Genomic DNA, 144,179 nt, shown 5'->3' with positions numbered 1-144,179 from the left:
AGATGTTTAGAGATTCCAGAAGTACAGAGGCAGGAGGATCGAGTTAATGATGAGGTTCCTGGCATCCCTTTAAATTATCTTACTTTCTAACACTGCCTTTTTATTTTAATGCATTGAATGTATATATTCATATACATATATGAATTGTGCTGTTATTTGAAATTTAAAATAAGACTTTTTTCTAGACTATTCTAAAATTAAGCAACAAGTGAATGTTCTCACATGCTGTTACCACATATTATCCAAAGCTTGTCATTTTTCCTTGTTTTATTTCTCTTTGACTTTCATCTGCAGGTACCCTTACAGTGGCCTGGGCCAGGGGCCTTCTGTGAAGATCTGTTGTTCTTGCTAGGCTGTCTCTCCCTGGCTTTGCAGGGGATGCTCTATTTCTGCTACCGGGCGAGCTGGCTTGCTACAACTTTCCTAGGCTGTGTCTGTTCGTTTTAACTCTCTCCCTCTACAAGTCGAGTCCAGTCTCATTCAGAAAGAGAAAGGTTAAAAGGAAGCCAGAAATAGGGATGCCAGGGAGTGAAACTAAAACAATGCACCCAGTAGGGCTACAGGAAGGATTTCATTCTGGTGCAGGTAGAAGGAGCATGAGATTGACATCCATATAAGGAAAAAGACCAAAGTTCAAATCCTGGCACCGACAATTACTAACCAAGTGATTTTTACCCTTGGACAAGTCACTTAATCACTGCTCCTTGGGTCTCAGCTTTCTCCTCTGTGCATACTTCCACAGATTGCATTAAAGACTAAATTAAATTGTGCAATTAATAGAAATACACTTTGTACTTTGTACAGAATAAGTTCTTAGATAAGAAGAAAACAGAGAGATAAGAATCTGGGTTATCCTAGCTTTAATTCAATTGTTCATCTCACTAATCAAGGTCAGGATTCTGCACTTTCCTTAGATAAAAATAGTTACCTTAGAACTGGAAGCTTAGCCAGCACCCCACCATTACCACTACCACCACCACCCACCCACCCCGACAACAGCTAAGCCCTTCCTTCTGAGCACAGTTCTCCACTACGGTTCCCCATTCAGATGGCCTCGGAGTCCATCTATCTACAAAAATAAGCTACAATTAAAAGGAGGAAAAGGGGGGACTTTCTCCAAGGACTTTCCTGTGTGTTTTTAACAGGGTGAAGTTGCCCCAGGGTTTTAAGCACTGTGTTACCGACTGGTGGAACACAGAGGCTTGGTCCCCAAACAGTAAGGTTCAACTTCCCTTCTTCATATTCCCCCTCAAATGCCTGCTGGGTGTCTGTTTAATTAGTGAGCAAATAGCGATTCCCAGAGATTATAGAGTCTTTAGTGTTCACGAGGAGAGAGTCCCAAATGTTTTCCCAGCAGTATACATTATCATTTCCTACTTTTAAATAGTAGGCTGATCAGAATATTAACTACTTGCCAATTTCAACACACCTCTCCTATAAACATCCCCTTCCTGGGCAGGGAGGAAGCCCACACGATGTGATCCCGTGTCGTTCTCTAACTTTCTTTTTTATGATTGGTGCAGTGCATCTGATTGTTTCCAGGTGTTTCAGGGTTTCTCATGGCCTCCTTGTTACCCCCCGCCCTCCTCTCTTGAGTTCCTTTGGCAATGAATGTGACCATGAGGTCCAAGGCCATAAAGGATGTATTCACCACTTCCCTCTTATGTCTGTCTCTTTATTTAACCGCAAGTTCACTGTCTTTACCCATGTTAATTCCCTGGGGTATTCACACAGCATTTGTGTTGAGTGCCTTAATTTTGATCTTCCCTAATCAGTCCCTGCCAGATGGTAGTTAAAGTTTAACGGCCCCTGTAAAAAATGGTTCTCTTTCTTCTTTCATCAGTCACGTGTGTTTACTTAGCTAACTGCTGGATGTTCGGAATGAACACAAAGTGACCACCAGCAAAACGAATTCAACAAACACACCCACTTAATACTTTTCCTGGAAGCCAAAGATGTTGCCTGCTGAGATCCAACCGCCCATTATCCTTACCTTTTATCATCTCTTCTTGGCTGCTCTGTTAGTTTTCTCTTCGTTTTATCTCCTTTCGCTGGTTGCTGGAGGCCTGGCAGTCTTCAGTATGAAGCAATTAAAATGTGCAGACACATCTCAGTTCAATGGCGTTTAAGTGCTAGCTAGATGGCATTTGGCATATTAGTAGAGCTTTCCTCTCCACACCCATAGGATTCAAGAAAGCGTCGTTCTTTATGGTTCAGATAAAGAAGCAGAGACAACTCAAGGGGCCACCCAAGAGGCCATGATAGAAACTTGGCACCCTCGAGAAATAAAATAAAGAGGCAGATACATATAACAAAGCCATCTCTAAATAAATATTATGCCCTTTGTATCTTTACTACATCCTACCACGACTCCTGAGGGAGCCAGTCCAAAACTAGTAATTAAATAAGGACAGTACATGCCATTTTACAGATGAAGTAACTGAGATGAGTCATATTACCTGATGTCTTGCCAGGCCACACACACATCTCTAGAAGTATCCTGTCGCTTAGATTTACGGTCAATTTATTAAAATATGTAGGGCAATTTAAAAGGAAAAATAAAAGAAACCAAACAAAAGATTATCAGCATTTTTAAAACAAGCGTTCTGGGTGACTTTATATACACACACCACTTAAAGCCTATAAAATAAAGGTCTCTCGGTCAGAGACCAGCCAACTACAGTCTGCAGGTCAAATTCAGCTCCCTGTCTGTTTTTATAAATAAAGTTTTATTGGTGTATCATCGAGTTCATTCCTTTGCACACTGTTTATGACTGCTTTTACATTGTGGTGCTTTCTCAATGTTGAATTGTCTCACCAGACACTACATGTCCTACAAAACCTAAAGTAGTTGCTGTCAGACCCTTCCTGGCAAGGTTTGCCCACCTCTGCTCCAGGATTTTGAATTGTGTCATTGTATATTATGCTATTTCTACTTTAGAACTTTTACTCCTGACACAGAAATGTTTATCAGGTATTGTCCAACACTGGTTGAAATGATTGGCAGTAGCATTTCAAATGTGAAAGGCTCTAGAGTCGCCTACTAAAGTGTCTGTCTTAATTATAGTGATCACCTCGAAGAGTTAAGAAGCTGCAAATGCTCACCAACTTTTAAAAGATTCATTTAATTTTTAGTTAAATGCATGCGTCTCTGTGTGTATGTGCACATGAGTGCAAGTCCCCACAGAGGCCAGAAGAAGGCACCAGGTTCCCTGGAGCTGAGGGTAACTGCGAGTGGCTTGATGTGAAAGCTGGCAACAGAACTCTGGTTCTCTCTGAAGCACTTTTTTTTTTTTTTTTTTTTTTTTTTTTTTGGAGCTGGGGACCAAACCCAGGGCCTTGGCGCCCTAGGCAAGCACTCTACCACTGAGCTAAATCCCCAACCCCAGGAAGCATTCTTAACACACTGGCTCCTCATAACGTCTTCGCAACTCAGGAAGCAGTATGTGACCACTGTGTAGTCTGCAATGAAGACGATTGCAATTAGGCAATTGGGGTAAATGCTGACATTTGGCTACACATGTAATACGTAGTTTGAAGAAAGATCTATGATCTCTCTGGGTTCCGGTTTCTTCATCTAGAATTAGTGTTATATAATCAATATTCTTAGAGCCATTACAGCATATTCCATTGCCCATATTCTACCTTCCCAAAGTGAAAATAACCTTCAGGCTTCCGCTCCCCACTGAGAGGGGGGAGGCACTTTACACTCTCGTGAGTTTATTGTTAGTCCCAGTTTTTCAACAGCCCCTACAAAGATCCTTGAATTCTGGGCAGTCTGATTCTCAGGTAAGTAAAGAAGAAATTGTAACTTAGAATGAAGATCATTGGGCAGCACCGTGAAGATTATGTACTCATGGCTGTACAACAGGAGACTTGTGGTGCTGGAGAAATGAAAAAAAATGTGCCCAGGTAGAGGACAAGGCGGGCGTCAGTTTTCCACCAGGATTTTGGATGGAGACAGATCAAGAGTGAAGACATGTGAATGGCAGAGAAAGGAAGGCTGGAGAGAAGCCTGAGTCTGTAAACTAACTGTTTTGCAAGCTTGAGGACTGGAATTTAGATACTCAATACCCATGTAAAAATCCTGGTATGGTGGTGCACACACACACACACACACACACACACACACATACAATACATATACCTCACACAGGCATGGTGGTACATGCACACACAGATATACACACTCACACACACACACACACACACACAATACCTATACCTCACATAGATGTGGTGGTGCATGCACACACAGATACACGCGCGCGCGCACACACACACACACACACACACACAATACATATACCTCACACAGGCACGGTGGTACATGCACACAGATACACACACACACCATACATCTCTCATAGACCGATGGTGCATACACCCATGCACACACACACATACACACACACACAACACATATACCTCACACGTATACAACATAACCTACACACAAAATCTTCTTAAATTAAAGAAAAAAGTAAGTGGTAATTTAAAGGCCATTTCTAGAGGATAATAGACGCATCCATGCTGTGGAGTAGGACCCAGAATTCAGCATACATTTTAAAAATAAACTACAGCCTTGCTTTGAAAGTAAAATACAGCTTCTTAAACTATTTTGTTCATAAACAAAGAGATTTGGTGTTTATAGCCAAGCCCGCCTCCCTGTGTGCCTGTTCACTGTTCTTGGTGACCAGGGGCTCTAGAGGGAAAGCTGGAGATGCCATGCCTCATGGAGAATGAACTCTAGAGTCTAGTGGGGAAAGGGGCTCTTGTACCTTTGAGTTGCTGTGTCAGAATTTATAGTCTGACATCCCCGTGCCTCAAAACTTCTACCCAGCCCTAAGATGTTTGTTCCTCCAATATGTATGTAAGTGAACAATCAGAGCAGCTGGCTTATGCATGCCCAGGAGCTGAGGAGTGTTGTCCTCATGTTCAATAAATTACTGTGGGCAGAAGTCAAACAGTGAACATCCACCAACTGCTCTAAACTCCTCAAGCGAGGGAGACAGCAGGAGAAGATGAAGGATGGGATGGAGAGCAAGCCAGGAAATTCTGTAGTAATCTAAGGACTGAGCCAACCCACCTACAACTTTGAGCTGTGATTTCTTCATCTGGCCATGAAACTTTAGACCTAAAAATAGACACACAGGTGCTAAATATAAAACCTTAGAAAACCTTTTTCTTTTTATTTATGTACACTGTATCTATCTTTAGATACAGAGCAGCCGATTTATACATTCCCAGGAGCTGAGGAATGTTCACTGTCGCTGTCTTCAGATACACCAGAAGAGGGCATCGGATCCCATTACAGATAGTTGTGAGCCACCATGTGGTCGCGGGATTTGAACTCGGGACCTTTGGAAGAACGATTAGTGCTCTAAACCGCTAAGCCATCCCTCCTTTAGAAAATCTTAATAGCTATGATGATCTTTTTACTTGTAGGATCTTCTTACTTTCCTATATACAAACGTATCCTTCCTTCTATGCCCCCTAAGGAGGAGGATACAGTTATTTTATATGGATAGCTGGTCTGCTACTTTGTTTTGAAAATAATAATCACTGCAAGTAATGTTGGTATTGGCCAATTTTGTTACAGAAGGCCTAGGAGATGGGGGAGGGGCAAAGATGCTGCCATCAGAGTCTACAATGCAGCTTAAGAGAAAAGTGTTCCTTTCTCTCTTGGCTTATGATAGCCCCCAGATAGGCAGCCTGTGTTCCATATAGCCAACCAGAGACTAGAGATGGGGACATATCTGATTCTTTCTCATGTGACTTCCAGGGTCACTTTGGTTTTGCTATCCCAGCCACCAGGAGGGAACAAACCAGAACCAGATATTCACCAAAGGCAACTTGTTTACCTCACTGCCTCCCTACCACCTTCCGTTGGTAACAATTCCATCATGTCTGCACCGTTAGTCTTGCAGTGAGGACTGGGAAATGAACCACATCAGCACAGACAGAGTGGAAAGGAGAGAGCAGGGAGAGAACAGACGCTGGTGATCTGTGGGATGGGAGGAGGCTGAGGAGGAGGTGTGTCTGTTGCTCAGTGTTTAGGACGATATACTCCCATGTAAGCTTAAGTAATCTCACATTTATAAGAAATATTTGGATAAAATAAATCTGTTACAATGAAACATGGTTCACTCGTTCTCACTTTAAGAAATCCTGGAATTTATACAATTGAAGACCTCAGATTCTCTCCTCTCCCAGAACAAAGAGAAACTTTCTTCTGGATTTGGACTTCACTTCTATGTCTGTTGAATTTTGAAAATCGAAAATTTAAAATAAAAACATAAAAACACACAATAATATGATTAATAGTAAAACAAGCACCTTTGCGAATGTTTCATAGTTATGAGAATTTCTTCACAGATTTTAAAGTTTTTCTTTTTTTATTATTAGTTCTTCAAGAATTTTTGTACAATTAGTTTTGACAGTATTCACAAACCCACCAGCTCCTCTCAGATGCACCCCTTTCTATCTTCTCTTTCTTTTTTTCACACTTCAAGTCTAATTGTGCAGTCCATATGGTTGAGGATGAGTGGGCTTCAGAGATGTGGCCAACCTACCAGGGAAAACACTCTTGAAGAAAATAGACTCTCCTCTCCCAGCAGCTATCAGTCGCCTACAGTTCCTCAGCTCGTTAGGATTTCATGCCCACCTCCACTCCCCGTGCTGGGACTGACCTGGCCTGGACTTGCACGGATCCTGTGTATGCTGTCACAAACCACTGTGAGTCCCTATATGCAGCTGCCCTGCTGTCTTCAGAGAACAGTGCTGTCTTCTGCTCATCCACTGCCTCTGGCTCTAGCAGTCTTTCTGCCCCACAATGGGCCCTGAGCCTTGGGAGGAGAAGGAACAGTGTAGATCTCCACAGGCTCTTACTCTGCACCTTGACCTGTTGTGGGTGTCTATCTGCGTTAATCTCCATCTACAGGAAACAGGAGCTTCTCTGATGAGGGTTGGGAGATGTGCTGGTTCATAACAAGAACAAGCCATTGGGGAGTCAGTTTACTCCCTATGTCTAGTTCACAGACCTAATAATAATAATAATAATAATAATAATAATAATAATAATAATAGACTTCCAGGGCTCTGTGGACCTGACCAAGATTTGAACTAAGAAGCAGGGGATGGTTATCCTATATGTAACAAACCAGACCTCAAAGTAGACTATTCATCTCTTTTGCCCAATTTTAATTTTATTTTTTAAAGATTTATTTATTTTATGTAGTAGTGCTCTATCTGTATATACACCTGGGTGCCACAAGAGGGCATCAGATCACATTACAGATGGTTGTGAGCCACCATGTGGATGCTGGGGATTGAACTCAGGACCTCTGGAAGAGCAGCCAGTGCTAAGCCATCTCTCCAGTCCCTTGCCCAATTTTTAAATTGGGTTTCTAGACTTTTTAAATTCCTTTCAAGAACATATATAAATATATATGATATATATACACACACACATATATATGTATCTCAATATATGATGTGTGTTTTAAAGAAGTATTGTTCATTATTATGAAGCCATTTTTTGCAGATGTATTTAATTAGCTATCCAACACCAAATGGTCAGCCCTGAAAACACGAACAAGTAACAATATACAGACTGAGCAGGTTATATTCAGGAATGTGGTGTGGGGGGGCAGGGGGTAGGTGTGGGTGTTTGTCTGTGTGTACATATACATATATGTCTGTAACAACAGCTAATAAACAAAGAAACTATGAATTTGAAAGAGAAGAAAGATTGACTATATGAGAGGGTGTGGAGGAAAAAGAGGGGAACTAGAAAATGGTATACTTATATTATCTCAAAATTAAAAGAAATCACTTTAGAGATTTATCTATTTTCTTTGTAGGAGTGTTTGGCCTGAGTGTGTATGTGCACCACATGCACATCTGGAGCCCATGAAGGCTGGAAGAGGGTCTTGGATCCCGTAGAATTGCAGACACAGATGCTTGTGAGCCACCATGTGCATGCTGGGCACCAAACTTGGGTTCTCTACAGCAAGTGATTTTAACTGCTGAGCCATCATCTCTCTGGCCCCGATGAGACCTTTTTTTATTCTAAATATTAGATAAACACTAGATCTCTTTCTCCCAGGTAGCAGATGTTCTTTTAAAGTCTTATTTAGAAATCTTCAAGTATATACAAAATTGAGATAATACAATCTAATACCCCTGTCATTCGGTTCACAGTCAGCCCTGCTTCACCATTCCAGAGCTTTTCACACTGGGTCATTTAGGAAGAAAAGTTTATTTCCTAGGTAGATGTTTCAGTAAAAATCTCTGAAGATAAGAACTTCTAAAACCAGGACCGTGGTCGCATTATCAACTCAACAATATGCTTTTAAAGAACCCAATGCCACACCTGCCGTGGTCCCACTGTCCGTGAGGAGGCCGGAAGAAAGACACCTAAGTGCACGCCGCTGCATGTGTGCCACTATGATGGAGAGATGTGTGATGGAGAGACGGCAAAGACGGAGCAGTCGGTGGAGAGGGGAAAAGGCAAAGCGGAAGTGCTCGTACACTGTGGAGAAAGGTAGAATTGGAGATTCAGCGGCAATGAGACATGAGGCGCCTGCGCGGCCACCTGATATCCTAGCTCTGGCTGCCCCAAAAGACCATGTCTGGATTCAGTTGCTCTGCTGCACTGGGATCTGTGTCGAAGTCTCTGGCCTGAGTTACTACCAAAGTCCATGCGGATGCTTATGATCTGGGCTGCCAGCAGAGACCATGTGGATATCTGAGGGGTGTATTGCCGCGTGGGAGGAGAGGGGACACAACAACACAGGGAACATGAGGATCTGAGTGGCCTACACTGACACCTGAGGCCATGGTGAGACCCAAGCCCATGCTGCTGCCACGGGTCATGTCTGGTTCCATGGTCCTAAGGCAGCCAGGACGTCCGAGGTTTGTGTTACCCCATAGGCCATGCAGATGTCCCTGGCCTGGACTGTCGCCTGAAACCATGTTGTTATCCAAGCACTGTGCTGAGCTGGTCCTGCCCCTCACCTGAGCAAACTGGGAGAGCTGGCTCCGGCGACGTGGGTTTGGGAAAGCTGGCCACAAGGGTGTGAATTCCGGAAAGCAGGACCTGTCCCTTGCCAGTTGCACTGCTCTTGAGAATGGGCCCTGAACCGCAACTGGTCAGCAAAGAGCTGGCCCGAGTAGTGGAAGAGCAGGTGAGCTGACCCTGAGGGATGAGCAAAGGAGAGTTGGTCCTGCCACTCACGCTGTGAAGTGGCATGGGTGAGGGAGAGATGCCCTTCCCCCTACACACCCTTTGACACTTGCAGTAGGCACCTCCCCTGGGCAGCACAGCAGAGCTGGCTCTGGTGGCATGTGGAAGGGTGAGCTGGCCCCAGGGGCATGAAAGCAGGAATGATGACCGCCCCTGGCCAGCGTCGGAATTAGGTGAGCTAGCCACAGCCGTGCTGGAGAACTCACCCTGGAGGTGTGAGAGCATGGGAGCTGGCAGGCTGACCAACTCAGCTGCCACCGAGGCCCAGATCCAGGGCTTTGAGTTGGCTCAGACCAACACCTACCCCATCTGTGAATCCCCGGAGCACTGGAAGGCACAGGTCCTGCAGATCCAAAGCTACCAGATCTCCATGACACAGGGCAACAACAGGATATCTGAGAGGAATCCCAGCGAGGGTCCAGTATGGATGGTGTAGCAGAAGCCAAAGGCCTCGAACCTGACCAATGACTCATTGCAATGAACGTTTGCAAGTAAAGATGTGAACAAAAGGGTGTACTGTGTGACACACTGTGACACACTTCAGCTTCCATGACAAGATCTGTTGTTGTTGTTGTTGTCATTGTTTATTCTATTGTATTTTACTTAATTTTGGTGGGGAGGTTGCAAGGGTGAAGGGTAATTACAAAGGAAGGGGGAGATTAGCAGGATTGGGGTGCATGATGTGAAATTCACAGTCTAAATTCACAGTCTTTAAAGCATTTTCCCCCTGGGGGAATAAAAAGAAATTAAAAGAGAAAGGGAATAGGGGAGAAGAAACTAATGCCAGGTATCATAAAATTATCCAGTCATTTTTCAAATTTCCTGCTTGTTTTCTAAGTGTTTTTATAGTTTCATTCAAAACTCAAATACCCAAAACTCCCTAAGTCCCAGTATTCTCTGTTTTTGGAAATGCTTTCATTATAGTTAACGAAGCCAGGATTTGTTGGGGTTTGTCAGTTTGTCTGCCTGTTTTTCTCATAGCATCCCTAATGCTGGAATTTTTACTGGTCGAGTCTGGGCTGTGTAGTGTTCCATGTTCCTCTGTCCTCCGTATTTCCCGTAAACAAGTACTTGACTCGAAACACTTCAACAGTTTCAGTATAAAGTGCATTGGCAAATTACATCACCAATGGTTAATGTAATCTTGTCAAAGGGTCTCTTTAAAACTTGCTCAGCAGTTTTTGATAATTGTTTCTTGTGTCCCTGTATTTAGTCCTTTGAGGTTGCAAAACGGTGGGGTTTTAAAAAATATTTTTTTACATTTCTTAATTATCTTCTTTCTGTGTGTGCATGCATATGGATATACATACACAAATGGGGAGAATAGAAGTCCACTCTCTCATCCTACCATTTGGGTCTTAAGGGCGGAACTCAAGCCACTAGCTTGGTAGCAAGCATCTTTACCCACTAAGCCACCTCCAGCAGCACCACAAAAGCAATATTCTAATGTCCTGACGCTAAAAACCCACTTTCATTTGTCAGCTGAAATACTTGTACGAAAGCTACACTCTAAAAAGCCTCCTTCTAGTGAGCTGTTGGCATCCCCCAAAGTTGGGATAGCAAGACAAATGCTGTTTTCCGTAACAGTTTTCAGAACAATACATTGGTTCCTTGCAATCCTGCAAAGGGGCACCACTGTGGGCTCCACATAGTATTTTTCATTAAACAAACTAAGGACACTTGGACAATTTCTGTGCCTGGATCTGTAACAGGAAATGTATAGACTATCTCCGGTGTCATAACTAGAGACAAAGAAGCTACCAATATTGGGAGAGTACATAAGCAGTGTGCAGGAGCCAACTTCGGAAGTTTGCTCAGGCCAGAGTCAAGGTAACCCAAACATAAAGAACAAGGAAGAGAGCAAGGAATGGAGGCGCAGAGAACACTCAGAAGTTAAGAGCACGTCTTGCCCTTCCAGCGGACCCAAACTCATTTCCCAGCACCCATGTTGGACAGTTGACAACCACTTCTAACTCCAGCTCCAGGGGACCCTGCACCCTCTCTGGCCTCTGCAGGCACCAGCATTCATATGCACCCGCACACAGAGACACACGTTCATGTGTAATTCTTAAAAGTAAAATAAAATACTGCTTAAAAGAAGAACAATCAGAGAAAGAACTGAAGAGCTTGAAGGGGCCTCGAGACCCTATATGTACAACAATGCCAAACCAGAGCTTCCAGGGACTAAGCCACACCTAAAGACTATACATGGACTGGACCCTGGGCTCCAACCTCATAGGTAGCAATGAATATCCTAGTAAGAGCACCAGTGGAAGGGGGAAGCCCCTGGTCCTGCTAAGACTGAACCTCCAGTGAACTAGATTGTTGGGGGGAGGACGGCAAGGGGGGGAGGATGGGGAGGGGAACACCCATAAAGAAGAGGAAGGGGAGAGGGGGATGTTTGCCTGGAAACCGGGAAAGGGAATAACACTCGAAATGTATATAAGAAATACTCAAGTTAATAAAAAAAAAAAGAAAGAAAAGAAAAGAAATTCAAAAAAAAAAGAAGAAGAAGAACACAGCTTATACATTTGAATTTATTAAGTTCATGGTGACGCCAAACGGGGTTTTGTAAGTCCAAGTCTAACCGTGTCCATTTTTTATTCCAGACGTTTTAGCCTCACTATAGTCAGATTCATTCCTATTTTCCTGTGGATCTGTTTTGCCTCACCACTGGAGTGTGTGGACACAGAGGCACTGGGCTACATTCCAGTTCCCTGTTGGGTGGGTGGCTCCTGTGTGTCTCAGGGGAGACAAAACACAACCTAAGATAGGGGTCCCAGCCCATGTTTCTCTGGGTGAGAAACGGCTCAGGCTGGGATGGAGGCTGTGCTTCTCAATTTCCTGGGCACCCAGACCCTGCTGGGAACCACAGAGTTGAGAAGAGGAGAGGAGACTGAGATGAGCCCTGGGTGAGGGAGAGGGGATCTGGCTTAGCCCCGGGTGAGTGCAGAGGGGCCCTCTGTGGGAGACTTTGGCACTGCTCTGTGTGGTAAACCAGGCCCCACAGGCTGTCCTTGATGGAGGAGACAGTCCTTGCTTGTCCTTGCTTGTCCTTGCTTGTCCTTGCTGTTTATTCGTGGAGGAAAGGGATGCATGTGCCTTACTCAGGATGAGCCAGAGATTCAATACCCTTTGTAAAAAGGAACGCCCTGGAAGGGAAGCTCACTGGTTAGACATTTGGGGCCTATATCTAGATACCTCATTATCATGACTCTACACTATGTGGCTGGTTGTCATGGTCCTCTTAGTGGGGTGTCCTGGTCATGTGTTCCAGGACAGGAACCTGGTTGGGAGTAGATTCAGACGCCTACCACTCTGAACTATGAGAACTGCTGGGGTTTCTTAAATCTGTTCGATCTTACCAGTTGTTCTGTTTGCTGGAACAGCACCACTTACCCCACATTTTTCCTAAAATCTGTGCTTCGTTATGTTTTGTTCAAGAACCACCCCCCGTCCTTATATCACAAAAATAACCTCCTAAATTTTTTAATTGCCTTTCCCATTTAAGTCTTACTTCAGACTATTTTTCAATATCATGCAAGATATGTTTCAGAGTTTAATTAAAGTCTCAGAAGGAAAGATTAGAGGAAAGTCAAAGAAGATACTTTAGAAAAACTGCAGCTAGAACTTTTCTGGAATTAAAGTATAAATAAAAAGGAAATCTATGCTCTGACACAGGCAAAGCAGCAGACAGGAAGCATACAGTCAGTAAAGGAGGAAGAGGGTGTTCATACAGATGGATGGCAAAGTTTATTTATTTGGGGGCAGGGAACGTGCACATACCACAGCGCATGTGTAGACACACAGACAGCGTGCAGAAGTTGGTTCTGTCCTCCTACCATGTCTACCCCAGGGACCGACTTCCTGTTGTCTAAGCACCCTTTGCCAGCTCCGTTCCCTCATGTTTTCAATGTCAATAATGAAAGTCAGGCAAGTACAAAGAAAGAGAGAAAAGTCTCAATTTTAAGACTGTGCTGCTCTCTGCCTGGAACCCTGCTGACCAAGCTGGCCTAGAAATCAGACCAGGGTCTCCCTCAGCCATCATGAGAGAAGCTCCTTCCCGCAGTTGATGGAAACAAAACCGGAGCCCACAACAGGACAATGTGCAGGGAGCCCTGCAGAGTCTCAGAGAGCCCCGCAGAGTCTCAGAGAGCCCCGCAGAAGAGAAGGCAGAAAGAGGGTAAGAGTCAGAGCAGACGGGGACACTAAGGGAACAAGGCATTTCAAAGACTGCTCAACTGACACACATATGTACTTACAAAGATTGTGACAGAATGTGCAAGGCCTGCACAGGTCTAAGACAGAAGGAGTCCTAGCACTGAGAAGGGACGTGAACACGTCCCCATCCCTAACCTAGAAGCTTTCACAAATGAAAAATTCGCTTTCTCGAACAGAGCTGTGGTGGTTTGAATGAAAGGGCACCCCATAGGCCTGTAGTGAATGGCACTATTAGGAGGTGTGGCTTTGCTGGAGTGGGTGTGGCTTTGTTGGAGGATGTGTGTCACTGGGTGGGCTTTGAGGTTTCAGATGCCCAAGCCAGGCTCAGTGTGTCTCTCTCTTCTTTCTGTGTGAGCATATGGATATAGAACTCTCAGCTAGCCCTCCAGTTCTATGCCTGCCTGCATGCTGCCTTGCTTCCCACCGTGATGATAATGGACTAGATGTGTGAAACTGTAAGCCAGCACCAATTCAATGTTTTCCTTTGTAAGAGCTGCTGTTGTCATTGTGACTCTGCACAGCAGTGAAGTCTAACTAACAAGAGTCTCACTGGATAAACAAACCCTTTTTTTTTCTTTTTTTTTTTAAATTTTTTATTAGATATATTTCTTTACTTACATTTCAAATGTTATACCCCTTCCCCTCCCCGTTCCCCATACATCCCCCTTACTATCCCCAAATATTCCCCTGCACTGGGGGTCTAACCTTGGCAGAACCAGGAGTTTCCCCTTCCACTGGTGCCCCAACAAAGCTATTCTCTGCTATATATGCAGTTGGAGCCCTAGGTCAGTGGGTTAGTCCCTGGAAGCTCTGGTTGGTTGGCATTGCTGTTTTTATGGGGTTGCAAGCTCCTTCAACTCTTTCAATTCTTTTTCTAATTCCCCCCAAGGGGGTCCTGTTCTCAGTTCAGTGGTTTGCTGCTAGCATTGACCTCTGTATTGGACATGCTCTGGATGTGTCTCTCAGGAGAGATCTATATCCAGTCCCTTTCCGCATGCACTTTTTAGCTTCATCAATCTTATCTGGTTTTGGTGGCTGTATATATATGGGCCATATGAGGGTCAGGCTCTGCATGGCCATTCCTTGAGTCGCTGCTCTAAACTTTGCTTCCATGTCCCCTCCTATGGATATTTTTCCCCTTTTAAGAAGGAGTGGGAGCATCCACATTTTGGTCATCCTTCTTCTTGAGCTTCCTGTGGTCTGTAGATTGCATCTTGGGTAATTCGAGCTTTTGGGCTAATATCCACTTATCAATGAGTGCATGCCAAGTTTGTTTTTCTGTGATTGGGTTACCTCACTCAGGATGATATTTTCTAGTTCATTCCATTTGCCTACGAATTTCATGAAGTCATTGTTTTTGATAGATCCATTGTGTAGATGTACCACATTTTTTAAATCCATTTCTTTGTTGAAGGGCATCTGGATTCTTTCCAGCCTCTGGCTATTATAAATAAGGCTGCTATGAACATAGTGGAGCATGTGTCTTTGTTATATGTTGGGGCATCTCTTGGGTACATGCCAAGGAGAGGTATAGCTGGGTTCTCAGGTAGTGGAAAGTCCAATTTTCTGAGGAACCTCCAGACTGATTTCCAGAGTGAACAAACCCCTCTTAAGGACAGCCCCCATGCCCAACAGTAGATGTCCAGCACAAAACAAATTCAAAGGCATTTTTAGAGGTTCCTTGTTTCATAATGCTGTCTGGAAATTACTCCCCACCCATAGGCCTTTTGCATATGTATTGTGGTTTCCAGCCTTGTGTTTTTATAGGATTTGTGTGTGTGAATGTTTCTGCCTCTGCATCTATGAGTGTTTCTTGTGCCCCAAGCCCCAGTTCTTTCTCCTGTGTTTGTTTGTTTCACCCTATTCGGGTCATTTGTTTTCATTTATTTTATCTTATTTTACCTCACTATTTTCTTTTTTTTTTAAAGATTTATTTCTTATTTATTTAATGTATATGAGTACACTGTCGCTGTCTTCAGACACACCAGAAGAGGGCATCGGATCTCATTACAGATGGTTGTGAGCCACCACGTGGTTGCTGGGATTTGAACTCAGGACCTCTGGAAGAGCAGGCAGTGCTCTTAACCACTGAACCATCTCTCCAGCCCTACCTCACTATTTTCAATTGCTTATTTGTATTCTAATGAGAAAGAGAGAATCCAGTGTGGATTTGAGTAAATAAACAATTCCTGTAAGTCCATAAATAACAGAAAGCTCAGTCTCCTAAAAACCTGAAGTGGGCACTCGCTTTAAAAGACAAACCGTATTTTAAAAAGGACAAATATCTGAACATACACCTTTCTAGAGAAGACATAAGAAATGGCCAGTAAGCACTGGAAAGATGTTTAATAGCATTACCCAAAGACATGCAAATTGAAACCACAACGAGAAGCCAGGCATAGTGGAATACACCTATATCGCAGTCTGGGGGACACTACGGCAGGAGAACTATAAGCTTAAGGCTAACCTGTACTGTACTGGAAGGCACTGTCTAAAGAAAAGAAAGAGGGGGGAAAAGGTAGAAAGGGAAACTGGAGAGAGAGGAAAAGGAAGAGAAAAAGAAAGAGAGAGACAATACAGTCTAAAATAGCCATACTCACTAGCACAGTTTTTATTTTAAAGAAGCATTTGTTGGAGAAACATTTGTTATTGTTGAAATGGTCAAATGGTGTAATCACTTTGGAAAAGTTGGGCAGTTCCTCAAATGGAAACATTGGCTTGTTGTGTGATCCAACATTCCAGTACAAGATCTTTCTCCAAGCACTTCAAAATATGTATACAGAAATGTTCACATCAGTACTCTCAAAGCAATTAATTTGTCCTTCCTGATACAAAATATTAACACATAACAAAAATACAGTACTGATACATGCCACAAAGTAGAAGAATTTTGAAAACATTCTGCTGAGAAAAAGAAACCAAGTCACAAGGGCTACATGTAGCTGGGCACAGGGGAGCAAGTGTCTTAAATACCAGCACTTAGGAAGCAAAGGGAGGCAAATCTCTGTGGGTTCGAAGCCAGCCTAGACGCGGTAGCAAGTTCTAGGACGGACAAGACTACATAGTTAGACCGGTTTCAAAATAAAGACTGAATTGTATATGATTCCATTTATATTCAATGGCAAGTATAGGAAAATCTATATAGAGACAGAAAATAGATCAGTAGCTGTCTAGGACTGGGGAAGTAATGAGACTACTCATTGATAGGAATTTCCAATGGGTTGCAAAATATTTTAAAATTAACTATGCTGATGGCTGCACTGAACTCATCTGTAGCCCTCAGCTCCCTGGTTGGTATGATCGCCTCAGAAGAATTCAGAATAAACACACACAGTGTCGTGTAGAAGGTGGGATTTATTAGAGCAAAATTAAGCTGTTAAGCTCTGTAGAGATCTAAGAGCGGACTATGGCCAAAAGGACCATTGTGACCACCTAGATTTTTGGTAGGCTTTATAGTATTTCTAAACGCTCTGAGGAAGACAGCTCTCCATTTACAGGAGACAATGAAATGTCATTGTTCCTTGCCAGAAAGTCTGTGGGAAGATAATAATGTTATGGCCTTCCAGAAAAAACCCAAAGCATCATATCCACAACCAGGATCAAAAACAGGACTTGAACTTGATTCATTTTTACCAGTGTTCAAAATCCACAGTTTCAGATCCTGGTTTTATAAGCTGCGTGTTTTAGTTACTGAGCTGGCTAGTCCTTGTTTTTTTTTTTTTTTTTTTTTTGTTTTGTTTTTTTTTTCCGGAGCTGAGGACCGAACCCAGGGCCTTGCACTTCCTAGGCAAGCGCTTACCACTGAGCTAAATCCCCAACCCCTGAGCTGGCTAGTCTTATGTCAACTTGCCACAAGCTAGAGTCACTAGAAAGGAGGGAAGCTCCACTGAGAAAAATGTCTCCGTAAGATCCAGCTCTAAGGCATTTTCTTAGTCAGTGACCCATGGGGGAGGACCCAGCACTGTGGGTGGGACTCTCCCTGAGCTGTTAGTCCTCGATTCTCTAAGAAAGCGAGCTGAGCAAGCCATAGAGAATAAGCCAGTAAGCAGCAAGCTCTCCTCCTTGGTCTCTGCATCAGCCCCTGCCTCCAGGTTCCTGCCCTGCTTGAGTTCCTACCCTGACTTCCAATATGGAAGCATAAGTCAAGTAAACCCCTTGCTTCCCAACTTTTTTTTTCCTTTGGAGGAGGCCATGGTGTTTTGTCCCAGTAACATAAACCCTAACAGAGATGGTTATCTTGTCTGTCGCTGTGCTGATGACAGCAGCTTAAGTAAGAACAGGTTTATTCCAGCTAAAGGATCCAGTTCATCATAGCTGTAGAGCCAGGCCAACAGGGACTTGAAGAACCTGGTCACATTGCATCCACAACTGTGAACCAAGAGCAATGAACACAGGCTGTTGCACACCTAACTCCCTTCTTTCCCCATCTGCCGCTCTCCTTTTTACACTTCCCATGACCCAGGCTAGAGAATGGTGCCACCCACAGTGGCCCAGTTTTCCCACCTCAATTAAGGCAATCAAGACCATCTTCCATAAGCCTACCCAGAGGTCCATCTCTCAGGTGATTCTGGAGTCGGTCAAGCTGGCAATGAACATTGCCCGCTACGAAGGAAGTGTCCATCCTCAATGACCGTCAAGCCCCCAGTGTGTAACTAGCTACCTAGCATAAGTTAATGGAATGGAAAAACCTCACTTGTGCTTTCTGTACAGTAAGTGAATTACATATCCAGCAAAACTGCTGAAAATAAAAAGACAAATTAAAAGATTGTTGGAGCCAGCACAGTAAGGTCTTCCTCAGCCTTGTTTTTGCTTGTCCCCCATATCAGTGACAGATTATTTCCAGTACAGGGAGATGCAGTGCTAGTTGGCTTATAGACTCTAGCCAACTAAAAATGGGGCTTTTCCTCCCTGGTTTAGTTTGAAGTGTCATAGAAGAGTGTCTCTAGCTGGCCCTACTGAAGACTGGCCATCACTCTTCAAGCCACACTGGCAAAGGACTAAAGGACTATGATCCATCAAGTTTGGGCTAGTAGAGTAGGCTAAGCTCTTACCAGAAGTCAAAGAGAACAAAAAGGAAGGAAGGGAGGAAGAAGAAAGGAAGAAAAAAGGAGAGAGAGGGGGAAGAGGAAGAAGTAAGAAAACGAAATTGTCAAGCTGGGATTTACAGTTCACCTACATCCTCACATCAAATAACTTATTTATAAATCACAGTCAAGAACCTTAATCAGTTTCCTAACCGAATAATTTGCATCTGGACAATAGAAACCCCCAGCTCACGGGTCAACCTGTAGATGCCCATATTTATGCGAGCCTGGCCAGCTACTTATTACCCAAGCCTTTGTCTAAAGAAGGTCTACCCTACTTGGATATCACACAATACAGAAAGGTTACATAATTGAATGATTTTTGTCTAACTTTATGATGACATTTATGTGATTGCTTTTTGGCAATGACCAAGGCCAGAGTCCCTTGGATAAATTAATTTCTTTTAATACCGCTCTTAATCATTTTCCTCGGAGGCTCGTATACTTTAAAATTTACTTGTATTAATTCACCTCAATAAAAAGAATCATTTTTTTTCTTCCTTAGCTTCTCATTTATTGTGCTTTTTAAAGTCAATTTTATCAACATAACTTCCGAGATTGCCGAAGTACAAGGATGAATGTCAGAATGCCAAGGGTTTGCAGACGAATCTGACAAGACAGAAAAGGTCAGAGCCGATTTCTTCAGTTTAAATGTGGTTCTGATTATAAAGATTTTACAAGGAGTATTTAGGTTATTTCTTAAAATGACTGTGGTATTCCACTCTGCTTGACGGATTAAATTTTGCTTGGAATGTCCTCTCTGGAGCTCCCACTTTCTGACCGGTTTCCAGTTTGCCCCACCTCATGTTTCTGCTCTTGGTTTAGATGTCATCTTGTCAAGTTTTTCCATGCGGGACAGGACAGGTACCACTCCAAATACTCTGAGTGGGACAACTGAACTGAGCCAATTAGGTCAGATAATAATATTCTATAAGTATTGATTCTTTTTTGGTTGAATCAGATGTTAAGACCTAAAGATCTTGCTAAAGGACACAAGAGAATTTTTGCATCGACCTAAAATTATTTCTAAAATTATAGCTTTATTGGGCTATAATTCACCCACCTGTTTAAAGTCTATCCTCTGGTGGTTTCTCAAATCTTCACAAGGTTGTGCAATTGTAACTACCTTTCAAAACATTTCTGTGGACTGGAGAGATAACTCAGAGGTCAAGAGCACCTGTTGCTCCAGAGAACCCAGGTTCAGTTCCCAACAAGGCAGTTAACAATCGTCTGTGACTTCAATCCCAGAGAATCTGATGACCTCTCTGGCCTCCATAGACACCAGGTGTGCATGTAGTTTATAGACACACATGCAGACAAAACACCCGTTGCACATAAAACAAAACAAATGTTTTCTTTAAAGAATCATTTTCAGGGCTTTGGAGAAATGGCTCAGCAGGTGAGAGCATGTAGTGCTCATCCAGACGACTTGTGTTTAGTTCCCAGCACCTCTGTCACATGTCATGGTGACTCCAGCTCCAGTCATATTAAATTATGGCCCACCCTAATCTAATATGACCTTATTTTAACTTGATTATAACTGCAAAAATCCCTATTCCCAAATAATGTCATTGTCATGAACACAGAGGACTTCACTGTGCATATTAGAGGGGCATAGATAAACTCATACCAAGAAGAACTTGCTGTGTGTTCTACAGGAACCTTTAGAACACAAGTTTTTTTTATTTGTTTGGATGAACTGTAACATCTACTTTTCTGCTGCTTATATTTTGGCTGCTGTTTTGTGTTTAAAATTTAAATCAATTTTGGATGGATACATAATATCCTGGTGAGTTTTTATCCTCAAATTCAAGCAACCTAGAATCGCCTGGAAAGAGGGGGAACTTCAACTAAAGAAGGCCTCAATTGGCCGTGGCAGTATCTGTAAGAGATTGTCTTGATTGATGGCTGAGGTGGGAGGGTCCGCCCACTGTGGGCAGCACCATCCCTAAATAGGTGGGCCTGAACTATATAAGATAGCTAGATGATGAAGATACGCAAACCTCAGACACAGAGCAAGGAGAAATCAAGCTGGTACCAACCTAGGATCTTTGTCCCGCTGGCTAACTTTAGAAGTGCTAAAAAGGTTTTACCTTCTGTTTGTTTATGCATGCAACCACGAAAGTAAAATTATCCTCAGTCTTACCCGACTGAGAACTCTGTGAGCTACAGTAATTACCAGCCTAAGAAGACATGGCCCCTGGTATAATCATGGCACATATGTAATGGGAGTGACCAATCACCTCACACTTGGATCTAAGGCCCATTCTACAAAACAGAACTCACGCCCAGCACCATCAATAGGCCCAAGAAACTTCTTTCCTATATATGTTGAATTATCTGCAGATGAATTGAAGTACCTAACACAGTTTGAGTGCTATATAAATAATTGTTATGCCACACTGTTTGGGGGAACAAGGACTAAGAGTCAGTACATGTGGGGTTGGGGATTTAGCTCAGTGGTAGAGCGCTTGCCTAGGAAGCGCAAGGCCCTGGGTTCGGGTCCCCAGCTCGAAAAAAAAAAGAACCAAAAAAAAAAAAAAAAAAAAGAGTCAGTACATGTTTAGTAGAGGTGGATTTGTTCCTACTGACTTTTCATCCACACTTAAATCCTCTCTTCAGACTCCACAGACACAGACCTTACAGCCAACTAAGATTAATAACTGTTTCAAGGGAATGTTTTCCTGCATGCTACACCAATTGGCCAGTCCATGAATGGAGACCCTGGAGTACAACAAACACTCTTTGGTCTTTTCCTGTATATGAAACTCCGGAATGGAAAATTCCTGACTTTTTAGTAGATTGTCTTCTGAGCACTTTGCCCATTTCAAAACCATGTGTTCTCCTTCTTGATCATATTTTATGAAATATATAACATAATGCATGCTAGAATCCATAGGCTGATCTCCCAAATCCTGTTTTAGTAGAGCCACAAAGCCAAACTTAAAATAAAAAGGAACGAAAAATTCAAGATAAATCATTTTTACTAATACCAATTTAATTACTTATGTTTTTTAAAATAAACTACAAACCTTGCCCTACACACACACACACACAAAGAAGTTAGAGAGATGGTCTGTAAGCGAAGGGTGTTGGGGGGGGGTGTGTACCTGGAAGAGAATGGAGGACAAGGAACCCAAAGAAGGACGCCAAGACAAGAGTCTGATCAAGGCGACAATTTTATTTTTTCCCAAGGCTGAATTTATACCATAACATGGGTAACAGAGGGAGGGGGGAAGTGTGAAACATTTATGTAGGCCAAGGACACAATATTCGTGTGGTCAGGGAATTGGCTGATGTTGACAGGATGTCAGAAATGTCACAGGTTTGTCATATCTATTAGTCAGCAGGATGTTGGTTTTTCAGAAAGGTTACAGGTCATCACATTGGGTATCTTGATGTATCATATTATTATTCATTTTGACCACCAGATTTGTATTAGTCTTCTGCAACTGGCTGGGGATTTTCCATGAACCCAGTCATACTTAACTCTAATCATAATAATAACATCAACAATGGAGGGCTTCAAAGGGCATCGCTCCCAACATCTCCCCCTTCCTTATAGTCAAATGAAAAGGTGACCAAATGGCCATGCTGTCCTGGAATGAGCCCCTCGGGAACTGTGTCTGTCTTAGGTTGGAGTGATATTTGTCACATGGCCAAGAGAATCTTGTGGCCAGGGTCCGTCATGGGATAAGGCAGCAGCTAATGGCGACCCTCCTATCTTAGGCCCTTTATTTGTGAATTGACTGTTCAGCTCAGCACGCAGGGGTAACGATTTGTTGATGTTTCAGCAAAGACATCAGGACGGCAGGCAGAAAAGAATGTTGGCCTCATTTGGCTGAAGGACAAAAATGTCCTTGCCTGGGCTGGGAGGAGATGTGTAGGTGAGCTTGGCCATCATCAAAGCATCCTCCATAGCTAGCCTAAGATAATATACCTGAATAGGTTTTGCTGCTATATTATCTACCTGTTGTTTAATAAAGCTGGTTAAACGATTAAATGTCCAAGTGCCAAAAGATATAACCAAAAGAAGGCCTACTAGGGGGCCCAACAGAGAGGGAAGCAGGGTGGACAACCAAGGGGAGGTGGAGAACCAATTTTGATATCAGCTCTCAGCTTTTTCTCTTTCTTGTTTTCTCTTTTTTAATCCTTTTTTGACCTTTTTCATGTTCTCTTTAACCATATTCTAATACACAGGAAGTTTCCAAATACTGCCTTTCTCTTACAAACCAGAATTCACTGTGATTGCTCAAAGCTGGGAAATTAAAGATGAAAAGCCAATCAGGAATAAATACAATTGTTTGCATATGCAGTTTACATAAAAGGGGGGCCAGACAATTGTTTTTGATTAACCTCTGACTCTTAAAGACAGTGTGAGTCAAAATTAAAATAGTCAGATATACTTAAAACACTGCTTCATAGTTGATAGATACGGAAGTTTAAAATTGAATGAATTTGTATGATTGTAAATGTTTACCGTGAAATATCACAGAAGGGATGCCACCAGGCAGGGAAATACAATTTTCACTGATGTTAAACATCTTAAATAATTTGGAGAAACCTCAGCATTGAATTATAACCATCAGAAAAAAAAAAATAAAGACATAAGCAAACCCCAACTCAGTACAGTACAGTATCAGTAACTGAAAGTTAAATATGTTGATATATAGAAGGAAAAGATAACATGTTGACTGCCATTGTTGACATTCTCAAAATAAATCAAATAGACAATTCAATTTGGGTTCCTGTAACCATCATCGTTGTGTTATCCAAAAAGCCAAATCCTAAGAAATGTATCGCATTGTGGAAGAATACATATCTCAGCTGTCCTGGAGTAGGTGATAGAGCTTCCAGTTCTTCTTGTGCATTGGCAATGGTCTTGAAGAGGTGCAGCTCTTTGAGCAAGCAGCTCCTCTCGGTGGAGTGCAGGCTGTAGATGAAGTTGCGTGTACCTTGTACTGTGTTCAGTGCCTCCCTGGGCTCCTTCTTTGGATCAGTGTCCAGAAGCGGGGGAGTAGGAATGTCCAGGTTCTTTTAACAATTTTATGGTAAATATAATCCCTGTATTGGCACCTGATTGAAACATTCTAAGACCCCAAGTATATCCACGTGTCCAATCCTGGTTTCAACCCACAGAGGTAAATTTAATATTTAGGGAGATGTACCATCCCTTTGCTTTAGAATTAGAACCTTCACAATGGGAATCTGGGACATGCATATTAGTAGGACGGGAGGTATTATAAGTCAAACAACACAGTGTATTAGGTGATAAAGTTCTTAAGAACAGAGGAAATGGGCCAGGCAAGAAAGCTAGGGGGTGGCCCACTGAGAGCTGGTGGAACAATCAAATCAGGTGACAAATAGCATTCAGTCACACAGCTAAACGAGGAAGCTTTTTTGGGATGAGAAGGCCAGTGCATAAACAAGTGCAAGCTTTGTGCCTGTGAAACAGAAAGGTGAGCAGAGGGGCAGCTGGAGTCTGTTACCGGCTGTCTCTCTGAACTTAGATTTTGCTTAAGGAGTACCTCCCTTCAGTGTCAGCTTGGTGGCTCTGCCTCTCAAGAGACCCAGCCTCTAAAGGATGCTAGGCTTCCAGTAAGAACTAATTAACAAAAGGATGGAGAGATGGGTAGGACCTGGGTGCTAGATGTCAAGTGGCTGACAAAAGAATTGTATAGTTTATCTGCTTTGGGGGGAAGTTTCTTCCAGGCTGTCAGACATGCCTGGTGACCTTGAGCCAAAAGACCAGGAGAAAATAGCATCTGAGTATTGAAGGAGGCTCGCCCAGGGTGGGTGTTGTCCGATTGAAGCCTTGGACATCAGAGAGTAAGCTATAGTCAGAGACAACTGGCCATAAGGACTCTTTCTGCTGCCATTCCTGAGGCAGGAGTCACAGTTGAGCGGGGCTTCCTGCCTCTTACATCCAATAAAGAAATTGCTAACACTGGAGTACTGATCTTTAATAGAACTACAGCCCTCCCAGTGCCTCTGAATTCCAGGACTTCAGTAGCAGTCCTTCACCAACCTGTCTCACTGGGTTAGAGGGCCATGGAAAAGAAAACATTGATCCTGACCTTGGACACAGCCTCCAGTTGGAGTAAGCTGAAGAGTCTATGCCAAGACTTTCTCCTCTTATCATCCTAGAGTAAAGCCTGTTCTGTCTGGAAAAACAAAGTTCCTCACAATCTGCTGCAGACTCTTTCTGAAACTACTTTAGGGGCTCCCCTGTCCCCCAACCTGGGGCATTTTGACCACAGGGGCAGGAACTGACTGCTGTGGGGATAGGATTAGAGGCACTCTCTGTGTCAATGATGACTAACGGGGAAGGTGACTTAATGCTGGAGATCAACTCCTCTCTTGGAATAGGGCCAGCAGATAAGGCAGGCTCCCTGGCAGAAAACAATTTCTCTCAAGCAAATTATTTCCAAGTTAAACACCAAGAGGACCAAGTAAAACTCTTTGACAAACAAAACAAACAAATGATTTCAAACACAGTCGTCAGTCCATGATTTCAAACACAGTTGTCAGTCCATGATTTCAAACACAGTCGTCAGTCCAAGTCCAAAAATGAAACAAAAGCCAAAAAGATACTCGACAATACCACAGAAAACAAACTAGACAAACAAGACCAAGACAAGGCGTCCTATAACCAATTTCCACAGATGCCTGATACCTTCAGTACCTGGCCCAAACTGCAGCTTAACCTTAGCTGCTTCTGGGATGAGGTGGACTGTCTGATCCCACCTCCCAACGGGATTCTAGAGTTTCCTCTAGATTCCTTCCTCCTCCTAGAGCATCCTTTAGGGCCCATGTCCTGTGACAACTAGCACATCTGCCTGTCTCAGCACCTCACGGGACCCACAGCAACCACCAAGGGGACTCTAAGCCCGCTCCAGAGGGGAATCAAACCCCTCAGACAGCAGACGCAGACAACACAGGACAACATGAAACAAAGACAAGACATGACACAGAGACAAAACAAAAGTAACACAGAACACAAAACACAGATTTGCTCGAGCTTACCTCCAATCTCTTAGCCAATTGTGGTCTGGGGGGGGTAATTCCTGGCAGGTGCACCTAAGACCCCATAGTGGCCTTACCTCAGGGGCCACCCACAGAGCACAGATTGACAAAGTGACCAATGCAACAGCATGAGGGTATAACGGAGCTGAGGACCAACCAGGGCCTTGAGCTAGGCAAGTGCTCTACCACTGAGGGTATAAGGTTTTAATCCACATGGGGTTGCTCATCCACGCAGGGAGAGGCAACCTCAAACCCAAAAAGCACACAATTTTTATTCATTACAGAGGGCAGATTCAGCAACAAGGTTAGTGGATCCATTAAACAATCACTAACTCTGCACTATCTTTTGTATCAATTGTTCCCTCCTGGGAGAACTATGGACAAATATTTCCTACAAAATCTAAAACTTTTTTTTTTAACCCTATTCTTCGTGTCTTGAATGACCCCCTGAGTCCTGTCACAAAAGGTAACTGTAGAATGCTTGTCCCATCACTCACCACTGAGATCTGTGTCGTCTGTGGAGAAACACACACCAAGCCTCTGAACCAAGGTCGGGTAGTCCATGGTTGCCAGAAGCGGGGAAGCAAAGGCTCCGAGGGGGAGCAAAGGCTCCGACAAGCAAGGAAGACAGGCCTGCCTATTCACGGGGTGAGGGGCACGACTTTCTCCTGCAGAAGACCTCCAAACAGCCGCACGCTGCTCTTTACCACTGAGCCATCTCTCCAACCCAAGAGACAGGGTTTTTTTTTTTCTTTTTTTCTTTATTAACTTGAGTATTTCTTATTTATTTGTTATTCTCTTTCCCAGTTTCAGGCCAACATCCCCTAACCACTGTCCCCTTCTATATGGGCCCCATCCTCCCCCCCACTACCGCCTCCCCCAACAATCACGTTCACTGGGGTTCAGTCCCAGGGACCAAGGGCCTCCCACTGGTGCTCTTACTAGGAATTCATTGCTACCTATGAGGTCAGAGTCCTGTCCAATAGTCCCTGGAAGCTCTGGTTGGTTGGCAGGGTTATTGGGGTCTTGGGCTCTTCCAGTCCTTTTTTCTGATTCTTCAACGGGGGTCCTGCTCTCAGTTCAGTGGTTTGTGCTGGCATTCGCTTATGGAGCCTTTGCTTCATCCATCTTTCTAATTGGGTGGCTGTATATTTATGGGCACATGTAGGCAGGCTCTGAATGGGTGTTCCTTCAGTCCATTTTAATCTTTTGCCTCCCTATTCCCCTGCCAAATTCTTGTTCCCTTTAAAGAAGGAGGAAGCACATTTTGATCATCCTTTGAGTTTCATGTGTGCATCTAGGGGTAATTCAGCTTTGGGCTAATAGCCATTTATTTTGTTTTTCTGTGATTGGGTTACCTCACCAGGATGATATTTTCCAGTTCCATCCATTTGCCTATGAACATAAAAGTCATTGTTTTTGATAGCTGAGTAATATTCCATTGTGTAGATGTACCACATTTTCTGTATCCATTCCTCTGTTGAAGGGCATCTGGTTCTTTCTTCATTATTATAAATCCTGCTATGAACAACTTTTTTTTTATATGTTAGCATCTTTTATATACCCTTTTATAGCTGGATCCTCAGGTAGTTCAATGTCCAATTTTCTGAGGAACCTCCAGACAAATTTCCAGAATGGTTGTACCATTGCAATCACAAAACCAACAATGGAGGAGAGTTTTTTTCCACATCCTCGCCAGCCGCCTGCTGTCACCTGAAGCCATTCTCACTGGTGGAGGTGAAATCTCAGGGTTGTTTTGATTTGCATTTGCCTTATGACTAAAGATGTTGAACCTTTCTTTAGGTGTTTCTCAGCCATTCGGCATTCCTCAGCTGTGAATTCTTTGTTTAGCTCTGAACCCCATTTTTTAATAGGGTTATTTGTCTCCCTGCGGTCTAACTTTTTGAGTTCTTTGTATATTTTGGATATAAGGCCTCTATCTGTTGTAGGATTAGTAAAGATCTTCTCCCAATCTGTTGGTTGCCATTTTGTCCTAACCACAGTGTCCTTTGCCTTACAGAAGCTTTGCAGTTTTATGAGATCCCATTTGTCAATTCTTGATCTTAGAGCATAAGCCATTGGTGTTTTGTTCAGGAAATTTTCTCCAGTGCCCATGTGTTCCAGATGCTTCCCCACTTTTTCTTCTATTAGTTTAAGTGTATCTGATTTGATGGAGGTCCTTGATCCACTTGGACTTAAGCTTTGTACAGGGTGATAAGCATGGAACCATGTTGACTCCAGTTGAACCAGCACCATTTGCTGAAAATGCTATCTTTTTTTCCATTGGATGGTTTTGGCCTTTGTCAAAAAATCATGACCATAGGTGTGGGTTCATTTCTGGGTCTTCAACCCCATTCCATTGGTCTATCTGTCTGTCTCTGTACCAATATCATGCAGTTTTTATCACTATTGCTCTGTAATACTGCTTAGAGTTCAGGGATAGTGATTCCCGAAGTCCTTTTTATTGTTGAGGATAGTTTTAGCTATCCTGGGTTTTTGTTATTCCAGATGAATTTAAAATTGTTCTGTCTAACTCTTTGAAGAATTGGATTGGTATTTTGATGGGGATTGCATTGAATCTGTAGATCGCTTTTGGTAAATGGCCATTTTTACTATATTAATCCTGCCAATCCATGAGCATGGGAGATCTTTCCATCTGGGACCAAGAGACAGTTTTGAAGGACCGAATAACCCAGCAATTATTCCTTGGTATTATCCAAAGCAGTTGAAAAGTTATGTGCACATGAACCCCTGTGTACATCAGCACATTCATTCGTTATTGCTAAGTGTTTGGAACAACCGAATGTCCGTGAAGAGATGAACGAATGAGTTCTAACACTCTCAGATACATACAAAGAAGCAAGTGACAGAATATTATTTATCATTAAAAAAGAAATGAAGGGGTTAGGGATTTAGCTTAGTGGTAGAGCGCTTGCCTAGCAAGCGCAAGGCCCTGGGTTCGGTCCTCAACTCCTAAAAAAAAAAAAAAAGAGCTATCAAGCCATGGAAAGACTTAGAAGAAATGAGATGTGTGGTACCCAGACAATCGACCAGCTAGGATTCAGTCACTCAGCATCGTGAAAGGGCACAGTCATGGAGACAGTGGGCTCCTGGTTGCGGGGCATTAGAAAGAAGATCTCATTCTCATTGGATGGACCAAGCACAGGTTTTAGGTTCTGTAAAACTATTCTGCATGAAGCAGTCATGGTGAACGTATGTTATTATACATTTGTTTAAACTCACAGATGATGACTGCAAAGGTATAGAGTGTAAACTCTGGGCTTCAGATTTGTTGATGTGGGGCCATCCATTGTGATGGATGTGCCACGGTGATGGGGAACAGTGGCAGCAGGCATGGGGATAAGGGCGTGTATGAGCAAACTCTGTACCTTCTCTTGGTACCTAGAGCTGACCTAAAAAATTAAATCTATCCAAAACATATGAAGTAATTTTACCTAAAGGGCCAAACTAGAGAAGGTTTTCAAGTACAGATTATAAACCTACACGGGAAAAAAATCTAGATCAAAACTTAAATTAAAAAAAATAAATAAATAAAAGCCAAAACAAAGAGCTAGCAGCATCTTCAAAGGAGCAACGTGGCTGCCCAAGCCTCCAGCTTTCAAGCATTTCACGTCCGCAGTTCTTTAGAATGGCTTCCAGCTCGCTGAAGAGAGCGTGCTTCCCCCCAGGCCGAATTACAACACTGAGGCAGAGCCAGAGAGAAATATAATCAACCATTTGTTGATTATTTATTCTTTAATCATGTCCTCAAGCACCTACAGATGTAAGGAGGCATGTGGCCTTAGACTGGAGCTGTTTGCGAACAGCAGGATTGCCTGGCCCAAGAAATGGCGCTCGCTGTGTGATGAAAGCCGCCCCACTAAAAGCGTGTTTGGTTAGCACCTATGCCCTACTGCAGTTGGCAGGGCACATCCTCTGTGGGCATGCTGCCAGCCTAACAGATGGGCCTGAATGTAACCCTGCCAGAAAATCAGTGTGCGCGGTGAGTTCACAACTGTGGTTAGATTCCTTTCCAAGGATGTTGCATGTACTTAGGCTGCCTGGCAAAAACAGACAACTTCCGTGTTTTCAAACAGCATTAATATGTAAATCATTCTTCCCGTCAGAGGTTTCCCCGGAACAGCAGTGCCAGCAGCATTTGGGAAATTGGTAGAAATGTGACTTCTCGGGCTCTACCCTAACTTAATAAACCAGAAACTCTGGGCAAGACCCAACTAGGTCCGCTAGATATATCCAGCCCACCGGATAACTCTGATGCAGCCGGTATGTGAACTACCGCTCTAAACCACTGAGGTTCCTGGTGCATAGCACTGTTTGAGAAATTTTTCAAAATAATGCTATGACTGGGGAGACGTCTCCGCGGCCCTTGCAGAGGACTGGAGTTTCGTTCCTGCTGCCCACATTATCGGGCTCACAACTGCTTATAATTCTAGCTCCAAAGGAGCTGAAGCCCCTTCTCAGCCTCCAAGGGCACCCACACATATGTGTACATAAAATAAAGTGTATTTATAAATAAAAGAAAAGCATTTAGCCAATGTTGTCGAATTTCCTAAAATATACAAGATGGCTTTAATCAAAATAGCAGTGGTGAGAGCAAAGTCAACACAAGACCAGACTCTTAGACATGACTGGGGTATAAGAAAGATCCCCAGAACAGGGGCTTGGAAATAGGAGCCAAGAGGGACATAGAGGATTAACTGAGTCCCGGAATGTAAGCAGAGGCCTTTGGTGTGATATTTATTAAGTAGCAACTTTGAGTCAATCATCTGTGGAAGAATGGGGACACAAGCAGGATTGAGCAGGGGCAGAAGCCAAATGGGGAGAGTTGGAACTAGAGTGGTTGACCAAAGTCGCCGTAATTTGCGCAGAGATAGTAGGGCTAAGGTTTGGGATATGGAGGTGATGTGCCCTGGGGAGGTATGACCTGGGGCTACACTGTTCTACTTTGCTAAACACTGATGGGGCCAACAAGTGATAGTTGTCAACCTATATGGCTCTGAACAGCCGAGCTGACAGGTCCTTCATTTAAAAAGGATCTCTGTGTTGCTTCACGGAGATGGACACAGTATGTAGAACAAGAAACTCTAGCAGTCGTCTCTGTTTCCTAGGTCAGCCTTCATAACCAATGCTCTAATCAGAACAGACTTGCCAGAACCTGGTTGTTACCTCTGATGGTGGGAAGCTGCACATTAGTGAACATTATCTTTGTGCGTGTGTGCATGCGTGCATGTGTGCGTGTGTGCGTGTGTGTGTGTGTGTGTGTGTGTGTGTGTGTGTGTGATGGCAGTGGTGGTACTGTTCTTGTTGTTGTTGTTGTTGTTTGCACATGTGTGGTCATATGTGTGTGACTGCTCATACACGTGTGTTCATATAGAGGCCAGAGGACAACCTCAAATGTCATTCGTCAGGAGCTATCAACCATATTTTTTGAGGCAGAATCTCTTATTGGCCTGAGCTCCCTAGGTAGTCCAGCCTGACTGGTCAGCAAGCCCCAGGGAACTATTTAACTCCAGTCCTTTTTGTTAAGATTATGGGCACAAGCCACGGTGTCTAGTTTTTTAGGTGTGTTCTGGGGAATCAAACCCAGGTCCTCATACTTACACAGCAAGCACTTCAAACAACTGAGTCATCTCTCCAGCGCCCCCAACCCCAACTTAGAATGGTCTAGAAAATGGAATTGGTCAATGATGCCATGGAAGTTCCCTCAAAACCAACAGCAAGACACTGTACAGAGGTAGGCCACCACTTGCATGCAGCCCAGCTGGTAACCTGCCTGAGTATGCCTGTGCTTTAGACATCACCTCCCTGTCATTCATTAGCTTTGTCCAGTGAAACATTGACATCTGCCTAGGCAATTAACTCAGTGTGGCCTTTTGAGAACAGCTCCAGCCTATTCAGTTGTCCATGCTGCCTTGAATATAGGAAAGGTTCACCCAGACTCTGTTAATCCATCTCAGAATCTGACTATGTTGATTCCACCACACCCTGTCTGGGATCCTGCTTTGACCTAAACCAAACTCACTGGGCATCACCAACATAGCTGCTGCTTGGAGAAATGTACAGCAGGATTCCCAGTTCACCTTAACTAACACCTTAAAAAAAAAAAACTTTTTATTGATTCTTTGTGAATTTCACATCATGCACATCAATCCCACTCATCTCCCCATCCCTTCATATCCACCTCCATGCTTGCAACTTCCCCCAGAAAAAATAAAATAAGTAAATGAATAAAAACTATCCTGTAGGCCGGGTCCAGCCGGAAGCTTACTTGGTTCTCAGAACTGGTCCCTTCCTGCCCTCCAGCAGCTCATAGATGGGGTAGATGTCGGGATAGGCAACTCACAGCCCTGGATCTGGACCTGGGTGGCAGCTGAGTGGGTCAGCCCCACCAGGCCTCCTGCACCCACACCACTAGGGCCAGCTCTCCAGCACTGCCCTGGTTAACTCACCCAACACTGCAGCTGGCCAGCTCTCCTGCGGTCGTGTCCTTGGGGCCAGCTCACCTGCCCCCACAACACCAGGGCCAGCTCTACAATGCTTGCCCAGGTGAAGAACAGGACCCACTCTTCTGAGTGCTGCAGCCAACAAGAGGTGGGGCCAGCTCTCCAGAATGTCACAGCCAGTGAAGGCCAGGGTCAACTTTGTACAACCTTTGGACATCGACATGGTCCTAGGTGGCAGCTCAAACCAGGAACATCTGCATGGCCCTTGGTGGTAATGTGGGCCACGGAGATTTACACCGACCCCTGATGCTGCATGGCCGTGCACTCGGACGTGGCCCTCAGTGGCAGCTCTGGCTTGGACTTCACCATGGCCTCACATGGCAGGGCAGGCTCCTCACAGAGCACTGTTCCTCTCCACTCTCACGTCTCCAGTTCTGCCTCTCTTCACAACGCTCAGATTGCTCTGCTCGTCTTTCTCTCCCATCTCTCCACTACTTTCTTGCATAGCAAGTGGCCCTGATGCAGGAAGGCCACATGGAGGGCACGCCTCTGGGTATCTTCTGCCCACCTTAATTAACACCTCAATTTGAAGTCTGTGATTTGGTTCAAATCCCTTAGCCACTAGTTAGGACAATCCCCTGGACTTTTGTCTCATAGGCATCAGTTGACTGCCATATCTTTTGTCTTAGTTAAGGTTTTATTGTTATGTAAAACACCGTGACCAAAGCACTGTGAGGAGGGGTGGGCTCATTTCACCTCACAGCTTCTCAGCCCATTACTGAGGGAATCTAGTACAAAAAATTCAGGGAAGGACCCTGGAGGCAGGAACTGTAGCAGAAGCCTTGGGGAAGTGCTGGAGGTCAGAGGACATCTCTGTGGAGTCAGTTCTCTATGTCCATCTTTTCATGGATTTGGGGGGTTGACCCCAGGTTGCTGGGCTAACAGCAAGTGTCTATCCACTGAGCCCAACCTACTGGTCCTATCCTCACATCCTCATAAATCTACCGTACAGGACAACCACCGGTGAACTATAAATAATTGATGACATGTCAACGGCCTTTATATGGCTCTTTTAGCAAATTACTTTGCTTACAAGAGCAAAGATATTCACTGCCGGTTCTCCAAGTCATTTCTTTCTAAGACTTAGGGTGAAAAAGTGGGGTCTCAGAGCAGTCAGTGAGCATGGACCAGAGCAAGAACAAAAGCAGACTCGGGAGTGAGAGCTGAGCATTCTGCAAAGGGTTCTACCAGAAACCCAGCCCAGGTCCTTCCCTCCTCTCCTCCCATCTTGTCGGCATCGCCCTAGAACTAGATCCCTCTTTCTTACCTGGTTCTTCTCACAGCAGGCTTGGTTAGCATCTTACTTTCTTCAGAATGTGGCTTCCTCAAACCCAGCTCTGCTCTTGGTCTCTAGCCTGTGGTACCGCATTTGTGGACATCCTTCCATATCAATTACTATTACCCACTGCATACTCTGTTTCCCAAATCCAATGCTCATAAGTGAGCAGAAGATGGGTCAATAGAGTCTATGGAGTCATGTCACCTCACCAGTTGCTCTCTGATCTTATAGTTTGGCTCCTGCTACCCCGTCGTTCATAGGAAAGGCAGATGTATATGGCACCAAAAACACAGTTACCCTCAAATGCCTCTATTGGGACAATGTACAACTCCATCTGGTAAATCTCATTCTTTTCCACACCTTCTCACTCATGCCCCAGAGTAAGAACCCCTTCCTAGGCACGGTCACTGAGCCGGGAGCATCTTGGCGTCGGTCTATCCCAGCCGAACTTCAACTCTCGGTAGAGGTGAGCACCCGATGAATGACCAGGAGATGGCGGCTGCAACTCTAACTCCAAGAAGCCTCCCTTGCTCTGGGGACCGACAATAACACAGTCTCATTGGAGAGCCAATAAGGTGAGAGCACAAGGCGGGAACAGTTGTTAAAAACACCTAGGTCGGCGAGGCTACAGCTCGGTCGGTTTAGTGCTTGCTTAGCCCCCTCAGCACTCTCTCCCCACTGTCTTCATGAGGTAACTCCATCCCCGGCACCACACACACTGCGTGTGAACACAGCACTCTCTCCTTCTAGATTACACCCCTAGCTGGAGACCAACCCGGACTACATGAGGCCTTGCCTCGAAAAATATAAGTAGATTTACCTTGACCTTGCTTACTGTTAAATTATTGTGTTCTTAATTTTGGCATAACATAAATTTTAAAAAATATTACACAAATACATCTTTTTATCGGCAAATTATTTTTAGCCTTTGGTCTTAAATCTTAACGTTATCTATAGCAGCACATTTGGCTTGCAGCAAATGTACCAATTACTGTTTTAAGCAGCACATAATGGTTTACGTGTGGGCAATACTCCCTGGACTCGAGAAAGGAAGCCCTTTGTGGAGACATCAGATCTGGCTGTCTGAGTCCTGTAGAACAGACTGAGCTGTCGGCTGGCTTCATTCCAGCTCTGCAGGGCTGGAAGCCGCTAGGTAAGAGAACGGACGGAAACGCTGCACTGTGGGTGCCCCCAAGTGGGTACTCTCTGAGGTGCACACTGCAGAATTTCTGGCCAATGCCACTAGCTGAGTTCCTGCGTGTAAGGTGCTTTAAGAAACAGGGAAAAGCTTTAAAAAGGGGGAGGGGGGTATATGTTTTTCAGCATACACATCTCACTGTCATATAATAACAACAGAACCAATATTTAACAGAATATTCCAAGTTAGCACAGAACATTCGCTTTCTGGCAACTATCTTAAAGGAAGGTTTTCAAGTTATATCTCATGTGAACTTGGGCAACCACTTAACCCTCATAATCCATGGTTGCCTCGTTTTTAAGATTATGTTACAAGTGCCTAAAAATAAACTGACCTCATAAAATTATATGTGATATCAAACAGTTCATATAATAGCACACAGCCAGCACATTATATGTGCTTAAGAAGCATAACTTAGGGGTTGGGGATTTAGCTCAGTGGTAGAGCACTTGCCTAGCAACTGCAAGGCCCTGGGTTCGGTCCCCAGCTCCGAAAAAAAGAAAAAAAAAGAAGCATAACTTATCATTAGCATCTTATTTATTAGGTCTAATATTATTAATAATTTCATTATAGTAAACATACATTGAAAATAAAATATGTAAATTGGAATATACCATATGCTGGCATATAGACTCCTAGATATCCTTTCAATAAGCTCCTTTCTTACTTTAATCATACAGAGGCAACTCCTCTGTAAGAACTGAACAATTGATATGATCATTGTAGTGCAAAAGGATGAGATAGTCTTACGTTCAAAATGGCGGCTAGCATGAGAGATGATGAAAAGGTGAAGAGATGTTATGAATTATAACAATAAAAAAGATACAGCAACTAAACATAATTTTGCACAGGACCCTGCAATAGAAGTGGATAATCCCATAAATGGTCTGGTTGAAATAATTGAAATATGGATTGTAGAATGGACAAAAGACTTATATCAATGCAATATTTTCTGAATTTGATACAGTACTCAGGTTGTATAAGATAATTTTCTGGTTCTTAAGAAACATATACAGAAATATCTGTGGGTATAATGCTTGCTTTCCTATGGATTTGAAAAAATATAATAAAATATGAGAGAACTGGGCTGGAGCGGTGGCTCAGCAGTTAAAAGCACTAGCTGCTCTTCCTTGGGACCAAGTTCAATTCCCAGCACCCACATGGCAATTCACAACTGTCAGTCTGTATCTCCTGTTCCAGGTGACCCAACACCCTCATTCAGACATACATGCAGGTAAAACAATGTCCATAAAACTAAAAAGAAAGAAGGAAATTTGGAAAATGTGAATCTTCCTTTTTAATTTATTTTTTTTATTTTTTAATTCACTTTACTTCCTGATCACAGCCCCGCTCCCTCTTCACTTTCCCTTCCCACCCTTACAAATCCCTTACCCCACTGCTCTCTCCCCTTCCCCTCGGAGAAAGGGAACCCCACTTGGGTACCACCCCACCCTGGGGCATCTGGTTCCAGCAGGTCTAGGCGCATCCTCTCCTCCTGGGGCCCAACCAGGCAGTCTAAGTAAGGGGAAGGATCCAATGGCAGGGAACAGAGAATGAGACAGCTTCTGTTCCGAGACAGCCTCTGCTCCACCTGTTAGGGAAACACATGAACACCAAGCTGTACATTTGCTACAAATGTGTAAAAGGTCTAGCTCCAGCTCCTGCATGATCCCTGGCTGGTGGCCCAGACTCTGTGAGCCCCATGGTCCCAGTTCAGTTGACTCTGTGGGCTTTTCTTGTGGTGTCCTTGACCCCCTCTAACTCGCTCACCAACTATAAGAATCTTCCTGTAGTGACCAAAACTATCTGTACATATAGACAGTACTATATTGTAGATGTGTGTGTAGTAAAGACAGAGACAGACAGACACACACACACACACACACACACACAATCTAAAAATTAAAAACAGAGCTGAGGAGATGGCTCAGAGATCAAGTGCTTGCCACCCAAGCTTGAGGACCTGAGTTCAGACCTCCTGCACCCAAAGCCGTGAGTGCAGCCGCACATGCCTTTAATTGAAGTACTGATTGGCAATGATAGAGGGGTCCCTGGGTCTCAACAGCCAGCTAGTCTAGCCTAATCTGTGAGCTCCTGGTTCAGTGAAGTGAAAGACCCTGTCTAAAAAAAAAAAGTAGAAAATGGTGGCTCACAACCATCTGTAATGGGATCCGATGCCCTCCTCTTCTGGTGTGTCTGAAGACAGCTACTGTGTACTCATATACATAAAATAAATAAAGAAACCTTTTTTTAAAGAAGAAAGAGAGAGAGAGAGACAGAGAGAGAGCGAGAGACCCAGATGTCTACCTATAGCCTTTACACATACTTGTGTATGCCCGTGCACACACACTCAAGTACATATACAAACACATACACAAAGGCTCAAAAGTAGTCAAAAATTGGTAAACATTTGTTCTTTGCAGTCTTCTTGTAACTTTTTATTGTTTAAACTTTAGAGATTTAAAATTTCAAATTACGACACTGAATGAGGTAGCACTCGGGAGTTCCAGGCCATCCTGGACTACAGAGTGAGTTCAAGGACAGCCAGGGCTCCACAGAGAAACCCTGTCTTGAAAATCAAAATCAAAATAAAATAAAATAAAATAAAATAAAAAATTTCAAATTCTAAACTTAAAATTGAGGTAAAATACATCTCTGAGGATATATCTTAGCAGTAGAGAACTTGACTAGAACACACAAGGTTCTGGGTTCAAGCCCAACATGGAAAGAATTTGTTTATTTGGATTAAGTATAAGTTTAGTGATTGAATAATTGCCCAGCATGTCCAATACAGAGGTCGATGCTAGCAGCAAACCACTAAACTGAGAACAAGACCCCCTTGGGGGGAATTAGAGGAAGGACTGAAAGAGTTAAAGAAGCTTGCAACCCCATAAGAACAACAATGTCAACCAACCAGAGCTTCCAGGGACTAAACCACTACCCAAAGACTATACATAGACTGACCCAGGGCTCCAACTGCATAGATAGCAGAGAATAGCCTTGTTGGGGCACCAGAGGAAGGGTAAGCCCTTGGTCCTGCCAAGGTTGGACCCCCAGTGCAGGGGAATATGGGGAGGCAGTAAGGGGGATGTATGGGGGGAATACCTGTATGGGGGAGGGGAGGGAATGGGGGCTTAAGGACAGGAAACCAGGAAGGGGAATAACAATTGAAATGTAAGTAAAGAAATATACCTAATAAAAGTTTTAAAAAAAAAGAGTAATTGCCTAGCATGCACAAGACCTTAAATTCAATATCCTATGCCATACCTAATAAGTATTAAAAATGTTCTACTTTATATAATAACTAAAATTTGCATTATAAAAGAAATGTATGAAAGGTAGTGAATTCATCCCTGAAGAAAATAATACCTAACTATCTAGAACTTTGCAATAAACTCAGTTATTGCAATCACTGGCAAATAAAGTATGTCACATATTATAGTAATATCTAATGAAGAATGTGTCTAATGTCTGATGTCTCCAAAGAATATAGAGTATATTAACTAAATCTTTTTGAAAGTTTGAAAATAAAGCATAAGTGCTTTTCTTGTATGAAAAAAACAGTGCATAATATAAGAACTCATGCAAGTGTGGATCTGTGACTGTCCCTTGCACAGCCCCTTGTCTGGGTTTCTTTTAAACACAGAAAATGACCCAAAACCCAACTTCAGCATTTGTCACCTGCTGTTGCCCTGTGGGAATAATCACTCCTGACTCATTTCTCGACATTTTAAACAACACTGCATGTGGCAGGGCTGGAGATGTGGCTCAATGGTTAAGAGTGCTCACTACTCTTTCAGAGGGCCCAAGGTTGGTTCCCAATACTTCTAAAACAGCTCACAATCCCTGTAACTGCATTGGGTTCAATGTCCTCTTCCGTCTTCTCATGGTTTTCTACTCTACACACATGGTGAACACACATAGAGTCAGGCACACACACGTGCACATAAAAATACATACATACATTCTTTAAAGCTTAAACCACATATGATTCATTCAGGCAACTGATAAGTTAGCAGTTCATCATCTCTGTTCTAACTCTAAGACAACACAACAAAAATAGTTGGCAAGGGTTTTCTTTGTAAAATAATTTATCCAGCTGATAAATGAAAGGGAAATGGCAGAAAAGAACACTGTTGTTTTTCAGTTCTAAAGAATGAAGCGTCTCGGCAGTATCATTAATGGACACTAGAGTCACTAGGTGGAAAGCTGGTGGCAAAAGACAGTGAATAAATTCAAGCTGACCTCACTGTCCACTTTACCATGAGAAGAAAGACAAGCAGATATAATGTGTCTCTTTAATAGTGCACATGGAAAGTCTATTTTAAGAAAGTAAAAGACCAATCTGACAATGCAACTTATTCTCAACCCTTTTACCAGTCTGAGTCGCTACATTAACAACCCAATGCAAAATAAAGCAGACCTAAGGGTAAGGGCAGCATTGATCGACCTGTGGGAATGAATGTATTTAGGAAACAGCTTGACAGCATGAGCGTTTGTCAAATGGTAGTACTACAGTCCCTCCTCGGGGCCAATGACCGTCTCAGTCAGGCATGAGTTTCCTTCTGTGGAGCAGGACTCAAATCCAACCAGAAATCCGTTGATTGTTACAGGATGTGTGGTGTCTTCAGCAATAGGATATTATAATCAGTTTGGGTGGGCACCCAAAGGCATTGCAATGGCATGTGTTATTTTTGCAGCCCCTAGGAAACTGTTGGTCAAAAACTCATGAGAATATATTTCACATCTGACACTGAGATGTTCATCTAATAACCCATGGTTTCTGAGAGCCACCTTACACATTCTGCAAGACTCCATTCATATTCATAAATTCCTTCTTCCTTTTCTTTTCTTTCTTCTGTTTGTTTGTTTGTTTGTTTAGGGCACAGAGGATTGCTCATTCTAGCACTCTCTACCACCCACTACAAGTCATAATTCTTTATTTGAGACAGCCTCGAACATATGATCCTACTGTATCAGACTCCCAAGTAGCTAGAATTACATCATGCACCAGCACACCTGGCTCCATTTTTAAAGGGAAATAATGATGAGAAGTTCTCTCTCTCTCTCTCTCTCTCTCTCTCTCTCTCTGTGTGTGTGTGTGTGTGTGTGTGTGTGTGTGTGTGTGTGTGTGTGTAGTCCTAGCTGTTCTGGAGCTCTCTACATAGACCAGGCTGGCCTTAAACTCAAAGACATTCTCTTGCCTCTGCCTATGAATTGCTGAGATTAAAGGTATGTGCCACCACACACAGTTTGTCAATGTTGTTTTTATTGGCTTTTCTATTATGCCTGATGATGATACACTTCTATGATGAGGTGTGAGGACTACACCTATTAGTGGGAATAAGAACAAACATTGAGAATGAAGTTCATGCTGGCTTAGTAAAGTGATGGTTGTAGGTTCCTCCGGGATCCATGACTTTACTAGCCCTGGATAGTTGACTAGGTTCCAGGCATGACTTCCTTCTTGTTGAGCAGATCTTAAATCCAACTGGAGAACTGTTATTACTGCCAAGACACGGATATCACGACTGTAGCTTTAGGATTGTTGTGCCATACTGGTCATTGTTGTGGTTCACAGGTGTCAAAGCTGTAGGCTGATGGCTGTCTCCCTTCTTTGGAAGTTTGCATGGCACCTTCTGGTACCTGAATTCCTCAAGAAGGAGACTTTCCAATCAGTTCCACTTCAGGAGTCTCTGGACCCTGTGTCTGGAATATATGGTGTCTTCAAAAGTAAGGATTTACCTTCTACCTCTGGGACAACCAAAGACAATGGCAAAAGCCATAATTTTTTTTGGAGTCTCTTGAACAACCCTGACCAACAACTCAAAAGGGGGCATCTTAGGACAAATGTCACGTATTCTTCATCGAGGCTTCTGGCTCAAACTCTTTATATAAGTACATACCCTGGAGTAATCGTAGAAATCAGGAAAGCATTGCTGGGGTAGGGGGCAATAGAGAGGGAACAGCAGGCCACAAGTGATCTGAATGGGGAAATCAGACTCTAATTGGGGAATTAGAAAGATAAATATAGGGTTGGATTTAGCTCAGTGGTAGGTGCTTGCCTAGCAAGCGCAAGGCCCTGGGTTCGGGTCCCCAGCTCAAAAAAAAAAAAAGATAAATATAAAAGATGGGAGGAGATAAGTACAGGAGAGGAGGTAAATAATAAAAATATCTGTAAAGTCATAAGGAATCATACTATTAACTATCTACCAAAAAACCATAATGTAGGTATGTCCTGTGTGAATATATGAATGAATGTATAGATAGATGGACAGACAGACAGACAAAATTCAATGAAATTTCCCCATCTGGGCTGACAGTGCTTCCACCAGGTGCAAAGGCAATCTAACTAACAAACAAACAAATAAAAACAAAAACAAAAAAAAGTCAACATCAGGCATGAGTTACTTATAATTTTTAAAAGATCATTTTACTTTTTTACAAATAGAAGCTGGTCAGACATCCAAGCATGTGCCAGTGAGGCCGAGAGTCAGTACTTTGGCAGGTTTAAGATCCAAATTAAATAAAAACGCTGAGGCAAGAGATCTCTAGAAGGAGTTAGAAAATCTCAGGGGTAATGCTGCTTGTCTAGATAATCTGGCAACAGCATCTGGAGACAGTAAAGGAGTTTGGTCTGATTTTAACTTCTACCCTGGGCCAGCAACGCACCCACACACCTGAGCTCTGGATTTGGGGTTTTACTCTCCCTCTGCATTTTGGTGGCACGTGTTTGGATTGTATCCACTTGAGACAACCAAAGACTCAGAGTTTCCTGTGAGTTTTACTGAAGCAAAGCAGACACAGTTACAAAGTGTCTCTCAAAACTTTTAAGTGCCTAAACCAGGCCGTGCTGAAGCGCAAGTTTAATTTTAGCACTCGCAGGCAGAGGAAGGCGGAGCCTGGTCTGTAGAAAGAGTTTCAGGACATCCAGGGATACATAGAGAAACCTTGTTTCAAAAAACTTAAAAAAAACAAAAACAAAAAAAAAAAAACCTTCTAGTGTCCTGAATTAGCCTGGTCTCACCGCCCTCTTGGATCAAGCCCTCATTTGCCTGCCAGTGCCGCGCTAAGGCGTACAAGTGTAAGACCCATAGCAAATGGCCTATCTAATATGACAATGGGTGTCTCAACAGCCTGAATCCCAAATCAAGGCCTCTGCCCCACCCACTTGATTTGTGCTTTCATAGGAATAGACCATACATGGATAAATGGAATCTGACAAGAGCTTGACAACTTTTTCAGTTCTGAAATGTTGCTCTAACAAATTGTCCCAGACTTAGTGACTTACAACAAGACTTGCTATCTCATAGTTCTGGAGTTCAGAAGTCTGACCTGGGTCTCAATAGACTAAACTCTGTGTGTAGGAAGCACTATGCTTCTTCTGAAGTCTTTACAGGAAAATCTATTCTGAGCCCTTTCTAGATCCTGGAGACCCTCCATTCTTGGCTAGTGGACACTTCCTTATCTTCAATGCTTGTAACAATCAGAGGAGTCTTTCTCATGCAGCATGACTCTGCTTCTATCACAGCGCCTCTTCTCTGCTTCCCTTATAAAGGCTCTTGTGACTACATCGTGCTCATCCAGTTACAAGATAATGTCCTCATATCAATATCCTTAATCTCATCTGGGAGGTCCCTTAGACCATGTGAGGTAGCACATTCACAGGCTCTGAGGATTAGGGCATAAGCAGCTCATGGAGGAGGTAGAACTAAAGCAACATTCAACCTACAAGAAGGGTCTTCCATGGCAGACATGGTAGCCCGTCCTGTAATCCCAGTGTAGGGGAGTATTCCAGCAAGGGAATCGGGAGTTCAAAGTCAACCTTGACTACACAGTGTGTTCTAGTCCAGCCTGGACAATGAGATCATGTCTTTAAAAGGAAAAAAAAAAAAGACCTTGTAAAAACTCATCTAAAGAAGCTACAGAGCAGAAAAAGAAAGGTAACAAATGGGCTGGAGAGATGGCTCAGTGGTTAAGAGCACTGGCTGCTCTTCCAGAGGTCCTGAGTTCAATTCCCAGCAAGCACATGGTGGCTCACAACCATCTGTAATGGGATCCGATGCCCTCTTCTGGTGTGTCTGAAGACAGCGACTGTGTGCTTAGAATAAATAAGTCTTTTTATTAAAAAAATAATAAAGGTAATAAATAGTAAATCCCCTTATGTACTAGAGCTGAGATCCTTATACCCCTGATGTAAGCAATGGTGGGAGAAAGGATGAAGAAAGGCGGGGAAATCACAGTATGCCTCTTGGAGAATAAAATGGGAAGGAAGGAAGGAATAATTGGTCACTTGATTCAGGGGTTAGAGAGATGGCACCAGTTTAGAACACTTGCTGCTCCTGTGGAGGACCTGACTTTTGTTTCCACCACCACACAGTAGCTCACAATAGTCCGTAACTCCAGTTCCAGGGGATCAGGTGCCCTTCACCAGTCTCCTTATGAAATGCAAATATGAAATATGAAATGCTCTTACATACTTCCAGGAAAAGCACTCACACACATAGAATAAATCTTTTATTAAACCATTTAAATTACATTGAAGTATGAGTCTAAAATATAAACATTCTATGATTTTTTTTTTTTTAATGACTTGAAGAGTATTCATTATCGGGTGGTTTTGCGGGTACCTTTAAGGGAGTTGTTTTTGTTTAGTTTGGTTTGGCCTTTTGGAGACACAGCTTCATTTTGTTGCCTAGACTGGTTTCAAAATTATGAACTTAAGTGATGCTCCTGCCCCTGTCTCTCAATATCTGTGACTATAGATGCACAGCACTGTACACTGTTTGGATTTTGCTGGTCCTTTAAGGATAAATGCTCAGTGTTTGTGTTCCTTCGTGAATTTGAGTTCTGGTCAATGAAGTTGAAAAGATTCCCTTAAATGGTCAAGAAAGAGAATCCGACAGAAGACTGAGAACAACTGATAGAATTTGCGGTTAAGTAACATGTGGTCCCCATGAACGTGCATATAGTCACGTGAACACCGGCCAAACTCTTAAAATGACTGACCTGCCAGGTAAGCAAAAGCAGGACAGAGTGTCCCCTCCCCCTGCCCCCATGCACAGCTTTACAAATCAGAATGTTCTCATCTCACAGGAGAAGCAGACCTTCTCAAATCAAAGCATTCATTCATTCATTTGTTTGTTTGTTTATTTATTTATGTATTTATTTATTTAAACATGTGGCTTTGCTGTATTTGTTGATCATAAGTGTTCATCTGATCAGTTCATCTCCAGTATTGGCAAAAATGAAAAATCTTGGTCTTGCCTATTTCAAATGAAGGAGGCAATTTCAGCAAAGCCCTAATTTAACATATGAGCAAATCTTAATGTTTCCACTTACAGGCCCTATTTCGTAGAATGTATTTCCTTAATGCTTTGCTACTGAAAAATACACTTTAGAATTACATACCCATCACTACTTTTAAGCTAAGTTACCTGACTTGGAGATGTGCCATCAAAAACTAACCTCATTACCAAAGCACTTAGATTAAAAATTCTTAAGAGGTGAAATGGGTAGTGTGAAGTATGAAATTCTCTGTATAATGGATACATTTTTTTTAAGATTAGTAGTGGAGAAAAGGTGCCAAGAGAAGCACGGTGTAACCATGTGACTCCTTTATAAGGTCGTAATGATCCCAAAGTGGATTCAAAATGAATATTCGTCAGCACAAAGCAGTTGCACAATATGGAAGCCCCAGAATTTCTTAATTGATAGAGTAGTTTCATAATCACATAACCTGAGGGCCAGTGATGTCTCCCATAGATACCTCCCAGGGACTAGAATAGGAAAAAAATGGTAGAAAGAACTTTCTTGGGTCTTGGTTAAGAATATGTACTACTCTTCCAGAGGATCAGAATTCAATTCCTAATATCCCCTTATCAGGCAGCTCCAGGACACCTCATGTTTGGAGCCTCAGATATCCCCACCACCACACACACACACACACACACACACACACACACACACACACACACACACACACACACACACAATTAAAAGGAATAAACTCCCAACTACCCAGTGAAATCAGGACTCAATAAACTGTAATTTATCATCAGATTTATATGTTAAATTCTCAATCCACAATACACCCACACAATAAACTCACAATAAACTAATCGATAGAGACATAAACTATCCACCTAGATAAGATAAATTTATCTATAGAAATCCATCCCTTAAGGAATATACATTACTACCTATGGCCATTTAAGACCACCGGGATCTGGGTCGTCTTTCTCTGTCTCCATCTTGATTCTCCTGTTTCCCTCCTCTCTCTCAAAAGCTTTGTCCCCACCTTACTTTTTTACTGTCCAGTCATGGCCTTGACCTAACTTGTGCAGCCCTCACCTGCATAGACATCAACCTACACAAGTCCATCACCAAGACCTGAAATTACTATTCATTTAGTCATGCTCACCTTTGTTTCTATCAATGTAAACACAATAGAGAAAATATTGTTATTGATCACTGTGAATTATTAAAACATTCCTAACATACTGATTTTTACATTTTAAAGCAATCCATTTTTACTATAACACATCAAATAATACAGATGGAAATAAAAGATGAACAATTTCTGTTTTCCTCAACTTTATTGCTCAATAATTTGCTGACTGCCCAAATTAATTAATGGATTAGTAAGCCAAGTATTTTTTTTAAGCTGTGTGGATACAGCACTAACCACAACAAAATCTCTGTCCTTGGGGACTAATACTCTGTGAGAAGCCAAAAAGCAAGCCATGAATAGAAGGTGAGGAAAGAGGGCCTGGAGAGAAGAGGAGGAGCTGGAGTGCTCCAGCAGTCACATCAAGTGGCTTAGAACCACCTGTAACTGCAGCGCCAGGGAATCCAACGCCCTACTATGGCCTCCACGATCACCTCCATACACAGCACAAATTCACCCAGACATACATACAGACACATTAATGAAAATAAAAACAAAAAGGAAGCTTAGTGGCTAAGTAAGTGCATTTGCTGCTCTTGCAGAAGACCCATGTTAGGGTCCCAGGACCCACATGATGTCTCATTACCATCCAGGCCCAGGGGATCTGATATTCTTTTCTGACCTCTTTTGCCACTAGGTATACACACATGTATATCTATGCAAAACATTCATACATAGTAAAAAAAATAAGTATTTTTTAAAAATTAAAATAAATACAAATAAACATATTTTAAGATGAAAAAAGACAGCCAGGCTTTGGTGGTGAACAGACTCGGGAGGCACGGGAAGGCAGACGGATCTACACAGCGAGCTTCAGGACAGCCGGGCTACAAAGAGAAACACTCCTCTCCCTAAATAAAAAATAAAAGGAAGGAAGGAAGGAAGGAAGGAAGGAAGGAAGGAAGGAAGGAAGGAAGGAAGGGGAGAAAGGCAGAGAGGCAGAGAAGAGAGGAGAAGAGAAGAGAAGAGAGGAGAGAGGAGAGGAGAGGGGAGGAGAGAGGAGAGGAGAAGAGAGGAGAGGAGAGGAGAGAGAGGAGAGGAGAGAGAGAAGAGAGGGATCCAGGAAGTCCTAAGACATGACAATTGACCAAAGACCTGAATAACACGGGAAGAAGAGCTAAGCAGTTATCAGGAGAAACAAAACAAAAGGACAACAACAACAACAACAACAACAACGAAGCAGCAGCCCTCTGGAGAGCAGTGTTCTTAGCAAGTTTGAAAAACAAGAAGTCAGTGTGTAAGAAGCAGAGTGAACAAGAAGCTGGCTTCTTATCCCTCTTAGAAAACTCTGCATTTATCCTGTGTGGTTGGGACAATGAAGTAGATACAACTAAATCCATTCCACATTTTTCTAGGGATTTTCAAAACATTAACTTTTGTAAGTAATTTCCATAGTTCCAAATTCAAATCTACAGAGCAGTATTCAAACCATCTGTCTTATGGAGCTGAGCATGGTAACCAATGCCTTTAGTCCCAGCACTTAAGAGGCAAAGGCAGATGAACATCTTTGAGGTCAGCCTGGTCTACATAGTGAGTTCCATGATAGCCAGAACTATGTAGAGACCCTGTCTCAACAACAACGTTTAGTTCCTATTCTTGTTTCCTCCAACCTAGTTCCCTTGTGAATAACTAGCAGTTCATAGTAATCCTTTGCTACAATGCAAGTTCAAGGGCAGGCAGGGATACATTAGGCCCTATCAGGAAGAAAGGAAGAGAGTGAGGGAAAGAGGAGAGAGGAGGAGGAAGAGGAAGGCAGAAACAGAAAAGGGAAGACAGAAAGTGAGAGAAGAGAAAAGAGTAGAAGAGAGAAAGCAAGAGTTCACCTGCATGGTGGTAAGAAGGTAGAGGGACTGGAATCCTTGTATCTACTTTAGAAATATACAATGGAGGGGTTGGGGATTTAGCTCAGTGGTAGAGCGCTTGCCTAGGAAGCGCAAGGCCCTGGGTTCAGTCCCCAGCTCCAAAAAAAAAAAAAAAAAAAAAGAAAGAAAAAAAAGAAAAAGAAATATACAATGGTACAGCCACTGTGAAAGACAGTATCATTTTAAAATATAATTATTATATGATCCAGTATTTTGTGCTATATGTCCAAAAGAATCCAAGGTGGGGAACGTGGGTGTATTACATCTGTAATCATAGTAGCAATATTCCCAATAGCCAAATAGTAGAAGCAACCCAAATGTCCATCACCAATGAATGGTTAAGCCAAGTGTGATGAATGCATGCATACATACACACATACTTACATGCATGCATACATACATACATATATACATATACACGGATACTAGCCAGCCTTATAAGGAAGAATATTCTGACACAGGCCTCAACTTGGATGAACGATAAAAAACCTCTGCTTTGTGAAAGAAATCAGTCTTTAATCAGGTGTTCTGATCCCAGGACTCTCAAGGCTGAGGCAAGATGATACAAAGTTCCAAACAACATGGACCATATAACTAGATCCAATCTCAAAATCCAAAACTTGAATTTAAGAAAAGGGCAGCTGCCTGGCTATGGAGGTGCACACCTTTGACCCAGCACTTGGGAATTAGAGGCAGGAGGATCTCTGTGAGTTTGAGGCCAACCTGGGCTACAAAGTGAGTTCTAGGATAGCCAAGCCTACACAAAGAAACCCTGTCTTAAAACACACACACACACACACACACACACACACACACACACACACACACACACACACACAGGAAATGGGGCTGGAGAAGTGGCTCAGTGGTTAAGAGCACTGTCTGCTCTTCCAAAGGTCCTGAGTTCAATTCCCAGCACCGGATTGTGGCTTGCAACCATCTGTAATGGGATCCAATGCCCTCTTCTGGTGTGTCTGAGGATGGCTACATTGTACATAAACATAAAATAAACAAGTAATGAAAGGAAATAAAAGCATGAGTATGCTGTGAGATAGCTCAGTGGATCAAGGTGCCTGCTTGGCCCTACACCTGGCGACCTGAATTCAATCCCTGAGATCCACCTGGTGGGAACAGAGGACTGACTCCCTCCAGTTGCTCTCTGACCTTTACATACACACTGTGGCATGTGCATCTGTACACTTATGCCTGCCCTCATACATGCACAAAGTAAGTAAATATATGTAGAGAAAAATTAAAAGATGAGAAAAACAATGCATGACTTAGATGAAGGACCTACAGTAGTCACGTTCACAAAAAACAGAAACAATGGTTATTTTCTGAGGCTGGAGAGAGGACCATGGAAAATACTGTAATACCGTAGTTAAACATACCAACTGAGCAAGGTATATTTTTATATTTAGAAATATAGCATATACATACATACATACACACACACATACACATACACATACACAACTAAATGTGTATGTAAAACTAAAGAAAAAGAGGACATGGATTTGAAAAGACAAGGAGTTGAGTGTGTAGAAGGGTTTGGAGGGAGTGGTGTTTGGAAAAAAATGGCCCCATGGGCCCATAGAGAGTAGCACTATTAGGAGGTGTGGCCTTGTTGGAATGAATGTGTTTTGTGGGAGGAAGTGTGTCGCTGGATGGGGTGCAGGCTTGGAAGTCTCAGAAGGTTAAGCTAGGTTCAGTGGCTCACTGTCTTTTCCTCCTGCCTGCCTCCTTCCTTGGGCTCTTCTCAGACCTGTCTCCAGCACCATGTCTGTCTGCACACTGCCATTCTGATAATGCACTAAACCTCTGAAACTGTAAGCCAGCCCCAACTAAGTGTTTCTCTTTATGAGTTGTCATGGTCATGGTGTCTCTTCACAGCAATAAAACCCTAAGACAGAGGGGAAGCTATATGATTATATTATCTCAAAATTATTTTTTAAAAAATCTATAACAAGGCCAGAAGTTGAACAGCCATTTATCTGAGATATTTCTGCATTCATCTGGTTTGTTCAAAGTTACTAGAACTGGTGCTGAATTTTGAAAAATATTCAGGCACTTTTTAGTCCAAAATTATGATACATTATAATCTCTTAATCCTTCCAATTATAATGGTGGAAGGCAGCCGAACACAGTAGCACATGGCTTTAATCGCAGCACTTGCAAGACAGAGGCAGGAAGATTTCTGTGAGTTGGAGGCTAGCCTGTTCTACAGAGTTGCAAAGCTCTTGAACCTTCATTTGTTCATTTCAGGGCTTCTAGTCAGGTCTTCTGAGGAAATATTTGCCGTCTTTTTTAGGTTCTTATAAAGAAATAATTCCGCTGGACCTGGTGGTGAAGACCTGAAATCCTAGCTCGCTACTTGGAAAGCTAAAACTGGACGATCAAAGCCCTCTCTAACTTACATACTGAGCACAAGGCCTGACCGAGCAACTCACCCTGTCTGAAATAAAAGTGAAAACAGGGTCGGCTTGCAGCTCCGTGGTAGTATCCCTGCCTGGCACGTGCAAGGAGAGAGGCTCAGTACCCAATGGCGACACAAATTAAAATTTAGCTTCACCGTTAGTGGCACTAACAATGCCAGGAGTAGTCTCCAGTGTGCTCCTTTTCCTTTCACTGGCTGCCAGCCTGTTACGGAGGGCCTGTCATTGTCCTCCTCTGCTGGTTACCAATAAAGTTGTTACAAAGTGACCTTGAGCGTCTTCCCCCGCCTTCTCCATCCGGGTGCTGCGGCACGGATAAGAGCTGCACCGCGCTTGCGCGCCCAGCCCCACTGCTTCGACCTCTGCCGCCGCTGCTGCCGCCGCCGCCTCCGGAGGTAAGCGGAGGTAAACGGAGGGCGCGGGGCCGGGGCGGAGCGGGTCTCCCGGCCCTGTCCACTAGACTTGTGACTCCCGGGCACGCGGCCACGCCGACGGTCTGCGCGGGTCCCCTCGGGGCCGGGGTGGGAAGGGCAGGCCCCTGGGGGACACTTGACCTTAAGCTTCTTTTCGCTCCCCAGAGAGGAAGCAGGAGAGGAGCCCACGTCGCCTGTCACCTATATCCACGCCGCGCCGCCAGGAAGAAAGATGTTTGCCTGCGCCAAGCTCGCCCGCACCCCTGCTCTGGTGCGTAACCCGGGCCTCGGCCCAGCGTACACGCCGAGGGACCGACTCTCCTTCACCCTTGCCCGGATGTCCTCTCCTCCCTCCCTCCGAAACCTGGGGCCTGCAGACAGTTCCCAGCCATGTGTCTGTCCCCCGAGGCCTATCTGTCAGGCCTTCTGGGCGTAGGTCACAGCCTCCTTGCTCGTGGACCTCGCCCCTCCCCCACATCCCGGTCCCTATGGAGTTGGGGACGACCCGAAGGTCGGGGTGCTGAGAAGTTAGGAAGGGGCCGCTGAGGCCTAGTTGCCTCCACAGCATTTCCCATGCTTGTCTGTAGGTCAAACTCGCCGCTACCGAGGGAGGGACTTTGCTTCCTTGTGTGGGCGGAGAAAGGTGTTGGGGAGCCCTGAAGCTAGTTTTTGGAGGCTTTAAGTCAAGTCTGAATCTAAAAGGATTTGTCCTAGAGAATCCGGTCCTGGTTCTGAAGGGATTTTTCTGTGACCTTAGTGTCGTGGACACTCAAGGACAGAGAAGCCAGACTACCAGATGTCCTTAATAGTGAGAGTGTTGCACCGGTTGTTAAGCTGACATCAAACTGCTTACCTCTATATAGTAATTTTAGAGCTAGTGGGCATTTAGGGATGCTTTGGAAACGGTGGGAGCTCCATTAACTGCTGGACTATTTTAAATGATCACATTCATGGTGACACTCCTAGGTGCCCCCATAAACTTGTATTACAACACTGCAGTGCCTGAAACTTCCACACCTCTCAGACACTTTGTAACTAATTGTTCTTAGGCAGTTTGTGTATGAATAGATTAGGTAGAACATTCCATGGTTCACTAGCATGAAGTCTTACGTTGGCTTCGTGTATTCAAAATGACCGAGCTAATTGCACAGATAATGAATCTCTGTTCTTTCTCTTCTGCTTTCTCCTTTAGAAATTCTAGTTACGAGAGGTCACTGAAGACTAATCTGTATTCCTAATACTTGAAATTCTTTCTTTCCTTCCATTAATAGATCCGAGCTGGATCCAGAGTTGCATATAGACCAATTTCTGCATCAGTATTATCCCGACCAGAGACTAGGACTGGAGAGGTGAGTAGTAATAACAGAAACTGGGAAACACTGCCAAATAAGTCTTACAGTGTTACCATGAAGGGGTGTGTTGGTGGATAGCTCCGGGGTAATTTCTTTCCAGTTCTATTAAATGATATGTAGAAGGTGCCACTGAGAGGAACTTTGGTGACCAGTACAACCTCCTGAATTAGAAAATACATATTTTAGGCTGTATTTATAGTTTTGAGCTATATGTAACCAAGCCATACCAAGCTGCAATATAAAGAAGTTACCGTTTTGGCACTATAGTAGTTAAAATCAGTGTGGTTACTGATTGACCTTTGCCTCATTTCCTCTTCCCAGGGCTCTACGGTATTTAATGGGGCCCAGAATGGTGCGTGCCAGCTGGTCCGAAGGGAGTTCCAGACCAGTGTAATCAGCAGAGATATTGATACTGCTGCCAAATTCATTGGTGCAGGTGCTGCCACAGTAGGAGTTGCTGGTTCTGGTGCTGGTATTGGAACAGTCTTTGGCAGTCTTATCATTGGCTATGCCAGGTAATCAGTCTGTCCCAGAATGAGGTAAAAAGAGTGGGAAGCACACGAGTGGAAGTGGGAAAGTGGTGGAATACTAGTAGCCTCTTTGAAAGAAGTGTCTGCTGTGTGTGCATTAGTCACTTAAAGAAATGAGGATAGAGCCAAGAGATGGGGCCCATGCCTATAACTCCACCAGTCAGGAGGGTCAAGAGGATCACAAGTGTCAGGGCCCCTCAAAGTGGGTGTAAAGTGAGCATTTATATTTACATACAAAGATAGCTCCCTAACTTTATGCCACGTGATTAGGAGGAGGTAAAATCATCTGAGAGACAAAAGCCAAGTGGTGTGTGTAGGACATTGGCAAAGATACCCATACTAGGTGCCTGGCTCGTTACCATTTACCAAATGTGTTGACATTAATATTACTTCAAAGTAACAGTTATCTGTGTTGTCTCTCTTTTAGAAACCCTTCACTGAAGCAGCAGCTGTTCTCATACGCTATCCTGGGATTTGCCTTGTCTGAAGCTATGGGTCTCTTTTGTTTGATGGTTGCGTTCTTGATCTTGTTTGCCATGTAACAGAAATTACTGCCTAAAATGTTGGCATTCATAGTAATTACGGATGTAATTCTGTGTATCTTGCTGTGACTCCGAAGACTGTAGTACTGGTGTCATGGAAATATGTGTTATTTCCAAAGTCATTTCATTAAAGATGAAAACTTTAAATTTTGCTGTGATTTGTACTTACATAAATGTGGATCATAAAGATGACGAATTCAGATAGATGGTTGTCCAGGTCAGAGGAAGGTACAGCAGTTACCCAGGTTTTGAAAAAAGTGCTGTATATGATTTTTAGGGAAATTCTCTAATGTAGTGTTTCACAGATTATAATTTATGGGGCTTCTATTTCTTAATGTAAAGGAGAAATGAGCTTTGAAACATTAATGCAAGCCACCTCAAAATAGTTTTACTTTTAAAAGTTAACCATGAATTAGAACACATAAAAACATAATCACCTTCCAAGTGGATGTGGCTACCCTTTCATGCTGGTTCTAAAAAGAAGTCATGGCAGCTCTCTTCCTAGGACTTGGAAGCAGTTACTGGGAGGGAATGAGATTTTTGTGTTTCTTGAAGCCTCACATTAATTAAGTAGACGTATGTCTACAGTAAGTAGTCACCTGTCATTCAAGAAGGAGCCCAGGCAAACTGGCAGCTGGTTTCTTATTTTTAACAAGTCTCTTTTAAACAGCAGTTGCCAGAAGTAAGGTGAATTGGCTACATTGTTTAATCCTCTGAAACACTGCTGCTGACATTCAGAGAAGGTTTAGGAATGGTGGCTGAGCAAGTGTTTGCCTGCAGTACTGCGTGTTGCTTCTTGCTCAGACTTTCCCTGCTAAAAGGAAAAAAGGGTGCTACCATGGGAAGACCAACCGCTCTCGCCCTAGCAGATAAGCTACCATTGGACTGACCTGTAAGTTCCTGGTTTGGGGTAGAAGATAGAATGTGGGAGGGTGAAAAGGAGCAAACTAGAATGTATGCAAGTGGCATGATGAAACCCACTACTTTGTGTACTAGCAAAGGATTGCTAAGTTTCAGGAGTTTCTGTTTGAAGAGATTTAGAACAAATGGGAAGGCTGTTTTACTTCAGTGCCCTCTGCCTAAGTTAGTTTCAGTGAGAAGGAGGAGGCATGAAGCACAGTGGGGAGCTCTAGGTGCTTGATTACCTTAGTCCCTGTCTCTTAGTCTGTAATGAGAGTCCGCACCGAGACTTAGCAATCTGCATTTTAAAAACAGGTTTCCCAGGTAGCTTTGTATATAGAATTAGAGAATCGCTACTTAGACATAACCTTGCTTTTTTTTTTTTAAGGGGCCCCAAAAGAGCAGGAACTGTGGTTGCTTTTAAATTGTTTATCTGCTCTATTACAAAATTCCTGGGAAAAGGTTTTCAACTCTAAAAGGAAGAAGGCTGCACTAATACCAGCAATCCCAGGCAGTTGGGAGGTTTAGGCGGGATTACCACAGGAACTAATACATAGTAAATATTGAAAAACACTAAGTAGGCCAACGAATGGCCCCTAGTGTGTGATTTTGTTTTTATAAAACAGGTAAGTTTGTAGACTAAGCCAGTTAGAAGTTACCGGGAACTCTAGGAACATGGGAACCTGGGTGACTATTGATTGTGGAGTTTCATTATGGGCGATTGCTGCTTGAACAAGATTATAAATGTACTGAATCATAAAGTTGTACACGTCAACACAGCAAACATGGGTATCTGACAATTAAGTTCGTGTATTATATAACAAAATACACAGTAAAGTCGTTACTTTTTTTTTTTTAAATCATAGGGGAGAACTTAGATGAAATAAACTGTTCCAAGTTCATTTTAAATAAAATCAGTCTTGGGAAGACTTAATTGTGCTGGTTAGTGATCAAAACGTGGAACACTGATGCTGGGAGAAGAGCTGCTCTGCTTGGGGAATGCCAAGTGTGAAAACTCCGCTGTGCAGTCTGTGCACTGGCTTCAGTTTACTGAGCGACTCTTTAGAAACTGATTTACAACTACAGGCTCCTTTACCTGGATGGGACAAATGCTACAGCAAATACTAAGCATGGAGATAGTTACTGTGCAGCATTTTGCTGTTTTTAAGACGAGTTTCTCACTAAGTAAGCCAGTGCTTCTGCCTGGGGTCCCAAGCCCTGGGCTCTGTGGTATTAGAGATGGAATACACAAGCTACACAAGGCCACCACAAAGCTACATCCTTAATCCTGCACTGCTTTATAACAAGTACCACCTCCCTTATTTTTATGAGTTTAGAAACAAACACAGGTGGGAAATACTTTTGAATATGGTTGTTTCTGAACGGTGCTAATAGAGATGTTACTTTCCTACCAACCAAACATGAAATGAGGCATTTTCTCTGTTGAGAATACTAGGCTGATTTTAAATCTCCCAACAGGCAGAGCACCTCAGCTATAGAGCGCCAGTTCTACTCATTTCCTCAGAATGTTCCTTGGCGCACTGCAGTTTTCATTTGACTTTGTGCTTTCTTCAGTAGAGGACTGTGTGTGAGGGGGTGCTGCTGCCGAGTTGTGCCATTGCCTTAAAATACGCTATTTTTAATATTTTGGTGATTAACTCAGTTTGAGTATGAAATGAGCTTTGAACTAACGGGAAACTCGTCTAGCCGTAAACTCTAGACATGTATCTGACTAAAAGTAGAACAGCAAGTGGATTTCCTACGGTTGCGAATAAGCATAAGAGTGAAATGTCTGGAAGGGGTAGGAATCATTCTCCACTTGAAAACACTGCTTGTCTACACCTTGTCTAAACCTTGAGTAACAGGACTGTCCAGAAGACTTGAAAATGGAAGAGCACCAACACAAGGAAAGTTACCCGGAAATAGTGTTAGCCTCAGGTGAAAGGTAGGCTGGCACCCAAGTCCAAGGAGCAGGCAGGAGTTTTTATCATGTGACCACAGACAGCCATTCAAAACTTGGAGCTGTGATTTGGAATTGTTAGAGACCACACAGTGGGGTGAGGCTTGTACTTGCCTTTAGTCTCTGGGAAGGAGAGGCCGCTGGATCTCTCAAGTTCAAGGCCAGCCTAGTTTAGAGATTGAGTTCCAGGACTACGTAATGGAGGTGAGGGGGAAGGAGACCAGTGTGGAATGGCTTAAAATCAGCAGTACAAGTGGTTACCATAGCAGATCTGCTAGTGATAAATATGTTGTTGTGTGACAAGAGTTTTCCTGGGGAAATGCACACGCATCTACATGCCAGATGCCCATGACAGAGCAAGTATGGATACCACCAAACCCTAACTTGATGTACCAAGGAGTTTTATCGGGATTATTTACAAGTATGTGGCTGAGGGTTACTTACAGTAGCAGAATTGACTCAAAGACAGCCACATCACCAAAGCCCACCCCAGCTCCTGTGACAGCTCACAAATCTGGGAACCTAGAGCACACTGCAGGTTTTGAGGTGTTCACCTTCCTGCTTAAGAAACTTCCCTACAGGATGGAATGTTGCAGTTCCCAAGGAAACTGAGACACAGAGGCCTCAGTCTAGGATGGTGGCCATGCTAATTATAAAGGTTCTTCAAAGGAGCAGAGAGATGGCTTTGTGGATGAGAGCACTTAGTACTGTTGCAGAGGACTGGGGTACTAGTCCCAGCCCCAATATGGGGGTTCACAACCATCTATAACTCCAGTTCCAGGGAATTCAAGTCTACTTCTGACTTTTTCCCATTCCGGGCACACATGTGGTACACATATACACATAGGTGAAAAATTCATACACATAAGATTAATTTTTAATTTTAAAAATAATTCTTAAAAAGAAAATCTCCCAAAGTAGTTTTGGGACCTGCCTAGTTCTCTAGGGTCAGTCAGGAAAGGTGAGGGTGTCTATTCTTATCTACAGAGTACTACTCCTGAGGAGAGAGGCTTCACATGTATACTGCCAACACTCTGAACAAGCCTGCAAAATTAGGAAGAATCAGCTCATTTCCCAAATTATTTGCCCATTGTTTGGTAGTACCCAGATCCCAGTTCATAACTCCCTTGACTTCAGAACCCATGCTTGGATTTTCAATCTGATTGTGTTAGTGATACCAAAGAGAAATTGATTTGGGGAAATAAAAAATGTTTACTTTTGTATAATTTTAAATATTAGGTAGAATCTTACAAGTAGACTTGGTCCTGCATAGAGGAGACTGATGCAGTGGGCCTAAAAACTGTGAATAGAAGCTCAGCACACAGGTCTGAGAAATGGCTCGGCTTACAATGTGTGCTTGGCCAACAACTGGCTCCACGCTCCGCTCCTGGGAGAACTGGCACCAGGACTGTTAGAAGTAAGAACACTGAGAAGACGTGCTTGCAGTTGTGATGTCTGCGTTGTCTTGGCTAACTGAGATATATCTACAGGGATAGGATTGTTAAGGTGAGGTAGAGAGGATAGGATAAAGCACATTATTTGAGAAAATGATGTTGAATCTCATCTGTAATAATTGTAGGATTTAATTTCATGACATCTTCCTTGGTGTCTTAGAGTTCACTGCTGTGAACAAACACCATGACCAAGGCAATCCTCATAAGGACAGCATTTAATTGGGGCTGGCTTACAGGTTCAAAGGTTCAGTCCAGTATCATCAAGGTGGGAACATGGCAGCATCCAGGCAGGCATGGTGCAGGAGGAGCTGAGAGGTCTACATCTTCATCTGTCTGCCTCTAAGACTGACTTCCAGGCAGCTAGGATGAGGGTCTTAAGTCCACACCCACAGTCACGCACCTACTCCAACAAGGCCACATCCCCTAGTAGTGCCACTCCCTGGGCGGAGCATATACAAACCATCACACTTGGTATTCGTTCAGCTGAGCTTCTCTCGACTGCTTCCAAAAGCATTCAGTTCCTGTAAACATTCTATACAAGGGTTAGCTCATTATGACTTGAATTAGAAGCCAGTAATGATTTGTCCAAAGAAAATGTGAAAAGATATTTAATGTGTATTTTACACACATGAAAACTGAGTATGAAGGGCTAAGCATGGTGGCACACATTTTTTAATTTCAGCACCTGGGACACAGGCAGGTGGGTCTCCAGGTCAACTTTGTCTAAAAGAAAAAATTTTAAAAAAATCTAATCAGAAAGGGGGTGGTAGAATTGACATTTCCAAGATTTTAATTACAGACATTATTCAATAATAAAATAACTGGGACACTACCTAGTGAATGCTTTTTCATACTTTAGGTCAGTGGTTCTTAAATGTGGGTTGTGACCCCTTTGTTAGGTTTGAACAACCCCTTCACAGGGGTCACAGATCAGATATTTATATTATGTAAATAAAAATACTCGTAACAGTAGAAAATTATTGTTATGAAGTAGCAACTAAAATGATTTTATGGTTGGGGTCAACATAACATGTATTAAAGTGTCACAGCATTAGGAAGGTTGAGAACCACAGGCTTAGATAGAAGCTTTATTAAGTTTTATTTTTCAGTGAGAAATATTGAAAGCATCTTGGTAGGGGGCGGCGGGGGAAGACTTAATGCTCTTTCAGAGGACACCTAAGTCCAATTCCCATCCCCCCATCCCCCAAGATCACAACAGCTCCACCTCCAGAGGATCCAATGCCTGCCCTCTTCTGGTCTCTATGGGTACTGCAATCACTACACAGAGCCACATACACATACACGTGAAGCCCTGACAGACCTGGAACTTATTAGGTACACCACCCTGGCCTTGTACTCAGCGATCTGCCTGCCTCTGCCTCCTAAATGCTGGGATTAAAGACCTGTGCCTTTACACCCAGCATAATTTTTTTAAGCAGCAGAACCTGCTACAGACGCTGGTAACAAATTTGTAGCAAACCTAATTATCCTAGTTTTGTACATCGCAACAGTGTTGGGAATCATGTTAACTGCTCTGAAGAGCAGAGAAGGCCATCACTGGCTAAAGAAATAACAAGAAGTCAGCAGTTAAAAGCACTGGCTGTTCTTCCGAACCTGGGTTCAATTCCCAACACCTACATGGCAGCTCAAAACTGTAACTCCAGTTCCAGGGGATGCAACACCCTCGCACAGACATATATGCAAGTAAAACAATGCATGGTAAAGTAAATAAAGAAATCTTTTTTAAAAAGTCAAGGGGGGTTGTGGACAGAAAACGAACATGTACATTATTTAATTGAATGACCTGTAAAACTGAACAAGAGAAGGAACAGGGAAGACAATGAGGGAGAGAAACTGTAACAGCTCAAAAGCTCTCACCTCGGTAAGATCGAAGGACCAGTTCAGTAAGAGCTATAGACTGACCACGAGATCTAGAACCTTAAGAGGCGACTTAGATCTGACGAATCTGTGGTTACTGGCTATGTAGATAGTTCAGTGGATGAAATGTTTACTGTGTTCCCTTGAGGACCTATGCTTGTCTGGTTTCTATGGCTGTGATAAAAACCATGACCAAAAGCAACTTGGAGAGGAGACGGTTTATTCAGCTTACAGCTGTGGTCTATCACAAACACACTGGGTATGTTAACCACACTTCAGGATAGGCCCCGTGCCCACCCAGTTCAGCACAAAGTAACTCGATGGTATTTCCATACACTGTCTGATACTGCTTTGTTTGGGCATTTTTTAATGTTATTGGTCTTTAACTTGTATATTTAGGTTTCCACTTTTGTTATTTTGTGTGGACTTTTGGGTGGGGGTGTGTTTCTTGTTTTGCTTGCTTTTTAAAGAGAGAAACAAAATATTGAGTAGTGTGGGTGAGAATGTGGGGAGGAATCTGGGCAGGGACCTGAATAGAGAGTGATAGAAAAACACCTACATCAACCTCTGTCCTACACACACACACACACACACACACACACACACACACACACACACACACACATTCTGGTGAGTGAAAGTCAGGCCTATAATCATCACAGATATACACAAAAAGTACCCCCAAAATCTGTAGTGCTAATTTTAGCTATAAACACATGTCATTGCCATGTTAAACTTCACGTAGCTCTGCACTGCAGTCCTGCAGCTCTCTCCATGCCGTGACTCAGACTTCATAGCTTTCAACATTGTCAACGCATTCACTGGAGTTGGTTTTTATCCCTGCTCCAGAATGTATTCCTAGCTTGGTGATACTCAAAGTGTGGTCTGATCTGATGACCTCTTTCAGAAGATTGCAAGCTATGTCCCTTTTCACCTACCCCGTGAGACCAAGTTTTCATTATGCACTTCAAAATATGTCACAGCTGACATCATAGAAGCAGGTGTAAGAACCCTGCTGCATGGACATGACATGTGCATGACACAAGAACTCACAAACATGAAAATGTGCCGGGTGTGGTGGCCCATGAGTAGAAGCAGGCAGAACTCTGTGAGCTTTGAATACGCAGTGAACCCTATCTCAAACAAATGAGTTTCTGGAAAATATAGGGTTTTTCAAAACTGTTATTTATGTTGTATATCATTAGGTGTTCAAAGGCATCAAACCAGCAAGGCAGAGAACCACTGATTTAACGTCAGTGAGAAACATACTCTCATATTTCACTTGCAACCTTGTAAACATTTCAGTTACATTTTGCTTAGAACTCTATAGAGCTGTACACAGGGTTGGCTGGGTCTCTGAGTGCTGTCCAACTCAGTTTTGTAAGTTTTGAAACCCTATCTCTCTAGGTCCCATTCTTTCAACTGTTAATCTGTGTATACCTGCTGCCTGGCAGAAATTGACATTTTTCTTCTCCCTGATTATCATAAGTAAATGTTATCTCCGCTGAGATATTTAGTAACTTACTCTTTTTCCTTCCAGGGAGTTTCAATACTGGAAAAAAAAAGAGTTATCCTAAGATCAGGGGTGACCCATAAACCAAAGACTCTTGGTTGTCCTTCCTGTCAGCATGAGCTAGCATTCTCTGATGCTGGCAGAGACTCCCAAGGGAACCTATGGGCCTTGGCAATCGCTAATTTTCAACAGTGGCATTCATTTAGCATTTTCCAGTCATAGTGATTCCATTTCTTACATTTCAGTCCCAAGAACTGCATCCTTAAACAGCTACACAAGATTGGCTGGGTCTCTTGGCTTCTGGACAACTCGATATTATTCCCTCAAGTCCTGTATTTAGCAGAGAATTGGCAGGTTTTTCCATCTCTCAAGAGATACCTAAAGTATCTGCTTTCTGGAAATGTTTGAAAATAGGAAGTTTGTTACATTGCATGTTATCACATCTCTATTTATACCACAGTACTTAACTTTATTTAAGTTATTTTATTGGGAAAAAGAATCTTACTTAAATTGGGCCTGGTACTGTAGACCTTTAATACCAGCACTTGAGAGGAAGGGGCGGGCAGATCGCTAGGCCTGAGGCTAGTCTAGTACAGAGAATGAGTTCCAGAGCAAGCAGAGCTGTATAGACTGAGTGTCTTAGTTAGGGCTTCTATTGCTGTGAAGAGACATCATGACCATTGCAACTCTTGTAAAGGAAGCATGCAGTTGGGGCTGGCTTCCAGTTTAGTCTATTGTCATTGTGGCAGGAAACGTGACGGCATGCAGGTAAACTAAGGTAGCTAAGGTTCTACCTCTGGTTGGTAGACAGTGGGAAAAGAGAATGACACTGGACCTGGCTTGAACATCTGAAACCTGAAAGCCCATCCCCTAGAGATACACCTTCCAACAAGACCACACCTGCTAATAATGCCACTCCCTGTGAGCCTCTGGAAGCTATTTTCATTCAAGCCACTATAGAGACTTTGTCTCAAAAAAACAAAACAAAACATGAAATCATAACTTATGCAGTATGCCTCCATACAAGTGTCTTATTAAGGTAGTTGCTGGGCTGCGTGTCTGCCTTGCTGCTGGAGCGCCTGGAGCTGGAATGCAGCTCAGGGGAGACAGAACACAATCTGTAATGGGGGACTGGGGCGGAGGGTGTCCTCAGTTCATGTGTTCCTGGGTAGGAGACAACAGAGTCTGGGATAATAGCTGTGTACCCAGACTCTGCTGGCAGACCACTGGGAGTTGGGAAGGGGGAGGGGGACATGTTGCTGGTCCATGCTTCCCTTCAGGGCATCCATGTGCCAGGAAGGAAGGGGAAGGCAGAGCCTGGGATGGGGATGGAACCAAGTTTAAGTCTGAGCGAATGAGTGCCAAGAGTGCAGAGAGGCTGGAAGAGAGGCAAGGCGGCCTTATCTGGGAGATTTAAGTGAGGTTCTTTAAAGGAAGCCCTCCTCTGGCAGCTATCCTTGAAGAGACAGACTTTGCTTGTCCACACCTTTATTTGATGATCGATGTAATGCATACACTTTACTCAGGGTGAACCAAGGATTAAATACCTTTCCTGGGAAAGAGCGGCCAGAAAGGGAAGCTCATTGGCTGGCTGCTAGGGGCCTATCTAGATACCTCATTCTCATGGAGAACTCCAGGTTTGTATGCTACTTGACTGATCACCATGGTCCTCAGTGGGGTGTCATGTTCCAGAGCAGATAGAGTTAGGCAGGGGGTTGGCCCTACTCCTCCCGGCCTCAATTCTGAGATGTATGGGCTTTGGACTCACTCCACCCTACCAGTTCTGATCAGTGGCATGGTCCACTTGCCCCACAAGTAGTTTTCCAGGAATGTAGTCTCAGCCAGGAGCAGTGCCTAGAACGTTGATTCTTGAGACGCATTGATGCTTCTAGGAGCTAGAGTATTTGATTGACAGTCAACCTAACAGGTTGTGTCCAAGGTAAGAAGGTGCCTAGAATGAACAGTGTATTAGTCTAAGGATCTAGGTGGGTCAGTAGGGACAGAGAGGCCTCCTCAGTTTCTGGCATAAGGAATCCATGGCTTTGGTGTTCAGTTGGCCTTAGATTAACAGACAGACTTGTGGGAAACCATGAAGGACAGGTAACAGAACTGTTTTCTCAAACAGCTACACAAGGTTGGCTGGGTCTCTTAATTGTTGGAAGATTCATCATTATTCTTCAGCATTTAAACTTCCCAGAGGCAAACTACCTAAGTATCTCAGAGGAGAAACATTATGTCATTCAGGAGAGAAAAGTATGCATTTTTGCTAAGAATCGGAGCCAAGTTTTCTATGCTAGAAATAGTTCCATCTACTTTTATTGCTAACTTGAGAATGTAGAATATGGTGATCCCTCCATCTATGAGGTCAGATGGAAGACAGGAGGAGACACTAGTTGTCAAGAGTGAAAACAAAGCTCTGAAGGTCCATTTCCCCCCTGAGCTTCTCTCATAAGCTAGCGGGTATGGTTTGAAGAAGCACAGCCTTTTAATTTCCCCCATGATGTCATACAACATTAGCTACTGTTCTTGGACAACTCTGTACTTATAACGTTCTGAGTAGAAGCCTCCATGGTGAAGACAGATGCTAAGAGGTAATTAAAGCATGAACATTTCAGCCATGTTCGGGAAACGCCTGGGCTGTCAGAAGGCAGGAAAGACAATCTGCCAAGATCTGGAAGAGACTGGGATGCCTGAGGCCACGCACTCGCCTGAGACACTGGCCTAGTGGACGTGCCCCCACTTTCTCCATACTTTTTACATCACATCATCTGCATTCCACTTGACCCAACGGGCAACGTCTCAGCTAACCCACTCTAGTAGGATGAACACTGATACCATGAGACTGTGGAAGCTTTTTCCATGGGCTTGAAGTTAGTTGTATAAGACAGACGCAAGTGCCACTGGAATATTCTGTTTTGCCTAGCTAGACACACAAAAGGTGTTTCATCAGTTAAATACCCCTTCTCATGTATATGTATGTGTGTACATACACCTTTCAGTAGACTTTTAGATGAGTGAGAACAGACTAAGGGTTAAAATAGCCCCATCCCAAGCCTCAAACAGCGCGTTCCATGACATCTGGAAAGTCTGAAAGCATCAAAAGCTGACTCTTACAGCATTTAGTAAAACTTTTAGTTTTAGTAGAACACTTTTATGATAGGAATGATGTTCCCCAAACAACCTCTTCTTGCACCTAAGGGATATTTGCTCAGTAACTGTGCTCCCTTTTTGTCTTAAGAAAAGAAAAATCATTGTTACCGGGTAGTGGTGGCACACGCCTTTAATCCCAGCACTCAGGAGTCTGAGGGAGCTGGATCTCTGTGAATTGCCAGCCTGGACTACAGATTGAGTCCAAAACAGCCAGGCCTACACAGTGAAACTCTATCCCTAAAAACCAATGAAAAGATGTGGAGGTGATGTGGAGGGATACTCAGCAGTTAAAAGTACTAGCTGCTCATTCCCAGCACCCTTACGGCAGCTCACAACTGTCTGGAACTCCAGTTCCCGGAGATCTGACACCTCACACAGACATACATGCAGGTGAAACACCAATGCCCGTAAGACAAACTTTTAAAATCACTGTTGGTTAATAGATTCTGCATGCAGGGACAAATATAAATTGATATTGGAACCCTCATCAGAAAAGATGTTCCTAAGGCATTTACACAAAAGGAGACAGAGACATTTCAGAAAGATAGTCCTTATATAGCAAGACACCAAATAAGAGAAATATAAAAAACACATGGAATAAAATGAAATACAGGTTCTCAGACTGACAGCATTTCACTTCAAATTCCTTTTAATACTTTTTATTTGTGTGTGCATGTGCATGCCTGTGTGTGTGTGTGTGCATACATGTGTGTGTTTGTGTGTGTGTGTGTGTGTGTGTGTGTGTGTGTGTGTGTGTGCAGGATCTCTCAAAGACCAGAAATGAGCGTCAGATCCCTTGGAGCGGAAGTCACCACAGTCCTTTTTGAGCCACCTGACAAGCTCTGATCTGGTCTTCATGATACAATGGTAATGGCTCTTACCCATAGAACATCTCTCTCCAGCCTTTGTACCGAGTTCTTACAGGAGATCAACTCTCCTTAGAGATGAGTAAATGCATGAATGCAACAATGAAAACACAAGAATAAGGATCCTACAGGAAGTTCCCTGTATTTGTTAGCCAAGGGTTGTAGAGAACTTTATGGCACATGGGAGTCCAAGAGGGAAAATGGTGAAACATAACATTTTATTGGGCTAGAAATAGTGAGGAGTGGCTGGAACATGGGATCAGAACTGGAAATAGGAATTATCCCCATTTAGCTTGTTTCTATTTGTAGAGAAGCTAGAGTAAACGGGCTGTTAGAGCACAGGGTAAAGGAAGCCCCTTCGTGTACCATTGGCCTGCCAACATACCTAAGCAAGAACACTGCACTGGATTTCCACTGTTTTCCACTTACATCTCCCTTTTTTTACCCCCTCATTTTAGGCATCTTTAAAAAGTTAGCTAAAACTGAAAATTCAAAACAAAGCAAAAAAAAAAAAAAAAAAAAAAACCACAAAACCCACACTCGTTGCTTAGATAAAAGAATTCTGGGGTTGGGGATTTAGCTCAGTGGTAGAGCGCTTGCCTAGGAAGCGCAAGGCCCTGGGTTTGGTCCCCAGCTCCGAAAAAAAGAACCAAAAAACAAACAAACAAAAAAAAGAATTCTGAAAATATTTTCCTCAGAATAACATGTTCCTCTAGAACACGTTAGGCCTCAAACCTAGGACAAATGGCTAACAGAGATGCCTACTTAACATATAAAAGTGGGCCTGGACATCAGGTCTTTCAGCATCCCTCATTCCCTACCTGCTAAAGGCTTTGGCTGGATTATAGGGGGAAGGGCAGCCCTGGCCCTCGACTGGAGACATTTAGAGTGCAGGATTTGAGATCTAACAATGAACATTTAATGCCAAAGCTGCTGCCACTTGAGATGAAAATAAATCACTCTGGAGACAAGAATTTCAGTTTTTACCCAGGGGTGGTGGTGGTGGTGGTAGTGGAGGTGGAGGTGGTGATGGTGATGGTGCACATCTATAATCCCAACAGAGGCAGAGACGGATAGATCTCTTTGAGTTCAAGTCCCACCTAGTCTAAGGAGCAAGTTCCTGGACAGTCAGGGTTACATAGTGAAAAACAGAAACAGACAAAAAGTTTCAATTTTAAAATATTCATGTGGAAAAGCAAAAAACTTGGAAATGTATCAAGACTTAAAGTTCTTTAGAAATGCCTTAACATTTTTAGGATATTTTTGTTTTGTTTTGTTTCTTTCTCCCATTAGATATTGTCAGATGGGGGAGAGCAGCATTCTAGTGAAAGTTTTCTGAACCTAGCAATTTATCATCTGGCAGTCCTACATTTTTGTCTGTCATCCTTCCAACCAGTAATCTGAGCAGCTGACACCTTGCTGATGTAATTAGTGGTTAAGTATCCTAACATTCCTGCAGTGTTCCTAATGTTACAGGATGGTACTTTCCTTCTAACTTCAGAACCAACACTGGCAATGATCTGGTTTCTTTCAGGTTTCTCAAGTAATTAAACTAGTTTTAAAGGAAGATTGAGTTGGCTCACACACACGTGTACAGGCCAGGAACCTATTAAAAGGTCCGGTGACATTACAATCTCACTTTCATGCTAGGCATCATTAGATTGCAGGCTCATTAACTCGAAGACGCTATTCCCGGCAAACTTACAATTTTAGTTTCACTTGGTGTGGAGAAATTGAGTGTATTTTATGTAAATACACAAATCGTATTCATAAATCTAAATTAGAAATAAGCATTTAACAAATGGAAAAACATGATACTAAAAACAAGGCTTGCTTTTTAAAAATTAGTGCAAGACTTCACAGGTGCTTTAATCGCATTTTGCAACTTGTACATATTTATTGGACAACCAATATCCCTAAAATAAGCACCAAAATCTTCACTAGGAATAAGTATGTTTAGGAGTGGACCTGAATTAGCTATAGACTCGTAAGAGTCTGTCTCTTTCGTCCTCATTACACTAATCAGCCACTCTTTCTTCTGGCTCCAGTCTTAAGGACTTTATTTGTTGTGTTTCAGTGTTTGCCTGCATGAACGCATGCCCACAGAGGCTGGAAGAGGTTGTTGGATCCCCCTTTGTGAGCGGCTATGTGGTAATAGGAAACTAAACTTGGGTCCTCTGCAAGAGCAGCAAGCGCCCCTAACCACTGAGCCATCTCTTTAGGTCCTCCCCGCCTCCGCCTCTCCCAGTTTTTGAAACCTACTTGGAAACATTAACAGGCATATCTTTGGCACTACAATTTACAAAGTAAAAGGAAAGTATTGTGGGAAGAATGCTGTTCTCATTGGCGCCCTTTAGTCCTCTTTAAAACATTAATACCGATTTCTTAAGCTTTAAAAGAATGAAACGATCCTATTGAAATTAGTATTTTTAAATTATTTTGGTCTTATGTGCATTGGTGTTTTGTCAGGTCTCCTGGAAGTGGAGTTACAGACCAGTGTGGGTTGCATGTGGGTGCTGGGGATTGAACCCAAGTCCTCTGGAAGAGCATCTAGTGCTCTTAACCGCTGAGACATCTCTCCAGTCTCTGAAATTAGTATTTTTATATGTAACTAAGTAAAGGAAATTTGAGAAAAGAAAATCCCATAATTCCAAGAATTTTTCTCCAGGAAAAAGATCGTTGCTTTGTTTTAAAATATGACATGGGGGTGGAAGACGGTGTATTTCCTTCTGATCACTGCCTTTGAACATACTCGTATGTGCTGTAATACACCATGTACTTGACGCAGGGTGGGGGCGAAGATCAGCTCCAGTTCTGGCTTCGTAAAATCCAAACAAAGACCCCTCTGAGAAAAGGTTTCTTTTTTCTACACAGAGCTGACTTATTTTGCTTCACTCCGCACACGGGGGCGGGGGTGATGGCTGCCAAATCCCGACTCTCCAAAACCTTAAAGCGTAGCTCCCCGGCTCTGGCTTCTGGGTATTCGGAGGGTGGCTCAGAAGCGTCTCCCTTTATATTCCCATATCCCTAGGGAGGCCGGAAACCAAGATGAAGGAGACACCAGCAGCCGGGGCTGGGTTCCTTTAGATTCTCCCGACCTCACCTTTCTTCTCTCACACCGCCCACGCCCTCCTGTACTCTCTACCGCCACCTGCGCGCGCGCCCCAGATCCGGTACCGCCTCCCGTGCCCGCCTCCCTATGGCTGCCAATCACAGCTTTCTGCAGTTCCCTGGTTACCGAAACAACGGTCCTTGGGCGCCCTGGCCACGCCCCTTCGGAACTTCTTCCCGCCTTTCTTGCTCTTCGCCCAATCACTAGCGTCCGAGTGTTCTTCGGTTCCCGCCTCCCCGCCCCCCGCCCTCCCGAAGGCCCGCCCTTTTCCTGGTGTACGACGGAGTCACCTGACCTGCAGGCGCTCCTTCGGTGGAAATCAGGAAGGGGCGTGTGCGTGAAGGGGAGGGGCGCGAGAAGAAAGCGGCGGGGATGCCGGGAGTGGGGCGGGGAGAAGGCTTGTCAGTCGGATCTCGCGAGAGAGGACGGAAGCCTGTGGGAGCCCGTGGCCTTTAAAGTGCGATTCAGCCCTTTCCTCCGGGGCTAGTTTGTAAACACGGCAGCGCTCCGGGCTCGCCGGTGGCTGAAAGGAACATGAATTAGTGACCTGGAAAGGTGAGTAATGGTGAAGGGGCCACAGGCTTGGAGGTTGTAGGGAGACGGAGGAAGAAGGTGCTAACATGGCGACGTCGCTGCCTGTAGTCCCCACCCCCCGCCTCCCACCCCTTTTGCGCCCCTGCTGTGGACCCCAACCCTCCGGACCGCTGTAGCCGCGCCTCCGCCTCAGGCCTGGCGGACCGACCGGACCGTTAGGTAACGCGCTGCGGCTCCGGCCCCTCCCTCGCGCGCTTTCCCAAGCGTGAGCGAGAAGGAATAACGGCTCCTCTCAGACCCCTCCCTCCGACTTATCCTCTTGTGTGGTCACTTGCGAGGTCCCCGGGGCGCTCTTCGGATCCGCCCAACTGACGGGGAGACCCCCACCTCAGGTCCTTGATCGGGCCGCCAAAGGGCCAAAGCTGGGCTCCCCACCGGGCACCCGGGCGATTGTGGACCGCGGGGTTTGGGATGGTGCGGTGACGGATTGGGGAGCTTGACTGAAAATCTGGCCGGGGTCTCTGGCCTCGGCGGAACATGACGGAGCCAATGGTATGGAGAACCTGGGAGCTGGTGGTCTCGGCCTTTTCTGTCCTTTCTGCCACCCTCATACTCTCGCCACCCCCCTCCCTTTCCAGGTGGGGCGGGGCTGAGGTGTGGGTGCAGGTTGATTCTGCTATTTCCCCCCATTCATTTCGACGGGTGTTCTGCACAGCTTTTGCAGGGAAATAATCTGCCTTTTATTACCCCAGGGACAAGGAAGAGAGGTAGGGAGGGATGTGTGTATGTCTCCCCATGGCGCTCACTCATTGAACCAAGACCTTGGAGGAGATGGGCATTATTTTTATGCAATAGGTAATATAAAATTGTCTCTTCTTAGTGGAGTCTCTTAGAACTGAGGAGGTGGAGTGAAACTACCACCAACATAATGGAGTAAAAGGGATTACTCATGATGGACCCTTAGGCCTGTTGACTAATACCTAGATTACCTTGTGGAAGTCACAGTTTCTTGGGGATTATAAATTATGGACACGTTCACACCACATGCATGTAATGCTATATTTGAAATCTGACCAAACACCCACTATTCTGAGCTTATTTTGTCCAATTTGAAGGAATTCTTAACCCTTGGCCATTGTCAAGTAATAACCGTTCCAGGAATACTACTCATTCAGAGCCAAATGGCCTGGGTCTCTTGCACCCAAATTGTAAGACTTTATAAAAGCTTATTTTAAAACAGTTAACTCTAGATGACTTCCTGAAATAGAATCTTGTATTTAAATTTGCTAAACCTATTTGAAGAATCCCTGCAATAAACTTTTTTCAAAAGCATAGAGATATTTTGTAAAGCATGCTAAAAACATATCCTATATAAGTCAAGAAAACTAAGTTCATAGATCTTTAAGGCCATTGATAGTGTTGAGTGATAATTAAACTTATAGGTCTTAAAAATCATTAATAAGTAATTGCAGAGATGTTTTGATGGGTATTTAAAATTTTAAAGCTGTATTGTTTTGAGATGAATGATACTATCCACTAAATAAATCATGACTAACATTAAGTCAAGAAATCTAGGGTTTTGTTTTTTTTTAACTTTTAAAAAATCTTGAAAACTTGAGTTTTAATTATTTATCTGTACTCTCCTAATCAATTATATTGCTAGGTCTAGTAAACAGCTTTACCTTACCTGCTGTTTCCACTCATTTTTGCCTTTAGGCTCTTCCAATATATGTGTTTCTCTGAACTGGTATTTCTTTTATTACTCTTATTAAAATGCCCATAGAAAAGTAAATAAATCTTTCATATTTAAAGCAAAATTTTTACTGGAATCCTCCTTGATTAGAATTCAATGAAGTAATTAGATAATTCAACTGACCTCTATGAAAATTATACATATAATACTCCCAGTATTAACTTATAACCTACAAAACCACCTGTCCTTATATAATCAATAGTTTAACATTTTGTCTTATATTCACATCTATTTCTTTAGACTGAAATTTTGCCTGAAATGCAACTTGTTCTGTTTGTTTTTTAAGGTTTACTTATTTTTGTGTTTTGCTTACATATATGTATGGCACCATTTGTGGGCAGTGCCCTTAGAGGATATCGTAAATCCTGAGTCCCTAAACTAGAGTTACAGATGACTATGAGCTACCGCGTGGGTGCTAGGAACCTAGCCCAGCTCCCCTGCAAGAACACAGGAGCTGTTGAGCCAGCGCTAGTCCTTTGTTTGCTTTTCTACCCGTGCTAGGAAAGCTCTTTTCATTTATTTTTTTTTTTTCAGACATAGTTTCTCTCTGTAGTTTGGCTATACTGGAACTTGCTTGTAAACCAGGCTGGCCTCCACCTCACAGATTCCTGCCTACCTCTACCTCCCAAGTACTGGGACTAAAGGTATGCACTTTTTTATTGAGGTCTACATCCTCAAAACCTCTGTGTAATTTGTTTTTATTTTTACATTTGTGTGTGTATATATGCTTGTCTGCCTTCCTGCCTTGTGGATGATAGCATATTTATGGAGATTAAAGGACAACTTTGAGGAATAAATGTCCCTTTCTCCAACATGAGTTCTGAGGATGAACCCCTGGTCATCAGGCGTGGTGGCAAATGCTTTACCCACTGGACCATCTCATTAGCCCTATATGTAACTCTATAATGTTGAAGAAATAGTGATCACCATCACTATTATTGTCTTAGGGGGGTGGGAATTGTAGAAAAACACTTTCTTTGTTCTGTTTCTCAAAGTTAAAAAGTTAAAACAAGGTATCACTTCATAGAAAATGGAAGAATGCATGAGTCTTGAAGGCCATTGGTAATTGTATGTACGTGTTTTATATTATATAGATATGAAATATACAATTATAAACTTGTATGTGATGTATATGTCTTCACTTTTTTTTTTTTTTACTGACAAACCTAAAACTGATATTTTCACTTTGAGATAGGGGCTATGATGCTTACTTTGTTCTTTTTGGCATTTTGGTAATCATAAAGGAGGGATTTAAATGTTCATTTTATTTGTTCAGGTATGTGTGTATAATGTACTTGTACTGGTATGTGCATACTCCAACTTGGGTTTGGCGGTCAGAACAACTTTATGCAGGTGGTTCTTTCTTTCCACCTTACATGCGTTATGGGTATTGATCTCAGGTTGTCTGTCAGGTTTGCATGTCTAGTGCTTTGCTGGCTGAGCCACATCATTGCTTCTAAAATAATCAATTCTATTTCTTCTCTTCCTCCTCCTGCTCCTTTGAAGTGGGGGGTCGGGTGGAATGGGGGAAAGGGGTGTGACTATATCTTGAGGATGTAGGTATATTTACTTGGGTTCATATCTTAACTGGTAATTGTCAACCTTTTTCTATATTAATACCCAAGAAATTAAAAAAACATCAACAAGACACTTGAAATATAGTAGTGAGTGACTAGTTACCATGAGATCATTGAGAAAGTTCTTAGAGAAACACAATAATTGTACTTGGCAATTAGTAAATGGATGTGAGTTAATTTTAGTAGTATATGTTTACATTCATCTATACCATTTGCTTTTCTTTTTCCCTTTTTTTGTTATTTTTGGTTTTGTTTGTTTGTTTGTTTGAGACAGGTTTCTCTGTGTAGCCCTGGTTGTTTTGGGGGTCATTCTGTAGACCAGATGGCTTCAGACTCAGAAATCTGCTTGCCTCTGCCTCCTTAGCATGCACCACTTTTGATTTTTAAGTGTGTTCTCTAAACTGTTTTCATTTTGTCTTGTGGAACTCTGCATTCCAGTTTTCTATCTTTACTCATTTAGTTTTACCTGTTACTAGCATTATAGTTTTCTATTATATAAGTTTTGTGATGTTTGATGATTATGTACAGTTAACCAAGTACTTAAGCCACATTTCTTGATATTAAATGCCTAAATGGAAGAAATCGATTTCAATTTTCGCTATTTATTTAGAGAGGATGTCACTCTGTAATCCAGGCTGCTGGAACTCATGGCCTCAGACCCATGGCAGGCTTGCATCAGCCTCCCAGATCCTGGGATTACAGTCATCAGCTACCCTGTCTAGCTAATTTTTATATAAATTTATTTAGTTTTGAAGACAGGATTGTGTGTAGTTGCTCTGCTGGGTTTTTTATTTTGTTTTTCCCCCTTCTGGTTATAACATTGAACTAATGAATATGTTTTTGTTTTTGTTTTTTTGAGACAATGTTTCACTGTGTGAGTAGTCCTGTATTTTTCTGTTGTATAAACTATGTAGTATTTGCTACCATTTTCTTCCTTTGAATTGATTCTATAAGATAATAAACTCAATGGAGTTACTTATCAGAGGATATAAATATTTGTGGAGTTGCCATGATTTTTACTTTCTCCCAGAAAATAGGTAGGCTTACATTGATGTTTTAGGGTGAGTGTCCTACCTTTGACATCATTTTGTCAACTTGGTGGTCATGATTCTCAATACGATATGATTATTTGACTGGGAGTTATTAATGGAAAAAAATTATATTGTTTAATATTTTTTTTTCTTTTTTCTTTTTTTCGGAGCTGGGGACCGAACCCAGGGCCTTGCGCTTGCTAGGCAAGCGCTCTACCACTGAGCTAAATCCCCAACCCTGTTTAATAGTTTTAAAGTCATATAATTGACCATATTAATTTTATATGAATAATTATATGAATAATGACCTATATAACTGGGACAAATATCTATTTTATATTTTCTGCCATTTCCCTGGGGTTTTTTTTTTTTTTTTTCTTTTCTTTTTCTTTTTTTTTTTTCGGAGCTGGGGACCGAACCCAGGGCCTTGCGCTTGCTAGGCAAGCGCTCTACCACTGAGCTAAATCCCCAACCCCTGTTTGTTTCTCTTACAATAGCCTAATAATATCACTGCTTAAATTTTGTACACTGTGATCATTGAATTTATTAGTTTTAATTTATGAGCTACTTTCTGAATTACAGATTTCAAGGAATTACTATTTTTTTTAAAGGAATTACTACTGAATTTTCTTTCATATATATATTCTTCTGGCACAATGCATATAGATTAGGGTAGTTGTTACGCTTAGTCAAATTATTTTTTTTTCTTTTTTTTGTGTCTCACTTTCCTTCTTCCTGCCAACAGGGTTTCTCTGAGTTGTCCTAGTTGTCTTGTAACTCACTCTGTAGACCAGGTTGGCCTCAAACTTAGAGATCCACCTGACTCTGCCTTCTGAGCACTGAAATCAAAGGCATGCTCTACCACTGGTGCATCAGTGTTGTTTTTTGATTTTGTTTTTGTTTTTTTTTTAAGGAGAACAACACTTAACCTTGTACTCATTTGACTAATGCATATCAGTGCTCACAGCTGCATCAGGGACTTGTTGTTTACTCAGTGCATGTTATGGTGTTTACTATGAAAATTCATTCAGAAATTATCATTTCCTATAGTCGCTTCAGGCATGCTTATTATGTGACTTGAAGACAATACAACCATCATTTATTTGGTAGTTTTGGTAACAAATTTGAATTTTTCCTAGGAATTTATAATTTGTGGTAGAACTTACTATGTTACAGTTTCCATAAATCCACTTGAGAGAATATCATTTTGTTCCATATTCACTCTTCCCCAATATCAGACTTCCCTTTTTATGTTGTAGTATACATATACATATTTTGAGATTATAAAAATTGATGCCATTGTTTTTACTAATCTTACCATCAACATTTCTAGTGAGACCTTTCATCATCTTTTGATGAAATTAAGACAGTTTGTTCTTTTGAAGTCTTTATCAAGATTTTAGTTATCATAGTTATACCATCAGTTCTCAGTCACAATGTTAAAAGTTGCTGGTGTTTTTTTATCATTTGTCAGGTAAGGGTTTTAAAAGATTTATTTACTTATATTATGTATATGAATGCTCTGTCTGCATATATGTATACCTGCATGTCAGAAGACAGCACTAGATCCCAGAAGAGATGGTTGTGAGCCACCATGTGGTTGCTGAGATTTGAGCTCAGGACCTCTGAAAGAGTAGGCAATGTTCTTAACCGCTGATCCATCTCTCCAGCTCCCTATCAGGTATGTTTTAATGGTGAAACATGGATATTGGTTGGATTGGGCTTTCACTTTCTTAAACTTGAATATACATCCTCAGAGAAAGATGTTTGTGTGGTATACCTGCACATCTATGAGGACATGTACAGGTGTGTATGGTTGTACATTCACATGTGTGGAGGAGGCCTGGCAAAATTTTGAGTGTTTGCCTGAATTAGTTTCTACCTTAATTTTTTAATTTTTTATTTTATCATCATCATCATGAGTATATTTTTGTGCATATGTATGATGTGTGTCTGGGCATGCATACCTTGTTTGACACCTGTGTGGATTTCAGAGGATAGTTCTGTGGAATCAGTTCTCTGTCCACCTTTGCATAGGTTACAAGGTTCAAACTCAGGCTGTTAAGCGTGAACAGTAAGCACCTTTACCCACTTAGCCTGGCCTTCACATTAGTTTTTGGATGGAGTCTCTTACTAAACCTGGAGCTCATTCATGCAGTGAGGCTAGCTGGTGAATGAGCTTTAGAGATCTGCATTATTCCTCCACCCAAAGTACTGTGGTTACAAATTCACATTTCTGTTCTTGGCCTGACTTATATGGGTACTGGGGATCAAACTCAGGTCATCATGTTTGTATGTCAAGTAACTATGCTGACAGCCATTTCTCTAGTTCCTGAATAATTCTAATTCACCTTTTTTTTTTCTTTTTTTAAAAATTGTGTTTGTATGTGGGTGGTGTATATATGCATAAAGCAGACAGACAATGTAGCACAGGTATTAATCTCAGCAGTGGGAAAGTAGAGGCAGGAGGAACTGAAGTTTAAGGTTATTTTTGGTGACATAGCAAGTTCTAGGCCACCCTAGTTCGTTCAAGCTTTAACCTTCCAGAACAAGAAACAACCTTTGCTGGCTTAGAACTTACTAGAGAAATTCTCTTTTCTTTTGCCTACCAAGTGTGGAGGTTAAAGGGGTATTCCACCATACCTGACCCCCAAAAAATGTATTTTAAAAAAACTTTGAGAGTAAAGTATATTTTACGCACATGTTTTGAGCAAAAATAATATTGTAAACATTATATAATTATTCTATTACCAAATGTAAAACAAAATTATTAGTAAACCTTAATCTACTGCTTTTCATGTTTGTCACTGTTAGTCTTCTGAGTTTTGTGAAGCCTGAACTTGCTTACTTCACCCAGAGATCAGTGGTCTGGGAATAATTTAAAATAAAGTTTAACTTTAAAAGTAACCTAATTTGTTTTGGGATTTATTTATTTACTTATTTATTTACTTATTTATTTTTGAGATAGGGTCTCACTATGTGGATCTGGTTAGCCTGGAATTCACTGTGTAAGCCAGACTGACTTTCTCCTCCTAAAGACTGCTGGAATTAAAGACATTGTGTCCAGTATTACTTTTTTTTTTTTTTAAAGAATATTGTCATGCTGGGCTGATTTCACTATTTATATACTGATTTCTTGTGTTACTTTATGCTTCTCGTCAACTTTGAGATCAAAGCTTCCATATAGATTGATGACAGTGTACCTGGAAACCATCTGTTGTATGTTGTGAGTAGAGAAAAAATTAAAAACTACTATATTGGAGCTGGAGAGATAGCTCAGCGGTTAAGAGCACTAACTGCCCTTCCAGAGGTCCTGAGTTCAAATCCCAGCAACCACATGGTTGCTCACAACCATCTGTAATGAGATCTGATGCCCTCTTCTGGTGATGACAGCTACTGTGTACTCATATACATAAAAATTATTTAAAAAAAAAAAAAACCAAACTACTATTTTCCTTATTGAGGTTAGGAATATGTTTCTCACTTTTGAGGAGTTTAATTTTTTTCTATTATTGAATTAAGCATTCCATATACATTATACACAAGGATAGTATCAAATCCATAGACTAAAGAGCAGTTTAACGCTCACAGAAGATATTGGCATTATATGTATACTGTTCAGTTTCTAGCCATAAAAATAAAGTATGATTTAGTATTAAGCATTAGGAAAATGTACATTTAAAGTCAAAGTAAAATGCAGTGTAATTTATAAACTTAGATAAATTTAATTCTGTTTGAGTTCATGCCCTAGTCTGTATTTTACACATTATTACTATTCGTATTTTTGGAATGCTATTTTTTTTTTGTTTTTTTGCATTTGTTTGTTTGTTTGTTTGTTTTTGTTGGGCACGGTGGCACTTACCTTTTTTTTTTTTTTTTTTTTTTTTTTTTTTTTTTTTTTTTTTTTTTTTCCCAGAGCTGGGACTGAACCCAGGGCCTTGCGCTTGGTAGGCAAGCACTCTACCACTGAGCTAAATCCCCAACCCTGTTTGTTTGTTTTTAAGACAGGGTTTATCTGTGAAACTCTGGCTATCCTGGAACTTGCTTTGTAGAGCAGGCTGGCCTCAAACTCAGAGATCCACCTGCCCCTGCCTCCCAAGTGCTCGGATTAAAGGAATGCATCACCATCATTCAGCCACATTATTTTAATTCTTTTTGATATCCATCAAGCACATTGATGGATCATTGTAAAATCATAGTATTTAAATTTTCCTAATAAGGGAGCCTAAAGATACTTTAACATTGAATGGGTAATAAATTGTTTTTAGGTTTCAGCTGTAGGTTTTTAGACGTGTGGATTTAGATTTGTTAGGAACATTTTGCTATTCTCAGGGTAGATCTCTAAGATCATCTTGTACTTTGTAGTGCTTATGAAGTCACAAGGAAATAGTGACACAGAAAACTCTTTGCCTATTTATTTGGTTCTTCCCTTGAATGACATTGTGAGAGAGCACAAGTCCATCCGCCTGGTACCCTAACATTTTTGTTCACTGTAAAGATTTTTCAATTACCATATACTTAACATCTTAAGATAGTACAAGGTTATTTTTGTAGGTCAGCAAGTTTAGATTGCCTCATCTGGGTCCACTGAGAACCCTCCACTAAATCATAAAAACATAAAAAGTTTTATATTTAATAATAAAGTTCTGTATGGTATTTCAATGTATAGACTATGTAGTGTTTTAAAGTAATCTCTAGTTCAATCATGTTGTCACAGATGACCAGATTTTATGGTATGTTTGGAGTCCTAAAGCCAAAATCAATATGTTGACAGTGTTATGTGCAGTTTGAGGTCTCTGGGGAAGAATCCACTTGCAAGATTGCTCACCTTGTTGGCTTTGCCCTCCTTTTTCTATTGCTTGCCACCTGTTCAGAGCTGCTCTTCATATAGGGAAACTGAAGTGCTTTCTTGTGGCCATCTCTGGCAGTGGCAGATCCAGGTCCTCCATTTCTAATCCTGCTGACGTCTCTTTCTGGATGAATCTCTTACTCTGAATGGTTCAGTGTACTCTAGATTCTCTCAACTGGATGGATGTTTGAGGACATTCTCTTTTGGAATCTGTAATCTCTAGATACCTGTACAGTTCCCTTTTCTTTTAATAGAACCTATTCACAGGTTCCAGGAATTGGAGCACGAACATTTTTAAGGACCATTTTCATCTATTACAAACTTTATTGTAAGTTTAAGTTATTGAAGAGTATAATTTCTGGTTTTGTTTGTTTGTTTACATCTTGATCTTTAGGCTGCAGAAATGAATTGAGCCACTAGACCTGCCTTGAACTTCTAAGACCTCAAAGTCTACCCCCTAGTGATGTACTTCCTGTAACAAGGCCACACCTTCCATTAGTACCACTCCCTATGAATTAAACATTCAAACACCAGAGTCTGTGGAACCATTCCTATTCAAATCACCACACTTAACTTGTCAATTTCTTATTTCTTAATTCTCATGGAATTCCCTCTCAGGACCATGAGTTTTCAGATAGTATTTCAAAAGTGGAAAAAGTAGTCATTAAATAAAAAATATTGTTTATATTATCAACTACAGAGCTGCCTGAATTCTGAACATTATTGAACACAGGACAAGATATCTATATATCTTTATATCTATATAATATATATCTATATTTATACAAAATATATATAAAATTATCCCTTTTTAAAATTAAAAGACTGGGGCAGATTTGGGATAAGAGGAGAATGGGGACCATTTCTCCTTTTGAAAAGCATGAAAGTGAGGACTCAGGGAAAAAGGCAAGTTGAAGACTGAGAAACCAAGTATCCTTTGGAGAGTTTTTATATACCATTCATTAATACAAAGTCTTTTAAAAAGTTGTGACTTCGTAAAGTTGCCCCAAACCTGCTTATATAGTATCTTCATACATACATACCACTCAGGACTTCTCTTGGATATATAAGACTCTTGAGTTTGTGACTAAGAAAAAATTGGTTCCTCTTTAACAATGATGCCTGTCACTTGGGCTATGTGTTCTGGTAGTGTTTGACTCTCTAGAGTGCTTGCTGTTGGCAGTCCTGGTACTTTTATGTGGGGGTACTGCCTCTTCCACAGGTTACGGTACTTATGTCCAAGTGTAGGACACGTACAGAAAGTAGGGAATATTGGTGGAGAGATTCCCTGCTCTGTGCCTTCCAAGCTTTAATAAAAGGTATTATCTTTAATGTTTATCAAAGTCTAGATGACTGTGGATAAGTCAAGCTGTGAAGGTCAGGTATGGCTACTTAACCTTGTTGTTTTAAGCGATAATTGCCTTGCCATGTTTCAAGATGTTAGTTCTGGATTTTTTTTTGTGACCAACTGCTAAAATAAGAATATAAACATCTGTGTACAAATAGGCAGACCTAAAGCCAGGCTTATAAAAATAAACATTTCTCTGAAAAAGAAAATAGTTTGCAAGAATCTATCTCTTTCTGAAATAAATGAGCATTTTTTTCAATTCCATCACACAGAGCCAATATACAAGGCCAATCTGCAGGCAATAAAGGAAGAAGGGACAATTATGAATACCAAAATAGCAATGTAAGAGCAAAGAAAAAGAAATTGTACTTTGAAAGAGTAGGCTCATATAGACCATCCACAAAACTGTCCATTGGATTGCCATTCCATTTATAGCCATATTTTGTATTTGAGTCGCTAAATATCTTTGACTCCTTTCTCCATAAGGAACAATTTTTCATTTAGAACTTTTTCATTTAGAGCTTTGAAGTAAGTTAGTTTCTAGTTTCCGATTTTTCATTTTTAAGTTACTAAACATTAAAAAGCCTTCACTGATCCTAAAGGAAAGTGTTGCTTTTCTTTTAGTGGTCTGTAATAGGAAAATCTCCCAGATTGTTCTGTGGCTTGATAATGGGGGTTAATTCACAAGGTAATGGTACAGGAACATTCATTTCCTTTTGAACATTATACTTTGGAAATCACTACCTTTTCCTAACATAGTTGATAACTAAAACCTCTGCCAAGTTCAGACCTATCTCACCTTATCTAATGCTTATATAACAGATCTGTATAATCATAAGTTTTATATTGCCTGTAAGAGTTTACTTTCAGCTGGGCAGCCTCCATTTTTGGCCAATTTTGACTAAGTTCTGTCCGGTAGAATTTTCCTCTGGAGTTTCTGAAAAGTCCTTAAAGAAAAGCCTTTATTCATTTATCTTTCCCTTGCTGCCTGATTCATAGCTGCAATGGCTAGAACTTTAGCATTTATTATAACCTTTAAGGGAATTGTGATAATATCAGAGCAGCAAAGGGCCCTGAGTCTCTTATGATCGTGGTTTTGGGATGCTTGTGTTTATGTGAAATGTATTAAATCTCTGAACAATACAAGATTGAATTTTCCCAGTGAATCCTATTCTAATATGCATATGAGAAACATCAAGCTGTTTCCATTGAAGAGGTACTTTTAAACTAGGGCCCATAGATTTTATTGTGTAGCAACAACATAGAAAATATTAATTTTCACTCTGAATATTTTGATACTTAGATTCAACTCTGACATTTCACCTATTATCTGTCCTTCAGGTATATGTTGCTAAAAATCTTGTTTTATACCTAGAGGTGGTAATGTGTTGGCAATTTGGTGAACATCTTTTTGAAACATTTGATATTTTGGGAGAAACTTTAATTTTATATAATAGAAATAGGCAAGATTTAAATATAAAATGTATATTAAACAGTATAATAAGTTTATTCTCTTCTGCTTCTCTCCTTTTCTCTACAGACACTAGATGGCAACTTGGGAAGTATTGCCATCCCAAGTATAGCAAGAGCTTAGGGATTCCTGTTAACAGAATAAAACTCATGGCCCACCAGCTACAAAGGTAAGGGAACTTGAGCTTCTCCACCCAACTATAGTGTGTGTGTGTGTGTGTGTGTGTGTGTAAATGCATATTATTATATTATGAGTACACATGCATATTGAGGCCTGAGGTCAATGTCAAGTATCTTCCTCATTTGTTTCCGTCTTCTTTCTTTGTGTGTGTGTATGTGTGTGTGTGTGTGTGTCTGTCTGTCTGTCTGTCTGTCTGTCTGTAAGAGAGAGAGAGAGAGAGAGAGAGGCAGTGGGGAGGGAGGCAAGCAGAGAGGCAGAGGCAGAGAGAGGCAGAGGCAGGCAGATAAGTTTTCTCTGTGTAGCTTGTGTAGCTCTGGCTGTCCTGGAACTCTATATCCAACTCAGAGATTCAGCAGCCTCTGCCTCCTGAGCTCTGGGATTAAAGGTATGCACCACCACTGTCTTTTTGAGACAAGATCTTTCACTATACCTGGTACTCACTGATTCAACTAAACTGACTGACCAGCAAGTCTCCTGCCTCCTGTCTCCACTTCTTCACTGTTAGCCTTTCTTTCGTTTTCATAAGTTTTGAGGATCTCTTCAGGTTTGTGTAGAAAACAGTGCACCAACTGTGCCATCTCCCAAAGTAAAGCTTTGAATGTAAAATTGTTCTTCTCATAATAGTTGGTCTCTAATGGAACACTAGTAACCTATATTGATAGTGTTCAGCGGGGATGGGGAACAGATCTGGAGGGTTAGTAAATTTAGAAATGGCCTTTTGGAGATAGGATGTGAAAACATACTGAAGACTTAAATTCTTTAATTTTTCTTAATCCAAACTTACTTAGCTTTTTAGCAAAAAGTCCAAAAATAAAAGTTACCTAATTCACCTAAAAAAATTTAATTGTAACACGTTAATCTAGGAAGTGTTTGTGGATTGCATAATCACTGAGCAAAAAGTTAATTTTTCTATGGCTGTGTAAATCTATTTGCTTTGGAATTACTAAAGCTTATTTTCATGATTGTTGCCAGCCAATCCAGAAACATCAAGTCGAATAGTTTATCACTTGTACCTTTTTGAACATGTACATGCCAACCACAAAGGTGTTAAAGAAATGAAGTATGGTGATTTTTATTTGCAAGCCATTTACTGTTTATGTAGTTCCTAAAAATGGAAGAAAAATAACAATGTAATGAAGGCAGTTTGTAGAATCTCTCTAGACACGTTGAATTAATGATAGATATTGTCTGATATATGAAGATGCATAAGTTGATCTATGTGTTTTCTTTTTAAATCTTGAAGTTCAAATCAGAGAAATTGCATAAATGTATAGTTTATCTAATTTTGACTCTCCAAAATAAGGAGAAACCTGAAATGTACATTCATTTTAAAAGTAAACCAGTTGGGCAGTGGTGGTATCTGCCTTTAATCCCTACACTTGGGAGGGAGAGGCAGGTGGATTTCTGAGTTTGAGGCCAGCCTGGTCTAAAGAGCATCCAGGACAGCCAGTTACCAGAAACTCTGTCTTGTAACCCCCCCACCCCCACCCAAAATAGTAAAACATTTTAAAGCAAGTATGGAAAAAAGGGATAAAGTCTGATGATAATATATATATTATATATATATATTAACTTGCATTTTGAGCTTTTAGATGTGCAAATTAATGATCTGTTTAGAAGTATTTTTCATGAAATGCATACCCTGAGGACGTGGGACTATGTCTAAATCATTGTATTCTGGAGGTGGTTTAGCAATTCTTCTAGAGGGTAGGAGTTTGATCCCTAAGATCTCTATCAGCTGGTTCACAACTAGCTTGTACCTACAGCTTTAGGAGGGTAAACTGCCTCTGACTTCTGAGTACATCTACACTACTATGTACACACACAGATAATACACTTACTTAAAAATAATAAAAATAGTTGTTGGTTTTTTCTTTTTTAAATTTAAGCAAGGTATTGTAGTACATTCCTATAATCCCACCCGGCACTTGGGAGGCAGGAGTATTAGGCATCATAGGAAAGCTACAGGAGACCCTGTGTAACTTTAGGCTTTTCCACCATTCACGTACATTCCCTGTAAAAATGACTTTTAACAACTGAATATGAATATTAAAAAGTTTGAATTACATGCCTTCCAGATTGGGCACCATTTGTAAAAAACATAAATCTTTTTTTCCTCCCAGCTACTTAGTTTCTGAGAGCAACAATTCTGAGACTAAATTCTAGACCATAAGTTTTGGCTGATTCCCTGATTAGCTCTTAACCATTTAAACTATCTCTATGTCTACCATTTGGTTACATCTCCTTCAGTCCCATTCCACTTCTTCCTTCTCATCTCTCCGCATCTCTCTCAGTATCTCTCAGTTCATCTACCGGTTGGTTACATCCATCTCCTCAGTCAGACTCCTCTTGAGTCTCCCACAGCTCTCATAGAGTCTCTGTTTTTTGTTTTTTGTTTCTTTTCTTTTTCGGAGCTGGGGACCGAACCCAGGGCCTTGTGCTTGCTAGGCAAGCACTCTACCACTGAGCTAAATCCCCAACCCCAGAGTCTGTTTTTAATCTCTATTTCCCAGAATCCTCTCTTCCTGCCAGTGTCTTACCTCCTATTTCCTGCCTCAGCTCATTGGCCATCGGCTTTTTTATTGACAAGTGATGCTTATAAGAGATTTTCTCTACAACCCTGTGTCAAAGAAAAAGAAAAAAGTGAGTAATTTCTTTGGGGTGCATGTACTCAGGAGGCACAGGCAAGTAGATCTCAAGCCAGCCTGTTTTATGTACCAAGTTCAAGGCCAGTCAGGGCTGTATAAATGGGAACTCTTATCTCAAAAACAAAAAACACACAAAAAAAACCCCAACAATGTATGCATGCTGGCATATATTCAGTTTTTTACAAGGTTAAACAAACATGTTTTTAAAAGTATACTTAGAGTATTTTAGTCTTTTTGAGGACCACATGTAATCTCTGTTGCATATTCTTTGACAACTTCTCCATCCCCAGACATTTGAAATTGTGAAATGCTTTCTTAGTTTGTCCTAGGTCCATAGATTATAAGCTTGGAGAAAGGTAAGATGGGTGAGTGAGAATAAAATCTGGGCTTGTTTTCAATGTCTTTTTAATTTATTTTTACTCTATGCGTAGTGATGTTTTGCTTGCATGTCTGTCTGTGTGAGAGTGTTGGGTCCTGGAGTTCCAGGCAGTTGTAAGCTGACATGTGGGTGTTGGGATTCAACCCAGTTCCTCTAGAAGAGCAGTCAGTAAGTGCTCTTAATCACTGAGCCATCATCTCTTTTTGTGTTTTAAAGACCCTCAGCATTTGATTATTCTGGCTTCTGTTCATTCACTTAATCTGAAATCCCATACATCAGCCATCAGAAGACCTTAGACCTCAATGTAGTATTATTATTGTTGTTGTTGTTATTGTTATTATTGCTGTGTGTGATGTATGTGTGTATGCATGGGCACACATGTTCATAAGATGAATACACACCTGCTACCACCTCATGTGAAGACCAGAGGATAACTTCAGTTATTGGTCCTTGCCTTTTACTTAGTTTGAAATAAAGGTCATTCCCCACACACATAACACACACACACAAACTGGGAATGCAAGCTTCTAAAGGTTCTTTCTTTCTGCCTCCTGCCTCACTGTAGGATCATTAGGGTTACAGATGGGTACTGCTATCTTGTCTGGCTTTACATGTAGTCTGTGGATTCAAACTCAAATCTTCATGTTTACACAGCCAATGCTTTGCCCACTCAGCCATCTGTTTAATTTTGACTCAGTTGTTAACGTCCTCTGTGAAAATACCATAACTAACTAGCTTTAGTATTTCCTTTCAGAAGGCTCAGTTATGCATCAGTTATGGTGGATAGTCTTCCCACCATCTCTAGAACTGGCTAGGTACTTTGAGAATAGAAATATCATCAGATAAATTGTTTAAAAATAAATTTAAGAAGACTACTAAATCGGAACACATGGTCCAAAATCCATATAATAAGTAAAGCCAATGGCTGTGAGTGTAACCCAGTTGTAGAGTGCTTGCTTAACATACATGCATTCCTGTGTTTAGTCAGAGTAACTCACAGGCGCATGCACATACATACCATAATCATCTATATTTGAGAGAATTTTGGACTCACATCTTAAATAAATATATCATACTTATATTACTTGATAAAATATAGCTGTTGGGTCTGGAGAGATGGCTCAGTGGTTAAGAGCACTGACTGCTCTTCCAGAGGTCCTGAGTTCAATTCCCAGCAACCACATCGTGGCTCACAACCATCTGTAATGGGATCCAATGTCCTCTTCTGGTGTGTCTGAAGTGTACTCATATACATAAAATAAATAAATCTAAAAAAACTATAGCTGTTGAAAATGATATCTAAGATAGGCATTGTGGCTCCTGCCTGTAATTTTAGAATGTGGAAGGCACAGTGAGAAAATTATCTAAAGTTCAAGGCCATGGTCTACAGAGCAAGTTTCAGGGTAGCCAGAGGTAGATAATAGTGAGAGACTGTCTCAAAAATAAAGAAAAGAAAGTTCCATTTTCTATTTAGCACCATTACTGTTGAATACTATGGCAAATTTTAGATAATTACAGTTTAAAGCTATTAAACTTTATAAGATTTTAAGTTATACATTTTCATATATTGACAAGATTGAAGTATATGCTACTGTGGACTTATGTTAGCAATGGTCTCTGAATGTTGAAATGTTGATATTCTAGGTGACTCTTATATACTCACTCCACACATATTTGCTCTAGTGGGAATAAATTTAAATTCTCTTACTAAGTTCAACAGGTTTAATTTAGTATGTATTCTCACAAGGAACATATGTTTTTCAGAAAAACCAAATAAGATGTGAACTTTGTTTTGTTATATTTGAATGATATATATAGGATAATTTCAAATTTGTTATTCTCAAAGAAGCTTATGCTGTTTAAGTTTTCACAGTCTGGTAAGGTACTTTAATTTTAGCTTACATTTGTGGGTATTTAGCTTTAATCATCATCTTATGTTCATAAACGAGTACATATCAACAGTTTAGTGATAGGGTTGGTTACTATACCATAGCTCCCAATCTATGGTATACTGAACCATTGAACAAAGCGTAAGACCTTACTCAACCTATACCACATGTTTTGGATGATTTTATTTGGATGTTTTGAAACAAGTCTTACACACACTGTTATACAGGTTGATCTAGAACTCACTGTGTAGCCCAAGCTGACTTTAAACTCAAGATGTTCTTCCTGCAATAAACCACAGTAGCTAGCTTTGTACCAATTTCTACGTCGGTCAAATGGGAATAAAGTGATGATTCATGTTTTTACATATCAATGGGAAAATTAGAGTCTCTAACAAAAATGAGGGATTGGAAGCCTGAAGTAATACTACTGTATCGTCTAAACCATCTCTACTACATCTTGCTTTTGTTTTAAAGAAAAAAGAAAGTGACTTTCATTTGAGTGCTCATGGTAAACAAATCACTGAACTTTTTACTTTACTCTCGAATGTATATTGTAGATGTCCTCTTGTATCAAACCGCACTATGATTAAGTTAAAGCTTAGGGTCTGAAAAGAGTCTGTTCATTCTTAGGTGTAAGATCTGTAGTACTACTGTCTTTCTCATAACACTTGGTTAACAGTAAAACACCTTAAACATAGTTCTTCGCTACTTGGTGTGGTTAATCACTGACCTGCACCACAAATACCAGGTATTTGTGTCTTCACCAGTACTGAAGCATCAGACTGCAACTATTTACACTTTCCTTAGGAATGAGAATACTATGGATTCTTCATAATTTTGAACTTCAAGTCATGTACTTCACAAGCCATTTATAAGCTCCCTTGGCAGCTGCTGTTATATAAAGATATTTTCAACCTTGCTGTGAAAACATGATGAACCCAGATTTAGAGGTTTGAGATTCACTTAGATTATCAAAGAGAGAACATTTAGAATCTCTTAGAGGAAATGTTAGCATTTCTATCTGTAGATGCTTGAACTGTAGTATTTATAGCAATCTCTACTAGGTGTTACATAATAATAATAAGAGAAAATGTGTGTTCATGTCAGTTGGCTAGGAAAGTAGCTGTGTAGGTAAGGAACTTGTTTGGAGGAAAACAGTGACACTGGAGGTACCAAGGGTCAGTTCCTTAAGAAGCATCTTTAGAACTATCAATTTGTCTGTATATAGTTAATAATTACATGTTTCTTGTATTTTGCTGAGTGAGACATTGCCTTAGGTAGCTAACCCACAGATTGATCTGGCCCTGGCCTTAGCTTACATCTGTTGGCAATGACAGAAGCATGATGAGATATTCTGGATTATTCTAGTGTTCTTCCTCTCTTCATAGACACCATCGTACAGTTGGATCTGAGTAGAGAAATAGAACCTTATCAGTTTACCCGGGGTGAGGGAAGACAGTTTCTTCTTCCCATCTCCTAAACTAGGAAAGTCTTTGACCCAGGACTCACCAGTATGTAGCCAATTGTACATTTCATGTGAATTATCTACTTTTTTTGAGCAAGACATTGAATACACATAAATTGTGAAAAATAGATTTTTCCTTTACAACACTAATTTATTTGACATTAGAATGCTGTTCACTGTCTTTGGGAGATGAAGAAGAAGAGTGGGAATGGAGAAGATGGCTTGGTCAGTAAAGTACCTCTAGTAAAAGCAGGAGTACATTTCTCTAACCCTAGCGCTGCTGATTAGGTGGGCACAGAGAGGGATTGATCCCTAAAGTTCATGGACAGTCAGACTAGCTCAGTAAATGAGTTCTGAGCTCAGTTCCTAGGTCAGTGACAGAACCTATTTCAAAAAAAAATATGAGGGGTTGGGGATTTAGCTCAGTGGTAAGGCCCTGGGTTCAGTCCCAAGCTTCCCCCCCCCAAAAAAATGACATGCAAAGTGTATGCACTTCGACATTTATGTATATCTGTATGCACATGTTATATACATGTAAAGAGTTGGCAGATTTTTAAACTTTTTAAAAATTCATATGTTGCATCCTGACTTCAGTTTCCCTTTGTTCCTTCGAGACAGGTTTCTTTTTGTAGCTCTGGAACTTGCTCTGTAGATCAGGCTCTTCTAGAACTCAGAGATCCACTTATCTTTGCCTCCCCAAGTGCTGGTTATTAAAGGTATGTGCCACCTTGCCTGGCTCAAGAGTTGGTAGATTTTTTTAAATGAGCCATTTACTTTGCTAGTTTCAGTATGATTTACTTATATTTAAGTTAACATTAAATAAGTGGTGACATTATAGAAGAGAAAAATTTATAGAGGTCATATATTCAAGAATAAATAAATTTCGATGAATTCTACTGAGAACCTGATCACAGGTTAATTTTCTTTTCTTTTTTTTAAATTAAAAGATTTCTAATTAGAAATTTTCAAGTAGATAGAATTTTTATTGTTGTTGTTTTGTTTTGTAACAGGTATTTCTGTGTAAACCAGGGATGGTTGCAATCCTCCTGCCTCAGCCTCCCTTAAGTGGTGATTTTAGGCACATACCACAAAGCCTGGCTTAGGTCTAGTTTTTCTTTTCAGACTTCAAAGGTAAGAAAAAAATTGCCCTTTTAATGACTTCTGGCTAACCATGTTCTAAGGGCTAAATTAAATACTCCTTCCTTCCTTCCTTCCTTCCTTCCTTCCTTCCTTCCTTCCTTCCTTTCTTTCTTTCTTTCTTTCTTTCTTTCTTTCTTTCTTTCTTAACTCTTTGAGCTGGATTGATAAACATCTAGTTCATCCATTTATGTGAATTTTTATATTTCAATAGTACTATATCATTTTAAAGATTCTTGATTTTTTTTTTTATCAAATCATGTTGATTTCATTTGCAAAAAGTAGTGTATTTCAAGAAGTGCTTCAGGGCTATTCGTAACAGTATGAAACCATTTTTGTTTTTCAGTGTCTTTGCCATGAAACAGAGGACATGATAAACTGTTTAACTTAATGAAATTCAAGTTGCATGTGAATTCTGCCAGGTAAGTGCATGATATAATGATATTTTGCAGTGTTTCATATTATAAGTTATGAAACTTATTTATCATAAATTATATTTACTAGATTCCTATTTGAATCCTTTTTCCCTAAATCTGAAGCCTCTTACTAGTTTTCAGTTGGTACTTGTTTCTGAATTACCAAGTTAAGAGCATTAAACTAACTGGTGTAATGGCACAGGTCTATATCCCATTACATAGATAAGAGCACCACACATCAAGGTCTGTGCTACATAGCAATACCCTGTCTCAAAAAAAAAAAAAAAAAAGTCATTCAACTACATGTTTTATGGTTTTAATGTCTTTTAAAACAAGTTCTTGATATAAGAGGTGAGGAAGTGTTCAAATAGCAACTCTTCTAAAAATGCCATATACTCAGACGGAGATATGGCTCAGTGGTTAAGAGCACTGACTATTCTTCCAGAGGTCCTGGGTTCAATTCCCAGAAACCAAATGGTGGCTTATAACCAGCTGTAGTGGGATTCAATGCTGCTCTCTTCTGCTCTGTCTGAAGACAGTTACAGTCTGAAGATGAACTACAGTGTACTCATAGGCATTAAATAAGTAAATAACTCTTTTCTTAAAAAATGCTGTCCTCTTGGTTCATCTTCTCAGGTACTAGGATCATGAGGTCATACCAGTGCCCTGCTTTAAAAAATGTTACAAGTTGTTACAAGGATTCACTTGGGTCTTTAAGTGGAAATTCTGTAGTAGGAAAGTAATCTTGATCCAGATATATCATTTTATAGTTGTATTTGAATTAGGATCAAATTGTTCGTTAGTAAGTCATTTCAGCTTAAAAAGTCCCTCTCTCAATGTATACAGGCAAATTATTCTGCCTTAGAGGTACTGATTCCTAAAATTGGAGAAAAGAAAAACTTTTTCCAATTACAATGTTATATCAGTTTGTCCGTCTAAGCCACTGGCTCAAGTATTACAGGAGGACCTTTGGGAATGGGAGAGGAGAATGAGTGCTCTTCAGGTAGAAACTCTTGGAGCGTGTGCATGCGTGTGTGTGCGTGTGCGTGTGCGTGTATTGTTTTGTTTTCCCCTGCTTTAGTGCTTGTGGCAGGTTCAGTTAACAAAAGCACAAATTCCACTGGGTCAGTTCAAGGGTTGAATGACTTCACAACCTCAGGTCTCAGGAAATTAACTTTCATATTGAGGACACAATTTTCAGATTAACTATTGTCTAAAATACTGTCTTGAATCATGAGGTCCATCAATTTTTAGTATTGTCCAGACCTGTATCTAGAATTGTAAAATCTTTTTAAGCATATGTTAGATACATATGAAGAATTTTGTTTAAATGTAAACTTCATACCATACTATCAATTTTTGTCTTAATAAAAATATAAATTTATTTTTTTAAAAAGCCCCTCCCTCTGCTAGTCCTCTTTCCCCATGAATTTACTTGTTGAAAAGAGTGGGTAGTGTCTTTAGATGTTTCCAAGTATCGACTTGGACTATTGCTTGCTGTCGGTGTGTTGGATATGTTTCATATGTTTTGCGTATTCTTGTTCTTGGGATAAAGAAGTTTTACAAGACTCAGCTCTGATACCCCTCTTCATCCTCTGCAAGAATGTTTTATTTCAACTTTGTTGTTTACCCAATGTGTTTTTGTCAGTTTGATCTGAACACTGTAAATGTCCCCATCATCTTTCTCCCCGTCTTGTGGTGGTGTTTTGAGACAGGGTCTCACTGTGTAATTCTAGCTTGTCTTCTTTGAATCTTCCTTCTACTTAATGATTTTTAAATAAATGGTTCTTTGATGGTATGTGTAACCTCAGATTTAAAAAAAATTTTAAAGAAACTTTTGGTGCTAGAGAGCTGAATGGGCAGTTGAATATTTGCTATTCTTACAGAGAATCCGGGTTTTGTTTCCACATCTAGATGGCCACTCACAACTGTCTTAACTCCAGGGGATTTGGTGCTCTCTTCTGGTCTCTGCAGCCACCACACTCAGACAGTGCACATACATGTAGCAGGCAAAAGACTTACAATTATGAAGTAAAAATATCTTTTTTTTTTTTTAAAGAAAATTTTGCCTACATAAAAATCATGAAGATTGCTATCATATTGTTCTAACTCTTATTTATGTGACTTGATTTTATGGTATGAGATGGTGAAAGGTAGGATTTGTGGTTTTTGTTTTTTTCTTAATTCAACATAGCTTTAAAGACTCTCAATAAACAGACAAATGAAGCCCATATACAGCATATCCTAAATTTATTTAGCTATAATGTATTTTCTATAACTACTAATATCCTGGATAGTATGTTTTTAGAAGTGTTTATTTAGAAGATTAGTCAGAGTTGTAAAGAGTATATTCTACAACTATTAGTGAAGTCTGATACTTTTGATATAAAATTGTAAAACCAAATTTGGAAAAGATCATTTCTTCAACTGAAATGTAGTTAAGAGTGAAGCCTTTGTACAAGTCAGGTGGTCTTATATGTGTATCTATTTCTGGACTCACTTTACTATTGCTTTATATGCTTTTTATTTGGCTGACAGCTATCCTATCTTAATTATTGGTTTTAATAGTGGATCTTAATATAATAATATCCTATTTTTATAGATTCTAAAGCTTGATTATTGTCATTCAGGATTAGCTTGCTTATTCTTGGGCCTTTGCCCTTTATAAATCTTAAAATCAAATCTCCTCCTCCCATTCAAAACCTGCTGAAATTTTGGTGGTGACTGACCTTGATCTGAAAGATACAACATGGAGCAGAACTACCATCTCACTGCTCTTACAGTGTGTGAATATGGTATAACTTCCATTTATCTAGACCTTCTTTAGTTATTTGTGGAAATATATTTTTGGTCTGGGGTTTAAGTTGTTTTCAGATAAACAGTTTATGGTTTATTAGATTTAGTTTAAGTGCTCGTCTTAGTGTGACAATGGCATTGGGTAGTTAGACAACAGGGATATAATGGAGCAAATGGGAAAGCCAAAATTTTAAAGTAAGGAAATGAATTAACCTCTTAGGAAAACTGATTAAAGACAAAGAAAAAATAAAGAATATTATTAATTAAAAGCGATCTCAGTGGAGCTAATGGACATGGAAAAAAGTGAGAGAATATTATTAATAGTTAGGCCAATATATTTATTTGAAAGCATAAATGTAAAAATTCCTGGAAAATAAAACTAATGTAAATGTTTTAATTTGTATCTATTTAAAGATACTGGGTTTATGACTTAAAACCTTCCCACAGCGAAAACCCCAGACTCATATAGTTTCACTAGTTTTACACCTTTTTTCCCATAAAGATTTATCTGTTGTTTATTATGTGAGTGTATTGCCTGCATCTATACATAGGCACTACATGCATGGCTGGTGTGCCTGCAGAAGCCAGAAGGGGGCACCAGACCCCTTTGGACTGGGATTATAGATGCTTGTAAGTTTGTGGGTGCTAGGAATTGAACCTGGGTGCTCTAGGAGAACAGCAAGTGCTCTTAACCACTGAGCCAACTCTCTAGCCCTAATATCAGCCTTTACATAGGTTCTTTTAGAAAATAAAAAAAGAACTATCATATTCCAACTTTGATTATAACTACCACAAAATAACACATAGTATTACTGATGAACATGAATGTAAAACAAATTCCAAACAAAATATTAGCAAATAAATTCATGCTCTTTATATCTCCAAGATGAGATTGTTCCAAACATTCTACTTGTTTTTTTTATTAAAAGGAAATAAATTTGAAGGGGGGAAAGGAGAGAAGTTAAAGGAGGGGTAACATAAATGCAATATTTGTGTCCCAATTCTCAAAAGAATCAAATTAAAAATAAACATAAGGATCAGGCATTGTGTTAATCCTGGCACTTGGTGCAGGCAGATTACATGAGTTCCAGCATGGTCTATATCACGATACTCTGTCTCAAAAGAAAGAAAAGGAAGGAAGGAAGGAAAGAAGAAAAGAAAAAGGAAAAGATACACTTAAGAAAATAAATAAATAAAAGAAGCTGTCAACATCAGGGACTCAAAGCTGGCTGACCTGGTCTACATGAGACCTTGATTTCAAAAAAAAAAAAAAAAAAAAACTTCCTAGAATAGTAGATATTGAGGGACATTTTTTTCTTTTCATAATATTTTTATTGATTATAATGTCTGCCCCTCAATATCTACTGTTCTAGGAAGTATTTTGTTTTTTCCTTCCCAGGTATACTCCCCACCTTTGTGACTCACCCCCCACACCCCAAGGAAAAAAAATCTCTCCAATTTGCACTACTCACTGGAGCCTAGTCAAACTCCTTATGGTCAGCCCCTTAAAGCTGACTCCTTCCCCAGCTGTGGAGAGCTACTCTTCAGTACCATTATCACATTTTATTAAGAGTTCTCGTTCATGGCTTTTGGGGGCAGGGTGTTAGGGTAAAGTGTAGAACGTCTATGTCTCTGAACTTTAAGTCTGCAGTCATCAATACCACAGCAAAAGTAGCTTCTTTGCCCTTTACAGTCAGCAGGAACATGGATCGTGGAATTCCACGTGTCTGGTGAGGGAAACTAGCTTCTTTTTTACTTTTTTAAAAACTTTTTATTGATTCTTTGTGAGTTTCACATCATGTATCCCAATCCCACTCATCTCCGTCTATCCTCTGCCCTTTCAACATCCCCCCCCCAAAGGAAATCAAACAAAACATAAAAAAAAAAAATCTTGTTCTAGAAGCTGTGACGTGTCACAATGTGTCATACACTATACCCTTTTATCTACACATCTTTACTTGCAAATGTTCATTGCAATGAGTCACTGGTCTGGTTCGAGGCCTCTGGCTTCTGCTATACTATCAATCCTGGGTTTTCACTCGGGCTCCTCTCAGATATTCTGTTGTTGCCCTCTGTTGTGGAGATCCTATAGGTTTAGATCTGTAGCACTGGCCCTTTCACATTCTCTAGCAGTTCATAAATGGGTTAGTTGTCTGGAGTGGGCCTAAGTGGTAGCTGAGTTGGTCAGCCCCACTACTTCTGCTACCCCACCACCAATGCACACACCACCAGGGGGAGCTCTTCAGCACTGTCTCAACTAGCTCATCCAGTGCAGCCAGCAAGTAGCAGGACCAGCTCTCACGCCTCCTGGCCAGCTCACTCACCCCCATGCCACCAAAACCACTTCAAATGTACTGCCCAGTCGAAATGCCATAGCCAGTGAGGGACTGCAGCCCAAACCAGGACTGTCTGAATAGTCTTTATTGGTAATGTGAGCTACAGACATGGACACAGACCCCTGATGCTGTCTGGCCACAGACCCAGACATAGCCCTCAGCAGCAGCATGGTGCTGTGCTTAGGTAGTAGGGCAGGCTACTCACAACAGACAGCTCCTCTCACCCTCTAGTTCTACCTCTCTCCATAATGCTCAGACTGTTCCACTTGCCATTCCGTCTTTCTGCCATGTACTTGTATTTGTAGTGGCTTGGGTGTGGCTTGGTGGCAGGCGGGCCTCTGGATTTCCTCTGCCTGACTCTGCTTGTTGCATGGGAAGGGAAAACTATCGCAGTGTGTGGGTCTAAATAATCTGGCATATATACTGCTTTTCTGAGAGTGATGTATTTTTTATAAATAAACTGTACTATCAATTTCTATAAAGTTGTTCAAGAACCTATATGGGTCCCAAATGTCCTTTCTAAATTCTCCAGTAAAAGCCACTGTCATAATAAATACTAGTTATTTTTCCTTTTTTGTTTTCATTCTTTAAGAATATACAAGTAGGAGTTTCTCCATAAGCTGCTTGAATGAGAGTCACACAGGTTGAATATAAGAAGCAAATATGAAAATTCAACCATCTTAATTCTGTTGAGCTATACATTAGTTTTGCAAACAAATCACTTTCTCACCTCACTGTATCTCTAGCCCTGGTTTGTAAAAATTTTAAGAAGCTCAAAAATGTGTTACTGAGATAAGTCATACATATACAGAAATGTTCCAAACCTAGTTGTGACAAAACAATACAAAGATACAGGTCAAGAAGTTGACATAGTACAGTAGGATGACAGTTGTCTGTTTCTTGATGAATAAACCCCCACATAGGAGTTTTGAATGTCCTCTTTCATCATGAGAAGACTAACCTAGAGTGACCTGAGTAGTAGTGTTTGAAGACCAAGCGAGTTCTACATGACCAGGCAGAGGGTGTAAGACTTGTGACCTAACCTTGTGTCATTTCCACAGCACTGTTAGTTGAAATAATTATAAACCCACCTCAAGTCAAGAAAAAGAAAATAAACTCATTATTAGAAGAGCACTGCAAAGAATTTGCAGCCATATTTTAACAACTTTCAGAAGAAATTTGATGAACTAAAATCATATTATATACATTGAGTTGTTTACTATGTAAGGCCATAATTATTAAACAATACTTGTTCTGTCTTTAACATTTTGTGCTGTAACCTTTTTATTACTAAAGTGAAAGCCTTTTCAGCACTAAGGGATGTCATTAAATGATAGTTGCTTTATGACCCTCATTTCATGCTGCCTCCCTGGCTAAGAAATAATCCTTAGACCATAAATATTTACCTCTTTTTTTTTTCTTTCGGTTTTTGATCTTCCTCCAAGATATTTTTCTTTTGCTTTTTCTTTCTTCTCTTTCCCCGACCTCCAACAGAGTTTCTTTGTAACTTGCTTAGAGATCCACCTCCCTTTGCCTCCCAAGTGCTGGGATTACGCATGTGCACTGACACACCTGACATATTATTAATTTTCTTGTAGTTTAAGTATATGCTGAGGTCTTAATTTTTGTTACTCATTTTGCCGCCACTTCTTTGAGCTTCCAGACTCTCTGATGTTGTATCTTGCTAATTTAAAAAAAATAAAATAAAGCTCAGCTGTTATTAAATAAAACATTTCTTTTGTTACTTTCTTATTTATTTAATGGAAGCAAGTTCTCACTCATAGTCTAGGCAGGCCCAGATTTACTAGGTAGACCAAGCTGGCCTTGAAGATATAGCCAGTTCTGTCCCAGCCTCCTAGGTGCGGGTGTAGAGTATAATTTGAAATCTGAGATTGTGATACCTCCAACACTTCTTTTATTATCCAGGATCCTTTTAGCTATCCTGGATCTTTTGTGTTCCCATATAATTGAAGATCTTTTTTTCCAGTTTCTTTGATAAATTATGTTGACATCTCTATGGTGATTCCATTGAAATTATGGCTTGCCTTTGGTAGGATAGCCATAACCACAGTTACTACAATATTCTACCAATCCATGCATGACGTGGAAGATCTTTCCATTATCTAATATCTTCAGGTTCTTTTAAGTTTCTATTATATATGTCTTCACTTGCTTGATTAGAGTTATCCCTTTGTTTTAGTTTTTTTTTTTTTTTTTTTTGGTTCTTTTTTTTTTGGAGCTGGGGACCGAACCCAGGGCCTTGCGCTTCCTAGGCAAGCGCTCTACCACTGAGCTAAATCTCCAACCCCTTGTTTTAGTTTTTAAGGCTATTTTTCAAGGTACTATTTCTGTGATTTCTTTCACAGTCTGTCATTTGTATATAGGAAGGCTACTGATTTTTGCATTTTAATTTTATATCCTACTACTTTGCTGAATGTATTTATCAGCTGTAAATATTCTGGTAGGAGTGTTTTAGGGTGAGATACATAAACGCGTGTGTGTGCGTGCGTGTTCTGCAAATAAAGATAATTTGACTTTCCCCCCTATTTGTATCTCCCTTGACTTCCTTCAGTTATTTGCTCTAGCCAAGACTTAAGTACTGCGTTGACTAGGTATAGAGAGATGGACATCCTTGTCTTATTCCTGATTTTAGTAGATGTGCTTTATGTTTTAATCCATTTAGATTGATATGGCTGTGGGCCTGCTTAAAATGGTCTTTTATTGTGTTGAGGTATATCCTTGTATTCCTAGTCTCTTCAGGACTTTTATTATGAGAGAATGTTGTAGTTTTCAAAGGCCTATTCTGCATCTAATGAGATGATTATGTGGTTTTGTTTTTTAGTCTGTTTCTGTAGTAGATTATGTTTATCAGTTTATATATGTTGAATTATCCCTGCATCTCTGGGATTGAGCTAACTTGATCATGTGGATAACTCTTGATGTATTCTTATATTTGATTTGCAAGTATTTTGTTGAGAATTTTTGTATCTATATCCATAAGGGATAAGGGTGTTTAGTTTTCTTTTTTTGTGAGATCTTTGTATGGTATCAGGGTAATAGTGGCTTCATAAAAAGAATTAGGAAATGTTCTTTAGTTACTATATTGTGGAATTTGAGGAGTGTTGGTGTTATTTCTTTGATGATCTGGTAGAATTCTATGCTGAATCCATCTGGCCTTGGACTTTTTGTTGTTGTTATTGTTAGAGTTTATTTACTATTTCTATTTCAATGAATCTGTTTAAATGATTATTTACTCTTTAACTTGGGCAGGTCATATACATCAAGAAATCCATCCATTTCTTTTAGGTTTTTTTTAGATTGCTGGGCTGAGATTTTTTAAACATGTCCTTTTGATGCTCTGAGTTTCCTTGCTGCCTGTTGTGATGTCCCCCTTTCATCTCTAATCTTATTAATTTGTCTTCTCTATCTGTCTTTTAATTAGCTGGCTTGGGCTCTATGTAAAATGTTAAACTATTTCATGTGATGTACTTGATGTGTTTGTAAGAGATACTAGAAAAGATTCTCACACCTAGCTTCTCTGCTGGGAGAAGAGGTACCTAGAGGCCAGAATATAGATTTATATCATATGTCCCTTTTGAGAGTTTTTTATAGTACTTTGCCCACATGAAAAAGTAATAAGAGTTTGCTTATAATTAATTGGTGTTTTAGACAGATATTCAGAGGAGACATATTTAGCCAAAAGATTAAAAAAAAAAAACTCAGCAAGAATTTCAGAATAGATCTTGCTTTAAGACTTCCATAACTCTGTAGTTTGACCCTTGGAAGGCTGCCTGATGTGTGGGATATATTCTTTTTGAATGACACAAAAGAGCGCAATGGAGTGCCCTAACCCTTTTCTATAGCACAGATTTTTGCATGTTGCATATATCTACTCTCATAGTAAAGTGGAAGATTGTTGACCCACCTGGTAGCCCACGAAGCTAAATCTCTACAGATGAAAGAATACTCCAGAAACCTGTGTGGAGATCAAAGAATACTCCAGAAACCTGTGTGGAGATCAAAGAATACTCCAGAAACCTGTGTGGAGATCCAGGAAGACCCCAGGCAGGCATTTGAGCTCAAGAGTGGTGCAAAAAAAAAAGTCTCATTTTTATTATTAAGTCAAGAAAAGCATGAGGTGACTGTTAGCTTATTCAAAAACAAGGGAATACTCTTGGTGTTAGGTTTTACCATCTTTGGTCACATGAAGGAGCCAAGAATATTCTTCCTAGGGCTTTGCCTTTTCCAGAGATAATGTGGGTGTTCCCTCCTTGTTCGTGTTTTCATATACATTGAATCATAATAGTTTTTGCAATTCTTTCTAGAACCTTATAGGAAGAATGTTTTGCGCTCTACCCCATCCATGGTTCAGTAAGTTCACAGCTTTGTTACATGGGCTTTCACAGAAGACAGGATTAAAAATGTCAGCAAAAGTGTTTGGTGGAATTCAGATCTTAAAATTTATATTTGAAATTGTTCTTCATTCTGAAACACACCATAAAATACTTCATTCTTGGTTTGTGCTTTGTTACAGATAATACAAGGACCTGTGGAATATGAGTGATGACAAACCCTTTCTATGCACTGCCCCTGGGTGTGGCCAGGTAACATATCCATTACTTAGAATAATCTTGTACGTTTCTTTTCATTACATCATTGCTAGGCTATATTGTCATTAAGGTTTTACTACAGTGATTTTCCTTAAGATTAGAGTAAGATAAAAAGAAAACTGAAAAATACTTTAGAAATTTTTTCTATAATCTATTTTAGTTCTAAAAAAGATAGTGTGTGGTATTATGGAAGTAGTTTATCTTACAATAAAGTCAAAATCATAGACAAAAACCAAGGATTTAAAAGTATATTATTTAATCTATATTCATTGAAAATTAGTGTTAAGCTACCTAGTTGGAAATCAAAAATATATTACTGTATTTAGAAATTATTTTAGTTATTTGAACTCTTATAAAACTAATACCTACCTCAGGGTTGGGGATTTAGCTCAGTGGTAGAGCGCTTGCCTAGCAAGTGCAAGGCCCTGGGTTCGGTCCCCAGCTCCGAAAAAAAAAAGAAAAAAAAAAAAAAAAAAACCAAAACAAAAACTAATACCTACCTCAGACATATCATTAATCTATTAATGTTCTGAAGTCTAACATCTTTAAAGCATGATGGAAGCATTTTCAGGAGATATTTTAATTTTTAATAGTCATTAAGTTATTAATGTAATACTATTACCACTATCCTAATCTTTTAACTACAGGCACTAAAAAAAAAACTTTTTAGATTTTTTTTTTTTTTTTTTGTATATGTTATAGCTGACATGCCAGGAAAAGGCATCAGATCATATTACAGATGGTTGTGAGCCACCATGTGGTTGCTGGGAATTGAACTCAGGACCTCTGGAATTGCTGTCAGTGAGTCCTCTTAACTACCTAGCCATCTCTCCAGCCTGAAAAATTGAGTGTTAATGTATAGTAAATTTACAGATACTTAAATACAGAATGTAAGTCAAAGCCATTAAAGTACTTCATTGGTTTTTATTTATTTTTAGATGATATTTTAAATTAAAATATAATAGATATATAGTAAACTACACTATAAGTCACAGTTTGGTGCTTTTGGGTTTTTGTTGTTTTATAGTTATTGATTTTGCTCACATGTGTGTGCGTTATGTGTGTGTTTGTGTATGTTTGTGCACATGCCACTTCAGCTGTGTAGAGGTCAGAGACAACTTGCAGGAGTTGGTTCCCTCTTTTCATACCTGATGGGTTTTGTGGGGATCAAGCTCAGGTCATTAGGCATAGAAGTAAGTACCTTTATCTGCTGAGGTATATCACCTTACCCAGTGTTAGCATTTATCATATATACATATGCTTATAGAACTGTTACCACAATCGTGATAGTGAACAAAACTCATCACCCCAAAAGTTTCCTTGTAAGTTTCCATTTGTAAGTTCTCTCATCTTTGTCAACTACTGATCTGCCTTCCATTGCTGAAAACTTGTTTGTACTCTTCAGACTGTTTATAAGAGGATTCATAGAGTATGCAAATTTTTCTGGATTCTTTCTTAACAAAATATAAGATTTTTTTTTAAATTGTCTAATACGACAGATTAGGTTTTGAGAAATGTATCAAGAAAATGCTGATTATATAACAGGGATGCTGTGATTTGATTGGACCCCGCAGAAGTTTGTGTATTGAAAACCTAACCTCTAAAGTAATACGTTAATGTACTTGGAGCCTTTGTGAAGTGTTTAGGATCCCACAGATTTAGACCTCACAACCTCCAGAGTAGTGAGCTAAATGAGCCTCTTCTTTATTTGGACAGATTTATTCCATAGTTGATCCAGCATCTAGTTTATGTTCAAATTTTGTTATCACAGATAAATGAGTGAAATTTCAATAAAAGTCTTTATGTGTATGGTTTTTGTTGGATACTATCCAGAGTGTAATGGTGAACTCATACACTCCACATCATTTTAGGAAATTACAGATTGCTTCCAAAATAGATGGGCAACACTTTGTTTCCATCAGTAATTTACAAGATGTTTTTGCCATATTCCTGTTAACTTTTGGAGTTTTCATTCTTTTAAATTTGACTCATCTTTTTGTGCATAGGTTAGTATCTTGTTGTACTGTCTCATTCTTTGATGACTAGTGAAAAAAATAACTACTTTTCTAAGATATGTTTTTCAGCCACTTGCATACCTTTATTGTTTGTGAAGGTGAAATCGTTATCAATTATTTTGTCTGTTTTTAAAAATTGAGTTGTTGGAGGGTTGGGAATATAGCTCAGGATGAACTGCTTACCTAGCATGAAGTTCATTTAGTCCCTAGTAGCATAATAAAGAGTGGTATGAAACTGGATTTTATTTTTATTTAATGTTTATGTTATGTGTATGGATGTTTTGTCTGAATGTAGGTCTCCTCCATGTTCATACCTAGTGCTTGCAGAGGCAGGAAGAGGGTGTCAGATCCTCCAGGAACTGGAGTTACAGATGGATTAGTCACCACGAGGGTGCTGGGAGCAGAACCTCGATTCTCTGGAGAGCATCAAATGTTATTAATCACTGAGATTTTTTTTTTTAGTCCCTTATTTTACTTTTTATTATTATTGTAGGAGGTACATGTGTCATGTACATGTATGGAAGTTAGGACATAAAGACTTGGTGTGTCTTTCCACTAGTATGTGCTTTCTGAGGATGGAATTCATTTCTTAGCAAATTTCTTTAGCTATCTTTATCTCCCCTGCCCATATCCCATTTAAAGTAGCTTGGTGACGAAATGTGTAAGACAATTAGATCAAATGGAAAAAATATGAAAGAAACTACATGTTTTATTGTGGTTGTACTGTAAAATGATTAGTATGTAGAGTATTTTGGACATGATTAGGTATGTGGGTTTATTCACAGCAATATGAAGCAAGAAAATTCAAAGATAATAATGGTCAAGATGAAAGGTGGACACAACAGAAATATACTTTTATATCTAATTTAGAGCTGTAGTTTACATACATTTTTAAAAAGTTAAGAATAAAAAGTAAAATCTTAAATTCTTTGAAACTAAAATTTAGAGTTTTCACTGACTAGATTTACTCTCTGATAAACCAAATTTACTCTTATTTTTGGATTTGGTAAAGAAGAGATCTGGGTAGTTATTGATTTCATGTGCATGTCTGTGGGTGGGTACCTGCATGTCATAGTGGACATGTGGAGGTCAGAGGACAATTTATAGGAGTCGGTCTCTTCTAGCATCTGGGTCCCTAGTATAAAACTCCAGTTGTCAGGCTTGGTAGCAAAGACTTTTCCCTGGTGACTTATAATGAATTGTAGAAGTTTTTACTCCATGTTCAGTTAACCTTGTTTCTTAGAGCCTGTATATCAAGGAAAGTATAAACAAGATAATACATCGGAAAGGCAGAAGCTAGAGCAAAACTTTACTCACATCACAATCCAAGGAATGAAGGGACACTCAGTCCCCTTCAAGGTCATGCCCCAAATGCCTGAAGGAGCTCTCCAGGCCTACATATGACTTGGACTCCACCACTCCCAATGCTATCACCCTGTGAAGAATCTTTTGGGTTTTTTTTTAGGGATATTGGAGCTTCAAACCATAACTACAGATAGTGCATTGCTTGTAGACATAGTCTCTGGAAAGTAACCAGTTTTGCCATATTGTTCTATAAGTCATTCTTGGAAACGTGACCTCAATAAGTCCTAACTTTTTTCTGCTTAAAATAGAATGGTTGCCATTGTTTTGTGTGTGATCTCTTCTTAATATACTCTTTTTTAAAGTTAAAGGTATTAACTTTTAATTACATATAGTGTGTCGGAGGGAGGAGTATGTTGGGTTGTTAGTGCGGTGCCCGTGGCAGCCAGAGCCTGCGTTGGAGCTGGAGTTAGAGCCAGTTCAGTGCGTCCAACATAACATGCTACCTGGAACTCACTCTATAGACCAGACTGGCTTCAAAGTCAACAGAGAGCCGCTTACCTCTGCCTCTCAAATGCTGGGATTAAAGTTGTGTGTCACCACACCAGTAGTATTAAAAAGTATTTTTTAAAAAGTTTTTTTTAAAAGAATTTCTGTATTATTATGTGTGTGCTTGCTTGAGATTATGTGCAACATGTGCATGCTGCAGTCTTAGACACCAAAGGAACTGAATTTATTGGTGATCTTTAGTCACTGTGTGGATGTGGAGAACCTAGTCTAGCTCCTGAAAGCGCAGTAAGTGCTCTTTATGGCTGGACCATCACCCCAGCTCTACACATGATGGTTTTTTTGGCTTGTTTTGTTTTAAATAAAAAGCATTGTATTTAGATTTTTTAAATAGGAAAGTCAATAGCTGAAAATTAGAATATTTGTTTGTATGTGTACCATAAGAAATTGTTTGAGAATTCCCTAGCATTAAATTTATAGTATCTGTTAGTGAGTTATACATGTGAGCCTCTATGTGTGGCTAAGCATGGTTTTAAGTTGCATGTGTTCTACTAGAGCTTGTCCTATCATTTGCTCATTTTTCTATCATAAACTTGGAAATTTAATATTGTGATAAACAGCATTGTGATGAGTATCATTTTACACAATTTTTTGTGTGCATCTCTATAGTTTTGTAGACTACATTTCTCAAACTACTATTACAAGCTCAATATATATCTGTAAACGGTTGTAGTAGCTAAGCATGTAGACTACATGTTCAAGACCACCATAAAGCCTTGTCTTTGAGAAACAGGGGCTGAAATGAAACAAGTGTCACTGGGTTGAATTCTCATTCCAAATTAATTAGTTGACAAATAACTAAAATGTATGCATAGTTATATATTGGACCACGAAGATGGCTTTCTGGATAAAGGAACTTGCTTTAAGACTGATGACATGGGGGTTGGGGATTTAGCTCAGTGGTAGAGCGCTTGGCTAGCAATTGCAAGGCCCTGGGTTCGATCCCCAGCTCCAAAAAATAGAAAAGGGGAAAAAAAAAAAAGACTGATGACCTGAGTGCAGTCCCTAGAACCCACATAGTAGAAGGAAAAATCTGATCCCTGCAGGTTGTTTATTAACTTCCACAAATACACAGGCTTAAAAGAAAGAAAAAAACATCAAATAAAATCTCACTCTGCTTTTGCTTTCATTAAAAGTTTAGCTCTCATTAATAATAAACTTATTTATTTATTTATTTATTTATTTATTTATTTATTTATTTTATGCATGTTAGTATACTGTCATTGTCATCAGATACACCAGAAGAGGGCACCAGAAGAGGGCATCGGATCCCATTACAGATGGTTGTGAGCCACCATGTGGTTGCTGGGAATTGAACTCAGGACCTCTGGAAAAGTAGTCAGTGCTCTTAACCACTGAGCCATCTCTCCAGCCCAAACTAATTTTGTTATAATCACTCCAGGCTTGGGTAATACATTTTTTAGCCAATGATTTTGTGAGGTACTTAATATTTATATTGTACACTATCTCTGCCCAGAACAGCCCAGTGAGTGTCAGCTTCATGAGGTAATCTTGCTGAAAGTGGCAGTGACAAGAGTCTCTCTTTATGTTAAGTAGTATTCTTTGAATGTTGAAGGTACTACTATTATTTTTTAATTTTTATTTTTTGAGATAGGTCTATGTAGCTCTGGTTGTCCTTGTACTCTCTCTGTAGATCAGGTTAGCCTCAAACTTACAGAGATCTCCTGCCTTTGCCCTCTTAAGTGCTGGGATTAAAGGTATGCACTATAATACTCTGCAATAATTGATCATTGGTTTTAGAAACACAAATTTGCTGATGACAGTGTAAATTTTATTTTTTCTCATCTCTATGGAATGATCCAAATTCTGCTCTACTTAATTTAAATTTAAAATATATAGCAGATTATCACATTTAAAAATGTACTTTGTTGATAGTGTCACTTAAGAATGGCCTATAAAAATTAGCACAAAGAGTTTACTTGAAGATTCTTACTGTGGTCTTTTTTTAAATGCCTAGGGAACTTTTAGATATTGCAGGGACTCCTATTAACTTCATTTGTTTCTAGAGGAATACAATGGTGTTGAATTGAATAAAAGATACAAAATTAATACTTAGTAAAAGATTTATTTGCATATTATCTTGTTGGCTATATCTTTGCCTTTGTTGTCACTTCAATTGAAACTACTTTTTGGTAAATTATTTTATATCACAAGCTGATTCAGAGGAGAGATTAGATACAATATATACTTACCCCGAGTCTTAGTGGAGGTATATGTGAGTTAATCAGTAGTTTCTACTATTGAGTAGAGTTCCTCTTCAACTAAGGAAAAAGTAAGAAAAGGTTGTAGCCTTGATACATGAAAATTTATTTCTACCCATTCAACAAATTAAATAGTAGTAATAATAATATATGGTAAAAATAACTATAAAATCCTAGATGACTGATTTGTAGGAAGTTATTCTTTAAGAGATGGCTTAGCATATAAAAAGCACTTGTCAGACAAGCCTGGCAACCTGAGTTCAGTCCCCAGAGCCCCTAAGTAAAGACAGAAGGAGGACAGAACTGACACCACAGAGTTGTCCTCGGAACTCCACATAGGTACTGTGCTTTGTGTAACACTCTACCCTACCCCCCAGTATTAACAGAATCTGAAGAAATATGGCCAAACCTTGGAAACAGATTTCTTACCTATTAGAATATGCATTAATTTACTGTGGACACTGCATGTTCACTTTCTTCCTATCTGCCCATTACTCTTTTCTACCTTATAAGGTCCTCTCCAAAAAACTTCTCTTCATTTTCTTCCAACATTGTTTATTGAGATTAATGCTCAGGCTCTTGTTTTTGTTGACAGAAATTTTGTGCAGACCTGTTGGATTGTGCATTCAAATTAGATTTTGTCTAGAAGAAATGGTATTAATTAAATATGTTAATACTGCCAGTGATATGATTATAATTCTACAGAGTTTATTCTGAAAACAAATCCTTTTTTAGTTTATCCGTATATATATATGTATATATATACATATATATCATAACATTTTTCTCATTTTAACTGGATAGAGAGAGAATAAAAAACCAAGGTCTGATTCACCTGTGTCCTTCACATTACAAAACTGTTACTGTCTTTGTTAACTAATGGTTAATTTTATCTTTGGATATTGTGTAAGAGTTTATAAATACATAACCCTTGTATTTTTAGCTAGTCACTCCTTTTCTCTGAAGTCAGAGTTTACTTTCACTTTCATGTTATGCAGCAGATAATGATATTTTATAGAATATTTGGTTGGTTGGTTAGGGTTTTTGTTGTTTTTGGTTATTGTTGCTGCTACTGAGCATCAAGCCTAAGGCTTTCTACATAGCACTTCACCACTAGGCTATGCTTCCAGCTCTTATTGCTCCTTGGCATTTGGGGCCAAACTAATCCAAGAAGAAAGCACTAATTGAATAAAAATTCTAGGTGAAATTTCCAGAGTTTTTACCTTTTAATTTTGACAACTTCACAGTTTTTTAAGAGTGTCACTTATAACAAGATAGTTTATAATAAAATGCTTTAATTATTGTCTTCTAATGAAAAGTTACATTGGGAGGTTTTCTAGGACCTAAAATGAATCTTACATGAATACCCTTTAATATGAATGTAAAGCATAACATTGACAATTTTAATACAAGGATAAAGGCAGCAGTGTGAATACGCTTCGCCATGTGTTCATTGACTTGAGAGCTTTGTTCCTAAGGGTGCCTGTCAACACACCACTATTAATCTCACCATATCTGGGGAGGACTTTTCAAAGGATAAAGTAATATAAGAAGATAGCCTGAGAGGGGAAGTTGGATTGTACTCTCAGTGTCCACAGCTGAGTGAACAGCTAATGGAAGAGTAAACCAAGGGACAGACACATTGAACAGTTCCCTGCATATGGAGATGCAAGCAGGTTCTGGAGAATACTAGTTACTCTCATCAAATAGTGGGTAACTTTCTATTGTTGTTTGTAAGTAAAGTGAAGCTTGATTGTCTTCTGCCTTTTACCGATTTTAAGACTCTAAAGAGTTAAGGAGTTCATTTTTTTCCCATTAGTCTTTATATGTAATGCTTAAGGCAGATTTGGAGGTCATAGGAGTCCTCAGCTTATTTAGAAGGGTAGACATGAATAGTACTAGCCCCAATAAGGAACATTCAGATTACCATGGACACTGATAGGAGGTCTTTTACCTTGAAGCTGGAGAGCCCGAGAGAGGACTCAAGGAGTTAAGAGTGATTGTGCTCTGCAAGAAGACTTGAGTTTGGTTCCCAGCACCCAAACCGGGTGACTCACAACTTTGTGGACTCTAGTATTCTTGTTTTTGTAAGCATCCACAGACACACACATGAACATGAATAAAAATAAAATCTTCTTAAAAATTGAAGGTAGGATTCTTATGCTGGACATAGGATGCTAGTAAGTACTAGGTATCAGACTTCTTAACAGTTTCATTAAAATTTTAATACCCCTATTTGTTAAGTAGTAGAAATGAGTAAGGGTTAATTTAACTTCTGAACCAGGAAGGCAAAATAAATGAGTGGTTTCCTTTTTAGGCAACAGTGGTTCTTGATAAGAAGCTCTTTCTAAGGTTGATTTCCAGTAAGAATTTAAACATGAATGTTGGTCATAATCATAAGTATCACTGGTCATATGTACTCACCAGTGTACGGTGAGGAAAGGCATGATAAATAGCTTTGAACATACATTCATCTTAATACAAGTTATGGTTTAAAAAATCACTTTTTTAGGTTAAAACAGTTTAAAATAAATTGAGTTATTGTATTATGATTACTGTTTCTTTGCTAGACTATAACACAAAAATCTTCACTATGGTAATATAAAGCTAGACTTCTTAATTTCTTTGTTCTTTTTTTCCTCCTTTTAATTTAGACGGGGTCTTACTATATAGCCATGGCTGACTTGGAACTCTTTGTAGATCAGGTTAGCCTCAAATTTACAGAGATCTGCCTTCCTAGTATTGGGATTAAAGGTGTGCACCACCATGCCTGGCCTCAGACTAATTTCTTAATTTGTACAGGAGTCATTTTTAGAATATTATCAGTTTAAAAAGTGGTAAGTAACCTTACATCTAAGTAAATACAGTATTTTCTTAGTCTTTGAGCTGAGTACATATTTATCTGACATAATAAAAGAATAGTAGTCTATTTTATTAATTTTTTGCCTCAGGTTTTATTTTCAAGCCTCTCAGATGAATTATATACTATCATTTCATATTCTTCTATAGGGGGTTCCTCTCATCATTTGAAAATTACTGTCTTTGTGTGCTAATAATAGATTGATTGTCTTATAGTTTATAAGCTGGTATTTCATTGCTAATGGTGGTTTTACATGTTGTGGAAATTGATATCCTTTATCAGTTTTGTTTGATCAAATTGAAAAACTTAACTGTATTTTAAAACTTTTTGCCACAGCGTTTTACCAACGAGGATCATTTGGCTGTCCATAAACATAAACATGAGATGACACTGAAATTTGGTCCAGCACGTAATGACAGTGTCATTGTGGCTGGTTAGTATATGCTTTTATTAATGGCTTATATCATATTTCACCCAGAATGTGCACAATTTTGTGTATTCTCTGTAAACACTATAGTCTGGTGATAGTCCAATTGCTTCATTTACAGTAAATGTTGGCAACATGTATTTACCCATTACATTTCTATATGTTCTTTTGATCATTCATTTCACTTTTTTGTGTGCTTTTCAAATACCCATTTGAAGTTGGTTTTATGGAAGTTAATTAGAACCCTTGGAGCAATCATGCCTTTCTACAAAGTATGTTTAACTGATAACTGACTCCATTGATATTTAGTGTTTCTTTTAGTTGTCATACACCTGGTTTTTAAAACTTTGTAAAGAGAGTAAATGATCAAGCACTCCCTAAACTTGGTCATTATAATTTTGTTTAAAAGTGTTTCAAATGAAATAAATGTTTTATTAATAAAACACTCTAAAGCTGGGATATAGATCAGTAGTATAGTGCTTGCCTGGCATTCAGAAGGCTCAGGTTTTAATCCCCAGCACTGCAAAATAAAATAAAATGTTCTTCCTAAGGAAAATCTAAGTTCAGTTAGTGTGTGTGTATTTGTGTGTGTGTGTGCATGCGTGTGTGCATACCCTATAATTATATGGTATCACCCTGAGCAGATCGTTGTTTTTCATATGTAAAAAGAGGAACCCAGTTCATGTGGTAGCTTACCATCACTCTATCCTATGTTAGTTGTTTTATGTTCTACATGTAAACATATAATCTGTGTACTTGAATAATATATACTATGCATGAGTTCAATATATTTGTTTCTTTCTAAGTAAACATGATAAGTTCTTTGTCAGATTTTACATATGTTTTAGCGCTCTGTCAGAATTACAAATATGCATGTCATAAATATAGAATCTAGAGTCCTTTGTTTTGTGAAGCTTATGTTATTCTATCTGTAATTCTAGAATTTTAACTAGAATATTGAACAGTATTGGTACTTGTAAATTATAACTTAGTGTGAACATCATATGCAGTGCTTTGGAGAGATGTTAAGGCAGTATCAGATAGTTCCTCCTGTGCTTTTAGTTCTGTAATTTTTGTAATTAATAAACGAGAGGGAGCTAAAAGTTGGTGGTTTATTTAAAAAAACTTATGGAAGGGAACTTTTGACAGTCTTTGGTACTGTAAGGAGAAGGATGCGGATCAGAGTGAGGTACGCACTTCTGGAGTATGTAAATAATGAGGACCACAATAAAAAAGGAAAGAACAGTAATTAAGGAAAATTAAAAACCACCTAGAAAGTATTTTTCTAGGTCTGAAGATCTTTGTTTCCTTGATATTTACTGTCTTAGATGTTCTTTGTAAATTTTGATCTCAAGAATGTTAATTTGGTTCCTAGATGTTACTTTTAATACGGTATAAAAATAGAACATATTCAATCACAGCATTTTTACTAACACTGAAATAGTTTACTATAACTGCAAATAGAATGCATGATGACCATAGCCTTAAGCTATCTGCATGTTAACCATTTGTGCCTGTGATGACTTCTCTTAAATCTGATGGTACCAGTAATAATCATCAATTAAAGTGATATACGCTATGCGTTTTCTGGATTTTTTCTGTCAAATATAAGTTGTGTTGATTCCTAATCAGCTTAGGCAAACCCTTTGGGTGTAAACAGAGGTAACATTTATATTTGACTAATTTGAATTAAAATAGATTTAAGCTGATATGTATATTCAAACCCCTTATTAAAATATTATTTTGGAAGTCTTTTAAGGCTAAAAATTAGGATGTAGGTTAAAGATTAAATAATGGATACGATTATGACATAAGTGGACCCTGTAGTAATTCTGATGTTTTTACTGTCTAAGACAAGCCTACCTTAGGTCTAGCATATATGATAAGTGAATTATTTTTGCTAAAAATATTTATAGGCAGTACATATGAGGGGCAAAGATGAAATTATGATACCTACTGTAGAAACTCAGTAATTAACAAATATCTGACCCTCAGCCAAACAAATTTTATCTTAAACCAGTGCTGTGCTAAGTAAACTAGATTCTGTGTATAACCTCTAAAATTGCTTCCCTAAAATGCATAAAATGTGAATAAATATTTAATGTACTACCAACTCAAATGTAAGCAAATATCCTTCAAACAATGAGACTAAATTGGAGAGACTTGTAAATTTTTCATCAGTCATTCATTTGTTCTGCATACATGAACACTCAGTATAATGTTAATATACATGTCTGTGAGTATATATTCAGATATAGTTGAAATAGTTTAGGTTGTAAGAAAGTTGAGTTCACATCATTATTAGACTAAACCATTTTTTTTAGGAGGTAGGGAACTTTTGCTTATATTTTTTCCTCCCTTTGAGTCTTTTGACATATAAAAATGTATATTAAATTTGACTTCATAATATTTCATGAACAGATAGTAAATGTGCAAAAGTTAAAATATTTATTTGCTTTATTTAGTTTTCCCTAAATTGTATGTATCTAACAATCAGAATTTTTAATGATGTAACTTTGAAAAATTCTCATCACTTTGTTAATAGTAATTATTTCTCCAAAATGTTTATTTCACTCAAGAGTATACACTAAGCATAAAAGAACTTTGGCGAGGTTGGCAAAATATCTTGATGTTAAATAGAGCTTAATCAAATTTTGTTATTTTAAAGAAAAGCATCTTTTTAAAGGGAGAAATAACATTTGACTGAGCCAGTGCCACTGATTTGTTAATTTCCTAACAGCATTTTAGAATCTCAACATGATCATTTATATTCGTATGCTTATTTCTTAACATTTATTTCAGATCAGACTCCAACGCCAACAAGGTTCCTAAAAAACTGTGAAGAAGTGGGTTTGTTTAATGAGTTGGCAAGTCCATTCGAGAATGAATTCAAGAAGGCTTCAGAAGATGACATTAAAAAAGTATGTTGTTAACCATGAAATTATAAAATGAATACTTTATTATTAGGACACAATGATGGTTTTCACTTCCTGATTTCTGAATTTTAACATTGTACTTGGTCAATTTTTTAACTTTTTACAAAGTTTTCTTTATCGTTTGTATTAGATGCCTCTAGATCTGTCCCCTCTTGCAACACCCATCATAAGAAGCAAAATTGAGGAACCTTCTGTTGTAGAAACAACTCACCAGGATAGCCCTTTACCTCACCCGGAGTCTACTACCAATGATGAAAAGGTTAGAACTATGAAAAAGATAACCTTTCAGAAAAATAATTTTTTTTAGATTATATGCCTTTATTTATTGTTTATATTTGTGGGTATGCATGGCATGTGATGGTCAGAGGACAACTTGTAGGTACCAATTCTCTCCTTATGCTGTGTAGGTCCGAGGTGTCGAGCTCAGGTTTTCAGGCTTGGTGGTAAGCACCTATCTACCATGCTCTTTCACTGTTCCCGAACTTGATTATTTTAAATCTGTATGAGACATTAAAGTATTAAATTTTATATAATTTAATGGAAGATTATAGGTTTTATATATAAAAACCTGTGTGAATACTTTAGGAAAATTCCATCTTCATAATTATTTTTATTAAACAATGGATATTAAAGGAGAGAACAACTTATTTAGAAAAAGTGTTATTTGAAGATAAGAAAAATGTATACAGCTGAACCAGGATATCCAAGAGTGAGTAATTATTACTCCAGTATATATTTGATATTAAAGGAGAGAACAACTTATTTAGAAAAAGTGTTATTTGAAGATAAGAAAAATGTATACAGCTGAACCAGGATATCCAAGAGTGAGTAATTATTACTCCAGTATATATTTGATATTAAAGGAGAGAACAACTTATTTAGAAAAAGTGTTATTTGAAGATAAGAAAAATGTATACAGCTGAACCAGGATATCCAAGAGTGAGTAATTATTACTCCAGTATATATTTGATATCAACAATGACTGGTACTTCCTTAAGTACATTAGTAACTTGGGGTTCCTGGGCTATAGTTAAGTATTGAGTTGAGTTATATTATGATGTGTTCTTCATCACCTTTCACTTGAAAAATACATAAAATGAGCAAATTTATATATGAGCAGTATGTCTACACATAAAGGGACAGTGACAGTGTCCTTTTTAAATATTCTTATAAAATCATAACATGAATAGATTTCTGTCATGAGAATATAGTCATTTACCCCTGACAGGGATATAGCTTCTAAAAAAAAAAAAAGGTAGTTTCAGTAAGCAGTCTCGTCATTCTTTCCAAAGCAGAGTATGTCTACACAAATGTAGACAGTATAGCCTAATGTATACTTAGTATATTATAGGCTGTCATTCCCAGATTATACTGTACTACTTGATACTACTATATGGACCATGTAGGTAGTTACAGCATACTGGTATTTAAACATAGAAAAGGCACAATTGAAAATGCAGACTGGGAGGATGGTTCAGTAAGTAAAAATTACTTCATAAGCCTGACAACTTGAGTTTCGATTTCCCAGAACCCACATAAGAACCAGATGCAGTAGCACTAATGCCTGTAAACCCTTCATACCCTTAAGGAGAGATGAGAGGAGGAGGTAGGAAAATCTCCAGAAACTCATAGACCTGACCCTAGCTTACACAGTAGCAAAGAAATTTTGTGTCAAACAAGATAGAAAGGTGAAGTCACACCCAAAGGTTGTCCTCTGGCCTTTATGTGTTCATGCCTGCATCCCCACACACAAACATGTACACATACAGGTATACTCGTATCACAGACATACACATATACACCAGAGAGAGAGAGAGAGTGGAATTTATACTGCTGGATTAAGTGAAATAGTATAAAGTGAATGTGAAAACCTGAGACATCACTTTATACTGTAGGCTATACAAACATATGTAGACTACACTAGATATCTTTTTAATTCTTTTAATAGCAGATTAACCTGGATTACTGTAACTTTAATAAAGTTCCTCATTTTTTAACTTTTTGCCTAATAACATTTATTGTGAATCACAAATAGATTGTATAGGAATGCAATATTAATACGTTATTTATATCCTTATTCTATACCACTCCTCCCCCAGTACTGAGAATTGAAATTCTAGCGGGTACCCAACCACTGAGCTATATTCTCAACCCCTAACTTAGAATTCTTGGAAGCTAAGCATTAGATATCCCCAAATCACAATTTTTATGGTTATTCTTCATTATTATCTTGGTATATTTAATTATTCTCTTCTTTCTTAACATATGGTCATTTCCACATTTATTATAGTTATTAAGGATCCTGAGAACAGTCTTATTTCCCTGCAGAGCATTCCTTTCCCTTTATATTTTCCAGTTTTCATTCTTTGTGGCTTGTGTATCATCTTCTAGGGGTGCTGTTTCTGCATTCCTTAGTCGTTAGTTCCTTTTAGGTAGTCCATAGTTTCACTGCGCTGTGAAAAATCAGTTCGGGACCTCCTCTGTTCTCATTTTCTTTTTAGGGAATTCCATCAAGACTTGTAATTTTAGAAACTATATATTGGTAATTCCAAATTTGTATTAGTCAAGGTATCTCTCCTGATTGCTGAACACCGTTTCTCTGTTGGCATCTCCTTAGCTTTGTCTAGGGAACATCTGAGTATTTCTGAAACAGAGTTCTTAATTCTGACCTCATTTTTCTCTGAGAAATTTTTCTCCACCTATACATGGTAGTATGTCCTTGTAATTCCTGCACTAGGAAGGTAGTGTCAGGAGTATTGGAAATTCAAGGCTAGCCTATGCTACTAAAACTTTATGGGCTGTGTAGCAAGGCCTGCCCCTCGCTCCCAATACCCTTTCTGCACTTTCCCACAAAAAAGAAAGGGAAATCTGCATCTATCTGCTTATATAAGCAAAACATTTAGGTGTCACTTTAATTTTATGTTTTCTACCTGTCTTTGAAACCAGTAGCCGATCTTAGTGTATTCATTTACCAAGCTTGTTTTGAATAAGGTTCAAACCTCCTCTGTTCAGTGTCATTGTCCTAGTTGTCATCTTTCACTTGTACCAGTGCTACCCTACTTCCCTCTCCTACTGCAGTGCTGAGAGTGGAATCGAGCACCCCAAACATGTACTCCAGACTACTGAAGGTTCCTCATCCCTTTATTTTTCTTCTAAAACACAGTTTCTTTATGTTTTCCAAGGTAGTTTCATATTATTAATACTCTTGTGACAGTTTCCCAAGTTGCTGGGACTGTATAACTTCATGCCAACCATACCAGGCTAAACTTTGTTTCAAACCTGCGAACTTAAAAATTTGAGTCATTCTTCTCTCTGCTGAAAGTCTTTTAGTAATTTGCTCTTGACGACAATATATATTTATTCATTAGGGAAAACCTCATTGAGTTTTGACTGTTTATCCCTCCATCCTCATTTCATGCTCTCTGTATTGATCAAATACTCTTAAGGTTTTTCCTGCCTAGCATTACTTCCTTCTCTACAGCCTGTCCTCCTCTTGATTCTTTCAGTATCAGGTCAGATTTTTTTTTTGGCAAGGTTTTATTCCTTCACTATTAACAGTGCCCAGCTCTACCTTACCCTCTGCTAAATCATCTGACTTACTACATTATCGTTGAACGTTTAATGTCTACTTTGATAGAAGTTTCTGTAATGGTTTTACTCATTGTCACTCTGCTCTCCAGTTGTTGAGTTGGAAGTTTTTAGATGTAGTTACAGTGCTACCAATTTCTCCTTGGACGTATCTTAATAAGGCTCCAACTGATAGTAGCTATATAAAGGCCAATTCAAAGGGACAGAATAGTTAAGGGGTTCTAAGTAAAGCCCTCATCTCTTTTGTAATCTGTAAAACTAGGAAATATTTTAAGACTCATCCTGGCTGATTCAAAAATTCTATTTCTCGGGGCTGGGGATTTAGCTCAGTGGTAGAGCGCTTACCTAGGAAGCGCAAGGCCCTGGGTTCAGTCCCCAGCTCCGAAAAAAAGAACCAAAAAAAAAAAAAAAAATTCTATTTCTCTTTAGTTTGGGAAGTTGTACCTACTAATTTTATATACTCACGTGTCAGTATTACTTGGTCTTTTAATACTAGAAAATTATTGTTACCAAATGAAAAACTACCTGAGATTAGCAGACTGTTTCTTGTTTTAATTTAAATGTCTTAAAACATGTCCCTTTGTTTGTTTGGTTTGGTTTTTGAGACAGGGTTTCTCTGTTTAGCTCTGGCTGTCCTGGAACTTGCTCTATAGACCAGGCTGGCCTCAAACTCAAGACATCCACCTACCTCTGCCTCCCTGGGATCAAGGGTGTGTGTTACCACCACATCTTGACACATTTCTAAACACCAAATTGTTTGTCATAGCACTACCTTGCTGGACCAGTTTCTTGATTTTGCAATATAATAAACAAATAGGAAAGGAAAATCCCCTTCCAGGTTTTGTTTTTTAATTACCCAGAGTAAATTGTATTTGTATTTCTTACTAAAATTCTCACAGAAACATTGCTAAGTAGCCCAGCCTAATTTATTTTAGAGTGATTAAAAAGACATATTGAACAAAAAACATGTTTTTTTTTAAATTTTTAGAATGGTATTTGAACTTTAGAACTGCTTAGATATTTTCTATTAACATTAAATATTAATTTACTTGTAGAGGCATTACGTATTATCTAGTGGTTGCTTTTAGAAATGTGTTACATTCTGTTCACTGAGGTACATGAATTAACTTGCGTTTTTAAATACCGCCCTTTATTTATCTTAAAATTAAATAGGAAGTACCATTGGCACAAACTGCACAGCCCACATCAGCTATCGTTCGTCCAGCATCATTACAGGTTCCCAATGTGCTGCTCACAAGTTCTGACTCAAGTGTAATTATTCAACAAGCAGTACCTTCACCAACCTCAAGTACTGTAATCACCCAGGCACCATCCTCTAACAGGCCAATTGTGTAAGTGATTCCAGTCAGCCACTGACTGCACGGGAGGTGTTAGGGTTTCTCTTACTATGGTTTTCCCTAGGATATTTAATTACTTGAATTAAATTGTGCGTATGTGTGTGTGTATGAGACAGAGAGAGAGAGAGAGAGAGAGAGCGCGCGCGCACGCGCACAAGAGCACCATCTGCCTGTTTTGGGTTTTGGAAACTTTAATATTTTTTAAAAAATAGTATCTGACACATTGGACAATAAATATCTAAATCTTAGCTAAAACAGTGAACATAGACTATAAGTTTAAGATGGTCTTATTTTTATGCCGTTTGACACAAAACAAAGTTACTCATTTCAAGATGACATTTGTCTCAGTTCTTAAAAGTAACTCCAAAGACCTTTCTGATAAGAAATTTTCTCGTTTCACAAATTGGAAATCCATGACTTCTCCCCAGGCTTTTTTTAAACACTCATACATAGATTATGCATTTAAGATGCAATTAAAAATATCTAAGTTTTGGAATTTGCCTTTTGAAGGTTAGAAAACTTATTTTTAAGTAATAGGAGGGAAAAGACTGTTATTTTACAGAGGTGGTTGGTATAGATCTTTACATTTTTCCCTTGTTTTGTTTTTCTTAGTCCTGTACCAGGCCCATTTCCTCTTCTATTACATCTTCCTAATGGACAAACCATGCCCGTTGCTATTCCTGCATCAATTACAAGTTCTAATGTGCATGTTCCAGCTGCAGTCCCAGTAAGTTGGAAAGTTAGACCATTTAAGTCTTTGTGTCAAAATTGGTCTTGGTAAAATAACCAGAAAATATACTTGAACTGCTTGATTGGCTTACTAAATGGAATTTATCAAAATGCTTATTAACGGGGAGTAATATTTATTTATCGATACTATGAGAGTCTAGGCAAACATAATTGGATAGAAAACATTTCTCTACCTCCCTGCCCACACTTGTTTTCTGTTTTCTTTTTGTACTATTTTTTGATTCACCTCACTTCAATTTGACTAGATTTGTGAAATTCAAATATTTCTAATCTCTTATTTTAAGGTATTTGTATTTGAACACTTGTCAAATAGCTATGGTGTTTATAGTTATACATGTTCTTTAGAAAAAAACACACTTGTCCTTTATGGTTACATGAAGTTTATTGAATTTCTTTGATGGCCCAAAAAGGTCTAAACATTAATATCTAGACCTGATGACACATGCCAGTAATACCAAAGGTCAATAGGCAGAGATAGGATCAGAAGTTCATACTTAGCCTCGGCTAAATAATAAATTTGTGGCCAGCCTGGGCTACTTTGTTGTAAGAAAAATCCAAAAGAAGTTTTATAAGAAACTCGCTAAATACACAAATTTTGGAAAATAAAGAAAAGGTGATTAACTATATTGAGTTGTCTAGTGAACATTTAAAAACATATTGTTGGAGATGTGTGGTTAAGAGCTTGTACTGTTCTTGTAAAGGACATGAGTTCAGTTCCCAGCGCCCATTTTGAATGGCTCACAACTGACTTGCTCCTGCTATAGAGGATCTGACAATTTGGGCCTCCATGGGCACCTGCATACAGTGCATATGCCCACACATAGAGAAACACACGTACACATAATTGAAAAAAATAATTATTTAAAAGCACGGTATTTGAAATGATGAAAATTTTCTTTTTCATATCATATTTTACAAAATAGTCTTATTCATACTTTCAAATTATTCTTCAACATTTAACATTTTCATTCTGAAAAGCACTTTTAGATATCTAGCAGAGTTGTCCAAAGCATACTATTTTCATTTTCCCCAAACCATTTATGATACAGCATGTTTGAGACTTTCTTAATAATTTCCCATAAAGAATACTTTAAGAGCTGGAGAGATGGCTCAGTGGTTAAGAGCACTGACTGCTCTTCCAGAGGTCCTGAGTTCAATTCCCAGCAACCACATTGTGGCTCACAAACATCTGTAACCGGATCCGATGCCCTCTTCTGTTATGTCTGAAGACAGCAGTAAATGTGCCCACCCACATACATGAAAAAAATAAATAAATCTTTAAAAAAAAAAAGAATAAGTCTTAGTCATTCATATAATGAATATAGTTGGGTTTTTTGTTGTTTTTGTTGTTTTTCTGGGATTGGTGAGATGTCTCAGTGGATAAAGACACTTGCCACCAAGTTTGACAACCTTTGTTCCAATCTCTATGTTCCACATGGTGGAAGGAGAGAACCAGCGCCAGCAATTGTCCTCTGACCTCCATATGTGTGCCATGACATGTGTGGGAATATATATATATACACAAAGTAAACAAATGTAAAATTTTTATTCTGTTATTACATGGATAAATATTTTTAAAGCCTACTTGTAGCAACATTCTAAAATTTGTGGTTTGGATATGCAGTATTAGTAGCATATTAAGTTTATTTAAAAGCCTTTCCAACCTGCCTTTCCTATCTTCCTTCCTTTCTTCCTTCCAATTTTGAAGCAGCATCCCACTATATAGCACTGGCTGGTCTGGAAATATGTAGACCAAACTGTCCTGGAACTCACCTGCCTCTGCCACATGAGGGCTGGGATTTTTAAGTAATCTAACCAAATTATCATTGATTGAGGTATTTCCAAATATTTCATCTTTTTTTAAAGAGAACCTTGTTATTCAAATTTCATTACTTAAAAGTCTTAGTGAAGACTCAGGTAAAGGTTGGCTTTCTCTTTTTTGAAGATATTTTTCAAACAGGAAACATTCTTGCTTTGTATTTGAGATACATGTGTCTGTATTGAAAGCAGTTTGCAATGAAAAAAGAGATTAACCCTGTTCATATAACAACTGCTAATGAGAAAAGGGGACAGGGCAAACCCTCTTAAAGTATTATCTGAGAAGTTGTCAGGGGAACCACCATCTGTGTTATTACATAGTACATTAATACAGTAATGCACAGACGTTTTAGAAAATTTATGTACTTAATAAACTGCAGTTTATGTTGAAATTAATTTTTGTCACACGTCTTGATAGTCCTTTTACATGCAAAATTAGAATGTAATAGATAATATACACATTTTTATACCAGTAACTTTGAATATTATGGGTTTATGAGAAGGAACAGCTAAAACCAGGCTAACTGACACAGGCCTGTGAGAACAGCTGAGACAGAAAGCTAACCTGGGCTACAGGATGGGTTCAAAGCCATCCAAAATTATGAAATCAGACCTCAGAAAAACAGAAGTGAGTAGTGGTAGAGCTTCATAATAGAGTAGTTGACTCATATTCACAGACCTGGGGTTTGATCCTGGCAAATAGATTGGGAGGAAGAGTACAATCCTTTGAGATAGGCGAAAACATGGAGATTATTATGTCAGAGAAATTGATAACTTTCAAAGATAAATCAGGTTATAGATTTCATCAGAATTCAGTGCAAACATAATCAGCTACAGTTAAAGTTTGTAATTTTCTAAATCCAAAAGTACAAACTATAGTCGTATGTAGTAAAAAATGTACATCTTGTTTCATAAATACTGCATCAAAGTTATTTTAAATATCTTTTTCACAGCTTGTTCGGCCAGTCACCATGGTGCCTAGTGTTCCAGGAATCCCAGGCCCTTCCTCTCCTCAACCGGTCCAGTCAGAAGCAAAAATGGTAATCAAATTTATTTTATTGAACATTTATTGATTTTTCTTATTTTGTTCTTATTAAGGTCTGCATTTTATAAAGTTGTGGTCTGTATTGCACTGTGTAAAACAGAAATTTTGGAAAAGAAAAGCTTCCATGTAGTGTAGTGACTGGCTGATGATACTTTAAATATAAAGGGTAAGCTGAAAATAAAATTCTAGGTTCTGTTGCTTGTGATCTGTCTGGTTTGGACTATGCCGTAAACTCTTCCCATTGATGTCTGACAATGCCATCCTCTGCTACAGATGCAGCTGGAGCCATGGGTCCTTCCATGTGTGCTCATTAGTTGGTGGTTTAGTCCCTGGGAGCTCTGGTGGGGTCTACATGGTAGTTATTGTTGTTCTTCCTATGGGGTTGCAAACCCCTTCCGCTCCTTCAATCCTTTCTCTAACTTCTCCATTACGGTCCACGTGCTCAGTCCAATGATTAGCTGCAAGCATCCTCATCTATATCAGTAGGGCTCTGGCAGAGCCTCTCAGGAGACACCCATATCAGGCTCCTGTCAGCATGCACTTCTTGGCATCAGCAATAGTGTCTGGGTTTGGTGGCAGCATATGGGATTGATCCCCAGGTGGGGCAGTCTCCAGATGACCTTGTCTTCAGACCCTACTCTACTCTTTGTCCCTATATTTCCTCCCATGAGTATTTTGTTCTCCACATTTTGGTCTTCCTTCTCCTTGAGCTTCATATGATCTGTGAATTTTTTTTTAGGTATTCCAAACTTTTGGGCTAATATCCACTTATCAGTGAGTGCATACCATGTGTATTCTTTTGGGTTACCTCAATCAGGATGATATTTTCTAGTTCCATTTGCCTAAAAATTTCATGTAGTTACTGTTTTTAATAGCTGAGTAGTACTTCATTGTGTAAATGTACCACATTTTCTGTGTTCATTCTTTTGTTGAGGGACATCTGGATTCTTTGCAGCTCTGGCTATTATAAATAAGGCTGCTATGAACATGGGGGAGCATGTGTCATGGTTTTGAGTTAGAATATCTTTTGGGTGTATGCCCAGGAGTGGTATAGGTAGGTCCTCAGGCAGTATTATGTCGAATTTTCTGAGGAACCACCAAACTGATATCCAGAATGGTTGTATCAGCTTGCAATCCCACCAACAATGGAGAAATGTTCCTATTTCTCCACATCCTCACCAGCATCTGAATTTTTAATTTTAGTCATTCTGACTGTTCTGAAGAGGAATCTCAGGGTTGTTTGGATTTGGATTTCCTTGATGACTAAGGATGTTGAACATTTCTTTAGGTGCTTCTCAACCATTCAGTATTCCTAGATTGAGAATTCTTTGTTTAGCTCTGTACCCCATTTTTAAATAGGATTATTTGATTATCTGAAGTCTAACTTCTTGAGTTCTTTGTATATATTAGGTATTAGCCTTCTGTCATATGTAGGATTGGTAAAGATCTTTCCCCAATCCTTTGGTTGCTTGTACTGTCTAGTTTTGTGTGTCAATTTGACACAAACTGGAGTTATCACAGAGAAGGGAGCCTTAGTTGTGGAAATGCCTTCATGAGACCTGTAAGGCATTTTCTTAACTAGTGGTCAGTGTGGGAGGACCCAGCCCATTGTGGGTAGTGCTGTCCCTGGGCTGGTGGTATATAAGAAAGCAAGCCAAACAAGCAGGGGAAACAAGCCAGTAAGACACATCCCTCCATGGCCTCTGCATCAGCTCCTGCTTCCTGACCTGCTTGAGTTCCAGTCTTGACTTCCTTTGGTGATGAAACAGCAATGTGGAAGTGTAAGCTAAATAAACCCTTTCCTTCCCAATTTGCTTCTTGGTCATGATGTTTGTGCAGGAATAGAAACCTTGACTAAGACATTGCTGTTTTGTCTTATTGACAGGGTCCTTTGCCTTACAGAAGCTTTGCAATTTTATGAGGTCTCATTTATCATTTCTTGGTCTTAGAGCATAAGCCATTGGGGTTCTGTTCCAGAAATTCCAGATGGAATTTTTGGGGTCACATGTCCCGATGTGTTCAAGGCTCTTCCCCATTTTCTCTTTTATTAGTTTCAGTGTATCTGGTTTTATGTGGAGGTCCACTTGGACTTGAGCTTTGTACAAGGGATTAAGAATGGGTCAATGTGCATTCTTCTATATGCCCAGCGCCAGTTGAACCAGCACCAATTATTGAAAATGCTATCCTTTTTCTATCGGATGGTTTTAGTTCATTTGTCAAAGATCAAGTGACCGTAGGTGTGTGGGTTCATTCCTAGGTCTTCAATTCTATTCTATTGATCTACCAGCCTGTCTCTGTACCAATACCATGCAGTTTTTATCACTATTGCTCGGTAATACAGCATGGGGTCAGGGATGATGATTTCCCCAGAAGTTTTTTTATTGTTGAGAATAGTTTTCACTATCCTGGGTTTTTTGTTATTCCTAATGAATTTGCAAATTGTTCTTTCTAACTCTATGGAGAATTGAGTTGTAATTTTTTATGAGGATTACATTGAATCTGTAGATTGTTTTTGCAAGATGGCCATTTTTAGTATATTTGTGCCAATCCATGAGCATGGGAGATCTTTCCATTTTCTGAGATCTTCTGTTTTCTTTCTTCAGAGACTTGAAATTCTTGTCATACAGATCTTTCACTTGCTTGGTTAAAGTCACACCAAGGTATTTTATATTATTTGTGACTATTGTGATGGGTGTCATTTCCCTAATTCCTTTCTCAGCCTGTTTATCCTTTGAGTAGAGGAAGATTTGTTTGAGTTAATTTTATATCCAGCCACTTAGTTGAAGTTGCATATGAACTGTAGGAGTTCTCTGATGAAATTTTTGGGGTCACTTAAGTATACTTTCATATCATCTGCAGATAGTGATATTTTGACTTTCTTCCTTTCCAATTTGTATCCGTTTAACCTCTTTGTTGTCTAATTGCTCTGGCTAGGACTTCCAAGTACTGTATTGAATAGGTGGGGAGAGTGTGGGCAGCCTTGTCCCTGATTTTAGTGGGATTGCTTCAAGTTTCTCTCCATTTTGTCTGATATTGACTAATGGTTTGCTGTATATTGCTTTTACTATGTTTAGGTATGGGCTTTGAATTCCTGGTTTGTTTGTTTTTTTCAAGATTTTTATCATGAAGGAGTGTTGAATTTTGTCAAATAGGTTCTCAGCATCTAATGAGATGATCATGTGGTTTTTTTCCTTGAGTTTGTTTATATAGTGGATTACATTGATGATTTCCGTATATTGAACCATCCTTGCATCCCTGGGATGAAGCCTACTTGATTATGGTGAATTATTGTTTTAATGTGTTGTTGGATTTCGTTTGAGAGAATTTTATTGAGTATTTTTCCATTAGTGTTCATGAGGGAAATTGGTCTGAAGTTCTCTTTCTTTGTAAGGTTTTTGTGTGGTTTAGGTATAAGAGTAATTGTGGCTTCAAAGAACGAATTGGGTAGTATTACTTCTGTTTCTATTTTGTGGAATAGTTTGAAAAGTATTAAGTCTTCTATGAAGGTCTGATAGAATTCTGCACTAAACCCATCTGGTCCTGGACTTTTTTTGGTTGGGAGACTTTAAGTAACTGCTTCTATTTCTTCAGAAGTTATGGGGTTGTTTAGATGGTTTCTCTGATCCTGACTCAACTTTGGTACCTGGTATCTAGAAAATTGTACATTTCTTCCAGATTTCTCAATTTCGTTGAGTATAGGCTTTTGTGGTAGGATCTGATGGTTTGTTTGTTTGTTTGTTTGTTTTTTATTTCCTCAGTTTCTGTTATATCTTCCTTTACATTTCTGATTTTGTCAATTCGGATACACTCTCTGTGCCCTCTAAACAGAGACACAGTGAAACTAACAGGAGTTATGAACCAAATGGATTTAACAGATATTTATAGGACAGTTCATCGTAAAACAAAAGAATATACCTTCTTCTCAACACCTCATGGTACCTTCTCCAAAACTGACCATATAATTGGTCACAAAACAGGAGACTGAAATAATGCCATGCATCCTATCAGATCACCATGGTTTTCAATAACAACAAAAACAACAGAAAGCCCACATACATATGGAAGCTGAACAAGGCTCACTCAACGACAACTTGGTCAAGGAAGAAATAAAGAAAGAAATTAAAGAGTTTTTAGAATTTAATGAAAATGAAGGCACAACATACACAAACTTATGGACTACAATGAAAACAGTCCTAGGAAGAAAACTCAGCTCTGAGTGCCTCCAAAAATAAACTGGAGAGGGCATACACTGACAGCTTGACAGCATAACTGAAAGCTCTAGAACAAAAAGCAGATACACCCATGAAGAGTAGATGGCAGGAAATAATCAAACTCAGAGCTGAAATCAACCAAGTAGAAACAAAAAGAACTATACAAAAAATCAACAAAACCAGGAGCTGGTTCATTGAGAAAAATCAACAAGACAGATAAACCCTTAGCCTAGGGTGTTGTTTTCAAGATGTTTCTGTGTAGTCTTGGCTGTCCTGGAACTCACTCTGTAGACCAGGCTGGCCTCGAACTCAGAGATCCTCCTGCTTCTGCCTCACAAGTGCTAGGATTAAAGGTGTGCACCACCAAGCCCTTCCGAAACTAACTTTTCAAGGACCAGAGAGGCCAGTGAGTTGACTCAATAAGGAAGTGCTTGCCTTCAAACCTGATACCCTCAGTTTGACCCCTGAGGTCTACCTGCATAGTAAGACAGAGCAGCTCTGACCTCCACACATGCATATGTGCACACAAAGACAATAAATAAATGTAACGTTTTTAAAGCATAAATTTCAGTGTCCACTTTAGTATGCTTCTTGGAGTTGAAAAGACTTAACAAACAGTTCTATCATTCCATCTGAAGAAGGTTGCCATCGTGTTCCTATCCCAGTATACAGAAGCATCTTAATTGTCAAATAATTTCCTACATTCAGAGGTAGAACTTCACATCTATGCTTTTCAAATATATGAGTTCCAGCTCACATGCCTAGATCTATGTATCGCTTTAAATAATCCTGACTCTTTACCTATCTATAACTCTGATTTAAATTCTACTTCCTTTTCACTGCTGTAGTTGGATTTTGTTTTGGGTTTTTTGTTGTTGTTGTTTTTTGTTTTTGTTTTTGGTAGTAATACTTGCATTCAACTCTTTTAACACCTTTTTTTTTTTTAGACTTACTTATATGTTGTGCATATATAGGTGTTTTGCCTGCATGTATACATCCACATATGTGCAGTACCCAAAGAGTCCAGAAAAGGATATGAGAATCTCTGGAACTGGAGTTACAGACCAATGTGAGCCAACTGTGTAGGTGCTGGGAACTGAATTCTGATCCTCTAGAAAACTAAAACTGTGATACAGAAATAAGTAGATCCTCACAAATGTCTAAGTTTATCTAATACTTCTTTTTTTTTTTCTTTTTTCTTTTTTTTCGGAGCTGGGAACCGAACCCAGGGCCTTGCGCTTGCTAGGCAAGCGCTCTACCACTGAGCTAAATAAATCCCCAACCTAGTATCTAATACTTCTTAACACTAGAGAATTCTCAGAATCTATGAATTCTACAAAATTACACTAGGTCTCATGACATTTAGGCTTAAGAGGTTTGTCATTACCTCCATAAACCATAGATACTTTTTTTTTATATTTTTAAATAAATTTAATTTTTCAGAATGTTTATAATTTAAAAAGGAAAAAAACACTCCTTGGAATAAGACGTTAATCACTTTAGAGTTCTGTTCAGGTTTAGTAAAGTGAGTTCCTCCAGAGTGACTTCTTTTAAGACTTGTGTGACAAACCAAGAAATATCTTTGCACACAGTGGGTAGTCAGTGGTTTTTCTGCAGGGGGTTTCTACTAAAAGCTGACAGAGGGCATCTTGGCAAATGTTCAGAAACCTACATAAACTTAGCTGGGCCCTGCATGGAACCTCATGTTCAGCAGAATTCTTCTGACCTGTCTGCCTACCGAGCTAATCAGCAAACACCTAATGAGCCCACACTAAAGAAACAGACCCTCTCCCTACCGACTTCATTTTCATGTGTTCTCTAGGGGTAGGAAGACAAGACTTCATGAGGACTGATGATACTGCAAAGACTACAATAATGATAATTAACTTGCTGAATTTAGAAGATTATGCTGTTAATTAGTTGCAAAATAAAGATAAGTAATCCAGCAGCAGATGGTAGGATAACACCCAGGAGAAGGAGGGTTATCACTCTGATGAGCTTCTGTGGCATTTGTGAAATATGGATTCGACTTGTTCATAAATTGCTCCAAAAGCACATTATCTTTTCCTTTGAACTATGATGGAGTAGTTTGTTCCTACCGAGTTCTGACAGATGTGATAACATTTATTTTCAAGTGCTGCATAAACATAGAACATAAATAACATGTTTTAAGCAAACACCTCTGAAGAATACCTGTAAGACGGGTGGGTCAGTGCAACAAGCTATTCGCTCTTTAATTGGTCTAATCTGTCTCTAAGAAAACATTCAAGTATAGCAATTGAAATTTATATCATGAAAACTTAACTGGAAACATAAACACATTTGTTTGCTTCTTAGAAATATGTTTTATTCTTTGAAACAGTGAATACCTTTACCTTAAAATTAAAACTATGCCCTGGCTTTGTTGCACATGTTGGAGATAAATCTTTAAAGTTTAAGTGTTCAACCTTTATTTCTCTAGATTCTCACTTTTTATTTACTTATATCAGGCTTCTCTCTTGAGAGAAATGTTTATCTTACTATTGACTTAGCAATATACAAAACTTAATTGATTGAAGATGTACTTAGAATACTTAATACAAAGCTAAAACGCTTATTTTTGCAAAGCTCTTGTTTAAAATACTGAATTGCCAGTCAACAAAATTTTTCCTTTTATCTCTACCCTAACTCATTCAATGACTTTGAGAAGAAACTTCAGTCTTCAGGAAGTCTCTTTACTTTTAACTCGGTGATTGATTTCTCTATCTCTGCCCATCCCAGAGGTCTATTTGTAAGTCAAATGTCCATTGTATTTAGATTTGCATTAATTCTTTTAGCAAAGGTATTTGGCCTTTAAAATATCAAAAAAATTGAATATGAACAAATTTTAGATATCCTTTATCAGTTGGTATAAAAGTTTACTGACGACTTTCATCAACGTTGCTTAATCTTTTTTTTCTTTTTTTTTTTTTTGAGCTTTTACATGTACTTTTGTGTAATTTTAAAAATCGGCAATTCAGAGCAATGTTAATTAACCCTTAAATCTCTTTCTTGTAGTTTATACCCAATGGCACACTTTATAAGTCAGATCCAGTGTAATCAATGTAACAGCATGGAGCAAACATTAGTGCTTCCTCACTGGATGAGTACTGTATACCCTAGGGCAGTCAGGAGAAGATAATGAATGAATACTGATGCTGCTGTAAGTGCTCTAGATGGCAGTAACTTGCCCTACTAAAGATTATTCAAGAGAGTGATGTTTATGTACTTCAGACTCCCCTATGTGTAGTTACTGTATTTCATTAATTCTGAGTTAAGCTCTTCACTATAAAACTTTAAATGCTCTTAAATTCTTTGATGTTTTCTACCTACGGACTTAAAAGTGTTTTGCCAACACAAAATCCACTAAGCTCAACCTCTGAATACATTATACATTTTATATTCCGAAATGAAGCCCCAGCATAGATGAGGTATTTTTGTTTCTGTTTTGATGTCTAACATTCGTTCTCATGTTGCAAGGCATAAATCTGAAGATTGACCATCTCCCCAGGGTCTTCTCTGTAGTGTTTATGTGCTGTCACCTACAATGCTGTTTTCCAGGTTTTATCTTTCTGCCTTCTGTTCTTGAGCATTTTCCTAAGTTTTCCCGTTCTGTCAGTTGCTGGTTTGGTTAGTCTTTTTTTTTCCGGAGCTGGGGACCAAACCCAGGGCCTTGCGCTTGCTAGGCAAGAGCTCTACCCACTGAGCTAAGTCCCCAACCCCTTGATTAGTCTTCTGATTTATTTTAATCCATCCGTTCAACATTATCCTGTCTGCTACTAGTTTTATTTTTGTGTAATTGTTATTAATGTTATTTCAATTTGCTTAAAACAGGGAGGGGGACCAGTAATCACATCTAGATTCATGGTTTGGACATCATTTATGTACAGACTGTTAGGTCACACCAGTGCTTCAGAGTATAAACTAAACTCTCCCAATTCTTTGCCCCTATGCTGAGAACCTGCAGACCTCTGTAGCTTTTTTTTTTTTTTTTTTAAGAAATAGGGAAACCTGCTAATGAGGCAGCTCAGTGGATAAAGGTACCTGATACTAAACTTGACCACTTGAGTTGGAAGCCAAGGCCTCACTTACTGGAAGGAGAGAACCAACTCCCACAAGCTGTCTTCTGACCTTCGCCTGTGCTCCCATGATGTGCATGTGCATACACACAAAGTAAACATAATTCTTTTAATAGAAAAGAAATAAGGAAACAATCATTTAAGAAATTCCTTTGTAGGTCAGCTAGTTTTTCATATTAAATTTTTTACTTCAATTCCTACAAGTACATTATTACTAATTTTCTAAATTAAGATATTTAAGATTTAAAAGGTTAATGATTTAAGGTTGTAGTTTGAGTTAAATCTAAATTTGTGTCTTTGTTGTATAGGACTTAATACATTGTGTATTAAGTGAAGTGACAAGTGAAGATGCTAGAACCTTGCAAATATTGTGCTTTTGTCATTCATAAATAAAATCAGCCAGAAAAGAGAAAGAAACACACATGATCTGGGTGATGTGGTTAAGCAGTTGTCAGTATTAATGGTTGTTATTCTCAGTCCCCAGTGTTTTTTTATTTGAATAATTAAACTATGTAGTCTCAGGTGATATTTTCTGTTCTCTGTGTTTTCTAATAATACTAAGGATAATGCATATAACATGGTATCTGAGGTCTGTTGAGACCTAACTACCTTACTGGCTATATGAACTTGAGTCAAATGATGGTTGGTTATCTAATCTGTAAAAGTGGGACTGGTATCCAATTAAAGAGGAAAGCCTACTAAAAGACATATATAATGATCTCAGGTGAATTCTGGTGACATTTTTATGTATCTGGTTTTTTGTTTTGTTTTTGTTTCTTTTTTTGGATTATGGACCATATATAATGATGAAATTGCTAAATTTTGGATTTTTGTAGAATTTTATAAGTTGTACTAGTTGGAATAATGAAGGCAATTCTTGAATTATCTAGGAACTTTTTTGTAAAGCTTTTCTTGAGCAACTATGCTTGGCTCCTCAGAGAGCAGTGAGTAATAGTTACCAGTGATCTATTTAACATTTAACATCCATAGTTAAATTTACATCTAGCAAGTTTGTAAAGCACTAGATCAACTACCTGACTCTTACACACAAACAGGTCCACATGTGTATAAATAACGCTTTTTCTCCAGATACATACCTTAAATTTCTTCAGAAAAATGTAGAAGCTAAAGTGGCACTCAGTGGTAGAATAGACATGTAGCACTCAAAGAGCTCTGATTCATGTTTGGTGGATGGGTGGATGGATAATATCTGATTCAGATATTTGGACCATATTTAGATCTCAGTTATTCAGAATAATGTCAGCAAAAATGGCTACAAATCTCTAAGATCACTGCAGTCCCATCATTAATCATGTTTCTATTAATCAGTGAACTAGTTGCTTTAAAAAAAAAAAGGATACAGAGAAATACACAATAAGCTTTAAAGAGCTTATTATCTGATTAGTAGATAAAGTGATGGCATGCAACTAATTATAGAATAAACTTCATTCAAGTTTCTTTGATTCATTCATTCATTCATTGGTGGAGGGGTTGGGGAGAGAGAAAGGGTCTCACTTATGTAGCTCTGGCTGACTCGGAGTTCCCTGTAAAGAATAGAATAGGCTGGCCTTGAGCTCAAGAATTTAACTGTCTCTCCCTCTCCCTAGTGATAGGAAAGGCGTGTACTACCAAGCCCAGTTCAAGAATGTATCAGTAATATCTAAAGCATCATGCTAACACTGGACTTGTCGTACTGTCAAAGTTCCTGAGGTCTAATGCAGTTGCTGGCAGAATATAAGTAGAACAGATAGATCTTCCAGGCTTAGGGAGATGGCTCTTGTAGAGGACCTGGATTGGTTTCCATCAACCACATGGTAGCTCACAACCAGCCTCCCATAACTCCATTCCAGGAGATCCAATGCCCTCTTCCGTCCTTCATGAGTACTAGGCATGCAACATGTACATATACATACAGACACTGACACACTCACACACACACACACACACACACACACACACACACACACACACACAAGTAAGTCCTAAAGGGTAGAGGAAAAGGGGAGGACCATAGACTTAAATATTAAAAGTTCTTCAGTATGACAGATTCTAATAATAGTGGCCTAAAAAGGCAACATCAGATTGCTATGATGGCTCATCTGGTAAAAGTGCTTTCAGCTCTGGAATCCGTGGTGGAAGGAGGGAACCTGCTCCTAAAAGTTGTTCTCTGAGTGCGTGTATACACACATGCACATAAATAGAATACGTTTCAAACTGGGACATGAGTTATCATCCAGGTAAACATTAAAAACCTGAAAGCAGATATCAAATAAGACCCAAGTCTGGATCTTAGAATCTGGGCAAAGCCTGATAAGAGGTGTGGGCTTAGGGTAGGTCAAAACATACCTAATAGTTAACATTACATTTTTTAGTTTAACAAGGCTGGCTATGGTCAGATACTGTATTTTCATTTTTTAGGTTTTCTTACAATTAAATACAACAAAGTATAAAGTCCTACAGTTGTACCAGATTGCATGTCAGAGAAGCTTTGCAAAATCCCGGGTTGTCATCTTGATGTTTATTGTAGTCCAGGGAGTAAGGAAATGAATGCGATATAAAAGCCAGTGTATTCGTGTGTTCCTTGTCAAACACTGTCTTTGGGTTAAACAAAGAGTATGTCGAGAGTTAGATTTGCATATAACATAGGAACCATTTTTTAAAATGGTGTTTGCATTTCAGAGATTAAAAGCTGCTTTGACCCAGCAACATCCTCCAGTTACCAATGGTGATACTGTAAAAGGCCACGGCAGTGGATTGGTTAGGGCCCAGTCAGAAGAGTCTCGTCCACAGTCCTTGCAGCAGCCAGCCACGTCCACTACAGAGACTCCGGTACGTGTGTTGCTTTCACCGTTCACCATTCTGGTCATCCTTAAAAAGAAAATACAGTACAGCTTAGTGACTTCTGTATATAATTATAGTCTATAAGCTTATGAATAGAGTATAAATATAGCCATCTTAATTTGATATTTGTTTTGTGTTGATAAAGAATAATTTTTCAAATTTATCCTTTGGATCACATGCTAGTAGTCAGAAGTTCTCATTCCTCAGCATCATATCCAAGAGGTTTATTTGATTTTATTTTGTTTTGTCTCCCACACTGTTACAGTCTGTGGCATGGTTTGGGATTTGTAAGACTAAGAGGGCACCTAACATTGGACAGTTCTATTATGCAGTCTGATTAATGACTAAAGATTTATATCCTGGGCTGAATAAACTGGTCCATTAATGAAAAGCCAAGGCCCCTATGGGGCTCTCCACACCTGGAAAATAAATATTGTAGAAATAACTATTTTAATGCAACTGGCATATTTAATATTTTTTTTACTTCAAAATAGAATTGAAAAAAGTTATAAATTTATAGTGACTGGTTTTCAAAGAATTAATGATATAAAATCAGTTAAAAATAGCATTTGTAAAAATAGTTATCAAAATACACATACTTTTTTTTTCTCTTATTGTCTAGCTGTGGGTTTCTGTAGTTTTTCCCATATGCTGCTGTAGGAATTTTGTCTGATAATGGCTGAAAAAGGCATGGATCTATGAGTATAGTAGAATTTCTTTAGCAAGACACTAAAAAATACATTTTAAGGAAGATATTGACTATATATTGCATTGAGCATTTCACTATCACATAGTTATTGAAAAGGGATTCAGCCATAGGGTGAATTTTGTTCCACAGTGCTGATGTCATCAAGGCATACAACATAAAGTTAGCAACGCCCCCTTTTATACTGTGTCTTGCCCCTGTTAATTTACTTACTGCACACTCACAGGTAAGCTCTCCATATTGTCACAGGCTTCTCCAGCTCACACAACTCCACAGACCCAAAATACAAGTGGCCGTCGAAGAAGAGCAGCTAATGAAGATCCTGATGAGAAAAGGAGGAAGTTTCTAGAACGAAATAGAGCAGCAGCTTCAAGATGCCGTCAAAAAAGGAAAGTATGGGTTCAGTCCTTAGAGAAGAAAGCAGAAGACTTGAGCTCACTAAATGGCCAGCTGCAGGTATGGGCGTAAATGCAGTTTACTTCTATTGATTAGTTAGGAACACAGTTTTTTTTGTTTTGTTTTTTTGGTTTAGTTGTTTGTTTTGGTTTGGTTTGGTATGTGTGGCTTTTTAAGTCAAGGTTTCGATATTTAGCCCTGCTGTCCTGGAACTCCCTCTGTAGACCTGGCTGGCCTCCAACTCAGAGAGCCTCCTGCCTCTGCCTCCTGAATGCTGGGTTTAAAGGTGTGCACCACTACTGTCTGGCTAGGAACATAGTTTTTACATTTCTCTCTATGTGATCCTGCAAATACTTTAGGACATGATATATGTGGCACATATGTGGACTCAGTGGTAAGCCATGGTTTCCTAAACTTTGTGAATTCTGACATGAAGTATTACTAAGCTTTCAGCCCAGGCACAATGAAGAAATTTTATCTGTAACTGTTTATTTATGTGGTACACAAATACTGTAATTACCTTGCTTGAACTTTATAAAGTTGTTATTTTAGGTTTATTAACCACAAAGTTGTTCAGTGGCAGTTTTTACATTCTTTCTTTGAATTACAGTTCTATTGTTCTTTTCTTTTTTTTTATTTTATCTTAAGTGACTAGTGCATATGAAAGGTGCCAGATTGACAAGCTTTGGAAACTGAAGGCTTCTAATTATCCACAGGACAGGTACTATTCGGCCAGTGCCATAACAAATTATTTTATACTGCCCTGCTGATGTGCCTCAAATACATTTCTTAGGACCTCGTGTGTTATAAAGATTTTAAGGCTCTCCATTTAGCTGTTTGGTAAGTGTCTTAGGGTTTCTATTCCTACACAAAACATCATGACTGAGAAGCAAGCTGGGGAGGAAAGGGTTTATCCAGCTTACACTTCCACTTTGCTGTTCATCACCAAAGGAAGTCAGGACTGGAACTCAAGCAGGTCAGGAAGCAGGAACTGATGCAGAGGCCATGGAGGGATGTTACTTACTGACTTGCTTCCTCTTGCTTGCTCAGCTTGCTCTCTTATAGAACCCAAGACTACAGCCTAGGAATGGCACCACCCACAATGGGCTGGGCCCGCCCCCCTTGGTCACTAGTTGAGAAAATGCCTTACAGCTGGGTCTCATGGAGGCATTTCCTCAACTGAGGCTCCTTTCTCTGTGATAACTTCAGCTTGTGTCAAGTCAACACATGAAATCAGCCACTACAGTAAAATTTGCAATAAAAGTATCAGTACCAAATGTGTTTCTCTCCTTCCTTCCTTCTTTCTTTCCTTTATCACGTTCATTCTTTCTTTGTTTTTGTCATTTTGCTTTTGATATTGTGAATATTCTTCAGTAGTATCTTTTGAACTAACAATTAACTAGAAATTAATGTTAATAAGTTATAGTTGTTTATTATAGGTCAAGTTTTTGTTTGTTTAACACCAGGACTAGAAGTTAGGGCTGCAATATTCTACTACATTGCCTCCTTTATTATTTTGGAGTTTTAGCATAGGGAGCTAAATTGCCCAAACTTGCTTAAACTCAAGATCTTCTGGTCTCAGCTTTCCAAGTAGCTGGTGTTGTGAACATATGAGTAGATCAATCTTTTGAATTATCCATTCCCTGTTTTAAGTGACTCTTCCTATATAAATACAACTTAGAGTAAGAGGGACAACTTGCTTCTTAAATCTATGTTAAAGGTGCCACAAATAAAATTGTTTAAATTGTGTCCTGTTGGGTAAGTGTTAACTTACCCAAACTAAATTTTATAACAATAAAATTTTCCTATGTGAGACAGACAGACATCCTTAAAAGCCTTTGTTGCATTTTGTATATTGATTTGGTTATTTTAAGACAAACTGATTGCCTCTTAAAAAACTTATTTTTAGCCATCTAACGTGTAATTTGAAAAAAGATTAATCATGACTTACTAAACAGCATAAACTCCAAATATATACTAGAATTTAGTAAGAAATATCATTATCCTGACAAATGAATTTACTAAAAAATAGTTTCTTAGAGTAGATTTCATTTCTCTTTTCAGTAAAATGAAACAGATTATACATACACTGATGTACGTGTAGACCATGAAAACTATTCTTTGCCAAACCTAATTAAAATATCAATCACTATTATTTACATTATCAGATACTCATGCTAAATGAATTAAGTATATCTTTTTATTGTTCTTAAAACTTTTTAAAAGTTTTTTGAAATTATAATTTACATACGTTTCTCTCCCCCTTTACTCCCTCCAAACTCAGAATATACTCCTTCCACTCTCCTTCAAATTCATGACCTTTTTTTTTTGTTTCAACAAATTATTACTTCATACACACACACACTAAATATAACCTGTTGAGTCTGTATAATGCTGTGTGCATGCTTTGAGACTGACTTTTTTGATACTAGACAACCAACTGGTATATTCTTCCCTGGGGGGGCACCACCTGTCCCATTCCCAGTTTACCTCAGCTACTTGTAGTTCTCAGTGTGCGGTTGCAGCACTGTGGTCTCTCCAGTGTCCAGTTTGGCATGTTCATTGGTATCATTCTTGTTCAGCTCACATTTGGATAAAATGATGTTGCTGAGACTTTATGAATGAGAGAAGGGATTAGTAGGGTACAGGTGATCTGTCTGATCAGGGAAATAGAAAAGGGAGGGGCTCCTCAAGGAGAGGCAGAGAGGTTGATACAGAAGAAGGGGTGGAGACAAGTGGTCTGATAGGGGAAGTGGAAAGGTCAATACAAAAAAGAGAGAAGTGGGGTGGGGTTGGGGATTTAGCTCAGTGGTAGAGCGCTTGCCTGGCAAGCACAAGGCCCTGGGTTCGGTCCTCAGCTCCGAAAAAAAAAACCAAAAAAACAAACAAAAACAAATAAAAAAGAGAGAAGTGGGTAAAATAACATGGATGTCTGAAAAAGCCACAAGGAATCATACTATTATGATTCAAAATACAACTTAAAAACTATAATATTCCATGTATGAATATACATAAAGCTTTTTTCATCTGAATGAAAAAAGCCACAAGGAGTCATACTACTATTTTCAAAGTATAATTTGAAAAATTATAATAATCCATGTATGAATATACATACACTTTAATGACCCTTTCTCATCTGGGCAGATGAAGATTTCTTCCAAGAGCCAAAGACCACCTTACAAAGCCTCCAATACCAGACATGTGATACTCTTTTTAGTTGTTGTCCAAGAGACTCACAAAACATAGTCTATTACTGTTGCCCTTGATAACCCCCAGAGGTAGAAGGTAAGTTTGTATTGCTAAGTTACCATGCACTCTGGAAGTAGGGCTTAGGGGCTAGAGAGATGGCTGAGTGGTTAAGAACACTGACTACTCTTACAGAGGTCCTGAGTTCAATTCCCAGCAACCATATAGTGGCTCACAACCATCTGTAATGGGATCTGATGCCCTCTTCTGGTGTGTCTGAAGACAGCTACAGAGTACATATAAAGATAGATAGATAGATAGATAGATAGATAGATAGATAGATAGATAGATAGATAGATAGATAGAAGAAAAAAAACAAAAAAAAAAAAAAGAAGAAGAAGAAGTAGGCCCCAGAGATCCCTCAGCTTGGACTGACTAAATGTCCCTTCCAGGAAGACTTGCTTTCCTATCAGAAGTTGCCATGCATCTTTTCAAAGGAGGGAGGTAACCAACAATCTTATCCAGCTGTGATACCTATGAAGCATAGCATGACACAATAACCCTGATGATGCAGTAGTGGCATGCATACTTTGATAGTAACCAACAGCTCTCTCATTGGACTTAAGACTTAATACCCACTCAGACCAAGAGGTGCTGGAAACCTAGCTTGGAGCTAGTGAAGTCATGGTTGTTGGAAAGGAATCTACAACCACATTTTTTTTTTAAATGTGGTTTGTTGTTGTGCCTGAATTGAATATACTATGTGAGAGTGTTAGATCACTCTGGACTTGGGGTTATAGACAGTTGTGAGCTGCTATGGGGTTGCTGAGAATAGAGCCCTTGTCCTCTGAAAGAACAGCCAGTGCTCTTAACTACCAACCCATCTCTCCAGCCCTTACCGTCTATTCAGAAGTACAGTAGTCTAAGGATACTTTAACCTTTTACTGTTTAGGGATATGCTATCATAGTTCTGTGCTTTAGTACAGTGTAGTTAGTATTGTTGGGCTGTAGAAAACTATTTGCACACACTCGATTTCTAGATTGCTTGACGTTTGCTCATGTTTTTGTTTTTAGGAGAGCCTAAAGACTAATCTGCTAGAAATATTTCACATTCGGCATTCTGGTTTAAGAGATAGAGGTTAGGTTTGGTGATGCACACTGAAATAATCCCAGCACTTGGGCCTAGGGCAGGAGGATTGCTACAGTTTAGAGGCAACCCTGGGACACACTGATAACCCTGTCTCAGAAAGTGAGATGTTAGTGGCCTATGTGCTTGCAATTTTATGTATACCAGTTTATTAAATATTCTCATTTATTAATATGGGGTTGATGGATGAAACCTAGATTAGTTATAGTTAATGTAAATCTAAAGGAGAAGAAATATAGTAAATTTTTTAATGTTAGTAATTTATTAAGTCCATATTATTTATTAACTCATGAGTGTTGGTGATCACTAATTTCTAATTAGGTAGATTTATTCAATTTGAAATTTTGGTGTGGAACTTTGTAAATTAATGCATCCTAAACAAAGGCTAAAATAGTCATTCTGTTGTAAGGAATAAAACAGGGCACCACTGGAATAACATTTAAATTTAGATGCATATATCACAGGCAACAAATGCATTTAACAATGCATGCTCTTTCATTGGTTCTGGTGCCTGGCATAGTGCTCAACAGTACGTATAAAGATCCATAATTCCTGAATAAGTGTAATTTCTTTTTTCTAAAGTATAAACTTGCATAATTACATTTCCAGGATGAATTTTTTCATTTTTAAAAGGTGAATGGAATCAATGAAAATTCATTCTGATTGCTGATGTTTTTAAGTTTTCAAATAATCAAAAGAACATATAACACATGTACAGTGAAGCCCTTCAGTGAGTAACATAGTGCATATGCTTCCCATGGCAAATAGCCAGGCTACCCACTTATGGCGTTCGTGTGATTTTAGTTTTTTAAAAACTTATATAAATGCTAAAACATAAACCATTGTATACTGATTAAATTTATTTAAACAGCATATGTCCCTTATTATTCTGCCAAAGAGATCCAGTTCTCATACCTTACACCTTGCTTTCTTTAAATATGTTTCTATCTAATGCTGGTAAGGCATATGAGTTGTTTCTTCTCCAGAGCGAAGTCACCCTGCTGAGAAATGAAGTGGCACAGCTGAAACAGCTTCTTCTGGCTCATAAAGATTGCCCTGTAACCGCCATGCAGAAGAAGTCTGGCTATCATAGTGAGTAATGTTCCATTACCTACAGCTGTAGGCTACATCAGTGACAGACGGCCAGAGTGAGGAGCAGAGCGACCAGAAAAACAGTGCAAGCTGCAGTTCTAGTACTTAAGATTAAGTATCAGAATTTCTGCAAGGTTATTATAGTCTGCAATAGGAAGAAAAGTTTTCCTACTTCTAGATTTTTCCCCTAGGCATTAGTATGGATCACAAGTTGGTTAGCTAAACATTTTTAAGTACACTGTTTGCTGTCAGTGATTATTTACCTTCACAGGATAACACTTTGTCTTGGATTAACAGAGCCAAACAGTTTTTCTTTTCCCGCCCCCATTTAGTACTAATGAGAATTTTTTAAATCAACTATCTTCATCCAACCATATACTATCTATTTCTAGTTTCATATCTTACTCCTTTTTTTTTTTTTTTTTTTTTTTTTTTTTCCGGGCTGGGGCCCGAACCCAGGACCTTGCGCTTCCTAGGCAAGCTCTACCACTGTGCCAAATCCCCAACCCCATCTTACTCCTTTTTAGATAGTGTCAGCATTGGACAGTATTTGTGTGATTACGAGTTTTTATGTGGTACTGTCACAGTCATTAAAATGCTAAAACAGAACTATATTGAAATGATTTGCTTATAAATTCCCTTCTAAATGCTTTCCTCTCCTAAATTGAGATTCTTCTGTTTCCAGCTTTGTAGAGGTTAATTGTGCTTTTTCATTTCTCTGATGTCCTTCTTGACAGGATGCACAGTTTTGGAACCAGCTGTTACTCCTGAGTAAATGGCCAATTTTGTCCGCCTCACACAGGTTCCTAACAAGTAACAGAGCTGCGGATACATTAGGCAATGTTCATAATACATAACCCGCAGCCTTTCTTTCATTTTTATGATTTAGTGATATTTCAGGATATTTGTAAATGTGAAGATTGTTTCAACCATATGTATCCACTTCATTTTAATTTGCCAATGTCAGTAATTCAAAAGAAGGAAACATTTTGTGTAGGATGCAAACAGTTCCTCAGGTACTCACAATAAAACTTAATGGACTACTTTACTTGTAGTCCATTGTAAGCAGTTTCATCAAAATGAGCAATATTTTTTAATTTAAACATAGACATAGCTACTCTCAATTGCCATATATATTCAGAATACTGATTTTTGTCTGTTTTGAGCATATAAGTCTCTATTATTGGATATCTAGTCATTTTGACAGGACAGTGAAACACAGTGGAGTAAATTGGAGCAATATAGAAATATGTTTAGGACTTGTATTAACAGTAATTGCTTAGGGATTAGGCCACTATGGTTCCCAGCTGACTTAGCTTATTTTCCTGTAGATGCTACTGAGTTCAACATTATGCATACATGATTTTCTTCAACAAGAAAGCTGTATTGGATTCTGATGCCTTAAAAGGAAATATATGATGATTTTGTAAAATTAGAAGAAAATTAACTCATTGTATCTAACTGAAAATCTTCAGTTTTAAAATCTTTTATTACTGATTGGATAATCCTATTTTAATTATTATGCAGGCAATATATGTAAATCAGTGATTAATTATTGTTTTATATAATTTTAGGCATTCAGAAGTGTTAATGTATCTATTGTTGAATAGGTTAAAACCTACATTTACAAATTCTTAGTAACCTTCTCTTGTGAAAATGCAAGAAATAGAAATTTTTTGTTTGGAAGGTAGTTGCATTTGGTTTTCTCCTTCCTGTTTTTTGAAAACAGGGTGTCTTTTCTTGTTATTTGTACTCATACATTAGAGAAGAAGAAGGGTTGAATTCTCAAACATCGGAGCTTTAAGCTCAAAGTGCTTCTCTTGAGTGCAGCATGTGTTCTCTAATGTTTTGATTATTCTGGTCATTTTCTCCCCTCAGCTACAAGAACTAGACATATGTGCAGATATAACTCATTGCAAAGTTATTTTATGTGCTTCAATTGTAATTACCTAATTTATAACTGATAGTTCTTTGTACTGCCTTCTGTTAGTCTAGATAAGCACTCTTGCAGTGTTTCATTTTGAGTCATTCTCTCCTATGTATTTTTATATTGTCTTATACTACCAGTCAGCCTTCTTGTCTGATGTTTTTCGAGAACCTAACATTCAGACAAAGGTTAGCTTGTTGTTTTCCTGAAGAATAGTAGCAAAATAAATAACAGCTTTTTAGTATTCTCTTGATTTGAACTGTCATTGACAGTGTTTTCTTCAAATATGACATTGGCATAAGGATGTTACAATACTCATTGTTGCTTAAAATATTTTTCTGGGGGTTGGGGATTTAGTTCAGTGGTAGAGCGCTTGCTAGGCCCTGGGTTCGGTCCCCAGCTCCGAAAAAAAAAGAAAAAAGAAAAAAAATATGTTTTTAATTGTATTCATTTTAGATTTTTCCCCCCAACGGACAAAGTCTTGTTTTATTTTAATGACTGATCCATGTGAGGCCACAGCCAGGCCACTGTGTACAGACGTGAGGGAAGCTTTATTTATTGGTCTCTTCCTCCTTGGACAGAGTCTTGAAGATCTCTTCCTTCTTGGCCTGGAGGCACTCCTCCTTCCTTGGTCTTAGACCTTCCAGCCTCAGCCTGGTCAGCCCGTAGCTTCTTGTAGTCCTTGTCTGCCTTCAGTTTGTGGATCTGCTCCATGAGAATCTGCTTGTTTTTTAATACATTCCCTTTGACCTTCAGGTACAGGCTGTGATACATATGGCAGTCAGTCGTCTTAGATTCCCGGTATCTCCTGAGAAGCTAGTACAGGATCCTCATCCTTCTCATCCAGGTCACCTTCTCAGGCATCCAAGCATTGGCAGTACCCTTCCTCTTCCTTATGCCCATATGCCTGCCCATCTGTCTGGTCAAGGTGTTTTCCCAGCAGCGAGCCTAGGAATGAAGATTCACAGGTTTCCAGATGATTAGCCCATCTTTGATCAGCTTCCTGATCTGCTGACAGGAGTTGGCGCTGGCGATTTCATTGGTTTGATTGGGATCCAACCAGACTTTTTTTTTTTTACCACAGCGGAGGACACTAGAGGCAAGCGTCTTCTGTAGCCTGAATATACTCATGGCTGCAGACATAGCAGGGAAAGGCCAATTTAGATTTCTGATTGAAATTTTATTATAATTGTAGTTTGAGGTCAGATTTGATTCAGGGAAACATGTTTACACTTACAGCACGTTATGGAAAAGATAGAATTTCACCTCACTAATATATTTTAAAACTGGTTTCAAAAATACATGGATGTGAGGCTGATGTATAAATTCTGTAAGAACTACCATATTTCAAAAAATTCTTAAAATGAGGATTTTTATTTATACTCATTATAATTGCCAAGTATTTTTTTCCCTCCACAAGATACCCACTGTCCATCCTCTACATAAGAAATCATGGAGTAGTTGGCAGGACAAGATGGCAGGTGACGTTAAGATTCTGCTCTGTGTATTTACAGGTTGTTACTAATGTTCTCAAGAGGTGGATGGTACCGGGCTTTGTATGTTTAAGTGGGCAATTATATCTTACCAATTGGGTCAAAGGTAAAAAAAAAAAAAAAAAATCATGGGGTAATCAGTAGGCACCTGGCCGTCAGTAAATAGACTGACTGGTCTGCATCCTAACATTACTAGAAAGCTTGCATACTTTCTAAATACTTAGCTAAAACTTATTTTTAGTGCCAGGTAAACAAGTCACATAGAAAACATTCAAGTTGAACATGTCATTACACACCTGTAATCCCAGCACCTAGGAGGCTGAGGCAAGATGATTGGCCATGAGTTTTAGACCATCCTGTGCTACACAGTAAGACCCTGTTTCAAAACCTAAAAGAAGGAAGAGAAATAAGAGTATCTAGTAAATGGTATTTAATTTTGAGTGGCAGCAAAGAAAACTAAGCTATATCATTTAGGGATTATATACCACTTTGGTAAATGCAAACACATGAGGGTCAGAATAAAGAAATGTCCAAAGAGTAATTGCATGTGAAGAAGGAAAAAAGTATCATTGACAATGTCTTCAGTGGATTTGAACGCTGGGCCCACATTGTGTATGTTATCATGATGCCTAGAACTTGAAGATTTAGAAAATATTTATCTCTGTTGAGCATCAGTTTTTTTAACAAATAAAATTCTAATCTACTAAAATAAAGATAAGAGATCTTTTTTGTTCAGGTCTAAATATTGTAAATTTGTTTCCATAAATACTGAAGATCTCTTCAGTTTCAATATCTGAAGTTTCGTATGAATATATATTTGAATAGCTCTAACAGCTGGTGACATTTAGTCTTTGAATATTACTTATTCTCATGTGAATGCATCATTAGATTCAGGTGTCATAATCATGACTGCAGTAGATGGAAATTCAGGCAGAAAAAAATACAGTTATGGTAAATGCAGAGGGAATAATTAAAAATATAATTTGTATATAAGATTCATTTTGTTTAAGACAAAATGGTTATAAATGGTTTTTTATATTTTAACAAGAGTGACAGGTAGGCAAATAGACTAGCTTTGTTAAATGTGTTGCCTAGTGCATTTTTTCTTTTTTCTTTTTTTTTCGGAGCTGGGGACTGAACCCAGGGCCTTGCACTTGCTAGGCAAGCGCTCTACCACTGAGCTAAATCCCCAACCCCTGCCTAATGCATTCTTGAGTAATTCTTTGTAAGCAGCTATATTCCAAAGGCTTACCTCACTTTCTTGCTGTATTAAGACCAGGTCTTGTTCTTGAGCTTACACTGGCCTAGAACTGTACATACCAGGTTGTCACCAGATTTGCAGTCTTTCTGTCTCTTCTCTGGGTAGTCCTGAGATTGTGGATGTGCACTGCCACCTCCTCCTGCCTCTTTTCTGTGGATTTGTGTGTTTGGTTATTGGCAGGGTCTCATTATATTGCCCAGATTGGCCTTGCACTTAGAGATCTGCCTGTTTCCGCCTCTTGAGTACTGGGAAAAAGGCTTGTACTTGGCTCTGCCTGATTTTCTTTGACCCTATTTAGCAAGTATGCACACCCTGATGATCCCATGGTGTGTAGTTGTGACTTCATTTGGCCTGTCTCAGACACAGTTGGCTACTTTCTAACTAGAGCCACTATTCAGTTTATTTCATTTGTACAGCTTGTCCTGAGTAACCACTACTGTAAAACACCTTTCAGCTTTGTGTGTGGATTCACCTCAGTAATGCTTTTTGGTCAACTTGTATTTTTCTTTTTACCACTCAGCTGCTGATAAAGATGACAGCTCAGAAGACCTTTCCGTGCCAAGCAGCCCACATACAGAAGCGATCCAGCACAGCTCTGTCAGTACGTCCAATGGAGTCAGTTCAACATCAAAAACAGAAGCCGGAGCCACTTCAGTCCTCACCCAGATGGCGGACCAGAGCACCGAGCCTGCACTTTCACAGATTGTCATGGCTCCTTCCTCCCAGGCACAGCCCTCAGGAAGTTGATTAAAACCTGCAGTGCAACAGGTTTAGATACTGATTAGTGACTTCAAAGGGAAATCAAGGAAAGACCAGTTTGCATTTATGCGAAATCTGTGGTTGTAATTTTTTTTTTACTTGAAGTTAAATTTGTCTCTAGAGTTGATATAGCGGCAGTTGGTGATCAGACTGAATATGTTTTTAGTCTCTGGAAGACTGATTTTGCTTTTTTTTATACATATTGTTAAGATTTATTAATTTTCCTGTGCTCAATGTGTAAATTGTATCATAATTCATTGTGGTTTATTTCACTTTGATTTAGTGGTATTTTAATAAATGGGGGTGTTACTGAATCACTCTTCCCACTTCCATTTCTTTGCCCACCCCTTCACCCTGAGCTGTGATGGTAGTCTTGTTATCATTTATACCAAAGTTCTGCAGAATCCCTATTGTCTTTGTAATATGAACAAAGTTGTAAGGCACTAGGGAAGAGAAAGACAGAAAGTTCCTTTTAGTCTTTTTGCCTTTTATTTTGCACATTATGCAAAAGGAAGAATATTAGAAACACTTTTTTTTAAGTGAGTGAAAATATGGTAAGACATTTAGTGCTTTGAGCACATTCTTAGACTAATCAAGGTTATTCATCGCCCTGCAATGTTTTTAAGATTAAGTAAACAAAAATTTTGGAATCTTGAGCATTTCAAAAATGACTTGATTTTTTAAGTCTTAAATTCAGTATTTTAAACCTGTGTTCTTGAGGCTGAAAACTATGAAATTATATAATGTATGATACAGGGTTATCAGACTAGTAATTTTTTAAATTTGCTCTTGTCATTTGGGATTTGTTTTGTCTGGGATTTTGTTGTGTGTGATTTTTGTTTTGTTTTGCAGATTTCAGGTAACAAAGTGAGGAGCTTATGCATAATGAAGTGTGATGTGGTTGCCAGAAAAGCCTAAAATTATGACTTAGAAATGTTAAGACTGTTTCCCCCATTGTCATACTTGTACTTGCGAGCTAACTTGTACTTATTCTTGTGAAAGCACTGTCATCTTTTAGTAGCCAATTTTGATAATGTTTCTCGTGGAAAAAAATCAGTATCTATCTTTAGAACAATGTAATTATAATGTGGGAATGTGAGTGAGAGAATGAGTGTGTGTGTGTGTATGTGTGTGTGTGTGTGAGCATCTTCCACTAGTTTATGCCAGCGATATTGCTTGAATGTTTAACGATGCCTTCAGTGTGATGCTGGCAATAGATGACTGCAGTTTCAGATGCCATTACTGTGCAGGCTTGGATAACTAACATTCCATGATGTAGCTTGTTCTGATGAGATGATTGTAGTTACACTTTGCTCATTATCCAGTCATCTGTGGAATACTGAGTTTTCTAATGTGCCATTATCTATTTTTATTCTGCAGTTATGTTAAAAATACAGTACAATATTTTAAATAGACTAAATTGTTAAACATAAAAATAAAAAAAAGTAGTAGATGTGTGTAAGAAAACTTTGTAAAATAGTTATGAGTCCTACCCAGTAGCAACTTCTGGCGTTCAAGCAGGATTCCATTCTGTAAATACCTGTAATGTGTTTATAATAAGTTGTGTAGTCTGTCCTGCATCCATACTACATTATTGCTATGGTGTTGGTGTCATCTCTTAAAGAGACCGACATTTCCAAAGCCTGTATGGAATGCCCTTGAGAGGGGACACCCATCCCACATGCCTAAGTTCCAAACTGGGAAACATGCAAATCATCTAAATGACATTTCAGGACTTTTAAGTATGAAGGTAATAGGAATTTTGTTACTGGGCTTATTAAAAATGAGAGCATTTTGGTTGCCGATCCTATTTGTATCTATTACTTCACCTGATCTCATACTTAATCAGTTTTAATCACAATTTTGTCATAGTTATGCTAAGGAGTTGATCTCAAAGGCACAAAACATGGATTCTCCATGCAAGCTTTTGTTTTAGTTGGTCAAAGCCTCCATGTCTCACCCTCTGCACCCTCTCGACATTTTTCTTTCATCTTGCGATTTGTGCAAGCTTCGGTTCTTTGGTAACAGATTCTTGCAACTGTAAAGTAGAAGTACATAGATGTGAGAAGTCATGTTAATGACCTTACCACGGTTGACAGAGCTCTCGTTGTAAATCAGTCTGTACTCAGCAAATAAAAATCATTATTAGTTGTATAAATACAAAAAAATTCCATTTTGAACTCCAGGATGTCACACTACTTCTGTACTTAGCATTTGAGTCCTTATATTTGCAATGTTACACAAACTGTACTATTTTCTTTTATGTACAGTTTGCATGACTAAACCATCAGAGAATAAATTCTATCTTTAAATTATGTTTATAATTTGCTTGTTTTTATCTATCTTTCACCAAAGGAATACCTGATGCTTTTTTCCCACTTAAGGGCATTTGATTTCCTCAGAAGAGCATGAGATTCTGTCCATTTCTGTACACTCCTCTCCCTTGGAACACCCTTTAACCACCAACAGGCATTGCTTCTATTCTTTCTTTAGGTTCCACTGACATGCAGTAAGTGACTTTTCCATTTTATGTGGTCCATCTGGGACGCCACCCAAACTTTAACCGTGAGGTCCACCACTACCCTAGAAAATATCTTAACCCATGTCCACCACTGAATTATCCTCCCCTCATCTGCCCTTCTTCCACAGCCTTTCATCAGTTGGTGACCGTTCTTTCAGCTACTTAGGCCAAGACAACTATGTCACCATCGATTCGTCATTCTCACAGCCTGTGGACACCCAATCTATCAAGAAATG

The 144,179-nt window shown here is 39.5% G+C and overlaps 2 protein-coding genes and 1 pseudogene across 4 annotated transcripts; 2 read left to right on the top strand and 1 right to left on the bottom strand.

Annotated features, from left to right (window-relative positions):
• Positions 1-49,593: 49,593 nt before the first annotated feature.
• Atp5mc3 (ATP synthase membrane subunit c locus 3) lies at positions 49,594-52,317 on the top strand. Of its 2 annotated transcripts, none has more exons than XM_032903504.1 (5): positions 49,594-49,724; positions 49,908-50,013; positions 51,014-51,091; positions 51,416-51,609; positions 52,052-52,317. In XM_032903504.1, exons 2-5 carry the CDS (start codon positions 49,975-49,977, stop codon positions 52,164-52,166), a joined length of 426 nt encoding a protein of 141 aa, XP_032759395.1. In that variant the 5' UTR covers positions 49,594-49,724; positions 49,908-49,974; the 3' UTR covers positions 52,167-52,317. The 2 variants fall into 2 exon arrangements, with proteins under 2 accessions (XP_032759395.1, XP_032759396.1); XM_032903505.1 differs by having other exon boundaries at positions 49,653-49,734.
• Positions 52,318-67,400: 15,083 nt separating this feature from the next.
• Atf2 (activating transcription factor 2) lies at positions 67,401-143,737 on the top strand. 2 transcript variants are annotated; one of them, XM_032903502.1, is made up of 14 exons: positions 67,401-67,554; positions 79,632-79,731; positions 87,607-87,682; positions 97,343-97,412; positions 106,721-106,817; positions 109,614-109,732; positions 109,878-110,006; positions 114,509-114,687; positions 115,306-115,420; positions 118,215-118,301; positions 129,294-129,443; positions 130,411-130,617; positions 135,877-135,982; positions 141,184-143,737. In XM_032903502.1, the coding sequence occupies exons 4-14, from the start codon at positions 97,365-97,367 to the stop codon at positions 141,408-141,410; spliced, it is 1,464 nt and encodes a 487-aa protein (XP_032759393.1). In that variant the 5' UTR covers positions 67,401-67,554; positions 79,632-79,731; positions 87,607-87,682; positions 97,343-97,364; the 3' UTR covers positions 141,411-143,737. The 2 variants fall into 2 exon arrangements, with proteins under 2 accessions (XP_032759393.1, XP_032759394.1); XM_032903503.1 differs by lacking the exons at positions 114,509-114,687; positions 115,306-115,420.
• LOC116901525 lies at positions 138,461-139,040 on the bottom strand (annotated as a pseudogene).
• Positions 143,738-144,179: the final 442 nt, after the last annotated feature.

This window comes from Rattus rattus, chromosome 5 (assembly GCF_011064425.1).
Source record: "Rattus rattus isolate New Zealand chromosome 5, Rrattus_CSIRO_v1, whole genome shotgun sequence".
NCBI lineage: Eukaryota > Metazoa > Chordata > Mammalia > Rodentia > Muridae > Rattus > Rattus rattus.
Note: the sequence above shows the minus strand (reverse complement) of the source record. Positions and strands in the feature narration are given on the sequence as shown.

Bases quoted from the DNA above. Each gene is read 5' to 3' on its own strand.
- Atp5mc3 (XM_032903504.1), top strand. From the start codon at position 49,975: ATGTTTGCCTGCGCCAAGCTCGCCCGCACCCCTGCTCTG. The intron at 51,092-51,415 runs GTGAGTAGTAAT...TCCTCTTCCCAG, and splicing joins CAGAGACTAGGACTGGAGAG to GGCTCTACGGTATTTAATGG. The intron at 51,610-52,051 runs GTAATCAGTCTG...TCTCTCTTTTAG, and splicing joins CTTATCATTGGCTATGCCAG to AAACCCTTCACTGAAGCAGC.
- Atf2 (XM_032903502.1), top strand. From the start codon at position 97,365: ATGAGTGATGACAAACCCTTTCTATGCACTGCCCCTGGGTGTGGCCAG. The intron at 109,733-109,877 runs GTATGTTGTTAA...CGTTTGTATTAG, and splicing joins CAGAAGATGACATTAAAAAA to ATGCCTCTAGATCTGTCCCC. The intron at 115,421-118,214 runs GTAAGTTGGAAA...TCTTTTTCACAG, and splicing joins ATGTTCCAGCTGCAGTCCCA to CTTGTTCGGCCAGTCACCAT.